Source organism: Theropithecus gelada, chromosome 19 (genome assembly GCF_003255815.1).
Source record: "Theropithecus gelada isolate Dixy chromosome 19, Tgel_1.0, whole genome shotgun sequence".
Taxonomy (NCBI): Eukaryota; Metazoa; Chordata; class Mammalia; order Primates; family Cercopithecidae; genus Theropithecus; species Theropithecus gelada.
In genome coordinates, this window is record NC_037687.1 from 24,762,666 (window position 1) to 24,895,150 (window position 132,485).

The window sequence follows — 132,485 nt, forward strand, 5'->3', positions numbered from 1 at the left end:
AAAAAAAAAAAAAAAAAAAGAAAGAAAAGAAAAGAAGGCCGGGCGCGGTGGCTCAAGCCTGTAATCCCAGCACTTTGGGAGGCCGAGACGGGCGGATCACGAGGTCAGGAGATCGAGACCATCCTGGCTAACACGGTGAAACCCCGTCTCTACTAAAAAAAAATACAAAAAAACAGCCGGGCGAGGTGGCGGGCGCCTGTAGTCCCAGCTACTCGGGAGGCTGAGGCAAGAGAATGGCGTAAACCCGGGAGGCGGAGCTTGCAGTGAGCTGAGATCCGGCCACTGCACTCCAGCCTGGGCAAGAGAGAGAGACACTCCCTCAAAAAAAAAAAAAAAAAAACAAAAAAAAAAAAAAAAAGAAAAGAAAAGAAAACCAGCTTCTGCACACTCAGCATTAATCGTGAGGCCGGGTGGCTCTCTGACCTATTTCCCCGTAATTGTTTTGTGCCTATTGTCCTAGAATCATGTAGACCTTGTTACCAGATTCTACTTCCCTTCAAGTGCTCTGTAAATGACAACTTAAACATGATAAAACATTAAGTTTTCTCTTTGAGATATTCCTTCAGGTCCTGCATGCTGATGAAACAACTCTGCCAGCTGATCTGAGGGACCCCATGAGATGGTGACTCACCAAAGCATGCGATTTCCACGTTTGGGATGATTTTGCCCCTTTCCCTGACCAATCAACAAGGCCAATTTTCCAGTCCTTTGCACTTCATGATCTCCTCAAAAACCCCAGCCCAGAACTCCTCAGGGAGATGAACTGAGGATCTGCTTCCATCTCCTCCCTCAGTGCCCCGCAATTACAGATCCTTTCTCTGCTGCAAACCCTGCTGTCTCTGTGCAATTGGTCTGCTGCTGCACAGCAGGCATCAAACCTGTTGTTCCTGTAACACTGAGGTAGGGTATGGAACCCAGGGGCTGGGGGACTGAAAGGGTCTCATATGGGAGGGGACAGGTTCTTACGAGACCCTCGGTAGCAGGGGTCTTCGTTGGCCCTGTCCTTCCTAAAGCAGTCTCCTCTAAGCTGACTTGATGCCACACAAGTCTGTTCTCCTAGGAAGAAGTTGCTGTTGGCAACATCCCCACCCAGCTCCACTCTCCTGTCCCCCAGCTGCTAGTGGCTCCCAGTTGTCCCTCCAAGGCAAGTTTCCTTCAGCCAAACCACCTCTCCTGGGAGGCTACACCAGGTAGCCTCCAGCCACTGGCCGACTGACCAGCCTGGGCAACATAGCAAGACCTTATCTCCACTACAAAGTTTTTTGAAAGTTAGTAAGGCATAGTGACATGTGCCTGTAGTCCCAGGTACTTGGGAGGCTGAGGCAGGAGTTCAAGGATGCAGTGAGTCACGATTATGCCACTGCACTCCAGCCTCAGTGACAGAGTGAAACGCTGTTTCTTTTTTTCTTCTTCTTTTTTTTTTTTTTTTTAGATGGGGTCTCATTCTGTCACCCAGGCTGGAGTGCAGTGGCATAATCTCAGCTCACTGCAATCTCTGCCTCCCAGGCTCAGGTGATCCTCTCACCTCAGCCTCCTAAGTAGCTGAGACTACAGGCTCATGACACCATGTCTGGCTTTTTTTTTTTTTTTTTTTTTTGGTAGAGACAGCATTTCACCATGTTGCCCAGGCTGGTCTCAAACTCCTGAACTCAAGCAATCCCCCTGCCTTGGCCTCCCAAAGTGCTGGGATTACAGGCATGAGCCACTGTGCCGGGCCAAGAGTGAGACCCTGTTTCTAAAAAAAAAGAAAATTAAGGGAGAGGGAGAGAAGGAAAAAGAAATAATTTTGGATTTCCTTTGTCGTTCAGTAAGTACTAAATTATGAGGTGTTGAAGTGGCCATATTTCTATATCTGATCTTAGCCTCTCCCTTGTATCAGTCAGCTACAGCTGTGTAACAAATCACCTAAAAACATTGTGGCATAAAACAACAACCATATATTTTTTTTCTCACATGTATTTGTGTCCTCAACATTGTCCTGGTGACCCTGGCCAGGCTCAGATGACCTTGGCTGGCTCACTCATGCATCTGTGGTCCTCTGGCGGGTTGACTAGAGACTGGCTGGTTTGGAATGCCTTCAGCTGGGATGACTCAGTTCTTCCCTACCTTTCTCTCACATTCCTCCAGCAAGCTGGCCCAGGCATGTTCTCATGGAGAAGGCAGAGGAGCAAGACAGAGAAGAGAAATACGCAAAGCCTGAGGCCTGTTCATGAAGGTGGTACGTTCTTGTTCTTTTTTTTTTTTTTTGGAGACAGTCTCACTGTGTCACCCAGGCTGGAGCGCAATGGTGCAATCTTGGCTCACTGCAACCTCTGTATCCTGGGTTCAAGTGATTCTCCTGCCTCAGTCTCCCAAGTAGCTGAGATTACAGCCGTGTGCCACCACACCTGGCTAATTTTTGTATTTTTAGTAGAGATGGGGTTTTGCCATGTTGGCCAGGCTGGTCTTCAACTCCTGACCTCAAGTGATCCACCTGCATTAGCCTCCCAAAGTGCTGGGATTACAGGTGTGAGCCACGTGCCCGGCCTGGACTTCTACTTTCTCACTCCTCTTCCTAGTCGGTCACCGTTCTACCTATTTGTGAGTCAGTCCTCTTGTTTCCATCCCCACACCTCCACGCTGGTCCAGGCCACCATCACCTCTCGCTTGGACCGACAATGACAATGACACATAAGGGGTGGAGGTGGAGGTGATGGGGTGGGTGTTGGCCCTGGGTTTCAGTCCTGGTTCTGCTGTGTAGTAGCTGAGTGCCCTCAGGGGAGTGACTTTACCTCTCTGTGCCTCAGTTTCCTCCTCCATAAAGTGGTGATGATTAGCTGGGCATAGTGGTGCATGCTTGTAGTCTTAGCTACTCAGGAATCTGAGGTGGGAGGATCCCTTGAGCCCAGGAATTTGAGGTTGCAGTGAGCTATGATTGCGCCACTGCACTCCAGCCTGGGTGACAAAGCAAGAAACTGCCTTAAAGTAAAAAAAAAAAAAAAAAAAATAGGCCAGGCATGATGGCTTACATCTGTATTCTAAGAGCTTTGAAAGACCCAGGTGGGGCTGGGTGCAGTGGCTCATGCCTATAATCCCAGCATTTTGGGAGGCCAATGAGGGTGGATCCCCTGAGGTCAGGAGTTCGAGACCAGCCTGACCAACATGGTGAAGCCCCGTCTCTACTAAAAATACAAAAAATTAACTGGGTGTGGTGGGAGGTGCCTGTAGTCCCAGCTACTCAGGAGGCTGATGCAGGAGGATTGCTTGAGCCCAGGAGGTTGAGGCTGCAATGAGCTATGATTGAACCACTGCACATTCCAGCCTGGGTGACAAAGTGAGACCCTGTCTGTAAAATAAAAGTAAAAATAAATATGCCAGGTGCAGTGGCTCATGCCTGTAATCCCAGCACTTTGGGGGGCTGAGATGGGTGGATCACTTGAGGTCAGGAGTTTGAGACCAACCTGGCCAACATGGTGAAACTCTATCTCTACTAAAATATACAAAAATTAGCCAGGTGTGGTGGCGCACACCTGTAATCTCAGCTACTTGGGAGTCTGAGGTACGAGAATCATTTGAACCTGGGAGGCAGAGGTTGCAGTGAGCCGAGATCACACCACTGCACTCCAGCCTGGGTGACAGAGTGAGACTCTGTCTCAAAATAAATAAATAAATAAAACAAAAAGAACAGTGATTGGCACACAGTTGTCACACCATAAATGTATTTCCTGTTTGCCATAAGGAGAGGTTTGTTCTCAAGTAACAAAACATACACTAGAGCTATAATCATTGAAATGGTGTGGTGTGGGGCACAAAAACCCACAAGTAGGCCAGGCATGGTGGCTCCTGCTGTAATCCCAGCACTTTGGAAGGCCAAGCCAGGAAGATCTCTTGAGGCCAGGAGTTCGAGGCCAGCATGGCAAAACCACATCTCTACCAAAAATACAAACATTAGCAGGGCATGGTAGTGGGTGCTTGTAGTCCCAGCTACTTGGGAGGCTAAGGCATGAGTATCACTTGAATCCAGGAGACAGAGGTTGCAGTAAGCTGAGATCGTGCCACTGCACTCCAGCCTGGGTGACAGAGAGAAACCCTGTCTCAAAATAAAGAAATAAAGAAATGGAAATAAAAATAAATAAAGTGGGGATGAGGATAACACCTACTTGTAAGGTTGTTTCTTGGGAGGATCCAGAAAGTAACCACATCTGAAGCACTCAGGACTGTCCTGGGTTGTTGTGTAATTGACTGAAATGGTGGATGGGATGGTGTTGGGAAATTGATTCTGACTGATGGGCAGGGTTTGTGCTCAGCACATCCCTGGTCTCACACCAATCCTACGAGTTAGTCCCATTTTTCTGACGCAGTAATTGAGGCTTAGAAAAGTTCAATCACATGAGGCCGGGCGCGGTGGCTCAAGCCTGTAATCCCAGCACTTTGGGAGGCCGAGACGGGCGGATCACGAGGTCAGGAGATCGAGACCATCCTGGCTAACACAGTGAAACCCCGTCTCTACTAAAAAATACAAAAAACTAGCCGGGCGAGGTGGCGGGCGCCTATAGTCCCAGCTACTCGGGAGGCTGAGGCAGGAGAATGGCGTGAACCCAGGAGGCGGAGCTTGCAGTGAGCTGAGATCCGGCCACTGCACTCCAGCATGGGCAAGAGAGCCAGACTCCGCCTCAAAAAAAAAAAAAAAAAAGAAAAAAAAAAGAAAAGTTCAATCACATGCATGCCCAAGGCCACAGTTCCTGAAGAGTTGGGCCAAGACTTGAACCGAGATCCTTCTGACTCCTAAGTTTCTCTTTCCTATTTCAAGCACTGGCTTTCTCCCTGGTCTCGCTGCTTGCCCTCTTATTCCCCCTCCGATCTATTCTTCCCACGTCAGCCAAAGGGATTCGAGGAAGGGGCAAAGATGATTAAGATTTTTTCCTTCCTAAGATCCTTCGGCCATGTGACTTGATGCAATGTATGATCCTGTGTTGAATCCTGGGCTGGGGAAAACATTGCTATGAAGGACTTTATTGAGACAAACAGATTTGAATTTGTGGATTAAACAATTGTATTATTGTATCAATGTTTCATTTCCTGTTTTTGATTCTTGTTCTGGATTTTTTAAAGAGCATGTCTTTGTTTTTAGTAATGCCATGCTGAAGGATTTAGGGATCAAGGGACATGATGTGTTCCACTGCCTCTCAAATGTTCAGAAAAGAAACACACAGCAGAGGTGGCCAAATGTTACTGACTTGCTAATCCAGGAAAGATCTACTTACCCTTCTTGCTAGTTTTCTGTAAGCTTGAAATTATTGCTGGCAAAAAACAAAACAACAACAAAGAAAACCTTCATTCCACTCCTAGGTAGATATCCAAGAGAAATGAAAACATATATTGACACAAAAAACCTGTAATGGGTGAGCGTGGTGGCTCACACCTGTAAGCCCAGCACTTTGGGAGACTGAGGCCGGCAGATCAGTCGAGGTCAAGAGTTTAAGACCAGCTGGCCAACATGGTGAAACCCCATCTGTACTAAAAATGCAAAAAAACAAAAAAAAATTAGCCAGGTGTGGTGGTGCACACCTGTAATCCCAGCTACTCGGGAGGTTGAGGCAGGAGAATCACTTGAACCCGGGAGGCAAAGGTTGCAGTGAGCTGAGATCGCGACACTACACTCCAGCCTGGGGGACAGAGCAAGATTCTGTCTCAAAATAAATATAAATAGGCCGGGCGTGGTGGCTCATGCCTGTAATCCCAGCACTTTGGGAGGCTGAGACGGGCGGATCACGAGGTCAGGAGATTGAGACCATCCTGACTAACACGGTGAAACCTCGTCTCTACTAAAAATACGAAAATTAGCCAGGCATGGTGGCGGGCGCCTGTAGTCCCAGCTACACGGGAGGCTGAGGCAGGAGAATGGCGTGAACCCGGGAGGTGGAGCTTGCAGTGAGTGGAGATCGTGCCACTGCACTCCAGCCTGGGCGACAGAGTGAGACTCCGTCTCAAAATATAAATAAATAAATAAAATAAAATAAATAAATAAATATAAATAAAATAGGTGTTCAAACAATAACTCATACATAAATGTCCATAGCAACACTATTCTCAACAGCCAAAAGAGAGAAACAACCAAAATGTCCATCAACAAATGATTGGATAAATGAAATGCGGTCTATCCATACAATGGAATGTTATTCAGCCATAAAAAGGAATGAAGTACTGATACTTTTTTTTTTGAGACAGAATTTCCCTCTTGTTGCCCAGGCTGGAGTGCAATGGCACGATCTCAGCTCACCGCAACCTCCACCTCCCAGGTTCAAGCGATTCTCCTGCCTCAGCCTCCCAAGTAACTGGGATTACAGGCATGCACCACCATGCCTGGCTAATTTTGTATTTTTAGTAGAGATGGTGTTTTTCCACGTTGGTCAGACTGGTCTCAACCTGTATAATTCAATGGTTTTTCATATATTCCCAGTGCTGTGCAACCATCATCATCATGTAGCTTCAGAACATCTCAGTATCCCAGCACGAAACCATGGGCCCATTAGCAGTTGCTTCCTATCTGCCATCTCCCAGCTCTGGGCAACCACCAATCTACTTTTTGTCTCCATGGATTTGTCTGTTCTGGATATTTCATAAAAATAGAATCATACAGTGTGTAGTCCCTTATGACAGGCTTCCTTCAGTTAGCATAACATTCTCAAGGTTCATCCATTCAAGTATCAGTACTTTGGCCGGGCACGGTGGCTCACGCCTGTAATCCCAGCACTTTGGGAGGCCAAGGTGGGCGGATCATCTGAGGTCAGGAGTTTGAGACCAGCCTGACCAACATGGAGAAACCCCATCTCTACTAGAAATACAAAATTAGCCCGGCATGGTGGTGCATGCCTGTAATCCCAGTTACTCGGGAGGCTGAAGCAGGAGAATCGAGAACTGGGGAGGCGGAGGTTTCGGGGAGCTGAGATCATGCCATTGCACTCCAGCCTGGGCAACAAGAGCGAAACTCTGTCCCCCCAAAAATAAATAAATAAATAAATAAATAAATGAGTTTTATGGTAGGCAAATTATATCAGAATTTTTCTTCTCTTTTTTTTATTTTTATTTTTTTGAGACAGAGTCTTGCTCTGTTGCCCAGGTTGAAGTGCAGTGGTGCGATCTCAGCTCACCACAACTTCTGCCCCCTGGGTGAAAGTGATTCTCCTGCCTCAGCCTCCCAAGTAGCTGGGACTACAGGCACCCACTACCACGCCCAGCTAATATTTTGTGTTTTTAGTAGAGATGGGGCTTCACTATGTTGGCCAGGCTGGTCTCAAACTCCTGACCTCAGGTCATCGTCCCTCCTCAGCTTCCCAAATTGCTGGGATTACAGGCATGAGACACTGCACATGACCGAATTATGTAACAATTAAAAAACAACAGCAAACACTTTAATAACTGTAGATTACCTCTGGGGTCAAACCCCAAACCCCACACTTCAGACCCTGTCCCTCAGACCATTTCAGCCAAACTGCTGACTTTCTAGCCACCTGCCTTTCCTCTTTCCCCAGGGCCGGGCCTTTGCATCTGCTCTTCCCTTCCACCCTCATCTGACAACTCTATTCATCTTGCAAGTCTTAGCTGACTGGCCAGGAACAGAGGCTCACACCTGTAATTCTAACACTTCAGGAGGTCAAGACCGGAGGGGTGCTTGAGCCCAGGAGTTCAAGACCAGCCTGGGCAACATGGTGAAACCCTATCTCTACAAAACATACAAAAATTTAGCCAGGTATGGTGGCACGCGCCTGTAGTCCCAGCTACTCGGGAGGCTGAAGTGGCAGGATCACCTAAGCCCAGGAAGTCAAGGCTGCAGTGAGCCATGATCATACCACTACACTCCAGCCTGGGTGACAGAGTGGAACTCTGTCTTAAAATTAAAATTAAAATTAGGCCGGGTGCAATGGCTCGCGTCTGTAATCTCAGCACTTTGGGAGGCCAAAGTGGTCAGTTCACTTGAGGTCAGGAGTTCGAGACCAGCCTGGCCAACATGGTCTCTACTAAAAACACAAAAATTAGCCAGGCGTTGTGGCGGGCGCCTGTAATCCCAGCTACTCGGGAGGCTGAGGCAGCAGAATCGCTTGAATCCGGGAAGTGGAGGTTGCAGTGAGCTGAGGTCGTGCCACTGCACTCCAGCCTGGGCGACAGAGGGAGACTCTGTCTCAAAAATAAATAAATAAATAAATAAATAAATACAATTAAAATTTAAAATAAGCCTTAGCAGACAATTTACTTCCTCCAGGAAGGACTCCCCCGGCCCCCAGAGTCTAGGTCACTGGTTCCCACAGTAGTATTTGAGATGATTTCCAAGTGGCTTGTTTTAATGGTCATGCATTTATTTTAATGCACATTAGCAAAAAAAGTAAACAGCCCATCATACCAGTGATTTCACGGCTGTTGTTGATTAGGATGAGTCTAGGGTAGTCCCGTGGGAACCCACTGAAGGAAGAAAAAAAATAAGTTGGTTGAAAGACTAAATTAAAGGTAAAGGCAACACGCTGCCAAAATTGTGAAATAGCCTTTCAGGAGTAATAGAAATTGGGAGGTCCCAGTGGCAGGGTTAACTCTGCCTGAACTTCCAAAGCTGCCACGGGGGCTTTTACCTATTCTAGGGCAGTGATTTGTTTTAAAGTCTGTCTCCCTGACTCGGGTGTCAGCCCTAAGAGGGCAGGGCTGGGACTATCTCGGTCGCTGCTGTGTCCCCAGCGCTGCCCTCACAGGGCGGACTCAGTGCAGGCGCCCAGGAAGTGTGTGTTGAATGAAGAAATGCCAAGCTGCTAGGTTTGGACTTTCCCTCCAAGGGCACTGGAGAGGCACAGGAGCGTTTTATTTTATTTCATTTTTATTTTTTAAGATGGTATCTTGTTCTGTCGCCCAGCCTGGAGTGCAGTGGCCTGAACACAGTTCACTGCAGCCTCCACCTCCCGGGATTAACTGATCCTCTTGTCTCAGCCTCCCAAAGTGCTGGGATTACAGGCATGAGCCACAACACCCGGCCCATAGTGGGGTTTTAATCTGGAAAGTGTCAAGGTTGATCTGTGCTTTAGAAACCCCAGGCTTGGCTGGGTATGGTGGCTCATGCCTGTAATCCCAGCACTTTGTAAGGCTGAGGCGGGAGGATCACTTGAGGTCAGGAGTTCAAGACTAGCCTGGCCAACGTGGCGAAACCCTGTCTCTACAAAAAAGACAAAAATTGGCCAGGTGAGGTTGTGGATGCCTGTAATCCGAGCTACTTGGGAGGCTGAGGCAGGAGAATCGCTTGAACCCAGGAGGTGGAGGCTGCAGTGAGCTGAGATCGTGCCACCGCACTCCAGCGCCTGGGCAACAGAGTGAGACTCTGTCTCAAAACAATACAAAACAAAAACCCCAGGCTCCCTCTCTACTCTGGGCCCAGAAATCCAACAGTGCTCCTGTGTTATTGTGAAACATGCATTTGGTCTTCCCTGTTTTCTGGAGCACAACTCCTAAAATCGTTGGAATTACCAAAGTGATAAGTGTCTTTGTATGCTAATGAGATGACTGCTAGCTGGCCACCCCTAGGTAGCTTCAGGATGGGGCTGGTCACTAGAAAGACCAAGGCAGGATTAGCGAGTTGGGACTTTCAGCCCTATCCACCAACCCCTGGGGAGAGGGGAGCTGCTGAAGGTTGAGTGAATCATCAATAGGCAAGTGTTGAGTCAGCCGTACCTACATAACGAAGCGTCCATAAAAACCTGACAGTTGCCTGGTGCAGTGGCTCCAACTGCAATCTCAGCACTTTAGGAGGCCTAGGTGGGCGGATCACCTGAGGTCAGAAGTTCGAGGCCAGCCTGGTTAACGTGGTGAAACCCCGTCTCTACTAAAAATACAAAAAGTAGCTGGGTATGGTGGCAGGTGCCTGTAATCCCAGCTACTGGGGAGGCTGAGACAGGAGAATCACTTGAATCCGGGAGGCAGAGATTATAGCAACTTTGGACACTTCCTCCCTTGCCACTCATTCTTGGTCTTCATCTTCCTTTTCCAGAGAGAAATGTAAGAACTTAGGCCAGTTAGTTAACTTCTCTGTGCCTCAGTTCTTCATCTGTGAAATGACATGAAGATGACAACAGTTCCTACTTCAAGGTGCCTGTGAAGATTCCATCAGCTAATGTATATAAAGGGCTTAGAAGTGTTGGGAGGCCCAGGCAGGTGCATCGTTGGAGCCCAGGAGTTTGAGACCAGTCTGGGCAACATGGTGAAACCCTGTCTCTACAAAAAATACAAAAATTAGTCAGGTGTGGTGGTGTGTCCCAGCTAGCCGGGAAGCTGAGGTAGGAGGATTACTTGAGTCCAAGGGGTTGAGACTGCAGTGAACTATGATTGTCTGCAGTCCCAGCTACTTGGGACGCTGAGGCAGGAGAATTGATCGAACCTGGGAGGTGGAGGTTGCAGTGAGCCAAGATTGCGCCACTGCACTCCAGCCTGGGTGACAGAGGGCAACTCTGTCTCAAAAAAAATAAATAAATAGGCTGGGCGTGGTGCCTCACGCCTGTAATCCCAGCACTTTGGGAGGCTAAGGCAGGGAGATCACGAGGTCAGAAGATCGAGACCATCTGGCCAACACAGTGAAACCCTGTCTCTACTGAAAATACAAAAATTAGCTGGGTGTGGTGGCGCACGCCTGTAGTCCCAGCTACTCAAGAGGCTGAGGCAGGAGAATTGCTTGAACCCGAGAAGCAGAGGTTTCAGTGAGCCGAGATCATGCCACTGCACTCCAGCCTGGTGACAGCAAGACTCTGTCTCAAAATAATAATATTAATAAAATAAATAAATAAATATAATTTTAGGAAAAGCCACCAGAAATTCAAAACAAACAAAAACAAACTCCGCTGCAGAAATCCGATGTGATAATTGTTTACTTTCATTAAGAATCTTCGGGCTAGGCCGGGCGCGGTGGCTCAAGCCTGTAATCCCAGCACTTTGGGAGGCCGAGACGGGCGGATCATGAGGTCAGGAGATCGAGACCATCTTGGCTAACACAGTGAAACCCCGTCTCTACTAAAAAATACAAAAAAAAAAAACTAGCCGGGCGAGGTGGCGGGCACCTGTAGTCCCAGCTACTCGGGAGGCTGAGGCAGGAGAATGGCGCAAACCCGGGAGGCGGAGCTTGCAGTGAGCTGAGATCCGGCCACTGCACTCCAGCCCGGGCAACAGCGCGAGACTCCGTCTCCAAAAAAAAAAAAAAAAAAAAAAAAAAAAAGAATCTTCGGGCTGGCCGGGCGTGGTGGCTCACGCCTGTAATCCCAGCACTTTGGGAGGCTAAGGCGGGCGGATCATGAGGTCAGGAGATTGAGACCATCCTGGCTAACACGGTGAAACCCCGTCTCTACTAAAAATACAAAAAATTAGCCAGGCGTGGTGGTGGGCGCCTGTAGTCCCAGCTACTCGGGAGGCTGAGGCAGGAGAATGGCATGAACCTGGGAGGCGGAGCTTGCAGTGAGCCAAGATCCTGTTACTGCACTCCAGCCTGGGCGACAGAGCGAGAATCCGTCTCAAAAAAAAAAAAAAAAAAAAAGATTCTGTGAGCCAAAGCCAGGCGCGGTGGCTCACACCTGTAATCCCAGCACTTTGAGAGGCTGAGGTGGGTGGATCACAAGATCAAGAAATCAACACCATCCTGGCCAACATGGTGAAAAAAAAATAATAATCTGCTTAAGATTCTTATAGCTTTAACTTTTAAGACAATACATCTAAAGACAGAAAACGTTTACATGGCACAGTGTAATGTGGTGGTTAAGAGTATGAATTTTGGGCCAGGTGCAGTGGCTCACGTCTGTAATCCCAGCACTTTGGGAGGCCAAGACAGGAGGATCTCTTGAGCCCATGTGTTTGAGACCGGCCTGGGAAACAGGAAAAGACCTCATCTCTACAGAAAAATAAAAATAGATTAGCCAAGCATGGTGGTGGTACCTGTGGTCCCAGCCACTGTGGAGGCTGAGGTTGGAGGATCACTTGCACCCAGGAAGTCAAGTGGTGAATGCGTTGTTGCAATCCAGTCAGTGAGACCTTGGCTCAGAAAAAAAAGTATAAATTTTGGAACAGGGCTGCCTGGGTTCAAATCCCTGTGCCCCCTGACTCTGACAATTTTGCAACTTCTCTATGACTCAGTTTCCGTATCAACAGGAGATGATATTAACATATCCTACCTGCTAGGATTGTTGGGGTCATTCAATGAGAGCATCCAAGTACAGAAAGAAGCTTGGTTAAGCATTACTTACAACTACATTGTAAATCCCCCTCTAGCCGTGGGTGATTTTCATAGCCATCTAAACAATGTTTCACAAACCCTGTAGCAAAAGGGGATGATCCACCTGTCTCAGCCTCCCAAAGTGCTAGGATTACAGGCGTGAGCCACCGCACCCAGCCGAGATCTGGTAACAGACTCCAAATCTCGACTCAGTCTCATTGGCTGCAAGCAGTCTTCTCATTCTCTCCTCCAGAGCTTAGGGAACAGAGTAATAATAAAAATCAAAACCCAGCCAACTCTTCCTGTCAGTGGTGTTGACCAGCAGAGGCCGCTTCCCTTCTTTTTTTTTTTTTTTTTTTTTTTTTTTTTTTTTTTTTTTTTTTTGAGACGGAGTCTGGCTCTGTCGCCCAGGCTGGAGTGCTGTGGCCGGATCTCAGCTCACTGCAAGCTCCGCCTCCCGGGTTTACGCCATTCTCCTGCCTCAGCCTCCGGAGTAGCTGGGACTACAGGAGCCCGCCACCTCGCCCGGCTAGTTTTTTGTATTTTTTAGTAGAGACGGGGTTTCACCGTGTTAGCCAGGATGGTCTCGATCTCCCGACCTCGTGATCCGCCCGTCTCGGCCTCCCAAAGTGCTGGGATTACAAGCTTGAGCCACCGCGCCCGGCCGCCGCTTCCCTTCTTAAAGGGGCCTTTCCTAGTTTCGACTTTCTCTTCCCTTTCCTAAGATGGCCTGGTGTGTTTCTCCTGTCACCCTCCCCCAAGCATCGCCAAGGAAGCGGCCCCTCCCACATAGTTGGAATGTTAAATATCTCAGTGATGACTACAAGGCTTAAAGCAACAAATAAAGCCACTCTCTTGAGTCAGGATATTTTATCTGATGGTGCATGAGTAACAATACCCGATAAATGAAGACACATTCTTAGCGTGTTCTCTATCCCCCAAACGCTGCGGGGTGCAGGGGCTGCGGGGGTTGCAGGTCGAAGGTCCACAGCCCCTAGGGCAAGGTCAAGAGCAAAGGGACACGTGGATGAAAACGGGAAATTCTCAGAACTTAATTTTTTTGTGTATTTATTGCATTTTTTGGTGCATTTCTTTGAATGTTTTTGTGTATTTGATTTTTGCGTGTGTGCATGTATTTGAATATTTTGTGTGTATTTCTTCGAATTGGTGACACCAGCCTCAAACTTTACAAAGGTAGAAAAAGACCTAACATCCACCCACCCCCGTCTCCCCACGGAAAACTGCTGGTGACCAGTTTGCTTTTTTTTTTTTTTCCTAGACAGTCTCGCTCTGTCGCCCAGGCTGGAGTGCAGTGGCGTGATCTCGGCTCACCGCAACCTCCACCTCCTGGGACCAAACGATTCTCCTGGCTCAGCCTCCCCAGTAGCTAGTATTACAGGCGTGCACCACCATGCCCGGCTAATTTTTTGTATTTTTAGTAGAAACAGGGTTTTGCCATGTTGGCCAGGCTGATCTCGAACTCCTGACCTCATGTGATCCGCCCGCCTCGGCCCCCAAAGTGCTGGGATTACCGGCGTGAGCCACTGCGTCAGGCTGCAGTTTGCTTCTGCTTTTCAAGACATTCTGTGTATTTAACAAGCAAAATCTTGTATTTTTTCATCTCCACCTTTTACACCTTTTTTTTTTCTCCTCTCCTACCTTGTCAGGCTACATAGCTCATACCGTGTCAGTTCAAGTATCCCTTCCTCATTTTATGGCGACTCCGCATCCCATTGTGGGCCGCACCACAGCTTATCTAACGAGTCTCCCATCGATGGACAACTAGGTTGTTTCTGGTCTTTTGGGTTTTTTTTTTTTTTATACAAATTTTTACGAGAACAACAACAAAAAACAATGCTACTCAACATTACGCCTTGGTTAGTGTTTGTCAAGAAACGGACAGACAGAAGCCTCAACCTGCGCCCCCCAACGTCCGACTCCCCGCATCCGCCGACGGTACCCCAGCTCCAGGGACCGCGCGTCCAGAGCTGGCTGGGCGTCTCCGAAGCTGTCAGGCGGCGGCCGAGGTCCGCTGTAGCTCCGCCCCGTGGCCCGCCCGCAGAAGGCCCGATTCAAATCTGGCCAATGATAGTGTGTAAACAAACCCAGGCCCCGCCCCCCGACGAATAATCCGCCGACCGGAGAGAGGCCCATTTAACCCGATGGGGAGGTTGGGGTCGGGAAGGTGGTGGAGTCGTGGCTCCGCCCCCAGACCTGGGCCAATAGGCGGCTAGGCTCCGCCCCCGGCACTTGCCGCGCTGAGGACCCGAGGCCGGGCTGGGCGCACAATTGCCTGATTTCGCCGCGGATCGCGGTCTGGGCGGTTTCCGGGCGCTCCGGGCCGGCTGGCAGGGCCAGGAGCTGGGGCGGCGCACTCCGCGGACCCAGCCGCATTTGAAGGGAGTGGTCAGAGGGCGGAGATCGCCGCGGCGTCAATGCCCTCTCATGCCCCAGCTTATTTCCACCGACTGGCTGCTAAAATCCGGACCCGGAAAGGTCTCCGATGGAAACTTGCTCCCCTCGCTCCTATTTAACGAAACCTGGAGGGGACGCAGGGGTGTTTTTGGATTGGGCAGAGCTTTTCATTTCTTTCCCCTGGTTCTTAAAGTGTTACCTGCTTACGGAAAAATGCACGTATCTGGTGCGCCGCTCTACAGAAAACTAAAATTCCATGTGGCACCAGTCAGCCTCCCAGGTCGAGAAACAACTTGGATTGGCGAAATTTTCTTTTCGTTTCTTTTCTTTCTTTCTTGTCTTTCTTTTTTTTTTTTTTTTTTTTAGACGTAGTTTCGCTCTTGTCGCCCAAGCTGGAGTGCAATGGCGCGATTCCCCGCAACCTCCGCCTCCTGGGTTCAAGCGATTCTCCTGCCTCAGCCTCCCGAGTAGCTGGGATTACAGGCATGCGCCACCACACCCAGCTAATTTTTGTATTTCTAGTAGAGATGGGGTTTCAACATATTGGTCAGGCTGGTCTCGAACTCCCGACCTCAGGTGATCGGCCTGCCTTGACCTCCCAAAGTGCTAGGATTACAGAAGTGAGCTACCGTGACTGGCCTGAACATTTTCATAATAAAATGTTTCGGGACAGGGGCAGATTTGGGTGCCTGACAATCCATTCCCATTGGAGAGATGAGAAAATGGAGGAACTGAAGAAGTGACTTGCCTTAGGTTCTTCTGGTGACTCAGCCACAGAACACCTGGGTGTACTGATTAGTCCCCACCCTGCCTGGCTGGCCCTGGGACAAGTCGCTGAACCTGTCTGGGTCTGACTGCCTAACTGAGTGCTTAACCTAGGACTCGTAACTTGCACCTGATCCTCAAATAGAAGGGGCGTGTCACCCCTGAAGGACAGCAGGTCTCTTTCGATCTGGGCCCACATTGACCCCCAACACTAGTCTTTGGTCATCCCTTTGGCTTCCTCTGACCTTCTCCACTGCTTCTAGAACAGTGTGGACAACACTCACTCATTAACTCTGAAGCTTGGACAGGCTTTCCAGGATGCCAGGGGACAGATAGAGCAGAGCAGGAAAAACAGACATTTGCTCTCCCAGGGCAGGGATTGCCAGGGAATCAATGCCCTTTGATCCACCCCCTTAGTTCCACTGCCTGGTGGGTAAAACCCAGATGCTAATGTACCAAGGAATCGTGTAAAGAATTCCATTTAAGAATCATATGCAAGTTATGAGTCCCACATTAAGAACTGAGTTGGTGCCGGGCGTGGAGGCTCAAGCCTGTAATCCCAGCATTTTGGGAGGCCGAGACGGGCGGATCACGAGGTCAGGAGATCGAGACCATCCTGGCTAACACGGTGAAACCCCGTCTCTACTAAAAAGTACAAAAAACTAGCCGGGCGAGGTGGCGGGCGCCTGTAGTCCCAGCTACTCGGGAGGCTGAGGCAGGAGAATGGCGTAAACCCGGAAGGCGGAGCTTGCAGTGAGCTGAGATCCGGCCACTGCACTCCAGCCTGCGCCACAGAGCGAGACTCCGTCTCAAAAAAAAAAAAAAAAAAAAAAAAAAAACTGAGTTGGTGCCTGTAATCCCACCACTTTGGGAGGCCAAGATGGGGGGATCACTTGAGGCCAAGAGTCCGAGACCAGCCTGGCCAATATGATGAAACCCTGTCTCTACTAAAAATACAAAAACTAGCTGGGCATGGTGGTGGGTGCCTGTAATCCCAGCTACTTGGAATCACTTCAGCTCTGGAGGCGCGCTGTTGCAGTGAGCTGAGATTGCGCCACTGCACTCCAACTTGTGTGACTGTCAAGAAATAAAGAAGGCGGGGGGCGGGCGGCGCTGGGAGGGAGGGAAGGGGAGAGAGAGAGAAAAAAAAAAGGAAAGAAAAAGAGAAAGAAAGAGATAAGAAAGAAAGAGAAGGAAGGAAGGAAAGAAAGAAAGAGAAAGAAAAAGAAAGGAAGAAAGGAAGGAAGGAAGGAGGGGCGCGGTGGCTCATGCCTATAATCCCAGAATTTTGGGAGGCCCAGGTGGGCAGATCACAAGGTCAGGAGTTCAAGACCAGCCTGACCAATATGGTGAAAACCCATCTCTACTAAAAATACAAAAAATTAGCTGGGCATGGTGGTGCGCGCGTGTCTGTAGTCCCAGCTACTTGGCAGGCTGAGGCACGAGAATTGCTTGAACCTGGGTAGATGGAGGTTGCAGTGAGTCAAGATTGAGCCATTGTACTCCATTCTGGGCAACAGAGCGAGACTCCATCTAAGAAAAAGAAAGAACAAGAGAGAGAGAGAAAGGGCCGGGCACGGTGGCTCACGCTTGTAATCCCAGGACTTTGGGAGGCCGAAGGCAGGTGGATTACTTGAGGTCAGGAGTTCAAAACCAGCCTGACCAACATGGTAAAACCCTGTCTCTACTGGAAAAAAAAAAAAATTGCTGGGCATGGCAGTGCACACTGTAATTCCAGCTACTTGGGAGGCTGAGACAGGAGAATTGCTTGAACCCGGGAGGCAGAGGTTGCAGTGAGCCAAGATCGCGCCATTGCACTCCAGCCTGGGCAACAAAAGCGAAACTCCATCTCAAAAAAAAAAAGAAGAGAGGAGAGAGAGAAAGAAGGGAAGGAAGGAAGGAGGAAAGAGGGAAGGAAGGAAGGAAGGAAGGAAGGAAGGAAGGAAGGAAAAAGAAAAGAAAAAAAGAGAAAGAAAGAAGTAACTGAGCTGAGCAGTCAGACCCAGACAGGTTCAGCGACTTGTCCCAGGGCCACCCAGGCAGGGCAGGGACTAATAGCTATCAGCCATGGCTAGACATGGGACTGACTTCTTTTTATCTTTTTTTTGAGACGGAGTTTCATTCTTGTTGCCCAGGCTGGAGTGCAATGGCGCGATCTCGGCTCACTGCAACCTCCGGCTCCCAGATTCAAACAATTCTCCAGCCTCAGCCTCCTGAGTAGCTGGGATTATAGGCATGTGCCACAATGCCCAGCTAATTTTGTATTTTTGGTAGAGACGGAGTTAATCCATGTTGGTCAGGCTGGTCTCAAACTCCCGAGCTCAGGTGGTCCGCCTGCCTCAGCGTCGCAAAGTGTTGAGATTATAGGCATGAGCCACCGTGCCCAGCCTGGGTTTTTTTTTGTTTGTTTGTTTTGTTTTGAGACGGAGTCTCCCTCTGTCACCCAGACTGGAGTGCAGTGGTGCGATCTCAGCTCACTGCAACCTCCTTCTTCCAGGTTCAAGCGATTCTCCTGCCTCAGCCTTCCAAGTAGCTAAGACTACAGATGCGCACCACCATGCCCAGCTAATTTTCTCTATTTTGGTAGAGATGGGGTTTCAACATGTTGTCCAGGCTGGTCTCGAACTCCTGAGCCCTGGCAATCCGCCTGCCTCAGCCTCCCGAAGTGCCAGGGTTACAGGCATGAGCCACTGCACGGGGCCAGGGCTGGTTTCTTGTTGGTGTCCTCTGCACCCTGCCAAAGCCATTCCAAATGGCATGGCCCCAAGACCGTCTCCCTAAGAGGTCAGGTGTGCGTATGAGGTGGGTGGATGTTGTTATATGTATTCAGCAAACTTTTATTGAGCATTTACTAAGTGCCAAGCACTGTTTTAAGGGCAGTGGATATTCTACAATGTACCAAAGGAACCTGGGAACTGCCACAAAGGGCATGACCAAGGGAGGTAAACTGAGGCCTGCAAACCAAGGCTAAGTGACTTATTTGCTTACTTGCTTGTTGGCTGTGTTGCCTAATAGATGTGGGAGGCAGGAACCAGGGTGGTGTGGGTCATCACAGAATCCTTGACACACTAGATACTAAAAATATATGAATGACTACACTCTGACGAAGTCTCTAGTGAGTCCCCTAGTTCCGAGTCCCCCAGGGCTGGCAGCTATGACAGATGTGTAGCAAGTGCTACACATCAGGTCCCATTGTACAGTGAAGCCTTCAGATGAGGGCTGTGTCTCACTTCCTGGGTGCGTGACTGGGCAAAACACTTCCCTTCTCAGAGCCAATTGAGTTTTCTACACTGTAGGATGGGGGTGACTAAAGGTCTCTCCCCTGTGGGCGGTTCTCATCAGAAACTGTGCTCACCACCCAGTTAACACTTTAAAAGTGTAGCTCCATCAGTGGCTGTGGAAGTGCAGAGTTAGGAAGACGCAGACTATACAAACATAAAGTAAAAAACGTGTATACTGCTGCTTCTTGGAGGGTCCACACACCTCCAGTGAGTGGTGGATGATCACTGTTTGTTTTTGTTTTTGTTTGAGACGGAGTCTCACTCTGTCACCCAGACTGGAGTGCAATGATGTGATCTCGGCTCACTGCCACCTCTGCTTCCGGAGTTCAAGCGATTCTCCTGCCTTAGCCTCCAGAGAAGCTGGGATTACAGGTGTGAGCCACCATGTCTGGCTAATTTCTTTTGTAGTATTATTATTATTATTTTTGAGATGGAGTCTCGTGCTGTCACCAAGCTGGAGTGCAGTGGCGCAATCTGAGCTCGCTGCAACCACCGCCTCCCGGGTTCAAGTGATTCTTCTGCCTCAGCCTCCCAAGTAGCTGGGACTACAGGCATGTGCTGCCACGCCCGGCTAATTTTTGTATTTTTAGTAGAGATGGGGTTTCACCACGTTGGCCAGGCTGATCTCGAACTCCTGACCTCAGGTGATCCAGCCGCCTCAGCCTCCCAAAATGCTGGGATTACAGGCGTGAGCCACCGTGCCTGGCCTGTTTGTTTTTATTTTCAGACAGACTCTTGTTCTGTCGCCCAGGCTGGAGTGCAGTGGCGCAATCTTGGCTCACTGCAGCCTCGACCTCTGGTGTTCAAGCAATTCTCGTGCCTCAGCATACGCCACTATGCCGAGCTAATTTTTGTATTTTTAATACATTAGATTTTGTAATTGTTGTATTTTCACCACATTGAACAAGCTGCTCTGGAACCCCTCCCGTGAAGTGATCCACCTGCCTTGGCCTCCCAAAGCTCTGGGATTATGGGCATAAGCCCCGACACCCGGGCCATGGTGGCTTTTTTTTTTTTCTTTCATTGCATAATGTCTAGGTTTGGGGTATGAATGAGCCTGTCACCCAGGTACTGAGCATAGTACCTGAAAGTTAATTTTTTTTTTTTTTTTTTAAACGGAGTCTTACTCTGTCGCCCAGGTTGGAGTGCAATGGCGCAGTCTCGGCTCACTGCAACCTCTGTGTCCTGGGTTCAAGCGATTCTCCCACTTCAGCCTTCCGAGTAGCTGGGACTACAGGCGCATGCCACCATGTCTGGCCAAATTTTGTATGTTTAGTAGAGGCAGGATTTCACTATATTGGCCAGGCTGGTCTTGAACTCCTGATCTTGTGATCCGCCTGCCTCAGCCTACCAAAGGGCTGGGATTACAGGCATGAGCCACCATGCCTGCCCCCGAAAGTTAATTTTTCAACTGTTGTCTCCTATCCCTACCTCCCCGCTCTGGTAGTCCCTAGTGTTTATCCATCTCATCTTCATGTCAATGCATACCCAATTTTTAGCTCCCACTTATAAATGGAAGATGAGGTATTTGGTTATCTATTCCTGTGTTAATTCGCTTAGGATAATGACCTCCAGCTGCATCTGTGTTGCTGCGAAGGACATTATTTCATTATTTATTTATTCTATGTATTTATTTATTTTTGAGAGTCTTGCTCTGTTGCAAAGCCTGGAGTGCAATGGCACTATCTCAGCTCACTGCAACCTCTGCCTCCCAGCCTAAAGTAATTCTCCTGCCTCAGCCTCCTGAGCAGCTGGGACTACAGGTGCCCACCACCACACCCAGTTAATTTTTGTATTTTCAGTAGAGATGGGGTTTCCCTTTGTTGGCCAGGCTGGTCTCGAACTCTGACCTCAAGTGATCCATCTGCCTCGGCCTCCCAAAGTAGTGGGATTACAGGTGTGAGCCACCGCGCCTGGCCGATAAATTCTTAAAAAAAAAAAAATACGTTGGAGTAAATATTATGGGTAGTACCGCCAAGATACTAGAACACATGTCAAGATTTAAAAAAACAGAGGCCGGGTGCGGTGGCTCACGCCTGTAATCCTAGCACTTGGGGAGGCCGAGGCAGGTGGATCACCTGAGGTCGGGAGTTCCAGACCAGCCTGGCCCACATGGCTAAACTCCATCTCTACTAAAAATACAAACATTAGCTGGGCGTGGTGGCGCGCGCCTATAGTCCCAGCTACTCGGGAGGCTGAGGCAAGAGAATAGCCTGAACCCGGGGGACGGAGGTTGCAGTGAGCCTAGATCGTGCCACTGCACTCCAGCCTGGGCGAAAGAGCGAAACTCTGTCTCAAAACAAAACAAAATATCACGCAACAACAACAACAAAATCAGCATCTGTCTCAATTACTCATTTATTCAACACGCACTCACTGGGCACCTACTGTGTGCACGAGCTTTTCTAGGGCACTGGGGAGGCAGAAGGGACTAAGATAACAAAATATAAGTCTCCTGGGGCTGCAAGCCTCGGGAGGGCAGGTCCGGGGGTTCTGTGTCCCCGCTGGGCCCCCAGCACTGAGCAGCGCACACAGTGGGCGCTCACCAAGCCCTCGCTAAGGGAACGCGTGAATCCGTGTCCCGCCAGCAGGGCGTTTACGGCCCGGTGGGGCGGAAACGGACCCGACACCACGGCGGCGTCCTGGGGCTTCTGGGAATCCCATCAGCGCGGCCACAGGGGCCGGGGACAGGCTCCGAGGCAGGCCCGACCCGCCTCCCCGGCGCCGCCGTGGCTCGGCCGAGACCGACTAGGGTGAGTGATCAAGCCACGCCCGGGGTCCCGGCCTGTCACCCCGAAGTCCCCGCCGCCTTCCACCCTGCCAGGCTCCGTCTCCGGGCTCCGGCGCGGTCCCACCTCTGGAGGGACTCCCCTCCATCCCCTCCATCTCCTTCATCCTCGACTCCCGCTATCTTTTCGAACCTGCGGCGCTCCACCTGTACGCGTCCTCCCGCCGGACGACCGTCCTCCGCCTCGGGGGACGCGCCCAGGACGCACGGCGCCCCCTCCCCAGCCGGACCGGGGGTCTGGGAGCGCGGATCCCTTCAGCTACCCCGCGCCCTAGCACCCGGATCGCGGCTCGAGGCAGTAGACAAACTACACCGTGGCCCGAGCAGGCGCGCCCCGAACCCCCGGGACTGGGGCTGGGGGCGGGGGCGGCGCCAGCGCGGAGGGCCCCGTCCCCGGACGTCCGCAGCCTCCCATTGGCTCCGGGACCCGCCGCTCGGCCTGGCGGGGCCGGGGCTGGTCCGCCCGGGCGCGGGGCGGGGATTCCTGAAGCCCCTCCTCCGGCGAGGGCGGAGGGAAGAGGAGGAGGAGGAGGAGGAGGAAGAGGAGGGGGGGCGGAACACAAAAACCTGCGAGGTTTTTTTTTTTTCCGTTTGCATTTAATTAAAAAAAATTTTTTTTTTTTTTTTGCATACCCGAGGGGCCCTCCCCGGAACGGGCGCGGGCCCGGGGCGCGCGGGCCTGGGCGCGGGGCGGCGGCGGGGCCCCGGCGGCTGCTGCCGAGCGGCCGCCATGCGATCAGGCAGTGCGCTGACCGGCCCGGCCGGCCGGCCCCTTCTGGGTCCTCCCTTTGCAGCCCGTGCGGGGCCGTCTCGGAGACCCCGCGCCGACGGCTGCTCAAACATCAGGGTGAGTTTCTCACAATGTAGCAATTTCTCTTTAAATCTCTTAACTCTCTCTACCTGCGAGTCGGGGCTGTGACAGGGCGCAAAAGCGAGGGGGGAGTGGGGGTTGGCGGCGAGGGTGTGTGTGGGGGGAGCCGGAGCCGGGGCCGAACCCACCCCCGCGACACTCACACACTCAGCCCCCCAGCCGGGGCGCAGCGCCCGCTGCCTCCTTTTTTTTTTTTTTTTTTTCTGCTCGGCGCCCACCGCCACCGGCACCCCCCAGCCCCGCGTCTCTTCCACCACCGCCGCCGCCCCGATCCTACGGGGACCCCCCCAACCGGCTTCCCTGCCCAGACCCGGCGCCCGGTGCCTCCCCGGCCCTCCCGCCGGCTGCCGGGGATACAATGGAGCGGCGGAGAGAGGAGACCTAACGTTCCACGGGGGGAGGGGCGCGGAGACCCCCTCCCCGGCCCGGCCCCCTCCCCTCGCCCCGCTCCCCGCCTTTCGGGGAAGGCGAGGGCCACCGGGCTGGGCAGCGGTCGGTGATCTCCTGGCCGGAGGCGGAGAGCCTGCATCTCCCCGCCTCGCTCGGCCCCTGCGCCCCCTCCCCAAATCCCTCCCGTGGGTGTCGCGGACACGGGGGGCCCCTGGAAAGCTGGGGAGGGATGGATGGGGAAGGAGGCCACTGGGGCTCCCCCTCCGCACTGCCCCTAAACAATGAAAGGAGTTGACTTGACCCCCAGCCCCCGGCAGTGGAGGGAGGTGACCCCCTCCCCCACCCCCAGCTGAGGCTCATCCCGGAGGGGGCCGTTACGGGGGTGGGGGGGGTGAGCGCCTCCTGTCACTTCCCGAGGTTCGGGGCGGCCCCTCATCTCCTCCCCCTCGGCCTGGGAACTGGAGGCACCAGGCCCGGCCGGGGCACCGCGCTCGGGTGGTGACCTTTAGACAAAGGCAGCCCTTTCCCCGGGGTGAGCCCGGACGAGCTGGGCCCGCGGCCTCCTCGGGCCCCTGCGGAGGGCAGCCAGGCCGCGGGCACCCGGAGGGAGGGATGGAGGAGGAGGGAGGAGGGATGGAGCCATCTGGTTTTCCCATCCCCGGCTGCCCCTCGGCTGTTTCCCCGACTCCTGTCACGGGCGGCCGCGGGGAGACGAGGGACCAGGGGCTGCTTGGGCCTTGGTGCGCGGCCAGCCGGGAGGACCAGGCAAGGAGCCGCGGGAGGGCTCGGCTCGGGCTCGGGCGCCGGCGGTGATTGGAAGGCACTGCGGCTCCTTCCTCTCCGCGCCCCTTTGTTTTGCTTTGTGGTTCTGAGCAGCTGAACTTCCCGGGAGGTGGGGTCAGAGGCCGCCGTGTCAGCTCTCCCGGGGAGGCCCAGGTGACAGGTCCTAGCTCTCTGGTGTCCCTAGCCTTGCGGGCTGCAGTCTGTGCCCAGGCCCATGTCCTGACCATCGTCCCCTTTTGTCCCCCCCACCCACCTACCCACCCACCCACAGTATAATACAGATCTAGGGGTGCCTTTCTCTTACACCTCTTTACACAGGACACTTGAAAGGGAAACTAGAAACATCCAAGGCATCAAGGCCTGAGATTTATGATAAGCTCTCTGTGCTTTTAACCTCTCCCAGCACCTGGGGTGGGTGTGGGGGGCTCTGTCAACTCTGCCCTGCCCTGGGTCATGAGAAAACAGGGGAGGACCACTCAGGAAGCACCCCCTGCCCATGCACTGGTAGGACTCTTGGGGCATGTTGACCTCCCTTGCCTTCTCCCATGGCTCCCCCCTCAAGATGGAAATATTAGTAACAGTATTTCTCTAACCAGGGAGCCTTATTCCGCTGCTGCTAAGTACATTACACACTGGCCACAGTCCAAGGAGGAAATAGAGAAGGGACAGACATTATTCCCATTTTCCAGACAGGTTCATGGAGTGCTCAGAGAGGTTGAGAAGCTTGCCCAGGGTCACACAGCCCTGGGTCACACAGAGCCCCAATTTGTAACCTCCTGGAGTTTTTCCAGCTTAGCTCAAAACTGTTAAGCTCTTCTTCTGTCCCACCCTTTGGCACTTTGTCCCTCTGACTTCAGTGGACCTGGTTCGGAAGTGTAGATAATACCCAGAAGAAGCGGCCAGATTTTTTTTCCCTGGGAGCTGGTTTTGGGAAGGGGTACGATGCACTTCGAAGTTGGGCTGAGGGCAGGATCATTTCACTTGTGGCTGGAGTGGGTAATTGCCTGCAGGAACTGAGAATTGGAGGTGTGTAAGGAGTCAGGGAAGGGGAGCCCCAGGCCTGGCCAGTGATGGGCTCGGGGTACCTGGAAGCTGGCCCCACTGTCATCCTCTCCCTTCTCTATCTGAGCAGGGGACTTGGCCCCATTTGCTGCTACTCAGCGCTGCCTCGAGAGGAGCTGAACTGTTTGGGACTGTTGATGTCTGGTTGTTCCTATGCCCTGTGACCCGCTGTCGCTTTGCCACACCACGGCCCTTTGATGCAGCTAACAGAGAACACTCTTGCCTTTTCTCCCCTTGGCCTGATCCGCTCTGTAAGCTTAGGCAGGTCACTTAACTACTGGTCCTGTTTTCTCTTCTGCAAGTGGGGGTAATTATAGTTCCTTTAAGTGACCTGGAGGTGGGTAAAAGTATTATCCAAACGTGTCATTTATATTTATCATTCAGCAGGCAGAGTACGCAGTGTGGGCAAAGGGGAGGAATGTCAGCTGCTGGCATTTAATTTTTTTTTTTTTTTTTTTTGAGACAGAGTCTTGCTCTGTTGCCCAGGCTGGAGTGCAATGGCGTGATCTCGGTTCACTGCAACCTCTGCCTCTCAGGTTCAAGTGATTCTCCTGCCTCAGCATCCTGAGTAGCTGGGATTACAGGCACCCACCACCACAACCCAGCTAAATTTTGTATATTTAGTAAAGACGGGATTTCACCATGTTGGCCAGGCTGGTCTTGAGGTCCTAATCTCAGGTGATCTAACTGGCATTTAAATTTAAGGCCGGGTGCCATGGCTCACGCCTGTAACCCCGGCACTTGGGGAGACCAAGGCTGGAGGATTGCTTGAGCCCAGGATTTCAAGACCAGCCTAGACAACACGGTGAGACCCTGTGTCTACAAAAAATGAAAAAATTAGTTGGGCACGGTGGCACTCACCTGTGGTCCTAGCTACTTAGGGGTGCTGAGGTGGGAGGATTGATTGAGCCTAGGAGTTTGAAGCTGGGGTGAGCCATGATTGTGCCACTGCTCTCAAGCCTGGGCAACAGAGTGAGACCCTGTCTCAAAAATAATAATAAATAAAATAAAAAATTTAAAGGTGGGTAGCAGAAGACCTTTGCCCCAGAAGAATTCCCTGTGGTTGGGGAAAGCCAACTGCAAACAAACAATTCCCCTTCAGTGACACCCACCCTCTGAGCGCTTTGGGGACTAGGCCCGTACCCCTTCAGCACTTTACCCGTGCGGAATACATGTTTAGCTGTAGGGGCCAGGGGGCTGAGGGAGAGGGGCTGGAGGCTGAGGGAGAGGGACTGGGCCCAATTCACCCGGTGTAGGAGGTAATACAGGTGATCTTGCCATTTTACAGATGGGGAAACTGAGGCCAGGGGAAGCATGTTCCACGGCCGAGCTGGGCCTCCAAACCAGACGGCAGAGACTAGTGGTGGGGACTTCATATTTGTCAACAGAACTGGGGAGATGGTGTTTCATGGGGTCTGGATCCCAGGAGCTTTAAGGGACCCCTGATCCCCACAGCCACTGTCCCCTCCTTTAAGTGCAGGTATTTCCCTTGGTGAGATGACGGGGGAGGTGGGCAGGAGGAGAGAGGCTGTGGAGAACACCCAGATCTCTCAAGATTGAGTGCTGGCTGAATGTAGGAGCTGATCTTTTTGCGGGGTGGTGAGAGCCCAAGAGGGTCTCCCTGCTGACTTCCTTCCCAGAGGTCCTCGGCCCTTCCCTAACCTTCCTTCAGGAGGTGGGGTGTGCCCCAGGCTGTGGAAGGGCCAAGGGATCAGCACCCAGAGCACCTATGAAAGGGGGTTCCCAGGGGTGTGTAGGACTCCCCTGATTCCCGTGGGCCACCTTGGAGCCCAGGTCTAGCCAGCAGCCCAGTTTCCCCGCCAGCTCTCAACCCCCACCCGCCAGGCTGCCTTGACTCCAGGTCTCAAGAATGCAGAAGGCTGCTGGTAGGGGAAGTTAATTGGAAACAGGAAAACATGGCATTCCTTTCCAGGCCGCCTGGGCTTGGAAGGCAGAGGGGCTGCCATTTCCCCTCTCCCGCCCTGCAGGGGAGAGGGGTGGGGAGTATGGTTATCTTGCCCTGGTCATATTTGAGCTTTCTTCCCCCACCAGGCACCCTCACTTAGTAGGAACAAGAGCAATCACCCGCGCCATGTCCACGATAACAACTGCTGCCCGCTTCGCCAGCAGAATGAATTGCCCCCTCCTTACTCACCCCTTCATATCCCTCTGGTTTTTTGTCCCCTGTCTTGCCTGAGCTAGCTCCCTGGTAGGATGCACCTTATGCCACACCAGAGACGCATGGGGAGCGTTTGGTTGAGGGGTCCCCAGGGAGTGTCTCCTGGTTCCGTCCCTCGCGCTCTCCTCCTCCTGGAGTACCACCATTAGAGTTTTGTCCCAGTTGACTGAAGCTTTTGTGTCTCAGTGACATGCAAGTTTCCCCAGTGGAGAGGGAGAGTTTTCTAAGGCATTTCTAGTTTGGCGACAATTAGTTTTGTGTAAGAGTGTATGTATTCATTGGGGGTGGGGGGAGTGTTGGCAAAAGCAGAGAGGGCCTTTGTTTCTTTAATTGTTCCCCATTAAACTTCCTGAGGGCCTACTGTGTGGCAGGGCCCTGGGGATCCGTTAAGACATTGGGACACAGTCCAGGAGGAGGAGAGAGAAAGGTTGGATTAGCCGCCGTGGGGTTTCATTTATTCTGTCTGGGTGGTCTGAGACATCATCTTTCTCTCCCTCTGCCTTTCGTTCTTTTTTTTCTTTTTTTTTTTTTCTAAGTGATACATGCATATGGGGCAAATTCAGAACACTGAAGATGGTGTCTCTCCCTCTAACCTCCCCAGAATCCCTGGTCCCCTAGCTCTCTTCCCTGCAGATAGCACCTCCATTCTGATGTTCTGTGCATGTACTTTTATATATGGATGTATGTCTTTAAAACTATTCAGGCTGGGCACGGTGGCTCACGCCTGTAATCCCAGCACTTTGGGAGGCTGAAGTGGGCAAATCACCTGAGGTCAGGAGTTCGAGACCAGCCTGGCCAACATGGTGAAACCCCGTCTCTACTAAAAATATAAAAATTTGCTGGGCATGGTGTGGTATGTGGCTGTAATCCCAGCTACTCAGGAACCTGAGGCAGGGGAATTGCTTGAACGCAGGAGGCGAGGTTGCAGCACTGCACTCCACTCTAGCCTGGGCAACACAGCGAGACTCTGTCTAAAACAAACAAACAAACAAACAAACAAAAAACTGTTCATCTTACACAGATGGTAGTCTGATCTTTCCATTGCTTTTTTTCCCACTTCATCTCCCTGGGAGACCCTACCATGTAAGTCTTCTCCATCTTTTTCTTGGCTACATGGTATTCCTCTGTGGGCGAATCCTGGTTTACTGTAATGGACGTGGAGGTGTTTCCAAACATTTCTGTGTGAAGCGTGGGAAGGCACATGTCCACACATATTAAAGGGAAATAAGTATGCCTGTGGGATGGACTGCTGGAAGTGGGATTGCTAGATCAAGGGCCAGTGATTTGCCTTTTGGTAGCTCTTAGGGAGCACCTTTGATGTTGCATCTTTTTAATTTTTTTGAGACAGAATCTTGCTGTGTCACCCAGGCTGGTGTGCAGTGACGCCATCACTTTTCACTGCAGCATTATCCTTCCTGGGCTCCAGTGAACCTCGCATCTCAGCCTCCCCAGTAGCTGGGACTACAGGTGCATGCCACCACACCCAGGGAGTTTTAGTATTTTTTGTGAAGACGAGGTCTCACTGTGTTGCCCAGGCTAGTCTCGAACTCCTGCTCAAGCACTCCTCCCGCCTTGGCCTCCCAAAGTGCTGGGATTACAGGTGTGAGCCACCGTGCCCGGTCCCTCATGCTGCACCTTGAAGAAAGTTGTTCTCTTTCTCTCCTGTTCAATGTGATCCCACCTGTCGCCCAGGCAGCGTCTCCAGGCTGCACGTGTCTTTGCTTTGGGTGACCTCCTTGTGTCTGATGACCTCCTTACCTCTTCCTCCTGCTTATGGTCCCCTGTGTCACGTGCTTGCCACCTGGTGTGGAGGTCAGGAGCGTGGGCTCTGGGCCCTGCCTGTTGGTTATAATCCCAGTTCTGCTGCTTGCTGGCTGAATGGCTGTGGACAGGGGGCTTGCTTGGGGCCTTGGTTTTCCCCTCTATTAAGTGGGTTCATCTCAGTACCTACTTGGTAAAGCTCTTGTGAGGGTCCCCAAACACCCATGAAGTGCCAAGGTAGCCTTGTCCGTCAGTGTCGGTGTCACCTGTCATTCTTAGGCAGTTTATTTCTCCTGGGGACTGTGGCCCGCTTAATTGGCAGGCGTCGGATGGAATGCTGACTTCTCTGCTTAATTGCAGTGTGACCCTGGGCAAGCGATTTCTTTGCAAGGCCTCGGTTTCCTTGTCTATAAAATGGGCCCATGATGCCTCCCTCGTAGGGTCTGCTGTGAGGCTGAATGAAGCAATGTTCTGCCAAGCTGGGCAGGCAGTTGCTTTCAGGAACTAGCAAATGATGCTGTTGTTGTTTTCACTATGATTACTGTTCTCCCACGGGACTCAGACTGACTCCTCCGCTCTGAAAGGTCCCCATTGTCTTCCTGAAAGGCACACGAGGAACAATGTTGGCATTCTAAACTGCATGGCAGCAGAGGGCATGCAGCAGGCTGCTCCGGCATGAGGCACACAGGGCTTCCCTGTACCGTGCCTCAGTTTCCCCAACTGGAAGAGTGGGCATGAGAGGAAACCCACCACCCACCTCAGGCACGCTTAGTGTTCAGCACAGTGCCTGGGGTATATAGCAAGTGCCCCAAATGTGAGTGACTGTGATTGGAATAATTATTATTAAGTAGCAGAGTCTCCCATAGGATTAGATACCCAAGTCGCTGTGGCCTTTCCCTCAAACTCTAGGCAATCAGTGTTGGCATTTTAAATGGAAGGCACAGGGCCAGCATTGGTGGCTCATGCCTGTAATCCTAGCTCTTTGGGAGGCCAGCCGGCGGATCACCTGAGGTCAGGAGTTCGAGACCAGCCTGGCCAACATGGTGAAGCGCTGTCTCTACTAAAAATACAAAAATTAGCCAGACATGGTGGCACACGATTGTTACCCTAGCTACTCAGGAGGCTGAGGCATGAGAATCGCTTGAAACTGGGAGGCAGAGGTTGTGGTGAGCTGAGATCGCACCATTGCACTCCAGCCAGGGCGACAGAGCAAGACTCCATCTCAAAAAAAAAAAAAAAAGGAAGACATTGCCCAAATACCCATTGGGCCACAATTTCCTCTTCTGTAACAGAGCTTCCCCTGCTTTGGGTGTTGTGAAGCTTCAATGAGTGAAGACTTGGGAAGCTTTTTAGAATAGGACCTGGCTCTCGGGAATGTTCAGTGAAGCTTCACTTCGATTCTTCTTATTTTTTATTTATTTAATTTTTTTTAATTTAATTTTTTTTTTTTTTGAGACAAGAGTCTCTCTGTGCCCAGGCTGGAGTGCAGTGGCGTGATCTCGGCTCACTGCAACCTCCGCCTCCCGGGTTCAAGTGATTCTTATGTCTCAGCCTCCCAAATAGCTACAACTACAGATGTGGCCACAACACCCAGCTAATTTTGTTTTTTTTTGTAGAGATGGTGTTTGGCCATGTTGGCCAGGCTAGTCTTGAACTCCTGGACTCAAGCAATCCACCCGCCTCAGCTTCCCAAAGTGCTGGGATTACAAACGTGAGCCACCATACCCGGCCTATTATTTTTAAATATTTTATTTATTTTATAGAGATAAGATCTTGCTATATTGTCCAGGCTGGTCTCCAACTTCTGGGCTCAACAGTCCTCCCACTTTGGCCTCCCAAAGTCCTGGAATTGTAGGCATGAGCAACTGCACCTGGCCGTCTTTGCTTATTATTATTATTATTATTATTATTATTATTATTATTTTTGCCATCTAGACTCGGCTTGGCAGATTTATTTATTGTTATTTTAACATTTTTTATTTTTTGAGGCAGGCTCTCACTCTGTCACCCCAGACTGGAGTGTAGTGGTGCCATATCGTCTCACTGCAACCTCTGTCTCCCAGACTCCAGCAATTCTCGTGCCTCAGTCTCCTGAGTAGCTGGAATTACAGGCACATGCCACCATACACGGCTTCTTGTTGTGTTTTTAGTCGAGAAGGGGTTTCACCATGTTGGCCAGGCTGGTCTCGAACTCCTGAACTAAGGTGATCTGCCCGCCAGGCCCCCCAGAGTGCTGGGATTGCAAGCATGAGCCATGTACCCAGCCTTTTTAACTTTTTGTTAAGGAAATTTTAAAACTCTCACTGAGAGTTGAGAGAATACCACAACCACCCCCTGTGTAACCATCACCAGCTTCTGCAAGAATTTTCTGCTGATCTGATCTTTTTTTGACCATTACCCCCTTTCCTACCGTGAACATACATTTTTTTCTTTCTTGCCAAGGTATTTTAAAGCAAATTCCAGATATCATATCATTTCCATTATATTATTATTGTTATTTACGGTGTTGTTATTTCTGGGATCCAGAATTTGTTTCAGCACATCCGGAGTCTGTCCTGTTCTGTGAAGAAAGTGGCATTAGGACCATTTCATAGGTTGGGAAACTGAGGCAGCAGGGCTTTGATCAGGTTATCCTTTTTCTGTGATCCCCTCTTTGGGACTGTGGTGAATTCCCTGTCTTGGCCACACCAAGCCTCAAACCCTGTGGGCTGTTTCTGATTACACAGGTTTGGGGGTCACACCTGGGTGCATGCAGTGTGGGGTACAGGTTCTGTTACTCTGTGCAGAAATCGTCCTCAAAAAGGAAGAGTTGGAGTGGGGCTGGCAGCGGGGGGTGGACCCCTAGGATGACCCTGGAGGTGACGGGCAACTGGGTCAGCTGTGTGGGTAAAAGTCCTGTTTCTGCTCCTTCTAACCCTGTGACTTGGTGGCAAGCTATTTCCCTCCTTTAGGCCAGGTTAGAGAACCGGAAGTACAGGAGAAATAATAAATACTTCTTAGGATGACCTTATTGTTAAATAAGGTCTAGCGTGGAAAAGATGTTTTGCAAGTGCCTGGTTCAGAGTAAACGGTCACGGTTGTTAGTGCTGTTAGTTATTGCTTCTGTGTATACTCTTGAGGTTGGGGACAAAAATGCCCTTTCTAGGATTGCAGAGGAAGGGTTGATGCCTCTGGACCCCCCAGCCCAGCCCTGCTGCCTTCATTCCCTCGCTATGCCCACCCTGTCCCTCTACACTCTCCCTTTGAAGTGCTTGCCTGTTTAGGGGGCTGCCAACTTCTGTGTGGCCCCTGTCAGCCTCTTATGTCCCCTGTGTCCCAGCCTGGTAACCTAGGGAACGGAGTGAGCGGGAATATCTGTCTGAGGCTGTGAGACCTTTGCTAATGACCCTTGGGGTCCTTGAGGGAGCGCCTGGTGGCCTCTGCTGCTTGGAGGCAGTGGATGGCTCAGTGTCCAGGGACGCCTGCAGGTGAAGCTCCCCGGAGCCACCTTTCCAGAGGCTGGATGCCAACTCTTGTCCACTGTGTGAGGCTGGGCGGGCAGATGTCCACAGCCCCTGCCTCACAGGGTGGCTGTGACAGTTCGCCGGACTGTAACCTCTATCACCTGGCATGCATAGCATTTCGTTGACCTCCGACACTTGACACCCAGCCTGGGTGAGGGAGGTCTCCCTGGGAGAGGTCTTAGCTCACAGCTTAGCAAGCCCTTGCTATACTGCTGGAATTTCTCTGCCTAGAATGTGCGTGGTGACCTCCTACTTTTTTTTTTTTTGAGATGGAGTCTCGCTCTGTTGCCCAGGCTGGAGTGCAGTGGCGCTTCTCAGCTCACTGCAAGCTCTGCCTCCCGGGTTCACGCCTTTCTCCTGCCTCAACCTCCCGAGTAGCTGGGACTACAGGTGCCCGCCACCATGCCTGGCTAATTTTTTTTGTATTTTCAGTAGAGACGGGGTTACATTGTGTTAGCCAGGATGGTCTCGATCTCCTGACCTCGTGATCCGCCCGCCTTGGCCTCCCAAAGTGCTGGGATTACAGGCGTGAGCCACTACGCCCGGCCAACCTCCTACTTTTATGCGTATACTTACGCTTTTATGGACAGTGTGTATAGATATATATGTGTGTGTGTGTATATGTGTGTGTGTGTGTATATATATATATTTTTTTGCCCTCCCAATCCTTTTTTTTTTTTCTTTTTTTGAGACGGAGTCTCACTGTCTCGCTCTGTCGCCCAGGCTGGAGTGCAGTGGCGCTATCTCAGCTCATTGCAACCTCCGCCTCCTGGGTTCAAGATATTCTCCCTGCCTCAGCCTTCCAAGTAGCTGGGATTATAGGTGCCCGCCACCACGCCCGGTTAATTTTTGTATTTTTAGTAGAGACGAGGTTTCGCCATGTTGGCCAGGCTGATCTCGAACTCCTGACTTCAGGTGATCTGCCTGCCTTGGCCTCCCAAAGTGCTGGGATTACAGGTATGAGCCCCTGCTCCTGGCCTCTCCCAGTCCTTTTTCATTGAAGTGTAATTCGTATACAGTAAAATCCGCAGAGGGGCCAGGCACGGTGGCTCACACCTGTAATCCCAGCACTTTTGGGGAGGGCGAGGTGGGAGGATCACTTGAGGCCAGGAGTCCGAGATCAGCCTGGGTAACACAATAAGGCCCTATCTTTCCAAAAAAACAAATAAAAACCTTAGCCAGTTGTGGTGGCCCCTGCCTGGAGCTAATCTGGAGGCTAAGGTGGGAGAATTGCTTGAGCCCAGGAGGCTGAGGCTGCGGAGAGCCCTTCATTAAAATGCACGTAGCTTAAGCATGCCTGTCCGTGAGTCCTAACCCCTATCAAGATACAGCACATTCTCGGCAATGCCAGAGAGTTGCCCTGTGCTCCTTCCTTGTTAGTACCTGCTCCCAGAAGCAGTCACTGACTTGCCTTGCCATTGTGGGTCAGACTTGCCTCCTCTAGAATTTCACAGAGGTGGAGACCTGCCCTGTGGAGTCGTTTGGGTTGAGCATTTTCGGCTCAGCATCATCCTTTTGAGATACAGGCAGGCATGTTGGTGTGTGTATCGGGAGGAGCTTCCTTTAAGAGATTCTTTCCTGTGAGTATTTCTTCAAGCCTGGCTTTCTCACGAGGCTCCAAACTGCAGAAGATGAGAAGAGAGGGCTGTGTTTCCTGTGTTCTCAGCTCCTGGTATGCAGTAGGTGCTCTGTAGACGCTTGTTGAATGAATGGATGGGTGGATGACAGGCATGTCCCAGGGATGGAATAAGGGGAGCAGAGACCCTGTCTTTGGAGTTCCTGGATGTTTCTCAAAAAGTGTCCCACTGGCTAGGGCGCAGTGACTCACACCTCTAATCCCAGCACTTTGGGGGGTCAGGGTGTGTGGATCACCTGAGGTCAGGAGTTTGTGACCTGCTTGGGCAACATGATGAAACGTCATCTCTACAAAAAAATACAAAAAGTTGCTGAGCATGGCAGTACACGCCTCAGTCCCAGCTACTCAGGTGGCTGAGAGGTAGGAGGATCACTTGAGCCCAGAATGTCGAGGCTCCAGTTAGCTGTGATCGTACCACTGCACTTTAGCTAGGCCAACAGAACAAGACTCTGTCTCAAAAAAAAAAAAGGGCCGGGTGCGGTGGCTGAAGCCTGTAATCCCAGCACTTTGGGAGGCTGAGGCGGGCAGATCACGAGGTCAGCAGATCGAGACCATCCTGGCTAACAAGGCAAAACCCCATCTCTAATAAAAATAAGAAAATTAGCCGGCGAGGTGGCAGATGCCTGTAGTCCCAGCTACTCTGGAGGCTGAGGCAGGAGAATGGCGTGAACCCGGGAGGCAGAGCTTGCAGTGACCCGAGATTGCACCACTGCACTCCAGCCTGGGCGACAGAGCAAGACTCTGTCTCGAAAAAAAAAAGAAAAAGAAAAAGAAAAAAAAACCCTACCTGCTTCCAAATGACCAGAGATGCTTGTGAAAAATGACCATCGCTGGGCCTCACACAGACCAAACTCCTGGGAATCCCGATGGGTGGAGTCCAGGAAACAGCATTTTTATCAAGCCCCATCTCTGAGCAGTTCTTTTGCACAGGTAGTCCAGCCCTAAGTCCTAGGTCTCTTCCGGCAGTAGCAAAGCTCCCCAGCAGGCCGGTCACCCTGTCAAGGCGGCCATGGGTCTTGGAGCCCCACTGGACCTCTGTCTACGGTCCTTGCTTGTCCTGACCCCGGCTGCCTCCCCATTGCCTCCAGGTGAGCCTGGAGTCCTCTCCTCACTCCGTAAGTGCTGTTCAAAGAGGGAATGAATGGGAACCTGGGAGGCAGGTCAGGATTGTCGACCTCCCCACTGCTCAGCGGGGAAACTGAGGCTCCATGAGTTCAGGTGTTTTTCCTGCAGTTCACCTGGAAGTGGAAGCCAGACATAAGGTATTTCCTTGGCTAAGCAGCCATCAGTTGTAAGAGGCGTCTTCCTTTTCAGAGACAAAAGTGTGAAAAATGCGCATCTTGGAGTTGATAAAACTCAGGAAGAGTCCTCTCCCACCCTGCAGTTTGCCTGCTGTCTCAAGGCTGTTTTGTGCAGGGTTGCCTTTTTCTTTTTTTTTTTTCTTGACAGAGCAAGTCTTTTTTTTTTTTTTTTGAGACGGAGTCTCGCTCTGTCGCCCAAGCTGGAGTGCAGTGGCGCGATCCTGGCTCACTGCAAGCTCTGCCTCCTGGGTTCACGCCATTCTCCTGCCTCAGCCTTCCGAGTAGCTGGAACTACAGGCGCCCGCCACCGCGCCCGGCTCATTTTTTGTATTTTTAGTAGAGACGGGGTTTCACCATGGTCTCGATCTCCTGACCTTGTGATCCGCCCGCCTCGGCCTCCCAAAGTGCTGGGATTACAGGCGTGAGCCACCGCGCCCGGCCTTCTTTTTTTTTTTTTTGAGACGAAGTCTTGCTCTGTCGCCCGGGCTGGAGTGCAGTGGCCGGATCTCAGCTCAGTGCAAGCTCCGCCTCCCGGGTTTACGCCATTCTCCTGCCTCAGCCTCCCGAGTAGCTGAGACTACAGGCGCCCGCCACCTCGCCCGGCTAGTTTTATGTATTTTTTAGTAGAGACGGGGTTTCACCGTGTTCGCCAGGATGGTCTCGATCTCCTGACCTCGTGATCTGCCCGTCTCGGCTTCCCAAAGTGCTGGGATTACAGGCTTGAGCCACCGCGCCCGGCCAGGGTTGCCTTTTTCTGTCAAATTTCTGTCTGTTTAGCCAAAGGAACAAAATCCCCTGATATCTGCCCAGTGCTTTGTACCTTCTCAAGCATGTCCCCTTCCATGGTCCTGCTTTTGTATTTAAAATTTTTTAGCCTTTTTTTTTTTTTTTTTTTTTTTAAATTTGAGATGGAATTTTGCTCTTGTTGCCCAGGCTGGAGTGCAATGGCGCTATCTCGGCTCACTGCAACCTCCATCTCCCGGGTTCAAGCAATTCTCCTGCCTCAGCCTCCTGAGTAGCCGGGATTACAGGCACATGCCACCACACCCGGCTAATTTTTGTATTTTTAGTAGAGATGGGGTTTCACCATGTCAGGCTGATCTTGAACTCCTGACCTCAGGTGATCACTGGCGTCCACCTCCCAAAGTGCTGGAATTACAGGCATGAGCCACTGCGCCGGCCTGAATTGAGAGACTTATTTAACTCAGTTTCTTTCTGTTTTCGAGATAGAGCCTTGCTCTGTCGTCCAGGCGGGAGTGCAGTGGTGCGATCTTGGCTCACTGCAACATCCACCTCCCAGGTTCAAGCGATTCTCCTGCCTTGGCCTCCCGAGTAGCTCATGTTACAGGTGCGCACCACCACACCCAGCTAATTTTTGTACTTTTTTTTTCTTTTTTGAGATGAAGTCTCACTCTGTTGCCTAAGCTGGAGTGCAGTGGTGCAGTCTCGGCCCATTGCAACCTCTGCCTCCTGGGTTCAAGCAGTTCTCCTGCCTCAGCCTCCCGAGTAGCTGGGACTACAGGCCTGCACCACCATGCCCAGCTAATTTTTGTATTTTTAATAGAGACGGGATTTCACTATGTTGGCCAGGCTGATCTCGAACTCCTGACCTCGTGATCTGCCCACCACAGCCTCCCAAAGTGCTGGAATTACAGGTGTGAGCCACCACACCTGGCCATACTTTTTTAGTAGAGATGGGGTTTCGCCATGTTGGCCAGGCTAGTCTTGAACTCCTGACCTCAGGTGATTCTCCCGCCTTAGCCTCCCAAAGTGCTGGGATTACAGGCATGAGCCACTGTGCCCAACTGTAACTTGGTTTCTAACAAAAGTTTGCTTAAAAATATGTGTGAGTGGGCTGGGCGCCATGGCTCACGCCTGTAATCCTAGCACTTTGGGAGGCCAAGGCGGGTGGATCAAAGGTCAGGAGTTCAAGACCAACCTGGCCAACATGGTGAAACCTCATCTCTACTAAAAATACAAAAATTAGCTGGGTGTGGTGGCTAGCACCTGTAATCCTAGCTACTTGGGAGGCTGAGGTAGAGAATTTTTTGAACCCGGGAGACGGAGGTTGCAATGAACTGAAATAGTGCCACCGTACTCTAGCCTGGGCGACAGAATGAGACTCTGTTTCCAAAAAAAAAAAGAAATGTGAGTGTGTATGTGTATACTCTCATACATTAGACATTACATAATACATAATAGAAATATAAAACTATACATTATAATATATAAAAATATATACTCCTATTTATTATAAAATTCCCTTTTATTTTCATTCCCCTCCCCGTCAGCGACCTCCTGTGCTGGAGTGAATTGCTTGCTTTGTGCGGTGGATTTCTGCTTTACAGAAAGGATACTGCTTCTGTTTCTCCTGCTGCTTTTCCTCCCAGTGCTGTGTTTAGAGGGTCGCCTTGTTGGTTACCTGTCCGTCCAGTCTGCTGCTCAGTGAACTGCAGGTAGCACAGTTCACTTCAGATCCTCCCGAGGGTTAGACCCCCAGGTGTCCACCATCTCCCTGTCACAGAGGCACAGAGGTAAAATGACTTGCCCAAGGTCACACAGGGAGCTGCCGCCACAGCTGGGATTTTCATCCTTCTGGTTAATTCAAACTCAACACTGAGGCTTCCTACTGCCTGGACTGTGGCCCATGTTCTCGCCTCCAGCACAAATAACCAGTGCTGTGCCTTCAGGGACTGGGGAGGGCGATGAGGCAGGAACACACCCATTCCCCTGCAAAGCCAGATCAGTATCTGAGGATTGCCAGCTGAGCCTGGGGAGGTCAGGCAGGGAGACATCAGGGTAGGCTTCCTGGAGGAGGGAGTTTCTGGGGCAGGTTTTGGGGTTTAGGGTGGGGTAAGAAAAACAGGGAATCTAGCATGATCCAAGGTCATTGCCCTGAACAGCTGGGTAGAAGGAAGTGTTCTTTCTCTCTTTCTTTCTTTCTTTTTTGAGATGGTGTTTCGCTCTTGTTGCCCAGGCTGGAGTGCAATGGCGCGATCTCGGCTCACTGCAACCTCCACCTCCGGTGTTCAAGTGATTCTCCTGCTTCAGCCTCCCAAGTAGCTGGGATTACAGGCATGCACCACCGCACCCGGCTAATTTTGTATTTTTAGTAGAGTAGGGGTTTCTCCATGTTGGCCAGGCTGGTCTTGAACTCCCGACCTCAGATGATCCGCCTGCCTCGGCCTCCCAAAGTGCTCACGCTGCTGATTTTTAAAAAACAGTCTTGCCACCCCCTGTGACTCCCTCGTGCCCTCAGGTAAAACCCCTTGAGCTGCCCATACAAAGTCTGCCTGATCTGGCCTGGCTTATCTCCCACCCTTTTCATCTTGTCTTTCACACAACAAGCTTGTTCCCGCCTCCCCGCCTCGGCCTGCACCATACTCTGCCCAGAGTCACCTTCCCCTGCTACAAGCATACCCCGGCGACAGGAGGCAGGTTAGGTTCTACACTGTGCAGTAAAGTGAGTATCACAACAGAGCGGGCCACACAAGTTTTTTGATTCCCCAGTGGATATAAAAGTTATGTTTATACGATACTGCAATCTGTTAAGTGTACAGTAACATTATATCTAAAAAAAACAGTGTACATACCTTAATTAAAAATTGCTTTATTGGCTGGGCGCGGTGGCTCAAGCCTGTAATCCCAGCACTTTGGGAGGCCAAGACGGGCGGATCACAAAGTCAGGAGATCGAGACCATCCTGGCGAACACAGTGAAACCCCGTCTCTACTAAAAAAAAAATACAAAAAACTAGCCGGGCGAGGTGGCGGGCGCCTGTAATCCCAGCTACTTGGGAGGCTGAGGCAGGAGAATGGCGTAAACCCGGGAGGAGGAGCTTGCAGTGAGCTGAGATCCGGCCACTGCACTCCAGCCTGGGCGACAGAGTGAGACTCCGTCTCAACAACAACAACAACAAAAAAAATTGCTTTATTGCTAAAATATGCTGATACCGACATGAAGTGAGCACGTGACTGGGAAACTGATGCAGATAGGCTCACTGGACAAAGGGTTGCCAGAAACCTTCAGTTTGTAAAAAAAAAAACGCAGCATCTTTGAAGTGCAGTAAGGCAAAGCACAGTCAAACAAGGTATGCCTGTACCTCCCACCGCCACGCCCTCACTTTTTTTTTTTTTTGGAGATAGGGTCTCATTCTGTCGTCCAGGCTAGAATGCAGTGGTGTGATCATACTCCCTCCTGTCTTGACCTCCCAGGCTCAAGCAATCCTCCAACCTCAGCTACCCGAGTAGTTGGGACTGCAGGTATGCGCTACCACACCTGGCTAATTTTATACATTTTTGTAGAGCTGAGGTCTCACTATGTTGCCCAGACTGACCTTGAACTCCCGGGCTCAAATGATCCTCCTGACTCGGCCTCCCACAGTGCTGGGATTACAGACATGAGCCACTGCACCTGGCTTTTTTTTGTTTTGTTTTGTTTCTGTTGCCCAGGCTGAAGTGCAGTGGCGTGATCTTGACTCACTGCAACCTCCACCTCCTGGGTTCAAGCAGTTCTCCCTAGCCTCCCGAGTAGCGGGGATTACAGGTGTGCCACCATGCCCGGCTAATTTTTGTATTTTTAGTAGAGACAGGGTTTCGGCATGTTGGCCAGGCTGGTCTCGAACTCCTGACCTCCAGTGATCTGCCCTCCTCAGCCTCCCAAAGTGTTGAGATTATAGGTGTGAGCCACTGACCTGGCCTTTTTTTTTTTTTTTTGAGATGGAGTCTTGCTCTGTTGCCCAGGCTGGAGTGCAGTGGCGCGATCTCCGCTCACTGCAAGCTCTGTCGCCTCCCGGGTTCACACCATTCTCCTGCCTCAGCCTCCCGAGAAGCTGGGACTACAGGCGCCCACCACTACGCCCGGCTAATTTTTTTGTATTTTTAGTAGAGACAGGGTTTCACCATGTTCGCCAGGATGGTCTCGATCTCCTGACCTCGTGATCCTCCCGCCTCGGCCTCCTGAAGTGCTGGGATTACAGGCGTGAGCCACTGTGCCTGGCTTTTTTTTTTTAAGAGACAGGGTCTCACTCGTGCCCAGGCTGGATTGCGGTGGTGCGATCATGGTTCACTGCGGCCTCCACCTCCCTTGGGTCCACATCTCGCAGGTCTCTGCTTAAATGCTCTCTCCTCGGGGAAGCCCTCTTTGACTCTCTCGTCCAATTTCCTTCACTTCACTCAGTTTATTTCCATGTTAGGTGACATCCCCAGGGTCTGACAAGGACTGACGAAAGCACTAACTGTTAACTTACTGAATGATTGAGGAGCCAGGTGACCTTTACACAGATGGTGAGGAGATTGGATTGGGCTTGGATTGGGTTTTTGAGTCTCTGAGCTGAGTTGGAAGCTTAGGAGAGAAAAGGAAAGAAGATGAGGGAAGGTTCTAGAAGAGCCTGGAGGAGGTGGTACTGGGTTGGGCTCAGGAGTGAGGTTTGCTCATAGTTTGCGAAGAGGAGAGGGTGTGAAGGCAGAGGGTGCGTGTACAGTTGGGAAGGTGTTCAGGAGGCCAGCACGGACGAGCTGAGAGAGACAGGAGGAGAGGAAGGCCGTGGGGCTGTGTGGGGGCCGGGGGCACGGGGAGCTTGTAGTTAGGAAGAGCTCTGGCAGCTGCCCTGCTCGGCGTAGGGAGGTGCCTTTTGTTTCTTGGCCCCTGGGTCTTATTAGCAAATGGTGGTTCTTAATTTGGGGTAAGAGGGAGCTCCAGTCCTTTTAGGAATTTGCTCAGAGGCCACAGATTTTTCCCCAGAGAAACACACACTTGACTCTATATCCCAAAGTTTGGCAAAGGGTTTGAGGAGGGTGGGGGAGCCAGGTAAGAGCTGTCCACGGGGCCAGGGGCGGTGGCTCACGCCTGTAATCCCAGCACTTTGGGAGGCCGAAGTAGGCGGATCACGAGGTCAGGAGATCGAGACCATCCTGGCTAACACGGTGAAACCCCGTCTCTACTAAAAATACAAAAAGTTAGCCAGGCGTGGTGGCGGGTGCCTGTAGTCCCAGCTACTCGGGAGGCTGAGGCAGGAGAATGGCGTGAACCTGGGAGGCGGAACTTGCAGTGAGCCGAGATCGTGCCACTGCACTCCAGTCTGGGCGACAAAGCAAGACTCTGTCTAAAAAAAAAAAAAGAGCTGTTCATGGATGGTGGTGGCAGTAACCATGATAATAACAGCCAGCACTTACCTTGGCTCGCCCCAGCCCAGGCTCTGGTCTTGGCCACTTACAAGCATCAACTCCTTCACTTACAGAAGGACTGGAGGAGGTAGGTGCAGGGCGCACCCCCATTTTACAGATAAGTAAACTGAGGCACAGAGTGATTAAGTGACTTGCCCAGACTCCCACCCCTGCTAAGTGGCTGAGCCCCCACTCTTTTCCCTGGATGGTCTGGTCCTGGAGCCTGTTTCTGTTTCTGTTTTGTTTTGTTTTGGAGACAGAGTGAGACTGTCTCCCAGGCTGGAGTGCAGTAGTGTGATCTTGGCTTCCTGCAGCCCTGACCTCTCGATCTCCCAGGCTTAAGCGACCTTTCTACCTCAGCCTCCCGAGTAGCTGGGACTACAGTCATGTGCCACCCTGCCCCGCTAATTTTTTGGTTTTTTTTTTTTTTTTTAAGAGACAGGGTCTTGCCATGTTGCCCAGGCTGGCCTTGCTCAGGGGATCTGCCTGCCTTGGTCTCCCAAAGTAGTGAGATTACAGGCATGAACTACCACACCCAGGTGCACCCTGTTCTTTTTTTTTTTTTTTTTTTTCTTGAGATGGAGTCTAGCTTGGTCATCTAGGCTGGAGTGCAATGGCGCAATCTTGGCTCACTGCAATCTCCACCTCCTGGATTCAAGCAATTCTCCGGCCTTAGCCTCTGGAGTAGCTGGGATTGTAGGCGCCCACCACCACGCCTGGCTACTTTTTGTATTTTTAGTAAAGACAGGGTTTCACCGTTGTCGGTCAGGCTGGTCTTGAACTCCTGTCCTCAAGTGATCCGCCCGTCTTGGCCTCCCAAAGTGCTGGGATTACAGGCATGAGCCACCGCGCTCGGTCCACCCTGGGTTTTTATTCATCAAGCCTCGCTGCCCCCTTGGCACAGGGGCCAAGACCACAGCTGGGAAGCTCCCTTCCCCTTGCCCTGAGAGCCAACCTGGACTGCTGCTGAGCTATTACAGGCTGAGGCACAGCCTCTCTTTCTCCTTTTACCCTCCCTGATATCTTCTTTAACATAATCATGGCCACCCCAGCTTCCTTCAGAGAGCAATGTGTTCCTGAGCTAGAGAGGATGGGTGACTGCCTGGAGTCAGGACTTGGGGAGAATGGTGTAGGTGTGGAGCCAACTGTGGCGCTGGAACAAGGCCCCTACCTTTTTCAGCCTCAGTTTCCCTAATCAGCTAGAGAGGCCTACTGCCTCCTTGGAGGTTAAATAGATGACATTCACAGGTCAACGGAAATGCTGCATTTATGGCAGTAACTGACCTCGTAGGTGTTTCAAAATTCAGGCTGGTTCAGACCAGAGCACACACAGGATGATATGGGACACCCCCAGCAAGGCAGGCAGCTCCCTGTCAACACATATGCTAGCACTTCTGCAAATAATATTTCTGCAGCAAATGTATCTGTGGCTGTTGATACTAAGAGGGAGATCTAAGGACATTGATACTAAGAGGATCTAAGGATAGTCATTGCAGTTCTGCTGTACCCCACAATGAGCCGGGAAAAAAGAAAAGGATGGCTTTAGAGATTTTTGAAGGTTGGAATTGCAGATTAGGGGCCACAGACCTCAAATGCCTATCGGATAGGATGGATGTGGGTTTGTTTTTCTTGTTTTTATTTTTCTTTGAGACGGAGTCTTGCTCTGTCACCCAGATTGGAGTGTAACACCACGATCTTAGCTCACTGCAACCTCCATCTCTCGGGTTCAAGCGATTCTTCTGCCTCCGCCTCCCAAGTAGCTGGCATTACAGACACATGCCACTATGTCTGGCTAATTTCTGTATTTTTAGTAAAGACGGGGTTTCATCATGTTGGCCTGGCTGGTCTCGAACTCCTGACCTCGTGATTCACTCATGTCAGCCCTCGAAGTGCTGGGATTACAGGCGTGAGCCACTGCGCCCAGCCAGGGTATGGGTTTTAATTGAGATGATATGTTGTGGAGTGACTGGCACATAACAAGGACTTTGTCATTGCTGGTTGCAATTACTATCGACTGTTGTTGCTATTATTATTACTAACCCCTCTTCAGTCTGTATGGGCTGGTGCAGACACATTGGGCTGTGATGCAGATCCACAGTTTTCTAGACTTTAATGTGCACACCAGTTCCTGGGGGATCCTGTTACCATGTGAGTTCTGAGTCAGCTGGTGCAGACACTTTGCATTTCTAACTCCCAGGTTTGGCTGCTGTGGTCAGGGGCCTGCCCTCTTGAGTAGCAAGGTGTCCAGTGGTTTTCCAGGCGTTTCTGAGTTGCTTTCAAGCATTCTGCAAATGGAGGGGAGGCATTGGATGCCAAGGTCAAAATAAGATTCCTTAGCTCTTAGCTTTGGGATTTGCCAATTTGCAGCCAGGTCTGTATTAATCATTACATGTGGAAAAAAGTCATATAACACGACGAAAGTCTTTGCACCATCCCCTCTTCCTTCTTTTTCCAAAGGTGACCTCTGTGGGGAGTTTGGGGTTCATGGTTTCTCTCTCTTGTCCAGGCTGGAGTGCAGTGACGTGATCATAGTTCATTGCAGTCTCAACATCCTGGGTTCAGGTGATCCTCCCACCTCAGCCTCCTAAGTAGCTGAGGCTACAGGCACATGCCACCACACGCAGCTAATTTTTGTATTTTTTTGTAGAGGCAGGGTTTTGCCATGTTGCCCAGGCTGGTCTCAAACTCCTGGACTCAAGTGATCCTCCTGCCTCGGCCTCCCAAAGTGCTGGGCTTACAGGCGTGAGCCACTGCGTCCAGCCTAATTTTTAAAATTTTTTGTAGAGGTGGGAACTCACTATGTTGCCCAGGTTAGTCTCAAACTCCTGGCCTCAAGTGGTCTGCATGCCTTGGCCTCCCAAAGTTCTAGGATTACAGATATGAGCCACCGCACTCGGCTGATTTGTGTTTATTATAATTATTGGTATGGCTGGAGGGCAGTGGTGTGATCCCGACTCATTGCAGCCTCTGCCCTGGTTCAAGCAATTCCCCTGGCTCAGCCCTCCCGAGTAGCTGGGACTACAGGTGCACGCCACCACACCTGGCTAATTTTTGTATTCTTAATAGAGACAGGGTTTCGCCATGTTGGCCAGGCTGGTCTCAAAGTTATGACCTCAGGTGATCCACCCACCTCGCCCTCCCAAAGTGCTGGGATTAGAGGCGTGCGCTACCGTGCCCGGCCTTTCCCTGCTTCTTTTAAATGGAATATTTTAGTGTTCCATTTTAGCTCTGCTTTTAGCCTGGTTGCGCTACCTTTTTATTGCTCTAGAGTTTCCATTCTCTGTCTTTGACTCGGATTTTGGCTTTGAATCTTCGTGAGATGGGAGCCATGGGAGGGCTTTGAGCTGGGGAGTGACCGACCTGACATTTTTATATCCATACCTTGGGTTGCTTATGCAAGAGTGTTTCCACCGGCCGGATTCCTGGAAGAGGAATTGCTGAGGCAAAAGGGAGCGAGCATTTAGACTTTGGTAGCCCCGCCAAGTTGCATTCCAGAAAGTCTTCACCATTTTCACTGCTGGCAAACGGCAGCCGGAGCTTTTGAGTGGCTGTTCCATGCCAGGCCTGTGCTGGACTCTGGGGACCTTGGCAGGAGTCAGCCTGGGGCTGGCTGCTTCCTAATTCTCGGTCCTCGAGTCCTACCTCTGATCTCAAGAAAAGGTGAGGATTTCAGAGGGGCCACAAAAAGGAGAAGCAAGAGATGATTGTGGGTGGCTGAAGGCGACCTGGCACATCCCAGGTGATACGAGAGCTGGCTGCATCCGATGGTACCACCGCAGGGAGCGTGACCAGGAGGTGGAGTGTGTTGGAGTGGGAACCACACGTGTGAGCTCCCACCACTGTGTGCCGTGTTGGGATGCAGTTGAGGGGTCAAATAATAGTACCTCCCTCCTGAGACTTGTTTGGGAGGAGTCAGTGAGAGGGCAGAGAACACACAGTCAGAACTTAAGGATCCAGGTTGTCATTTGACCAAATGATCTGCGTGGTGGGAGGGGACCACCTTCAGGCACGGGCCCACCCAGCCTAGGGAAAGGCATGACTCAGGTTTTGGACAGTGTTTAAGGCCTGTGTCAGTTGAACTTGGTCTTGGATCCCCAGCTCTATCCTTCTCCAGGCAAGTTCTCCCCTGTTAGATGAGGTTAAATGAAAGCAGAGTCTGCCTCCCGAAGTGGTGCGAGGGTTTGGTTCAGTGAGATGACGGCAGCAAAGAGTTCAGTATCTGTCGTGGACCACAGTAAGGGTTGATAAAGCTTAGCTGCTCTTATTCATATGGCTGTCATTTTGTTGTCATTATTTTTATTTGATTTTCCTTCTTTCTTTTTTTTTTTTTTTTTGAGACAGCCTCACTTTCACCCAGGCTGGAGTGCTGCGGTGGTGCGAGCTCAGCTCACTGCAGCCTCCACCTCCAAGGTTCAAGCATTTCTCCTGCCTCAGTCTCCAAGCAGCTGGGATTATAGGTGCCCGCCACCAAGCCCAACTCATTTTTTTATTTTTAGTAGAGACAGGGTTTCACCATGTTGGTCAGGCTGGTCTTGAACTCCTGACCTCAAGTGATCCTCCTGCCTTGGCCTCCCAAAGTGCTGGGATCACAGACCTGAGCCACTGTGCCCCAGCCTATTTTTCCAAGATGGGATGTCCCTATGGTTTCCAGGCTGGTTTTGAACTCTGGGCTCCAGTATTCCTTCCACCTCAGCCTCCCAAAGTACTGTAATTACAGGCATGAGCTACTATGCGCAGCCATTGTCATTATGTTAAATTGAAGGCCTAATAGGCAACAGCCAGATCCTTAGTCTTCCTCTAGGACTAAAGTGGGGCAGTTGCTCAGGGTCAGGAAATAATAGAGATTGGAAGCCAAGTTCCTCTGACCCAGGGTTCTTGGGCTACCCCATTTCTGGAGAGCTTCCAGATTGAGGGAGCAAAGTCTCTTCCCCTGTCATAATGGCCAGTGAACAAGACACGATATGAAAACACCACCAGCAGCATCAGTCATGCTAATGGTGCCTCACCTGCAGTGACTTATCGGGTGACAAGCCCTGACCTGAAGCCAGGCTATTTATAACCCGTCTTTATTGAGCTCCATCTGAATATTCATGTGTTTAGCCCAGAAATATTAACATTGGATTGCCAGGTGTCTCAGAGCCCGCCGGGGCTGTTCTGTGCGTTCACCCTGTCCCCCTGCAAAGCCTGAAAAACTCCACATTTCAGAACACATCTCACTCCACAGGTTTACGGTAAAAGGTTGTGGAGCCATGTGAATGTAAATTCCATTTCTCCCTCTTCATACATCCCAGGCTGCATACTGCACACACCGTTTGGCATCTCCCAGCCCTGTGTTTTATTGTATTTACCACTCAGCTCTCCAGTCCTTGCCAGACGAGTGAGAATGAGCAGTGGCGTCAGGCCTTGACTGGCTCTGCAGGGTGGGCGGGAGGAGTGGGCAGTGCAGCGTCTGGAACACGTTCTCTGAAGGCTCAGAGCCCGGAGCCCAGAGCCCAGAGCGAGGCCATGGCTGGGACGAGGGAGGAAGGGGGAACGGCATCATGGACTAACCTGGGCCTGCCCTTGACATGGGATCTGCCTTGTCTGACCGGGAGGAGGCCACGTTGGCTATGCCCACTTTGGTGGGGACCAGGAGGGAGGCCGGGCCTTGAAAGTGGCCAAGTAGAGGAAGGAATTCAGGAAGAGTGTGCCGGAAGGGATTTCACTCACTCTCTTTTCCCCTTGGTCACTAGCACGCCGTCCACAGCCTGTACCACTTTGCTAAACTCACTAGGTTGCCAAGAGACACCTCAGACTTAATGTGTTCAACACCGCGCTCCTGATACGGTTCTCCTCCCTGGGAAAAACCGCATAAAAACCAAAACAAACAAAGCCTACTTCTCTCCATCTCAGTCAACGGCACCATCTCAGTCAACCATCTCAGCAGCTCCGAGCTTCCAGCCACCTGGGCCAGATACTTCGGCGCCATCCTCGACTCTCCTCTCTCTCTCTTTTAAAATTAAAAAAAAATTTTTTTTTGAGACAGAGTCTCGCTCTGTCACCCAGGCTAGAGTGCAGTGGCGCAATCTCGGTTCACTACAACTTCTGCCTCCCAGGTTCAAGCGATTCTTCTGGCTCAGCCTCCCGAGTAGCTGGGACTACAGGCTCACGCCACCACACCTGGCTAATTTTGTGTTTTCAGTAGAGATGGGATTTCACCATGTTGGCCAGGCTGGTCTCTAACTCCTGACCTCAGGTGATTCACCTGTCTTGGCATTCCAAAGTGCTGGGATTACAGGCATGAGCCACCACGCCCAGCCTAAATTTTATTTTGTGTGTGTGTAAAAAAGCAAAATGTACCATTGTAACCCTTTAAAAATTTTTTTTTGAGACAAGACATTGCCGTGTCGCCCCGGCTAGAGTGCAGTGGTGGTCGTAGCTCGCTGCAGCCTCGACATCCTCCCAGCCTCCCAAGTAGCTGGGACTACAGGCACGAGGCAGCCAGCCCAACTCAGTTCAAAAAAAAAAAAAAAAGTAGTAAAGGCTCATACATGCTATAGCACATATCAGAATTCAGTGCTTTCTAAGGCTGGGTAATACTCCATTGTGCGGATATACCACAGTTTATTTACCCACTGTTCTGCCGAAATGGATAAACTTGGATTGTTTCCACCTTTTTCCTACAAGTTGAGCATCCCCTAATCTAAAAATCCAAAATACCCTAGAATCTGAAACTTTTTGATCTCCAGCATGAAGCCTTTGCTTTCTGATGGTTCAGTGTACACAAACTTTTTCATGCACAAAATTATTCAAAATATAATATTACCTTCAGATGTGTATAAAGTATATGTGAAACGTAAATGAATTTTATGTTTATACTCAGTTCCCATCCCCAGACATCTCATTATGTATATGCAAATATACATACGAAATCTAAAACCTGGAACACTTCTGGTCCCAATTATTTCAGGTGAAGGGATGCTCAACCTGTATTATTATTATTTTGAGACAGAGTATTGCTTTGTTGCCCAGTCTGGAGTGCGGTGGTATAATCATAGCTCACTGCATCCTTGACCTCCTGGGCTTAAGCGGTCCTCCCTCCTTAGCCTCCTGAGGATCTGGGACCACTGGCATGTGCCACCATGCCCAGCTAATCTTTAAAATCTTTTTGTAGATTTGGGATCTTGCTTTGTTGCCCAGGGTGGTCTCCAACTCTGGAGCTCAAGCAATCCTCCTGCCTGGGCCTCCCAGAGTGGTACTGGAATTATAGGTGTGAGCTACCACGCCCAGGCTGTCTTATTATTATTATTGAGATGGAGTCTCTGTCACCCAGGCTGGAGTTCAGTGGTGTGATCTCAGCTCGGTGCAACCTCTGCCTCCCAAGTTCCAGTGATTCTCCTGCCTCCGTCACCTGAGTAGCTGGGATTATAGGTGTGCACCACCACACCCAGCTAATTTTTCTGTTTTTAGTAGAGATGGTGTTTCAGCATGTTGGCCAGGCTGGACTTGAATTCCTGACCTCAGGTGATCCTCCCATCTTGGCCTCCCAAAGTGCTGGGATTACAGGCATGAGCCATTGCGCCCAGCCTGTATTAACTGTATTTAATATGCAACCTGGCTTCTGAATTTCTCCCTCTAACCTCACCTCCCACTGAGTCCTCTTCGTTTACTCACTTCAGCCACGCCAACCTCTTCCTTCAAGGCAGGCATGAATCTCACCCCAGGGCCTTTGAACTTGCTGTTCGCCTGCTGTGTGGCCCTCCTTTGCCAAGCCTGCTCTTGTCACCCTGTTTAAAATTGCAACTCCCTTGCGCATCTCTCTCACTGCTTATTCTTCATAGCACTTCATTTTTGACATGCCATCTATTTTACATTGATTTTATTTTTATTTATTTATATTTACATATTTTTAAATTTTTTATTAATTTTTTTGAGACGGGGTCTCGCTCTGTCGCCCAGGCTGGAGTGCAGTGGCGCGATCTTGGCTCACTGCAAGCTCCGCCTCCCGGGTTCTCCGCCTCAGCCTCCCAAGTGGCTGGGACTACAGGCGCCCGCCACCACGCCTGGCTAATTTTTTTGTATTTTTTAGTAGAGATGGGCTTTCACCGTGTTAGCCAGGATGGTCTCGATCTCCTGACCTCATGATCCGCCCACCTTGGCGTCCCAAAGTGCTGGGATTACAGGCGTGAGCCACCGCACCTGGCCTATTTATTTATTTTTGAGATGGAGTCTTGCTCTGTTGCCCGGGCTGGAGTGCAGTGGTGCAATCTTGGCTTACTGCAAGCTCTGCCTCCCAGGTTCATGCCATTCTCCTGCCTCAGCCTGGGACTACAGGCTCCAGCACCGTGCCTGGCTAATTTTTTGTATTTTTTGTAGAGACGGGGTTTCACCATGTTAGCCAGGATGGTCTCGATCTCCTGACCTCATGATCCGCCCGTCTTGGCCTCCCAAAGTGCTGGGATTACAGGTGTGAGCCACTGCACCCGGCCTATTTTTATTTTTTGAGACAGAGTCTTGCCCTGTTGCTCAGGCTGGAGTGCAGTGGCGTGATCTCGGCTCTCTACAACCTCTGCCTCCTGGGTTCAAGCGATTCTCCTGCCTCAGCCACCTGAGTAGCTGGGATTACAGGCGCGTGCCACCATGCCTGGCTAATTTTTGTGTTTTTAGTAGGGATGGGGTTTCACTATATTGGTCAGGCTGGCCTTGAACTCCTGACCTCAGGTAGATTCACCCACCTTGGCCTCACAAAGTAATGGGATTACAAGCATGAGCCACGGTGGCCGGCCTTGATTTTATATATAGCCATATTTTGTAATATTTATAAATAGTTTTATTTTTTCATAAATTTATTTTTTTGTACAGATGGGGTCTGGCGATATGGCCCAGGCTGGTCTCAAACTCCTGGGCTTAAGCGATCCTCCCGCCTTGGCCTCCCAAAAGTGTTGGGATTACAGGCATGTGCCACTGTGCCCAGCCATAAATATTTCTAATATTTAGAAAATAACTTTTACATGGATATCATTTGTATTTTAATATAAATATAAATCATATGTAACTTTTGTATTCAGTGGCTATAAATCAAATACATGCAAATTAAACATTTAATATGTTATATTATTGTTCTTTCCTGTCTTCACCCTTACCGTCCTCAGTAACGTGAACCCTAAGCTCAGGCAGATCTTGATTTTCTTCACCACTGTCCCTCAGCATTAGAGCAGAGCCTGCACATAGCACGTGCCTCTCTCCTTCATTGCTGAGTGTGTGACTATTTATTGAATGAGGAACTTGGGACGATTTGAGTGAACCAAAGGAAAGAGCATTGGGAGCGGAGGGTGGGAAGAGTTAGGAACATTTCCAAAAAAAATGCCCAGAGGCTTGAAAGCTGGGGCCAGTCGGGCTTTAGGTGGGTGCGAGGGCTCTGGGGACAGGCTGGCTGAGTAGGCAGGGGGAGTGCTTGGGGCCCAGACCACGTCTGCAGTCCAGCTCTGTCACTCGCTTCCTGGGTGACCTCGAGTCAGTGACCTGCCCTCTCTGTTCCTCACGGCCTCATCTGTAAAAAGCGAAAAAAGTGTCTGTGGGTTCATTGATTCAACAACTATCGGTTGCCTACTTTCCATGTGCCAGGCACCGTGGCAGGTGTGGTGGGCATCGTTCCTGCCCCCATTGGGTTTCAGTTCTAGACTCCTACTTCCTGGGGCTGACATGTGAATTAAGCACTGAAACACCTGGCAGGCCCATGGTGAACGGCAGTTCTCATCGTCAGGGCAGCTGCCGTAGTCCTCAGTTGTCCTCATCTGCAAGATGGGGATAAAGAACCTACTATGCAAGGCTGTCCTGAAAAGATGATGAAAGAGCTCAGCCCAGTTCCTCATTTATGGCCATGGGGGTTTATAAGCCACTCACCACTAGACAATGTTACATTCAAGATTAATTTATTTCCTGATTGGTGTTTGCTGCTTTCAGAAGAATTTAGTTCCATGAGGGTTTTCTGAAGGCCTGGGGCCTAGTAGGCGCAGCACTAAATATTTGTTGAATGAATGAATCAAAGTTTTTTGGTTTTTCCCTTGTCCACTTGGAAAGCAGTTTCCACCAGTCAGCATTTTGGGAAGGGAAGGTGGATTGTACAGGGGTATTGTCTTGGAGGGACTAGGTCAGCGTGGCGTGGGAGCAAGAGAAGCTGGAGCCGGGAAGGCCCTTCCCAGGAATTCTATGGAATCAATAGCTTGGTTGCTTGAAAGCAAAAACATATGTCTATAGATTATTATTTCGTTATTTAATTTTTGTTGTTGTTTTAAAGATGGGGTCTCACCATGTTGCCCAGGCTGGTCTTGAACTACTGACCTTAGGTGATCCACACGCCACGGCCTCCCAAAGTGTTGGGATTACAGGTGTGAGCCACCACGCCTGGTCAGGATTATTATTTCCTTTTTTTTTTCTTTTTTTTTTTTTTTTGAGACAGAGTCCCCAGGCTGGAGTGCAGTGGCATGATCTCGGCTCACTGTGACCTCCGCCTCCCAGGTTCAAGAGATTCTCCTGCCTCAGCTTCCCGAGTAGCTGGGACTACAGGCATGCGCCACCACACCCAGCTAATTTTTTATTAGAGATGGGGTTTCACTATGTTGGCCAGGCTGGTCTCGAACTCCTGACCTCGGGTGATCCACCCGCCTCAGCCTCCCAAAGTCCTGGGATTACTGGAGTGAGCCACCGTGCCTGGCCAGGATTACTATTTCACAAAAGAATTGCTGGTCGGGCGCAGTGGCTCATGCCTGTAATCCCAGCACTTTGGGAGGCCAAGGCGGGCGGATCACCAGGTCAAGAGACTGAGACCATCCTGGCCAACATGGTGAAACCCTGTCTCTACCAAAAATACAAAAATTAGCCGGGCGTGGTGGCGGGCGCCTGTAGTCCTAGCTACTCAGGAGGCTGAGGCAGGAGAATCGCTTGAACCCAGGAGGCAGAGATTGCAGTGAGCCGAGATCGCGCCACCAGATCGTGCCTGGATGACAAAGCGAGACTCCATCTCAAAAAAAAAAAAAATTATTGCTTAGGAACACCTTGGGTTTTTCTCTCCTCTGCTTAATACTAGTCCTAAATCTCACTTGATCAGTGTAGCCTCCTGAGGGACCACAAAGCCCACGGCAGGGCCCCCACCGAGCCTTTCCCTTAACCCCTCCAGTATGGATTTCTCTCTCTCTCTCTCTCTCTCTCTCTCTCTCTCTCTCTCTCTCTGTGTGTGTGTGTGTGTTTTTATGGATGTGTAAAGGTTTCTACATTTTGGGTTTTGTTTTTTGAAGTATAAAGGTGTCTATGCTTCTGAAGTCAGCACTTTACATCACTTAGGAAATTCTGCACACCCAGCATATTGTGGTTTCTACGTCGTCTTGTTGGGCTCCATTTTGGCTTGGGGTGGGGGTGGGCGGTGTGGTGGGGGAACATGAAGCCGAGCTGGGCGCCCTCCTCCCCTTGTGCGTGCAGAAGGGAGGGAACAGGGTGAACTGGGGCCTACGTGAATCACGTGGGGGACCCAGGCGGTACAGCCAAGACTGGAGGCGGGGCCTGGTTCTGCCTGTTGATCAGGCCTTGGGGTTTGGGGGTTGGGGGTGGCCCGTGGGGCCTGTACTGAGAGAGGATGCTCTGAGTGAATTTACAGCCTGGGAAATGCAGGTTGGAGTTAAGAGTCGAGGTAAGGGTGGTGGGGTCGGCCGCATGGTGACTTTATTTTCTCTTGCTTAACTTTTTAAAACAGCTTTGCTGAGAGACATAATTCACATGTCATAAAATCCAGCCATGTAAAGTATACAATGCAGTGGTTTTTAGTATCTCCACAGTTATGCAATGGTCACCTCTGTCTAGTTTGAGAACATTTTTTCTCACCCTAAAAGGAAACCTCATACCCACTACGCAACCACTCCCCATCCCCTGCTTCTCCCAACCCCAGCAGCCTTTAGTTCGCTTCCTGTTTCCATGGATTTGCCTGTTGTGGGTAATTCACATAAACATGATCGTACACTAGCCGGTCTTTTCGTGTCTGGTATCTAGCTCTCTGCGTCATGTTTTCTAGGTCCACCCCTGCTGTCATGGTGCCTCGTTCCTTTTTATGGCTGAATAATATTCCACTGGATGGAAGGACCAGATTTTGTTGATCCATTCATCCGTGAATGGACATTAAGTCCATTCCCCTTTGGCTGTTACAGAAGCTGCTTGGTGGCCGTTTCTTTAGCCGGGTGGAAGGTGGCATTTCCAGCCCCTCTCTGCCCGGGGCTGCTCTTCCACTGTACTCTCACAGTGCCCACGGGTCTCTTCCTCCCTCCTCCCTCTTTTCCTCTCCTCCCTCCTCCCTCCTCCTTCTCCTGCTCTTTCTTTGTGTATCTCCCCCTCCTGCAGCCGCAGCCAAGAGAGAGTGAGTCTGGAAGTAATTTCCAGGGAGCCCCAGGTAGGCCCTGGGGCAGCTCTGCTCCCCCTGCAGGGAGGCCTCAGCCTGCCCTGAACACCAGCCCCAGGGAAGGGACAGAAGGGACAGCCTGCATCTTCTTCAGCCCCAGGGAAGGGGTAGGGAGGGGGCCAAGCCTGGGAAACAGCTTTTCTCTGGGGCTTTAAAAATTGTTTGCATTTATTTGATTTTTTTTTGGAATAGAGAACACATGCTCAAGTATAATACTCAGATGGTACCAAGGATTTCTAGTGACAAGTCTCCTTCCTCCCCCGACTCCCAGCCACCTATACCCACGTTCTCTTCCCAGAGGCAACATGGTTAGGATTTTTGGATCTCCTTTCAAAGAGATGTTCTGTGCATGTGTCAGCATCTCGCTCGCTCACACACACACACATACATACACACACACACACGCACACACACTTTTAAAGGCAGGTTTGTTTTGTTTTGTTTTGTTTTTGAGACTCGCTCTGTTGCCCAGGCTGGAGTGCAATGGCGCAATCTTGGCTCACTGCAACCCCCACTCCCAGGTTCAAGTGATTCTCCTGCCTCAGTCTCCCAAGTAGCTGGGATTACAGGTGGCTGCCACCACGCCCAGCTAGTATTTGTATTTTCAGTAGAAACGGGGTTTCACCATGTTGGCCAGGCTGGTCTCGAACTCCTGAGCTCAAGTTACCTGCCTGCCCCGGCCTCCCAAAGTTCTGGGATTATAGGCGGGAACCACCACGCCCTGCCAACAGCAGGTTACTCTAATACCATTCTGACGTTTGTTTTTCTTTTTTAACATTTAAAAAAATTTTTTGAGACCAGGTCTCACTCTGTCACCCAGATTGGAATGCAGTGGTGTGATCACAGCTCACTACAACCTCCACCCGCTGGGCTCAAGTGATCCTCCCATCTCAGCCTCCTGAGTAGCTGGGACTACAGGTGTGCAACACCACACCTGACTAGTTTTGTTTTCATATTTTTTGTAGAGCTGAGGTTTTATCATATTGCCCAGGCTGGCCTTGAACTCTTGACCTCTAGCAGTCCACCCCTCTCTATCTCCCAAAGCGCTGCAATTGTAAGTGTGAGCCTTGACGCCTGGTCCCCCACCCTGCCTTTTTTTTTTTTTTTTTTTTTTAAGAGGCAGGGTCTCTCTCTGTTGCCCTGGTTGGAGTGCAGTGGCACCATCATGACTCATTGCAACCTTGACCTCCTGGGCTCAAGGAATCCTCCTGCCTTCAGTCTCCCAAGTCACTGAGACTACAGGTGTGCACCACCACGCCTACCTAATTTAAACATTTTTTTGTAGAGATGGGGTCTAACTATGATGCCCAGGCTGGTCTCAAATTCCTGGTCTCAGGCAACCCTCCCACCTGGGCTTCCCAAAGTGTTGAGATTACAGGCATGAGCCACCAGGCCCAGCCTGCTCTTCTTTCTAACAACGTATCGAGAGGTTCTGATTTACCAGACTCAGCGTCTTTCACAGTGGCATGGTGTTCCATTGGAAGGCCCTAACCTCTTGGGCCAGTCCTGCTTGGCTGGACACCTAGGTTAGCGTCACTCTGTCATAAGGCTACATTATTGAGCATCTCTGTGATTCACATCCAAAAATGAGAGTAACACGTATCCCTTTGTTAACTTATTTGACAGTAATTTACTGAGCTCCTATTGTATTGTATACCTGGCAGTTTTGGGAGTGGGGATGTGACATGAACAAGTCAAACATCCCTGGCTGGGCACGATGGCTCACGCCTGTCATCCCAGCACATGGGGAGGCTGAGGCTGAGATCACTTGAGGACAGGAGTTCGAAACCAGCCTGGCCAATGTGGCAAAAACCTGTCTCTACTAAAAAGAGAAAAACTACCCAGGCATGATGGTGCATGCCTGTAATCCCAGCTACTTGGGAGGCTGAGGCAGGAGAATCACTTGAACCCAGGAGACAGAGGTTGCAGTGAGCCGAGATTGCGCCATTGCACTCCAGCTTGGGCAACAGAGCGAGACTCTGTCTCAAAAAAAAAAAAAAATCCCTGCCTTTGGGGAGCTGAGCTGCTGGTGGAGGAGACTCACAGTTGGGCTCATCAGACTGTGCTGAGTGCTGTGGAGGAAAAGAGAAGGAATGGGGGTGGAGAGGCTGGCAATGCGAGTGGTCATTGTAACCGGCCCTTGCTGAAAAGATGACATTTGAACAAAGACCTGAAGGAGGTGAGGGAGCAAGCCCTGTCAGTGTAAAGCCCTGTCAGAGTTCCTAGCTGCAAGAACAGCAGGTGCAAAGGTCCTGAGGCAGGGATTTGAAAACACTTGCCCAGTGGCATAGCCAGTAAGTGGTGGAGCTGGGGTTTGAACTGGGTAGTCTGGAGTCAGAGTCGGATTTTTTTTTTTTTAGCTGGAGTCTCGCTCTGTCGCCCAGGCTGGAGTGCAGTGGCGTGATCTCGGCTCACTGCAACATCCGCCTCTCAGGTTCAAGCGACTCTCCTGTCTCAGCCTCCTGAGTAGCTGAGATTACAGGCACCCACCACCATGCCCGGCTAATTTTTTTTTTTTTTCCGGATTTTTGGTAGAGTCTGCGTTTCATCATGTTAGCCAGGATGGCCTCGATCTCCTGACCTTATGATCTGGCTGCCTCAGCCTCCCAGAATGCTGGGATTATAGACGTGAGCCACCGTGCCTGGCCAGATTTTTTTTTTTAGTAAACTTTACTTAGGTATAATTTATGTACAATGTGACACATCCATTTAAAAAGTGTTATTGGATACAATTTGATAAATATGTGCCATTATTAACCATCATCACAATCAGGGTACAGAATGTTTCTGTTACCCCGAAAGGATCAATAATGCCCTTTTGTAATCAATCCTTCCTACCCCCTGGCTCAGACAATATAAAAATCTCTGCTTTCTCTAACTGTAGATTCAGCTTGTCTTTTCTAATCAGCAAATTCAGGGAGTATGTGATGCCTCCAGCCTTTTTCTTTTTTTTTTTTTTTTTGAGACGGAGTCTGGCTCTGTCGCCCAGGCTGGAGTGCAGTGGCCGGATCTCAGCTCACTGCAAGCTCTGCCTCCCAGGTTCACGCCATTCTCCTGCCTCAGCCTCCCGAGTAGCTGGGACTACAGGCGCCCGCCACCTCGCCCGGCTAATTTTTTGTATTTTTTAGTAGAGACGGGGTTTCACCGTGTTCGCCAGGATGGTCTCAATCTCCTGACCTCGTGATCCGCCCCTCTCGGCCTCCCAAAGTGCTGGGATTCCAGGCTTGAGCCACCGCACCCGGCCCTTTTTCTTTTTTCTTAGAATCTCACCTGTGGTCCTAGCTACTTGGGAGACTGAGGCGGGACAATCACTTGAGCCCAGCAGTTAGAGCTATGATCATGCCACTGCGCTCCACCCTGGGTGACAGACCGAGACCCCATCTCAAAAAATAAAAAATGAAATAAAAATTCAGCCGGGCACGGTGGCTCACACCTGTAATCCCAGCACTCTGGGAGGCTGAGGCGGGCAGATTACAAGGTCGAGAGACTGAGACCATCCTGGCTAACACCGTGAAACCCCGTCTCTACTAAAAAAACAAAAAAATTAGCCAGGCGTGGTGGCGGGCGCCTGTAGTCCCAGCTACTCAGGAGGCTGAGGCAGGAATATGGCGTGAAGCCAGGAGGTGGAGCTTGCAGTGAGCCAAGATCACGCCACTGCACTCCAGCCTGGGCGACAGAGCGAGACTCCGTCAAAAAAGAAAAAAAAAAATTCAGCTATTCAGTCAGGGTCTTTTGTCGTTTCATAGGAATTTTAGGATTTTTTTTCTATTCCTGTGAACAATGCCGTTGGAATTTTGATAGTGATTACCTTGAATCTATAGACCAATTTGAGTAATATGTATATATTTTTCCTCAAAATATTAAGTATTCCAATCCATGAACATGGGATATCTTTCCATTTGTTTGTGTCTTCTATAATTTCTTGCATCCATGTGTCATAGTTGTCAGTGTTCAGATCTTTCACTTTCTTGGTTAAATTTATTTTATTCTCTTAGATGCTATTGTAAATGGGATTTTTTCCTAAGTTCTTTTTTGGATAGGTTCATTGTTAGTGTATAGAAACATAACTGATTTTTTCCATGCTGATTTTGCAGCTTTCTGAAATTTCAGTTTGTCTGTTCTAGAGTCTGACATAAATACGATCACACAGCATATACTCTTTTGTATCAGGCTTCTGTCGCTCAGCATAGTGATTTTGAAATTCATCTGTGTTGTGTGTACCATTAGTTCATTCCTTCTTTTGCTGGCAATATGCCATTATGCAGATATATCATAATTTTTTTCATCCATTCATCTGCTGATGGGCCTTTGGGTAATTTCTAGTGTTTGGCTGCTGTAGATGATGCTGCTTGAACATGCTTGTACAAGTCTTTGTGTGGACCTATGCTGTCATTTCTCTCGGGCAAATACCTAGAAGTGGAATGGCAGGGTCGGATGATAAGGGTATGTTTAATTTTGTTAGAAACTGCCCAACCGGGCACAGTGGCTCACGCCTGTAGTCCCAGCACTCTCAGAGACTGAGGCGAGAGGATTGCTTGTGCCCAAGAGTTTGAGATCAGCCTGGGAACATGGCAAAACCCAGTCTCTTCAAAAATACAAAAAAATTAGCCAAGCATGGTGGCACACACCTGTAGTCCCAGCTACTCGGGAGGCTGAGGCAGGAGGACCTCTTGAGGTAGAGGTTGTAATGAGCCAAGATTGTGCTACTGCACTCCAGCCTGGGTGACAAAGTGAGACCCTGTCTCAAAAAGAAAATAAGAAAGAAAGTGTCAAATATTTTTCAAAGCAGTTGTTTACCACCAGCAATGGATAAGCATTCCAGTTGCTCCACATCCTCCCCACCAACTTTCCATCGTCAGTGTTTATAATGTCAGACATTCTAATGGGTAGGTAGTAATATCTCATTATGGTTGTAGTTTTAATTTCCCTGATGACTAGAGATGTTGAACATTGCATTGATTTATGGGCTGTTTGCATACCTTCTTTTGCTCCTTTTAAATTGGATCGTTTGTTGTCTCTTTTGAGACAGTCTCGCTCTGTCGCCCAGGCTGATGTGCAGTGGCGCGATCTTGGCTCACTGCAACCTCTGCTGCCTGGATTCAAGCGATTCTCCTGCCTCAGCCTCCTGAGTAGCTGGGATTACAGGTGCCCTCTACCATGCCTGGCTAATTTTTGTATTTTTTGTAAAGACAAGGTTTCGCCATGTTGGCTGAGCTGGTCTCGAGCTCCCGACCTCAAGTGATCCGCCCGCCTTAACCTTCCAAAGGGCTGGGATTACAGGTGTGAACCACTGTGCTTGGTCTGGAATTATTTTTAAAAGCCCTTTTTCTGGATGCTAAAAATTGACCTACAAAAGTGACTCTGTAACCAACCCAAATATTTCATCTGGGGCCCTGGTGTGCTGCCCCTGACTGACAAAGCCAAGGCTTTGAATGTGGCTCTTTCTGCATCCTAGCGGCTCCGTCCAGGCCCTGGAGGGGCATCTGTCAGCTGGAATACTGGCCCTGTCGCAGAGTCCCTGGCATCCAGCCGTGACCATCCCTTCTCACGCCAGGACTGCTCATGGTGCTGTCCCTGGGGTCCCTGGCCTTCGACAGGCTGTGATGAGGGACACCAGCCTCCCACTGGGTGGCTGTGGACAGAAGAGCTCAGCAGAAGGCACACTCTCTGACTTCCAGCAGCCTGTAGGTTAGCTGAGAAAACGAGGCATAAATTTTCATGGTTTTGCTTTTCTCATGGTGGTTCTAACAGTTAACATCGGTTGTTTGCTGTATCGGGCTCTGGACTCATGAAATCCTGAAACAGCCCCGGAAGCACGGGCAATGCTGAGACTATGTAAGCGTCCAGAGCCCCACCAGAACCCAGGTTGGCTGCGAGACTACCAGATGCACGTTCAGCCAGAACACCGCCAGCCTGGGGGGTGAATTCTCTTCCGATGACCATTTTATAGACCTAGAAACTGAACAACAGAGAGGGAAGTCACTTGCTCCAGGTTGCACAGCCAGGAGGCACAGAGCGTGATATAGAGAGACCCTTACCTACATTCACGAACCTTTTACTTACTTCTTTATTTTTTGATACAGTGTCTTGCTCTCTTGCCCAGGCTGGAGTACAATAGGGAGATCATGGCTCACTGCAGCCTCTGCCTGCTGGACTCAAGGGATCCTCCCACCTCAAGTCTCCCAGGTGGCTGGGACTACAGGTGTGCCCATCATGCCTGGCTAATTAGTTCTTCTTCTTCTTTTTTTTTTTTTTTTTTTTTGCAGAGACTAGGTGTGGCCATGTTGCCCAGGCTGGTCTCAAACTCTTAGCCCTTAGCCTCAAGCGATCCTCCTGCCTCAGCCTCTGAAGGCGTTGGGATTACAGGTGTGAGCCACTGCACCTGGCCCAGATTCACCAACTTTTAATATTTTGCCTCCTCTCCTCTCCTCTCCTCTCTCTCCTCTCTCTCCTCTCTCTCCTCTCTCTCCTCTCTCTCCTCTCTCTCCTCTCTCCCTCTCTCTCTTTCTCTCTCGCCTGCCTGCCTGCCTGCCTGCCTGCCTCCCTCCCTCCCTCCCTCCCTCCCTCCCTTCCTCCCTCCCTTCCTTCCTTCCTCCCTCCCTCCCTCCCTTCCCCTTCCCCTTCCCCTTCCCCTTCCCCTTCCTTTCTTTCTGACAGAGTCTCACTCTGTCACCCAGGGTGGAGTGCAGTGGCGCACTCTCAGCTCCCTGCAACCTCTGCCTCTTGGGTTCAAGTGATTCTCCTGCCTCAGCCTCCAGAGCAGCTGGGATTACAGGCACCCGCCACCACACCAAGCTAATTTTTGTGTTTTTAGTAGAGATGGGGTTTTGCTCTGTTGGTCAGGCTGGTCTCAAACTCCTGGCTTCAAGTGATCCGCCCGCCTTGGCCTTCCAAAGTGCTAGAATTCCAGGCGTGAGCCACCACACCCAGATTTCATTCCATCTGGTTTTCTTTCTACAGGCCACTAGAGCAAAAGGTTTTCTGTCTGCAGGTCTCGGTTTACTCTTAAGGAAAATGAACCAGTTTCACCTGAACTCTACACGTACACACTTTCTCTTTCTCTCTCTGTCCTGTGTTTCTCCTAAACCATTTGAGGGTAGGAATGACACGAGCATGCGTTTCCAAAGAACCATTTTCTTATGTAACCACAGGACAGTTATCAGACGCACCTTGTTGAACATTCATTGATACAACACCATTAACCCAGCTACTCTCTGTATTCTGCCTCTGTCAGTTCTATCCGGATGCTAAAAATCTGGATGCTAAAATGTCCCTCAGAGCCATGTCCTCCCCACCCCGGTGTAGGATGAGGTTTGGAATCACACCAGTTGCATTTATTTGTCTGGCCTCTTTCAGTCCCTTCATTCTGGAGGGTTTCCTCAGCCTTTCTTAGTGTTTTGTGATGTTGACATTTTGGAAGGGTCCAGGCCAGTTACTTTGTAAAATGTCCCTCACTTTCAGTTTGTTGGATGTTTCCTCTCAGTGAGATCCAGGCTACACATGGCCGGTTGGAATTTCCAGAGCTTGCGTTCTTAAGCACCCTGAGGTTCTGCCTTCGAAAGGGACATTCTGGTTCCTTTCCAAAGGGCTGGTCATCATCTTGTCCTTGTTCTGGCAGGTGGTGCGTTCAGCTGGACAGCCCGCTGTACTCATAATATTGGGGTCATATAATTTCAAGAAAAGGTTAAAGAAAAATGGTCTCTTAACATGAAAAGGTCATAGAGGATCATTAGAAGGAGCAAAAGAGGAAAGGGGAGGGAGCAAAAAAGAAACTGGAATATACAAAGTTCCAAAAACGCAGAGAACACAAAAGTAACTTGTGATCCTGTCACCCCTGGGGTAGGGCAAGTATGCTGAAGTTTGGGCCTATTTCCTTCTGATCTCCCTTCTGATTGGCTCTTCCTCTTGCCCTCAGGCATTCAGTTTGCACAGTTGACGGGAGAGACATATTTTGAGAGCTAAAGACTGAGATTCCAGGTGTAGTGGCTCACGCCTGTAATCCCAGCACTTTGGGAGGCTGAGGCAGGCAGATTGCTTGAGGCCAGGTGTTCGAGACTAGCCTGGACAACATAGTGAAACCCTACCTCTACAAAAAATAAAAAAAATTAACTGGGCATGGTGGCACGTGCCTGTAGTCCCAGCTCTGCTGGAGGCCAAAGCAGGAGGATCTCTTGAGCCCAGGAAATTGAGGCTGCAGTGAGCCGTGATTGTGCCACTGCATTCCAGCCTGGGTGGCAGAGTGAGACCCTGTCTCCAGAAAAAGAAAAAGGAAGAAAGGAAAAAGAAAACTCAGGGCAGGGGAGCCTCAGCCAGGGAGGTGCATTTGGGGAACTGGCAGGGGGTCGGGGTGGGGGGTACATCCAGGGTGGGGAAAGCTCTGCCCCCTGAGGGCTTGTGTCCCCAGACCTGGGATTTTTGCCTCACAGTGTGGACACCAGGGTCCTCAGGGGAGCAGAGGTGGGTCCCTGCTGGAAACTTCCCTGTGTCTCCAGAGCGTCTGCAAAAATCTCCAGAAATCACCAGCCCCTGGTGAGCTCGGAGTAGAGGCTTTTAATCAAGTCCAAGGGATCAGCTCAGCCTGACACACACAAACACACACACACACACCACACAAACACACACACGGCTGAAACACCATGCTTAAGAACATTTCTCCCCTGTGTTTTACTTTTTGAGCCTTAGCCCGGGGATTTGAGAATAACAGCTACTCCTGAGAATACTTCCCTAGCACATCCTGGGAGCTCAGGTCACGCACTTCACCCGTATTAATTCGTTTAATCCTCCTGATAGTCCCTTGAAGGTGAGACGGTTACTATCAGAAGTGGAAACTGAGACACAGTGAGGTGAAGTAACTCGAGGATTCCTCCAGAAAAGTATAAAATATGCTCATTTCATCTAGCAATTATAAAGTAACACTCTCACACACAGTTACTCCTTTTTTTAACAGCTTTATTGAGAGATAATTCACATACCATACAGTTCACCCATGTAAATCTTTCACCACAGTTTATAGTGTGTTTGCAGAGTTATAACCATCACCATAATCTATTATAGAACGTTTTCATCACCTCAGAAAGAAACCCTGCATCCCTTAGCCATCATCCCCACTCCTTCTCCCCCTCCCAGCCTCCAGCAACCACAAATCTACTTTCTGGCTCTGTGAATTTGCCTGTTTTGGACATTTCGTGGAAACACACTCTTACACGACGTGGCCTTTTGTGCCTGGCTTCTTTCACTCAGCACGATGTTGTCAGGGTCCATCCATGCATGTATCAGTGTCTCATCCCTTTTCCTGACTCAGTAATATTCCATTGTATGTATAGGCCACATTTTGTTTATCCGTTCAGTTGGTGGACATTGGAGGTTTTTTTTTTTCAATTTGCACTGTTCTGAATGATGCCTTATGAATATTCGTGTGCAGGCTTTTGTGTGGACGCGTGTTTCCATTTCTCCTGGTGTCTACGTGGGCGTGGATTGCTGGGTCACAGGGTAACTGCCTGTTAACCTGCTGAGACCGGCCAGACTCTTCCACTGCAGCGGCACCTTGTGTATCGCCCAGCAATGCAGGACAGCTCTGATTTCTCTATCATTTTGATGATTCGTCCATTCTCCTGTCGATAGGATCTGGGTTGTTTCAGTTTGGGGGTGCTGTGAACATTCTAGAATGTGTTTTGTGGTCCACCTCTACCCCGTTTTTCATCAAGTTGGGATTCCTTAGAGAGTAGCACCTGTTAGGTAACAGGTAAAAATGATCTGTGGGCTCCTCTCTCTCCGTGGCACGTGTGTGCGGCCCACGTTGCATGTTCTAGAATCCTTCTTCCTGGGTGAGGATTGGAAACCACGATCGCCTGTCTCTGTTGCTGGTTTTAGTCTTTAACCCTTGCTCTCTGGACTTGAGAACCATGCTTTTCCACGGTGCCTGTGACCCAGATGTCCACATCGTTAGTGAAGACTCTGCCACGTCCTCATCCACACTGCGTGGGGATCCTGTCCACCGTGAGGGGTGTCCTGTTGGGCTTCAGTGTTTAGATATGGAGATCGAAGTTCATGGGGGCGGTGTCACCCCCTGGGGGACATTTGGAATATTTGCCCTGGCATTTGGGGTGTTATTGGGGGTGGGGGTGCTCCTGACACTTCTGGGCGGGAACCACTGGTGTAGATCGACTGGATTAACTTGCTTCTGGATCGGTGTGCAGGGTGGGGGGAGGGTGCATCAGTTCTTGTGGAGCGTCTCCTTTCTCTCTGTCTCCCTGTTTTCCTGTTCCCGTCTCCCCGTCCCTCTCTCTGTCTCTGAACTGCTCGTTCCCTCCCTGCCTTCTGTGCTGATGCCCAATTTAACTGCCCACCCCCATAGGCTGGGCGTCTCTGAGCCCGCAGTGGCTGTCGGGGCTGCAGCCCGCCCCTGTGCCCTTTCACCTCCTCTCCTGCCTCCAGCTGGCCCATCCCTGTGGTTTCTGGTTGGCCTGTGGATGTGCCCCAGTCAGGCCTAGGTCAGGCGCCGACAGCATTACCTGTGGCCACTGAGAATCATCCTCCTTCAGGAGTGCCTGTCAGTCAGTATTTACACAAAGCGAACAAAAAGAAACCTGGAGCTCACAGCTCCTGGGGGAGCTGGGCAGGAGCTAAGATAAGTCCCATTTATGGCCTGTCAGATAGCAATCAGTGCCTGCAGGAAAGCAAGCAGGAGATGGACTGGGCGAGGGTTTTTGACTACAAATGGCCCTGGTGACACTTGAGGAAAGGAAGGGCATGGCTGGGAGCGGTGACTCACGCCTGTAATCCCAGCACTTTGGGAGGCCGAGGTGGGGGCGGGGGCGGGGGCGGGGGCAGGGCGGGGATCACCTGAGGTCAGGAGTTCTTTTTTTTTTTTTTTTTGAGACAGAGTCTTGCTCTGCCGCCCAGGCTGGAGTGTAGTGGGCTGATCTTGGCTCCCTGCAGCCTCTGCCTTCTGAGCTCAAGTGAGCCCTGGGCTCTCCTCCCTCAGCCCCCTGAGTAGCTGGGACTACAGGAATGCACCGCCATGCCCGGCTAATTTTTTTTTTTTTTTTTTTTTTGAGATGGAGCCTCACTCTGTTGCCCAGGCTGGAGTACAGTGGCGCGAACTCGCCTCACTGCAAGCTCTGCCTCCCGGGTTCACGCCATTCTCTTGCCTCAGCCTCCCAAGTAGCTGGGACTACAGGTGCCTGCCACCACGCCGGGCTATTTTTAGTAGAGGCGGGGTTTCACTGTGTCGGCCAGGCTGGTCTCAAACTCCTGACCTCAAGTGATCCACCTGCCTTGGCCTCCCAAAGTGCTCTGATTACAGGCATGAGCCACTGTGCCTGGCCTGTACATTATTAATATTATTGTTAATCTTTTCATTTATTTATTTGTGAGCACTGTTATATGCCCTCTGTATCTTTTGTGAGGATTAATTTAGTTAAAAGTTGATCTCATAATATATGAGTCAGCATAATCAGAAATTCAAACAGGAACGTATTGACAAGCAAAGGAATGTTACTGTCTCTGCCTCGAAGATCTTGTGTCCTTCCTGGAGAAACTTCACTTCCCCACTCACCTGCCACTTTCTGCTCAGTGTCAATGTATTGATCACCTGTCCAACAGAATCTGTTTTATCTCTGAGGTTAGGGAATTAGTAGAACTTGATATCCTACTAATGGAATAGAACAGAGTTCAGGAGGAGATATCCTGCTAATGGAATAGAACAGGATCCAGGAGGACCAGGCACGTGAAGACATGGTATGAGGTCGATATGGCCAATGGTCAGATTTGTGGGGAAACGAGGGACTCATAATAAATAGAGGCAGGGATCAAAAGTAAAAAGGTCATCCACAGGTGGAAGGAGATGAAATCAGATCTCTACCTCACACTGCAAAGCAAACCTCAAGATTATTGAGTACTCAAAGTCAAATATAAACTTGGAAGCTGCTTAGGCTTTGGGGTAGGGACAGATTCTGAAATGAGATTTAGGTTAGTGTAAAAAGTAATTACACTTTTTGCCATTAAGTGCAAAAGTAATTGCAGTTTTTGCCATTACTTTTTTTTTTTTTTTTTGAGACAGTCTCTGTCGCCCAAACTGGAGTACAGTGGCACAATCTCAGCTCACTGCCACCTCCACCTCCGGGGCTCAAACGATTCTCCTGCCTCAGCTTCCTGAGTAGCTGGGATTACAGGTGCATGCCACCATGCCTGGCTAATTTTTTTTTTTTAAGGTCTTGCTCTGTCACCTAGGCTGGAGTGTAGCAGTGCAATCTCAGCTCACTGCAACCCTCCGCCAGCCAGGTTCGAATGATTTTCCTGCCTCAGCCTTCCAAGTAGCTGGGATTACAGGTACCCGCCACCACTCCCGGCTAGTTTTTTGTATTTTTCGTAGAGGCGGGGTTTCGCTATGTTGGCCAGGCTGGTCTCAAACTTCTGACCTCATGATCCTCCCGCCTCAGCCTCCCAAATTACAGGGCTGAGCCACAGCACCTGGCCAATTTTTGTATTCTTAGTAGAGACAGGATTTCACCATGTTGACCAGGCTGGTCTCGAACTCCTGACCTCAAGTGATCCACCCACCTTGGCCTCCCAAAGTGCTGGGATTAGAGGCGTGAGCCACCGTGCCTGGCCGGTTTTTGCCATTACTTTTAATGGCAAAAGGCGCAATTATTTTTGCACCAACCTAATATAAAAGGTGTTGCTCTTAGAGGGAGGTGTGGAGGTCTTGCCTATGGCTGCCACTTCAGTATTTCTCTGCTTCTCTGAGGCTCTGGGCAGCCCTCCCTGCTGTGCCCTGGGTTGGGGTTGGGGTCGTCTCCTCTCTTAATAAGGTGATCAGTAGCTATGGGACCAGTAGAATGCATTAGAGGGGGATGGGCTTCCCTGAAGAGGGCAGTAGATGAGAGGAAGGAGCATGTATGAGGGCTTGTGTGCACCACACATCCTGGCACCATCCGTCTGGCCCGCCCAGCCTTCTCAAATGCTCTGCTCTGCTGTTCCCTTACACCTCTTGGCCAATCCATCTGCAAACCCTCTTGCTCTGCTGTTATGTCCAGAATTTGACTGCACCTTGTCCCCTCCCCTGTCACCATGTCTCCTGCCTGGACCATTACGGTTGCCCCCTCTCTGTGTTTCCATCATCACCTTCTGCAGTCCGTTCTCCACTCTGCAGCCAGAAGGAACCTGTGAACACCCAAGTCAGGTCATGTCCCTGCCCTGTCTGGAGCCCTCCCACGGCCCAGGGCTCACCTGGAATAAAAGCTAAAGTCCTCGCCCTCGTTGTCTGACCTCGCGTCTCCCGTGTGTCTACTCATGCTCATGCCCTCATCACTGCTCGTGGCCCCTGAGGCACCCATGTGATTCTGCCTCAGGACCATTGCATGTCCTTCTCCTTCTTCCTGGAGCCCCCTCTCCTGGGGTGGCCACACTGCTGCTCGCCTTACCTCCTGCACATCCTGTATGTACCCCAGCCCTCCCCAACCCATGCTTGGCGTCCTTCTCCTTCTCTTTGGGATGCTGTCTCTAGGTTCAGGATCTGACTCCTGCCAGTAGAACGTGAGCTCCTTGAGAGCAGGGATGACTTCCTCACTCCCAGCACCAGCGTTTGGCTTCTCTTTGTGGGGCAGTAGGGATCAGTAGGGAGCCCTAAGAAGGGGAACAGCACGACCTTAAATAAAATAGGTCGCTCTGGCCGCCAAGTGGGGAACTGAGTTTAGAAGCGGGAGGCCAGTTAGAAGTCCCTGCTGCCCTCCAGGCAGCGAGCATGAGAGGGTTGGGCAGACGATGCTGGTTCCAAGACCTAGAGAAGGGTGGGCTGGAGTTATATAAGAGACAGGAGGAATGGTGGCATCTTGGAGCCAGCCAGCGTTGGCTGATTCCCACAGACGGCCCCACTCCTGGCTCTGATGTGGCTGCAAACCCACAGCTTGCCTGGGACCTGCTTTAGGACAGGAACATTTGAACTGCACCAGGTCAGCATCTGAAGGTGTTTCCTCTAAGACCCAGGCCTGTGACTCTGCCAGCCCAAACCCCTGCCAGGTCCCAGGCAGATGTCGGCCTGCTGTCACTTCTCTGGACTCTAAGGCTTTTCTGCCTGTGTGGCATGTGAGAAAAATGGGGGAGTGATTAGGAAGGCCCATGCAGAATCCAGGTAAAAAACTTTCTGGTATGGAAGGGTGGAGGGGAGGAAGGTCATCTGGAGTATTTTTTTTGAGACAAGGTCACCCAGGCTGGAGTGCAATGGTGCGACCATGGCTCACTGCAGCCTCGACCTCCCAGGCTCAAGCAATCCTCCTGCCTCAGCCTCCTGAGTAGTTGGGATCAGAGGCATGTGCCACCACACCCAGCTATTTAAAAAAAATTTTTTTTGTAGAGAACAGGGTCTTACTATGCTGCCCAGGCCAGTCTCAAACTCCTGGGCCCAAGCGATCCTGCTCCCTTGGCTCCCAAAGTACTGGGATTACAAGTGTCAGCCACTGCGCCTGGCCTGTCCAGACTTTGTGTAGACATCAGCAATCAGGCAGTGGGGCATCTTGGAAAGCAGCCAAGGCTTTGGTGTCCATGAAACCCAGGTTCTAATCTCATTGCTTCTTACTACTCACTCAGTGGCTTTTTAGCTTGTGTGCATTCGGCTGCAAGTAATAGTTGACTTGACCACTGATGGCTTAAATACTCTCTTATTTTTTTGAACAAATATTTCTAAATTTAGTTTTTGAGATGGCTAATTCACAAAGCTGAAAAAGCAAACATTATTTTGAAAACTGCAGTGGAACGCCTCCTATCCCTGTTCCCATCTGCCAGGTCCCTTCATAGTTAGTGTATTTAGTGTCATACAGACCCTTCCTGAAGTCCTTTAGGCATTGAAAAGCATTCAGAATATGTATCATTTCTCCTTCACCCTTTTCTTAATCAGATGGTAACGTTTTAAACATGCCATTCTGCATTTTACTTTTCCATGCAGCAATAGTCTGGGAGATCTTTCCCTGTCTTTCCCTATCGGTACACAGAGAACATCCTCGTTCTTATTTTGTTTTTTTGAGACAGGATCTCGCGCTGTCCCCCAGGCTGGAGTGCAGGATCTCAGCTCACTGCAACCTCCACCCTCACTGGCTCAAGCGATCCTCCCACCTCAGCCTCCCCAGTAGCTGGGATTACAGGCACACACCACCACACCTGGCTAATTTTTATATTTTAGTAGAGACAGGGTTTCATCATGTTGGCCTGGCTGGTCTGGAACTCCTGACCTCAAGTGATCCTCCTGCCTCGGCCTCCCAAAGTGCTGGGATTACAGGCATGAGCCACTGTGCCTGGCCTCATTCTTTTTTTTTTTTTCAATGACATCTTTATTGACATATAATTCACGTACCATAAAATGCACCCATCTAAAGTGTAGCAATTCAGTGGTTTTCAGTATATTCATAGAGTTATGCAGACATCACCACAATCCATTTTAGAACATTTTCATCATCTCAAGAAGAAACCGTACCCATGAGCAGCCGCTTTGAATTTCTCCCTCCCCGCAGTCCTTAGCAACCATGCATCTACTTTCCATCTCTCTGGGTTTGCCTGTTCTGGACAGTTTGCATAAATGGAATCATGGAATATATGGCCTTTGTGCCTGGCTCCCTTCACTCGGTGTCATGCGTTCCAGGTTCATGCATGTTGGAGCGTGTGCCAGTGTTTCCTTCCTTCCTTATGGCGCAGTAATAGTCTGTGATATGGATACACCACATCTATTTATCTGTTCATCCACAGACGGGCATTTGGGTCCTTTCCACCTTTTGCCTCTTGCAAGTAAAGGAGCTGCGGATGTTCACAGGCCAGTCTTTGTTTTGTTTTGTTTTGAAACCGAGTTTCGCTCTTGTTGCCCAGGCTGGAGTGCAGCGGTGCAATCTCAGCTCACTGCAACTTGTGCCTCCCAGGTTCAAGCGACTCTCCCGCCTCAGCCTTCCCAGTAGCTGGGACTACAAGTGTGAGCCACTGCGCCCAGCCTCGGGCCAGTTTTTGTGTAGACGTAGGTTTTCGTCTCTCTTGGGTCTATAAGTAGGAGTGGAATTGCTGGGTCACGTGGCAACTCTATGTTTAACTTTTAGAGGAACTGCCCAGCGGGTTTCCACAGCAGCTGCACCCTTTGACAGTCCCACCAACAGTGAGTGAGGGTTCATGTTCCGCCACACCCTCACGAACACTTGCCCTTGTCTGTCTCCTTGATTGGAGCTATCCTAATGGGTGCGAAATGGTATCCTATGGTTCTGATGTGCACTTCCTAGGTGGCTAATGATGTTGAGTATCTTGTCATGGCCATTTGTATACCTCTTTCTTTTTTTGTACAGCTGCATACTATTCCCCTGTTTAGAGAAACTGTAGTTTATTTAACCCATTTACTACTGCAATAGTCCTGCCCAAGTAATTAAAAAAAAAAAAAATCAACCGGTTTTTTTTTTTTGAGATGGAATCTCGCTCTGTCGCCCAGGCTGGAGTGCAGTGGCCGGATCTCAGCTCACTGCAAGCTCCGCCTCCTGGGTTTACGCCATTCTCCTGCCTCAGCCTCTTGAGTAGCTGGGACTACAGGCGCCCGCCACCTCGCCCGGCTAGTTTTTTTTTGTATTTTTTAGTAGTTTCACCGTGTTAGCCAGGATGATCTCGATCTCCTGACCTTGTGATCCACCCGTCTCGGCCTCCCAAAGTGCCGGGATTACAGGCTTGAGCCACCACGCCCGGCCTAAAATCAACCTGTTTACTACTGATGGCCAGTGGGTTGTTTCTAGTATCTCGCTATTATTATTATTTTTTTATTTTTATTTTTATTTTTTTGAGATGGAGCCTCACTCTGTCACCCAGGCTGGAGTGCAGTGGCGCGATCTCGGCTCACTGCAAACTCCACTTCCCGGGTTCACACCATTCTCCCGCCTCAGCCTCCTGAGTAGCTGGGACTACAGGCGCCCGCCACCGTCTTGCTATTATTAATAAAAACATAACTGTAAGGCCAGGGCATGGTGGCTCATGTCTGTAATCCCTGCACTTTGGGAGGCAGAGGTGGGAAGATTACTTGAGCCCAGGAGTTCAAGACCAGCCTGGGCAACATGGCAAGACTCCATCTCTGTGGAAAAAAAAAAAAAGCACAAAACAACACACCTGTTAAAGGCCCTAGCTGTATAATTTTGGTCATGTCAATGGTACCAGCAGGATATATTCCCATAAGTGAAGTCGGGCAGAGGGTGAACGCGTCTTGATCTTGACGAGTATCGTCCTGTGCAGTGGGTCCTCATTCTCCCAGGATACCAAATTTACAGATTCCTCTAATCGCGAGCGCTTACTCATAACCCCCAAATCAATAATGCACCATGCCATTCCCATGATTTACGGAGACTCACAGAATAGCAAAATATTTGAGTCACCTGGTGCACACATCCCCAGCCGCGGTCAAGCAACGCCACGCCCTGCTTTCTTATTATATCTCTTACTATAAACAGGTGCCCTTTTTGTAGTCTAGTTAGTGCCGTGTTTTCGACGTTTTTGTGCTTTGTGATTTTGCTGTTTAAAATGTCCCCAGTTTGGCCAGGCGCGGTGGCTCACGCCTGTAATCCCAGCACTTTGGGAGGCTGAGGCAGGTGGATCACCTGAAGTCAGGAATTCGAGACCAGTCTGACCAACACGGTGAAACCCTGTCTCTACTAAAAATACAAAAAAAAATGAGCTGGGTGTGGTGACGGGTACCTGTACTCGGAAGGCTGAGGCAGGAGAATCCCTTGAACCTGGGAGGCAGAGGTTGCAGTGAGCCAAGATCACACCAGAACTGCACTCTAATCTGGGTGACAGAGGGAGACTCTGTCTCAATTAAAAAACAGTCCCCGGTTTAGTGCTGAAGTGCTGTCTAACGTTTCTAAGCCCAGGAAAGTGGTAATGTGAGACTGGGCGTGGTAGCTCACGCCTGTAACCCCAGCACTTTGGGAGGCCAGGGTGGGAGAATCACTTGAGCCCAGGAGGTTGAGACCAGCCTGGGGAACATGGTGAGATCCTGTCTCTACACACACACACACACACACACGCACATGCACACACACACACACAAAATAGATAAATAAATAAATACATTTAAAAATTAGCTAAGTGTGGTGGCGCCCACCTGGGAGGATCACATGAGCCTGGAAGGTCAAGGCTGCCGTGAGTTCTCTTCACACCACTGCACTCCAGCCTGGGCAACAGTGAGACCCTGTCTCAAAAAAACAAAAACAAGAAGGCTGTGATGTGCCTTTCAGAGAAAATACACATATTAGAAAAACTTCTTTCAGGCACAAGTTAGGGTACTGCTGATGTGAGTAAGGCTCAATGTTAGTGAATCAAAAAATATACATTAAATAAGGTGTCTTCAAACAGAAACACACGTAAGCCAAAGTTATATATTGGGTGATGAAAGCATTGTGGCCAGAGGCTTTCAGGAACCTAACTTTGTATTTCCCCCGGGAGACATGGCTAATGTCTAAGTATTTGCTAATCCAGTGTTCACAGTCACTTTACAGATTCTGTAATATAGAACACAGCCACCTGGAATAACCACCAATTGCACAGGGAATTTTTTTCTACATGCTAGTGGTGCTTTACTGGGATCTAATTTATGTGCAGTAAAATGCACAAATCTTAAGTGCACAGCTTGATGAGTTTTGACAAATACTACCTGTATGAGCATCACTCAGATCTAGCTAGAGAACACGTCTATCATCTGAGAAGGCTCCCTCATAGCCTTTCCCAGACGTTCCTGCATCCCTCCCTTGAAGTGGTCACATGTCGGATTTTTCCCCCCCACTATAAATCAGTTCCGGGTGTTCTAGATTTTTTTTTTTTTTTTTAGACGGAGTCTTGCTCTGTTGCCCAAGCTGGAGTGCAGAGAGGCGATCTCGGCTCACTGCAAACTCTGCCTCCCGGGTTCAAGAGATTCTCCTGCCTTAGCCTTCCGAGTAGCTGGGACTACAGGTGCCCACCACCATGCCCGGCTAATTTTTTGTGTTTTTAGTAGAGACGGGGTTTCACCATGTTAGCCAGGATGGTCTTGATCTCCCGACCTAGTGATCCACCTGCCTTGGCCTCCCAAAGTGCTGGGATTACAGGCGTGAGCCACCGCGCCGGGCCGATGTTCTAGATCTTTACACAAATGGACTCACACTTCCTTTGCCCAGCATGATCCATTTAAGACTCATTTGTATTGTTGCGTGTAGAAGTCCTTCATTCCCTTTTACTGCCAAGCTGTATTCTGTCGTGTGGATGTAACAATGTATCCATTTACCTGTTGATGACTGTCTGTGCTGTTTACATTTAGGGGCTTTTATGAATAAGGCTGCTGTGAAAAGTTTTGTACAGGTGCTTTTGTGGACATGCTTTTCACCTCCCTTGAGTAAATACCTTGGCATGACATTTGTTGGGTCATAGAGTTGGTATATGTTTAACTTTACTTAAGCCAGGCTTTAATTCTCTTCTGGGACAAGATGTCTAGGAGAAGGTCATTCCAGGGATGTTTGGCAGCTGAGGATTGTCAGGCCAGTAGGTCAGTGTCCCTCTGATACTCTCTCTCTCTCTCTCTCTTTTTTTTTTTTTTTCCCCTGAGTCTGTTTGCTAGGGAACCTCTGATTCTCTTGACCTTCCCCTCAGGAATGCATAATGGCTGCTGCTGCACCGGTCATTGTCATTGTATTCATAGCAGTCTTTCAAGCAAAAAGAAGGAGCAGGAGCAAACAGTCTTCCCAAGACAAGATTCTGCCTTTTTAGCCAAATGTGAAAACTTTCCCATATCCATTCTGAGCCGCAAGGGAGTCCGAGGAAGAATGTTTCTGGCCAAGGAGCCGGGGTCTTCACTCACTATGGTCCGTCCTCTGTTGACCAGGATGTTGGGGTTGGAAGTGTTTACCAGATCCTGGGCAACTTCTAAATTAGCCCTCCCGAGCCTCAGAGAAGACTTGGTGGGACTACTTGGTCAGGGGCCTGGACCTTGACCAGGAGCTGGTGGCTTGTGTTTGATACAAGAACAAGAACCCCGGGAGGAAAACTGAAGAGACAGAAGCTTCTAGGCCGGGCATGGTGGTTCATGCCTGTAATCCCAACACTTTGGGGGAGGCTGAGACGGGCAGATCACTTGAGGTCAGGAGTTCGCCAGGCGTGGTGGCGGGTGCCTGTAATCCCAGTTACTTGGGAGGCTGAGGCGGGAGGATCGCTTGAGCCCGGGAGGCAGAGTTTGCAGTGAGCTGAAATCATGCCACTGCACTCCAGCCTGGGTGACAGAATGAGACTTCGTCTCAAAAAATAAAAAAATAAAAAAAGAAGCAGCAGCTTCTAGAACAGTGATTCACAGAGTGTGGTCTGTGCCAGCAGTATCAGCATCACCTGGGAACTCGTTAGAAATGCAGAGTCTCAGGCCACACCGGGACCTGCCGATTCCCAGATTCCCAGATCTATATTAGGAACCAGTGGTCTACAAACCCATGTGCACGTCTTGGGGAACGTTTGTTTCCCCTTTGCTTCTCTTAGCTGCATTTTTTTCCCTGAATGCGAAGCCTGCTTCATTGCCTGATGACCTGTGTCCGGTGAACATAATCATTTCTTTTGTATTCCCGTCACCCACCCCGAATGCCTGTGCTTCACCCTCTCCCAGGGTTTTTCCTGTTTCTCATGAGCCAGCATTGAGAAAAATCCAAACCCTTTTGAGATACCTGGTTTTCTTGGCAAGGCTGCAGCTTTATAGCTGTATTTAGAACAGCGTCAAATGTAAAAAGGGAAAAGAGAAGACGCACAAAACGTTTCTAGTTTGTAACTACCTGTATAAAATAGGCTTTTAGGAGCTAGACATCAGTCGCTTTATGAGCAATCTAAGCTTCATGGAGCCCACTTTATTTGTTTAAACTAATTCAATGATTTTAGAGCTCTAAAGGTCACTAAAAATAAAGATGGTATAGATTTTAATTGCTCTTCAAATTGCTTTTTCTCTGTCTTTCCCAACAGGGGTGGAGGTGGGTGAAGAATCAACATTTTTTTCCCGTTTTCCTTTTCTAGCTTTGAAATAGACACATCATGCAAGAGGCTACATATCCAGGGCCCAGCCAGCTCTTACAGGGCTTTTGCATGCAATTGAAAACGGTGCTTGTCCGAGAGGGCATGACTCTGTGGTGTGTCGTTTGTATGAAATGGGAAAGGGGACTCCTTTCTCCATGTGGTTGCTACCCTTGTCTGGGGCTCATAGGTGTGAGCAGAACCTGGACTGGACTTGATGCCCCACTTGCCCCTTTGGATCCCTTTGTGCAGTGAACAACCTGTGCAGCTGTACATGGTGGTGCATACAAACACACACACACACACACACACACACACACACGTTTTCTTCTCTTTTCTTTTTTTTTTCTTTTCTTTTTCTTTTTTGAGACAGGGTCTCCTTCTGTCACCCAGGCTGTAATGCAGTGGCATGATCATGGCTCCCTGCAGCCTCAACCTCCCAGGCTCAAGCAATCCTCACACCTCAGCTACCCAAGTAGCTGGGACCAAAGGTGCACACTAGCACACCTGGCTAATTTGTAAAATTTTTTGTAGAGATGGGGTCTCATTGTTTTGCCCAGGCTACATATATATGTTCTATACTCAGTACATATTATATGCCTCTCTGTCTTAGAAACTTACATGTACATTAGTTTCCCATTGTTGCCGTAGCAAATACTACAGATGCGGGATCTTAAAACCGAAAGCTATTCTCGTATAGTTCCAGAGGCCCTAAGTCCAAAATCAGGGTGTCAGCAGGGCCACTGGGGTGGTCAGAGCTGTGCTCCCTTGGGATGCTCTAGGGAGGAGCCTAGAGCCTTCTTCGCCTGGTCCAGCCCCTGGAGCTCTAGGTGGTCCTTGGCTGGTAGCCACGTGACACTAAGCTTTGCCTCCTTCTTCACTTGGCCTTCTGCTCTTCTGTGACGTCTCCTTTGCTCTTAAGAGGACATTTATCATGGGATTTTGAGCCTACCTAGATAATCCAGGACAGTCTCATCTCAAAATTGTTAATCTAATTGTATCTACGAAGACCCTTTTTTCCAAATAAGGATGGCCACATCCGCAGGTTCTAGGATGTTTACGTATTTTTTGTGGTGGGGGCCACCATTCAACTCACTACAAACACCTTGGAAATACATCCTAAGAGCTTAACTTCTTGGCGTCATAGCATGTTAAGTCCATTACCAGGTGAATGCATCACCTCATTTGTCTGTCTGACCAAGGTGCACGGGAATGACTCATTCGAGGCATTTCAGGACAACGAAAGGGGTAGAGGACCTGGCCCGGGTGACTGGCGGAGGTGGGGAACCTGTCACAGTATACCCCTGCCACTGGGGTGGGGGGGGGAGATGGCCAGGCTGGCACCCATCATGTAGTTCCCATGGGCTTAGGAGTCTCAGCTGGGTTCAGATTCTCGCTCTTGGGTGACCTTGGACAAGTACCCAACCCTCTGGCCTCATTCTCCTCATCTGTGTAATGGGCATGAGGATAATGGCATCTGCTTTATGGGGTTGCTGTGAGAATGAAATGAAGTAAGCTGAAGCATTTAGTAGGCACTCAGCACACTTGGCGGGGGTGACGAAGATGATGAAGTCGGAGGTGGCCATAGCCAAGGGCTCATGGGACAGAATCTGACCCAGTCAAACACCCAGACTCCCAAACACCAGGGCTCGTAGCCACGTGGCCCAGGCAGAGGTTGGACTCATAGTTTGGGCAGGTCCAGCCGGTGGCCAGTGAGGAAGGGGGTTGGCGGGGAGGGGCAGAGGCTAGAGGGAGCCAGGCCTGGGAGGAGGGCTAATATGGTCGTTTGGACATGGCATCTCGGTGTCCAGTGCAGGGAAGGCATATAGGAGGAGCCGAGGCTGCTTGGGCAACATTTATTTACTAATCGGTAGGGAAGCTTTTGAGTATTTTAATGGCAGGAGCAGCCAGATGTGAATAAGCCAGATGTGAACCCAGGCTGGGTGATGAAGAAACGGTAGGGCCTAGATTTGGGCCAGCATAGTGGTCGTGGACAGGAGGGTGCTGATTGGAGAGATGTGGGAGGTGGGAGGGATAAAACTTGGATGAGTCAGGTGTGGGGTCAAACTTGGTTCCTAGTCCCCAGAGAGAGCTCTATCAGTGAGCTGTCACTACATAACACATAGCCCTGGCCGGGCACAGTGACTCATGTCTGTAATCCCAGCACTTTGGGAGGTCAGAATGGGAGGATCATTTGAGCCCAGGCATTTGAGACCTGCCTGGGCTGCATAGTTAATTTTTCTACAAAAAATTAACCAGGTGTGGTGGCGTGTGCCTGTAGTCCCAGCTCTTCAGGAAGCTAAGGTGGGAGGATCCCTGGAGCCCAGGAAGTCAAGGCTGCAGCGAGCTGTGATCGCACCACTGCAGTCCATCCTGGGCAACAGACCGAAACCCTGTCTTAGAAAATCAAAACAATAATAAACAGAGAAAGGAAAACCATGATCCCAACGGTTAGAATTTGGACTGGGCGTAGCTAAGTGCTTCTGGCCTGGGCTGGGTGTCTGTAGTCAGCTGTCGGGCAGCTGGTGACTCTGCGTCTAGGGCTTGGCTGGCTGTTGGCTGGGGTGATGGGGTGATGGGCACGTGGCTCTCATCCTCTTGCAGGCCAGCCTGGGCTTCTTCACCTGGCAGCTGGGCAAAGAGTGGAAGTCTGCCAGGCTCAGAATCACACACCGTCGGCCAGGCGCGGTGGCTCATGCCTGTAATCCCAGCACTTTGGGAGGCCAAGGCAGGTGGATAACGAGGTCAGGAGTTCGAGACCAGCCTGACCAACATGGTGAAACCCCGTCTCTACTAAAAATACAAAAATTAGGTGGGTGTGGTGGCGGGTGCCTGTAATCCCAGCTAATCAGGAGGCTGAGGCAGGAGAATCACTTGAACGCAGGAGGTGGAGGTTGCAGTGAGCTGAGATTGTGCCACTGCACTCCAGCCTGAGCGACAAAGCAAGACTCCATCTGAAAAAAGAATCACACACCATCACTTCCACCACATGCTGTTGGCCAGAGCAAGTCAAGAAGCCAGCCCAGGGGCAAGGGTTGAAGTCGTAGACCCCACTTCTTAATAGGAGGAGCTACAAAGAGTGTGGGGCAAGGGAGGAGAATTTCTGGCCACTTTGCGATCAACCATAGTGGCCTTTGTTTCAGATCCCCTTTCCACCAGCCCTCTCCTATTTCATTTGACCTCTCTTTTTTTTTTTTTTTTTTTTTGAGACGGAGTCTCGCTCTGTCCCCCAGGCTGGAGTGCAGTGGCCGGATCTCGGCTCACTGCAAGCTCCGCCTCCCGGGTTTATGCCGTTCTCCTGCCTCAGCCTCCCGAGTAGCGGCCTTTCTTCTTAATCAGTGACCCACAAAGAGCAGCCCTTGACCCATGTAAGAGGCCTTGCCGTGGGCTGCAAAGATAATCCAGAAATGGAAGCTCTTTTGCATCAGGTTGTATTTGTCTGCAAATAATGGGAAACCAAATAATGGCTTAAACCATAAGGATTAACAAGTTTGGAGGCGGGCAGCCCATGAAAAGTTATTAATACAGTCAGGCCGGGTGCGGTGGCTCACGCCTGAAATCCCAGTACTTTGGGAGGCCGAGGTGGGCGGATCACTAGAGGTCAGGAGTTTGAGACCAGCCTAGCTAACGTGGTGAACCTCGTCTCTACTACAAATACAAAAAGTAGCCGGGCATGGTGGTGGGCGCCTCTAATCCCAGCTACGCAGGAAGCTGAGGCAGGAGAGTCACTTGAACCTGGGAGGCGGAGGTTGCAGTGAGCCAAAATCGCGCCACTGCACTCCAGCCTGGGCGACAGAGCGAGACTCCGTCTCAAAAGAAAAAAAGGAACACGGTCTTTTTGTCAGCTCCCATCAACCATCCTCTGCTGGTGGGCTTTTCAGCCTCAGGTTTGTTGCCTCATGGTTGCAGAATGGCTGCCACAGCTCTAGTCATCTCAACTGTATTCAAAACTGGAAGCAGGAGCAAAAGATTGTCTTTCTGGAAAAACTCTGTCTTTGTATTCTGGAAGAAAAACTTTCCCTGAATCTTCCCTGAAAGTCTCACTGAGCAGAACCTGTCTGTACACTTCGGTTTTTACTATTTGCAGAACTGTGTTTACTCTAACTGAAAGAAAGGCTGGGAAAGTGAGTGTCTGATAAAGGAGGTGGGAGTGCCTCTGGCTTAGTTCAATTATTTTAAGGCTATTTTGACACAACTGACAGTCCAAAATATGTTTCTGTGTGTCGCAGTGCACACACACACACACACACACATATTATTAAAACCAATTTCTCAAATGCTCACTCTTACCATGTATAGTACACGTTAATATCTTCTATTCCTTTCCATTCCATTCCATTCTTTTCCATGCTGTTTAATTATTTAAAGCAGTTCCTGGTCACAACCTGCTAATTTGATTTCACAACCTTCAAAGGCGTGACCCAGAGTTTGAGAGACTGGCCTAGAACAGTCTTTGTTTACATCTTAGCGTTGGCAAGTGTTACCCTGCACAGAGTCAGGCTTCTGTGAGCAGAGGAGGAGAGGTGGGGAAATGGTGTTTTAAAAAGCAACGGATAGACTTTGCCACATCATCTGCACTTCCTGATACCGTTCTGGAGACTTTTTATTACTGGCAAGCAACCTAAGGGTTACTCCAGTTTGTATTGGGAAATTAAAATCCGCCTGTTTGTGGAGCTTAGCCGGCCCTTTTAATTCCGTATCCTGCTAGCAGCCTGGCTTCTGCACAGCTCCTGATGACAGCGCAAAACTCCGATTGCATTACAAGTGGAGGAGAAATTCACACAATTTTCTGGAAGGACACTGTGTCATTGTTGCGTCATGGCTGTTCTCTGGAGCTGGTTGTGGTTTTCAGGCCCGGCCTTTCCTGCTTTTTATAGCGTGGTGGTGAGGAGTGAGGTCTTCAGAATCACAGGGTCTGAGTTCAAATTCTGGTGCCATGGTACGACCTGGGGCAAGTGTCCCGACCACCTCCGAGTCTCCTTTTCCTGTAAGATGTGCGTCAGCAGTGCTTCCGTGGGGATGGGGAGGGATCGGTGGATATGGAGTGAGCACAGGGGCTGGTACCCAGAAGCACTCAGGCAGTGCGAGCTCTTCAGGGTGTGCCAGGCAGCTTCAGCTGCGTGATGCCACAGTGACGAGTGAGCCCGGGTTGCAATGGCTCCTGGTGGCAGAGGCTGGCTTCTCGCTCATGTGTGTGCCCGGTGGGTTGGCTGTAGCTCTGTCCACATGTCCGCCCTGTTCTGGGACTCAGGGGAACTATGTGATGGCTCCCAAAGCTTCTGCCCCCCACCCCCCTACCCCACCCCGCAACCTCAGTCACTGCTTCAAAAGTTTCTGATTGTGGGGGGTAGGAGAGGGGTCTCCAGCACCCTCCCTGGCTGAGAACCACCGGCCATGCTCCCCAAGCCAGAATGGGGTCTGCTTCTGCCCTTTTGCTGTCCTTAGCAACCCCCACCAGACACACAGTAGGTGCCTACTAAATGTACATTTCAGCAGGTTGCCTCTTGAACAAATGAAAGCATTTGTTTAATTTCCTCTGCACATTCATTCATTCATCCCACAGATATTTGTTGAGCTCCTACTGTATGCCACATACCATGCCAGTCCCAGGGATCTTGCAGGGGACAAAACAAGCAAAGGTTCCTGTCCTGGGGGACATTTTGGTAGAGGAGACACACAGTAAACAACCAAACCATCAGACAGATGTATGATATTTGATGTTAAAATTTTGGTTTTATTTTATTTTTTTTGATACGGGTCTCGCTCTGTTGCCCAGGCTGGAGTACAGTGGCATGATTACGGCTCACTGCAGCCTAGAACTCCTGGGTTCAAGCAATTCTCCTGCCTCGGTCTCCTGAGTAGCTGGGATTACAGGTGTGCAACACCATGTCTGGCTGATTTTTTTATGTTTTTAATCCTCATGTGTGTCTTGAAAGGCTTCCTCTGCCTGCTGGGTTGAGAGCGACAAGACACCTAGCTGGCCTGGTGTGGGTGCACACAGTGCAGGTGCCGCAGCACCCCCAAAACCGCTCTTTTCCACTGCGTTTATCTCATCTGCAAAATGGGGGTAATACCAGGTGTTTGGAAGGATTCAAAGAACCCCGGTACCTGGCTGAAGCAGGGGATCTATTAACCGTTCCAAATACACACATAGGCCACGTGTGGCAAACAGCACCAAAGTGGGGCCAGGGACTTCTGTCCAGCCTCACTGGGCTGTGGCCCAAAATCTCTGGGAGTCGCCCCACTAGATAGCATCAACAGTGGCAGTTAAAATGATTATGACTAGTGTGCACACTGCCTACAGAGTGCTTTAGGACATGGATTAAAGATGTTCCTATGTAACAGTCCCATGGAGGACATAGTGTTATCCTCCCCCATTTTCCAGATGGGGAAACTAAGGCACAGAGGGGATGAGTAACTTGTCTTGGGGTACACGGCTGGGAATGGGAAGTGGCAGCCCAGGGATGGGAGCCTCAGAATTGGTCAAGATGCACTTGATTCCTGCTGTGAGCATGCGCAGGCAGCAACCCCAGCCCCTCGCCCAATTTCTTTTTTTTTTTTTTTTTTTGGAGCTCTGTCGTCCAGGCTGGGGTGCAGTGGTGCAATCTCAGCTCACTGCAGCCTCTGCCTCCTGGGTTCAAGCAATTCTTCTGCCTCAGCCTGCTGAGTAGCTGGGATTATCGGTGTGTGCTACCACGCCCAGCTAAGTTTTGTACTTTAGTAGAGACGAGGTTTCACCATGTTGACCAGGCTGGTCTTGAACTCCTGACCTCAGTTGACCTGCCCACCCTGGCCTCCCAAAGTGCTGGCATTACGGGTGTGAGCCACCACGCCCGGCCTTCTTTTCTTTTTGAGGTGGAGTCTCACTCTGTCGCCCAGGCCGGAGGACAGTGGTGCGATCTTTGTTCACCACAGCCTCGGCCTCTCTAGCTCAAGCGATTCTCCCACCTCAGCCTCCCGAGTAGCTTGGACCACAGGGGCCCACCACCACCCCCGGCCAATTTTAAATTTTTTGGTAGAGATGAGGTCTTGTTGTGTTGCCCAGGCTGGTTCTCCAACTCCTGAGCTTAAGCCATCCTCCTGCCTCAGCCTCCCTGCCTCGGCTAGGGAAGGTTACAGGTGTGAGCTACCCACGCCTCCCTCCTTTTTCATTTTTTCAAGTGAAATTTTCCTGTGTTGAAACACAGAAAGCCGAGCTGTTAAATTCTGAACACTCACATAACCACAGCTTGGTCACAACACGGAACGTGTCCCTCTCCCCAGGACATTCCCGTTCACATCTTTAATGTTGTCATTGGAATGAAAGCACACAAATAGAAAATCCGCAGAGAGAGCTCTCCAGCCTCCACTTCGAAATTCAGCCTCGGGACTGGTTTGCAGAAGCCCCACGGGAGCTGCACCCCCTCCGGTCTCTAATTCTGCTGGTAGGTAGGTCGTGCACAGAGCTTGGGCCACACCTGCCAGAGCCAGGGAGGAGGCATGAACAGACGTGAACCCTTCGTCTTGGGAGCTCATGCACACCTCCAGGCCAGGAGCAGGGCACCCGCATTCCAGAGGAAAAGAATCCTGTGTTCCAGGGTCTTGCGACATCTGCTTTCTAGATCTTTCTGGGATCAGGACCTGAGAGGAAGAGAGAAAGCCACTTGCCACTCCTGTCCCTTCCTCCCTCTTCCATGCCAGTCCCTTTATCTCCTTTTCCAATCTGAAGGATCCCAGGCATTCATAAAATGATAACAGAGACGCATACCCCCGTCACCCAGCCCCGCAATAGTGCCTGAACATTCTGCTGTATTTGTTTCAGATCCTACGAGAGAAGTAGCAGGAGATGGTCGCCTGTGGGGTAGTGGTTAAGGGCGAGGCCTCTGCAGTGAGCCTGCCTGGGCTCAAATCCCAGCCTGGGCAGGGCGCAGTAGCTCACACCTGTAATCCCAGCACTTTGGGAGGCCAAGGGGGGTGGATCACCTGAGGTCAGGAGTTCAAACCAGCCTGGCTGACATAGTGAAACTGTCTCTACTAAAAATATAAAAAATTAGCTGGGCATGGTGGTGCATGCCTGTAATCCCAGCTACTCGGGAGGCTGAGGTAGGAGAATCACTTGAACCTGGGAAGCAGAGGTTGCAGTGAGCCGAGATCGCATCATTGCACCCAAGAAGGGGAAAAAAAAAAAAAAAAAAAAAAAAAAAAAAAAAAAAAAATCCCAGCCTGACCCCTTACCAGCTACAGGATCTCGGCCAGATGACTAACCTCTCTGAGCCTATTTCCTCATCTACTGTGTAGGGATCACAGAAGCACCTGCCTCTGAGGATTTAGGGAAGGCGAATGAGTTGTACGTGCGGGGTACCTAAACCAGCACCCGGCACATAGCAGGCCCACAATCAGTGGTTGTTTTATTGTCACAGTCAGTCCTCGTCCTTCACAGATCCCGTATTTGTGAATTCACCTACTTGCGAAAATAGGTAACCGCAAAACAGTGCTGGTCATTTGCAGAAGTGGGTAGAGTGGCCAGAAAAATTGAGCTGCCTGACATGCAGGTTCCCAGCTGAGGTCGGGCCAAGCAGCACTCTGATGTCTTGTTTCAGCTCAGATTGCAAAGCAGTGTCCTTTTTGCAATTGATTTAGTGCCACATTTTTCATATCTTTGTGAGTCTTTTTTTTTTTTTTTTTTTTTTTTTGAGATGGAGTCTCACTGTGTCACCCAGGCTGGAGTGCAAGTGGCGCGATCTCGGCTCACTGCAAGCAGCTCCGCCTCCTGTGTTCAAGTGATTTTCGTGCCTCGGTCCCCTGAGTAGGCGCGACTACAGGCACCCGCCACCACGCCTGGCTAATTTTTTCTATTTTTAGTAGAGACTAAAGGGTTTTGCCATGTTGGCCAGGCTGGTCTCGAACTCCTGGCCTCAAGTGATTTGCCCACCTCAGCATCCCAAAGTGCCAGGCTACAGGCATAAGCCACTGCGCCCGACGGTCTTTGTGCTTCTTATTGGTGATTTCTCTGTTTAAAATGGCTCCTAGGCCAGATGCGGTGGCTCACTCCTGTAATCCCAACACTTTGGGAGGCTGAGGTGGGTGGATCATTTCAAGTCAGGAGTTTGAGACCAGCCTGGCCAATATGGTGAAACCCTGTCTCTACTTAGCCGGGTGCAGTGGCACACGCCTGTATCCCAGCTACTCGGAAGGCTGAGGTGGGAGAATCACTTGCACCCAGGAGACGGAGGTTGCAGTGAGCCAAGACTGCATCACTGCACTCCAGCCTGGGTGACAGAGCAAGACTCACAAAAACTACAAATAAATAAAATAAAATGGCTCCAAGCAGGGTGTAGAAATCTAGTGTTCCTAAGGGCAGTGAGGCTGTGATGTGCCTTCTGGAGAAAACACCTGTGTTAGAGAAGCTTCCTTCAGATAGGAGTTATAGTCCTGTTGGCCGTGAGTTCAATGTGAATGAATCAACAATATAGATTAAATAAGATGTCTTCAGACAGAAACGCATATAAGTCAAGGTGATGTATTGATTGATGGGCGAAAATATTGTGGCCAGAGCCTGGCAGGAACCTAGCCTTGTATTTTCCCCAGGAGCAGCGGCTCAGTGTTCACGGTGACTTTCTAGAACCTCACTACTGCAAATAGCAAGAATTGGCTGTATTTTGTTAGACTGAAGTACCAGTAAATGACACAGTATAATGTTATGTGCTATAGTGTATGTGCCACACATATGTAGTATATATACGGGATAATAGTATGTATAGTGTGGTTTTGTTCGATTTAATTTTTTTATTTTTATTTTATTTTATTTTTATTTTTGAGATGGAGTCTCGCTCTGTCACCCAGGCTGGAGTACAGTGGTGCAGTTTCGGCTCACTGCAAGCTCCGCCTCCTGGGTTCATGCCATTCTCCTGCCTCAGCCTCCCAAGTAGCTGGGACTACAGGCGCCCGCTACCTCGCCTGGCCACTTTTTTGTATTTTTAGTAGAGGCGGGGTTTCACCGTGTTACCCAGGGTGGTCTCGATCTCCTGACCTTGTGATCCACCTGTCTCGGCCTCCCAAAGTGCTGGGATTACAGGGGTGACCCACTGCACCCACCAGATTTTTTTATTTTTGAGAGAGGGTCTCACTGTCGCCCAGGCTGCAGTGTAGTGCCACTATCCTAGCTCGCAGCATCCTTGACCTCCTGGGCTCAAGCAATCCTCCTGCCTCAGCCTTTCGAGTAACTGGAACTACAGGCAAGCAACCATGCCCAGCCAAAAAAATTTCTTTTTATGGAGACAAGATCTCGCTGTGTTGCCTAGCCAGGTTGGTCTTGAACTCCTGGGCTGCAGTGATCCTCCTGCCTCAGCCTCCACAAGTGCTGGATTTACAGGCGTGAGCCACTGCACCAGCTATTTTGTGTGATTTTAAACTTTTTAAACTTCCCTTGAATGTCACCTTTTCAGCCTCCCATCTCTGTTCCGTCCCCCTCCTTTGTCCATCCCTCTCCCACCTACCTCCTATAGCTCTGTCCATGTGTGACCACGTCTTTTTCCTTTTCACTGACTTTCTCACTCACTGTCTGTCTCTCATTTTCTCCACAGCTGGCCCCCAAGAGGACCCTTACCAAGTCCCCAGCTGGGGGCCCCGCGTAGACCTGGAGTGGACACGCCCCTCCTTCCCTTCATGATTCGTTTGTAGCGCAGGTAACCAGCGAAGCATCTCTGTTATTCCTGGAGGGGCAACCGTCTCTCATTCCACCTCCCGAGCACCACCTTGGCCCCTGGATGAGGAAGGAGCATTCCTGCCTGGAAGAGCCTGGCTAAGCAGTGTCTCCGGCTCTTTCTTCTTCCACCTGGGCCCCCTGGGTCATTGGGCCATCACCCTGCCTCTGCATTAGTGCAGGCAAAATCTTTCTCCCTGCCCCTTTCCACTTTTCTCCAGATTCTTTGCAGACCGTGCCTTTGCGTGCCTTCTATGAGTGGGTTGGGGAGGGAAGGGGCTCATAGGTCATGGATCTGGTGACACAGCGGGAGGAAGCCTGGTGGGGCTGGGATATGGAGCAGGTGAGAGCACGTCCTCACCACTTCCTAAGGCAGCAAGAGCCCTGGGGACAGTCCCCACAGCCAACCCCTGAGAAGGAGAGTAATTGGCATGTGGGGCTCTGGGGATGCATGTGTCTCTGTCTGTGCTGCAGGGAGGGGGATCCGTGAACCCTGGAAAAGTATGTGTCATATTTCTTACCCACATGCATGTTTTGGCGTGAAACATGCATGTGTCATCAGATTTTTCACAGTATGATTCAGCAAATACCCCCCAACCTACTGTGGGAGGTCCCTGGCCAGGGCTCTTCATTATGTCACTGAGCACTGGGGATGGACGACTTGGGGGTGGCACTGGGGAGGCCCCCGTTAGGGAAGTTCAGAGTATGCTGTCAGGGTGAGAGACTGTGTACCAGCCGAGAGTTCATGTAAGATTTTATATGTGAGGTTTTTGGGTGGGGATGGTGACCCATGGCAGTTGTCATGTCATCAGTGAGGTTTGGGACCCCCTACCCCAATGAAAAAAGAGGGTAAGGGAACTCCACGGTCCTGAGCTGTAAATTCCCACCATTCAGGGATCAGGTCTTCTTTTCCATTGTGTATTGTATGTGTCATTGGGAGGAGAGGGGGGGCAGAGGGTACAGGAAGCGACAAAGGGATGAGTGACTGGAAGGATGGGTCTGTGTGGGTATTTGACAGAAGGGAAGGAGGGGTGTTTGGATGGAAGCTTGGAAGGATGGAGGGATGGGTAGGTAGATGGTGGAAGGATGGAGGGATGGTTAGGTAGATGGATGGAGGATGAAGGGATGGGGAAGTAGATGGGTGGAAGGATGGAGGGATGGGTGGGTAGATGGATGGAAGGATGGAGGGGTGGGTGGGTAGATGGAAGTATGGAGGGGGAGGGATGGGTAGGTGGATGGAAGGATGGAGAGATGGGTAGGTAGATGGATGGAAGGATGGAGGGATGGGTAGGTAGATGGATGGAAGGAGGGAGGGATGGGTAGGTGGATGGATGGAAGGATGGAGGGATGGGAAGGTAGATGCATGGAAGGATAGAAGGATGGATAGGTAGGTGGATGGAAGGATGGAGGGATGGGTAAGTAGATGCATGGAAGGATAGAAGGATGGATAGGTGGGTGGATGGAAGGATGGAGGGATGGGGAGGTAGATGGGTGGAAGGATGGAGGGATGGGTGGGTAGATGGGTGGAAGGATGGAGGGATGGGTAGGTAGATGGATGGAAGGATGGAGGATGGGTAGTAGATGTATGGAAGGATGGAGGGATGGGTAGGTAGATGGATGGAAGAAGGGAGGGATGGGTCGGTGGATGGATGGAAGGATGGAGGATGGGTAGGTAGATGGATGGAAGGATGGAGGATGGGTAGGTAGATGGATGGAAGGATGGAGGGATGGGTAGGTAGATGGATGGAAGGATGGAGGGATGGGTAGGTAGATGCATGGAAGGATAGAGGGATGGATAGGTAAGTGGATGGAAGGATGTAGGGATGGGTGGGTAGATGGATGGAAGGATGGAGGGATGGGTAGATGGATGGAAGGATGGAGGGATGGGTAGATGGATGGAAGGATGGAGGGATGGAGGATGGGTAGGTAGATGCATGGAAGGATGGAGGATGGGTAGGTAGATGGATAGAAGAATGGAGGGATGGGTAGGTAGATGGAAGGATGGAGGGAGGAAGAGACTGATGGCTGGAGGGAGGAAGGAGGAAGCTTTGGAGGGAGAGTTGTCTAGTTAAATGTTTCTGAGGGCTGGTTGGATGTTCAGAGGGATGTTTGGAGAGATAAAGAAGTGGATGAGTGGATGGAGGCAGGGAAGGGAGGGATGTTTTGGAGGGTTGGAGGAATATTTGGAGGGGTGTTTGAAGGGAGGGAAGGCTAGGTGGATGTGAGGGTGGATGGGTAAATAAATAACAGAGAATACCTGCTTCCCCTGGTGTCAGATGGGAGTCAGATGGGAATAACGATCCCTTCCCTATGGGGGTGGAACAAGCTAACATTGCTGAAGTGCTCAGACAGTGCCTGGCACCTAGCGAGTGCTCGACAAATGTTAGCCATCCTCATCCTCATCATTCAGACCATGGGGCTCAGCCTTACCCTGGTGGCTTCTCTGACTCAGAACTCCCCTCCTCATGAGCCCCTTTCTCTTGCTTCTGCCTCAGCTTCCCACCACCCTCCCCTTCCTCGGGAACACACTGCAGACGTCTTCAAGGGCCACTCAGAGCCTTGAGCCACAAAGCCCTTCTTGTTGTCTACACTGGCTCCCTCACTCCTTCACCTGTTTATATGTAGGACAGACCCCCACCACACGCCCCATGTCTGGGGAGGCAAGACAGCAGGGTGGTGAAGAGCAGGGCTCAGGAGCCAGGATTCCTAGGTTCCAGGCCTGGCTTTGCTGCCTGCTTGCTGGGAGACGGAGGATGACCCTCCCAGTGCCTCCAGTTCTCATCTGCAAAGTACGGGCCGTGGGGCCCCTCCTGGGATATCCTGAGGATTAGCTTAGTGTGTGTGAGGCACAGTCAGGACCCACTTAGTCTTGGTTGATACCATCATCATCATCATCATCATCATCATCATCAGGTGCTGGGAGAGTCAGAGTGGGAGGAAAAGGACCCTGTCCCTGGTCAGGGGTTTCTGGCTGGGAGGGCACCTGGGGGTATTCCTTGTCCCCGTCTATCCCCATGAACTCAAGGGAACAGAAACTCTGACCCCCTCCAGGGGGTTCCCCTGAAGGGAGGGGGCCAGGCAAGCTGCCAAAATCTAACCTTGTCTCCCTCGCCCTCTTCCTGACCCCACCCCATCCAGTGGCGATGGATGATGAGGATGGGAGATGCTTACTAGACGTGATTTGGTGAGTAACGGGCTCCCCACCCCCTGCCCTCTGTCTCACCCCCTCCCTTCCCTCCCCTCCCCAGCTCCTTACCTCCTCAGCTTCTCTTCCTCTTCTCTTCCAGTGATCCACAGGCCCTCAATGACTTCTTGCATGGATCTGAGAAGGTAAGCTTGGGCGCAGGGAGAGGCATTCCCTATGTGGGGGGGGGCTGTATAATTGGGAGTGAGGGACAGGGAGAGACACGTCCCCTTGATGCAGTAGCCATCTGCCTTGTGGCTTCTAACGCCAGGCACTGGAGTTACGGCAATGAGCAAAACTCATGGTAAATCCCCGTCCTCCTGCCATGGACACCTCCTTGGTAAACAAAGAAACCAGTCACTAATAAAGGTCATGGTGAAAAGTACCATGCAGAGTATGATGAAAAAATAATAACGTCATTTGCACAATGAAAGAGGTTTAAAAGAAAATAAATGAGTCCCAGGGGCTCCTTTAGATAGTGTGGTCAGAGAGCGTCCCACAAGGGAGTTAACATTGAAGGTGAGACCTGAAGGATCACAGCAAGGTGGCCAGGGCCGGTGCTCCTGGCAGGGGGAACAGCAAGTTCAAAGGTGGGAGAGAGCTTGGCATGGTTGAGGAACAGAAAGGAGGCTGGTGGGGCCAACCTGAAGGGGAAACTAGTAGGAGGTGAGACTGTAGTAGGTAAAAACCACCAGGTTATGCAGGCCTGGAAGCCCAATAGAGGAGTTGTTATTTTTATTCTGAATGTGACAGGCAGCTCTGATGGGCTCTTAAACAAGAGAATGCCATATTTGATTTGCTGCCCAGAGAACAGAACAAAATGGGGAAAAGTAGAAGTCTGTTGAGCTCTGAGCAGCTGTATCAGTATCTATGGCTGTGTAACAGATTATCCCAGCATGCAGTACCTTCAACAATTGTTAGAGCTCTTGCAGTGTCCAAGGGTCAGGAATCTGGGAGCAGCTTAGCTGGGTGGTTCAGGCTCAGGGACTCTCATGAGGTTGTAGTCAAGCTGTGGGCTGGGGCTGCAGTCATCCGAAGGCTTGACTGGGGCTGGCAGATGTGCTTCCACCAGGACTTATTCCCGTGGCTGTTGGCAGGAGGCCTCAGCTCCTCACCACGGGGGCCTCTCCATAGTGCTGCTTGAGTGTCTTCACAGCATGGCAGCTGGCTTCCCCCAGAACGACTAATCCGAGAGAGAACACAGGAGGAACCCGCAGTGCCCTTAATGATGCAGTCTCCAAAGTCCCACGCCCTTCCTCCCATCACACTGTATTCACTAGAAGCTAATCAGTCAGTCTGGCCAGCACTCAGAGGGAGGAGAATTGAGCTCCACCTCTTGAAAGAAGAGGTATCAAATAATTTGTAGAGCAGAGGCATGAGCAATGGGATGATGGCAGCCTGGGCCATGGTGCAGGCAGTGGGGGAGGCATGCGGCACTGGATTTGGGATCTCTCTGGGAGGTGGCATCAGCTGGACTTGCTGGTGGACTCGATGTTGAGGGGGAGAGAGTGTCCACCATGGCTCCTGGATTTTGGCTTGGGCAACTGAGTGGATTCTGGTGCCATTTTCTGAGGTTGGAAATTTGGGGAAGATTCCGGAAGTCCAGGTGGTGCTGGTGGATGTACAAGTTGGGGTTCTGGAGAGATGTCCAGCTGGACAAGAAATTAGGGAAGCCCCAGCCACAGCCAGACATTCACTGGGCACATTCGTGGATGCCAGGGCCTGTTCTGGGCACTAAGGATGGTGCTCGGCATCCGAGAAGGCCCTGCCCTTCCAGAGACGGCACCGCAGGGCTTGTCAGGTGTCCGGATGGTGGGCGTGTCAGGCACTCAGGCTGCATTGGGAATAGAGTACTTAGTGAGAAGGCACAGGAGCTGTTGGACCACAGGTGACCACTGCTGAAGGTTGTGCTACTGGAAAGACTGGGGGCAATGGCAGGGCACAGCTTGGGCAGAGGCGTGGTGGAGGCAGGATTCTGGAATTCAAGGCAGTCACCACAGGATCGTTTTGCAGGCCAGGCTCAGGGACTCAGCGCTGGGGATGCCTTGGGTTTTAGGCAGGCACCCAAGCCCCTGCCTTTGGGGCCTCTTCTCGGAGGCCAGAGTTTCCCATACCCCCAGCCTTCTCCCATCCTAACCCTTGTCTTTTTGTCCCGAGTGACCCTAAATTGGTTTCTGCTCCAGAGCATGGGCCTGCCCTGCTGACCTTTGACCTTGGATGGGGTGGGTCTTGTTGCAGCTTGACAGTGATGACCTCCTGGATAATCCCGGGGAGGCCCAAAGTGCCTTCTATGAAGGTCCTGGGGTAAGTGCCGTGGCTCCCAATCTTCGCCTGAGCTGTTGGGGCCGCCAGTGGGAGGGGGGCCCTGAAGGCAAGAGGGGAGGCTTGGGCTCATCTCCTGAGGGCCGTTGACAGGAGGAGGGCGGGGGTGGGCCTCTGAGGGTGGCTGGACCACCCTGGCAGTGCAGGAGGGAGCAGAGCTGGGGAGCCCTGAGGGTGGCCAACATGGGCAAGGCTGACCGTGCATTGCAAGGCCCCTCGGGGAAGAGGTGAGGATCCCCGAGGCTTTGGGGCCCTGGGGCGACTGGTGCAGAGTGGTTCTGGGGAGCTGAAGCAGATGTGGGTTGTGGGGTTCACAGGAGTACTCCTCTGGAGAGCAGAGGGCTGGGGGAGGCCTGGGGTCCTGCCCAACTCAGCCATGGCAGGGTGTGACCTAGGGGAGGGGCCTCCTCACCTGCAGACTTTAGTCTTCACCTGGACAGTGAAGACGGGTGCTGAGCAAAGCCCAGAGTGGCCAATGCAGAGGACGTTTATCGAGCACCTACTGTGTGCCTGACTGTGCCGGTCCCATGACTGAGTTCCAGTTGTCCACACCACGGTGGCCACCTCCTTCTTCTTTCTCCCTCTTCTGTTGCTGCTTTCCCCCCTTCACCTTTTCTTTCCCCACTCTTCCTGTGGCCTCCTCCCTCCCCGCCTCCCCTTCCTCATTCCCCCTCCTTACCCTCCCACCTTCCCTCTTCATCGTCAGAACACGCATTCACCAAACACTTACACGACTGGCCCTTCCTTGTCATCTTCATTTAGTTCTCACAGCTATAATATCATATTCCAAATAGCTTATGTGTCATAATATAAATGATGAGGAAATGCAGTAATTATATAACGTTGGTCCATTTACAGGCCCAGTAACAGCAGTGATCCTGTTACTCTTTTGTGATCACACTTCTTACTATGACCACCATTTTTGTATACCCTAAGATCTCTGGTCAGGTTCTAAACACTGCGCGTGACGTCGGTGAATTTTCACAGGCATCCCAGGAGGCAGGTTGGTTGTGACCATCTGGCAGTTAAGAGCTCAGGGGGTCACAGTGGCCTGCCTGGTCCTCAGTCGGTTGGAGGCTGAGCCAGAGCCCTGTCTGCCTGCCACTCCCCTCCACTCACCAGTGGTTGACCCAGGCAGTCCCCTCATCTGTGAAATGAGGAAGGGAGCAGCACCCGCCTCATGGGACTGTCACCAAAAACAGCATGGACAATCACAATAATAATGACAGTGATGATGATAGATGCTTCTCATGCACCTGCTAGGGGCCGGGTGCTACTGTGAACCCTCCATGTGGATTTATTGAGAATCTTGGAAGCTGCAGGTTTTGATGGGTTATCTGGTTAGGTATTAGTGGAGATGGAAAACGGGATCATAAGTATTGTTTGTGGGGCTATCCACACATATGCATGCTGATATTTTTCCATGCGTGTCCTGGGTTGCAGTCCAGGATAGCATGAAAAGCACTTAAAAAGCATTGAGTCCAGGCACGGTGGCTCACGCCTGTAATCCCAGCACTTTGGGAGGCCGAGGTGGGCGGATCGCCTGAGGTTGGGAGTTCGAGACCAGCCTGACCAACATGGAGAAACCCTGTCTCTGCCAAAAATACAAAATTAGCCAGGCGTGGTGGCGCATTCCTGTAATCCCAGGTACTTGGGAGGCTGAGGCAGGAGAATTGCTTGAACCCAGCAGGCAGAGGTTGCGGTGAGCCAAGATCTCCACCAGCTTGGGCAACAAGAGTGAAACTGTCTCAAAAAAAAATCCCAAAAAACAAAAAGCATTGAACTCACAGGGCGGTTGGCACAGAAGCTCACAAATGGGAGCGGCTGCTGATGTGAGCTTTTCTCCACCAGGACTACGACCGCTTGTCGGAAACCTGTAGGGCCAGGTGTGTTTCAGAATTTCGAATTTCTCAAATTCTGGAAAAGTGGTGCCATGTGTGTGGTGTGTGTAATGTCACACGCTTGCCTTTCGATGGCCAAACGTAGGAAGTCACATCATGTGGATAAATGGATCCCACCTAAAGTGCCATGTCGGTTCTGGTCAGGTTTTGCTACCAACAGAGCTATGAAAACAGTCTCGGTTCTTAGAGCTTTTTGGGTTTTGTAATTACAGATAAGTGTCGTAGGCCTGTATTGACTATTTAAACAATAGTTGTTTGTTTTTATTTATTTTTGTTTTGTTTTGTTTGAGACGGAGTCTTGCTCTGTCACCCAGGCTGGAGTCCAGTGGTGCGATCTTGGCTCACTGCAAGCACCGCCTCCCGGGTTCAAGCGATTCTCCTGCCTCAGCCTCCTGAGTAGCTGGGACTGCAGGTGCCTGCCACCACGCCTAGCTAATTTTCATATTTTTAGTAGAGATGGTGTTTCACCATGTTGGCCAGGCTGGTCTCAAACTCCTGGTCTCAGGTGATCCGCCTGCCTCTGCCTCCCAAAGTGCTGGGATTACAGGTGTGAGCCACTGCGCCTAGACTTTATTTTTGGTTTCTGGGCATCAGCTGGTAGAGATTGGGGGACAGCACCCCTGCGGGCTTGGGCTAGATGGGCATGGGTGTGCGATGCAGGATCACGTTGAGCGCCGGGACCAGTGGTGATGAGCTGAGGCCATCACCAGCGGCTGTCCCAAGGGCGCCCCACTGGGTCGTACTCTTGTCACTTAGGCTGGAGTACAGTGACACAATCATAGCTCACTGTAGCCTGGAACTCCTGGGCTTAAGTGATCCTCTCACCTCAGGCTCCCAATGTGCTAAGATTATAGGCGTGAGTCACTGTGCCTAGACTTGAAGAATACTTTTTTTTTTATTACATTTTACTCATGGGTACAGGTGGAGAAACTGAGGTCAGATCAAGCATGCCCTAGGTTACACAGCTAAGCCTTGGCAGAGCTAGGATTTGATCCCGAGTCCAGCCACTTGCAGGTGGAATGTTCTTTTTTCTTTCTTTTTTTTTTTTTTCCTTTTTTTCTCAGACAAAGTTTTGCCCCTGTCGCCCAGGCTGGTGCGCTTGTAGCTCCACTATGCAGCCACAAACTCCTGGGCTCGAGTGATCCTCCCACCTCAGCCTCCCAAGTAGCTAAGACCACAGGCACATGGTACGACCCCTGGCTAATTTTTCTTTTTAAAAATTTTTTTATGGAGACAGGGCCTCAGTATGTTGCCCAGGCTGGTGTCGAACTCTTTGGCTCAAGTCATCCTCCTACCTCAGCCTCCCAAAGCGCTGAGACTACAAGCATGAGCCACCATGCCAGGCCGGATTGTTCTTTCTTGAACATGACTGCCGTCACCTCAGCATTCTTGGCTGCAGCTGTGGCCTGAGCCTAGCCCCTTGCTAACCTCAGCTTATTCCTTCCCACCTTTCCTGGCCTCCAGCTCCATGTGCAAGAAGCTTCTGGCAACCACCTGAACCCAGAGCCCAACCAGCCGGCCCCCAGTGTGGACCTAGACTTCCTGGAAGATGACATCCTGGGCTCTCCTGCGCCAGGCGGCGGCGGTGGGGGCGGTGGGGGCGCTGACCAGCCCTGTGACATCCTCCAGCAGAGCCTCCAGGAGGCCAACATCACAGAGCAGACGCTGGAGGCCGAGGCTGAGCTGGACCTGGGTCCCTTCCAGCTGCCCACCCTGCAGCCTGCCGATGGTGGAGCAGGCCCAACAGGCGCTGGAGGGGCGGCGGCCGTGGCTGCGGGGCCCCAGGCCCTCTTCCCAGGCGGCACCGACCTGCTGGGGCTGCAGGGCCCGCCCACCGTGCTGACCCACCAGGCCCTGGTGCCGCCCCAGGACGTGGTCAACAAAGCCCTGAGTGTTCAGCCCTTCTTGCAGCCTGTGGGCCTGGGCAACGTGACACTGCAACCCATCCCGGGCCTCCAAGGCCTGCCCAATGGCAGCCCTGGGGGCGCCACGGCGGCCACGCTGGGCCTGGCGCCCATCCAGGTGGTGGGCCAGCCCGTCATGGCGCTCAACACGCCCACCTCCCAGCTCCTGGCCAAGCAGGTGCCCGTCAGCGGCTACCTGGCCTCGGCGGCCGGCCCCTCAGAGCCCGTGACCCTGGCGTCGGCCGGTGTCTCGCCACAGGGGGCTGGCCTGGTCATCCAGAAGAACCTCCCGGCCGCTGTGGCCACCACGCTCAATGGGAACTCTGTGTTCGGAGGCGCCGGGGCCGCGTCGGCTCCCAGCGGGGCGCCCTCGGGACAGCCGCTGGCGGTGGCCCCAGGCCTCGGCTCGTCGCCGCTGGTCCCGGCGCCCAACGTGATCCTGCATCGCACGCCCACGCCCATCCAGCCCAAGCCCGCGGGGGTGCTGCCCCCCAAGCTCTACCAGCTGACACCCAAGCCGTTCGCGCCCACGGGCGCCACGCTCACCATCCAGGGAGAGCCGGGGGCACTCCCGCAGCAGCCCAAGGCCCCACAAAACCTGACGTTCATGGCGGCGGGGAAGGCGGGCCAGAACGTGGTGCTGTCGGGCTTCCCCGCGCCTGCGCTGCAGGCGAATGTCTTCAAGCAGCCACCGGCCACCACCACCGGGGCGGCCCCGCCGCAGCCCCCCGGAGCCCTGAGCAAGCCCATGAGCGTCCACCTCCTGAACCAAGGCAGCAGCATCGTCATCCCCGCCCAGCACATGCTGCCGGGCCAGAACCAGTTCCTACTGCCTGGCGCCCCCGCGGTCCAGCTCCCGCAGCAGCTCTCAGCCCTGCCGGCCAACGTGGGCGGGCAGATCCTGGCAGCCGCTGCCCCCCACACGGGTGGACAGCTCATCGCGAATCCCATCCTCACCAACCAGAACCTGGCGGGCCCACTGAGCCTGGGCCCCGTGTTGGCCCCCCCACTCTGGGGCCCATAGCGCGCACATCCTCTCTGCCGCCCCCATCCAGGTGGGCCAGCCTGCGCTCTTCCAGATGCCCGTGTCGCTGGCGGCGGGCAGCCTGCCCACGCAGAGCCAGCCAGCGCCCGCCGGGCCGGCCGCCACCACCGTCCTCCAGGGGGTCACCCTGCCCCCCAGCGCCGTGGCCATGCTCAACACCCCTGACGGCCTGGTGCAGCCGGCCACCCCTGCCGCCGCCACCGGGGAGGCCGCGCCCGTTCTCACGGTGCAGCCTGTCCCCCAGGCGCCCCCGGCGGTCAGCACACCCCTGCCCCTGGGCCTCCAGCAGCCTCAGGCGCAGCAGCCCCCGCAGGCCCCCACCCCACAGGCCGCTGCCCCGCCTCAGGCCACCACCCCCCAGCCCAGCCCTGGCCTGGCGTCTAGCCCGGAGAAGATCGTCCTGGGACAGCCGCCGTCTGCCACACCTACGGCCATCCTCACTCAGGACTCCCTGCAGATGTTCCTGCCCCAGGTAAGCAGGGCAGGGCAGGGGAGCAGGTACCACAGGAGGCGGGTTTGGGAGGAGAAGGGGCCCTGGGGCAAGGTGCCAAGATCCAAAAGTGGATGCCACTGTGGCAGCTGTAGGGGAAGGTCTCAGTAAGGCACAGGTGGCCCCTAAGAGGAGGCCGGAGGGCTGAGGGCCGAGGGCCCTGGCTGAACTGGCAGGAAGATGGATTGGCAGGCTGGCTGACTGACAGACGAGGGGCAGGACAACTGTTAGGCAGCGAGAGGGACTGGCAGACAGACAAGGGGAGGGACCAGCAAACAGACAGACAGAGAAGGTCAGGCACTGGCTGGGCTGCTGACAGACAGGGAGAGGACAAGGACCGGCAGGGAGAGGGACTAGTGCAGGGATAGAGAAGGGCAGGCACTGGCTGGGCTGCTGACAGACAGGAAGAGGGACTGGCAGACCGACAGAGAAAGGCGGGCACTGGCTGGCCTGCTGACAGACAAGGAGAGGGATCTCAGACAGGAAGTGGACAAGACAGGGACGGACGGACAGGCAGGTGGGGCAGGAGAGAGGCAGGGCAAGGTGGAGCTGGCAGAGGGGCCAATGGGAGCTCAGAATGGAGCGGGCTGCCTGGGTTTTGGCCTCTATGGCCTCTGTGCCTGGCACCCTGCCTGCCGGCCTGCCCACTACCCTGTTCTCTGGAGCCCTGGGAGCGTCAGTAGGGGCAGGGGTCTCGGGTGGGGTGGTCGAGGGCCCGTGGGGGCGGCCTTCTGACCCTGTGCGGGCTGCCCGTTGCAGGAGAGGAGCCAGCAGCCCCTCTCCACAGAGGGTCCCCACCTCTCCGTGCCTGCCTCGGTCATAGTCAGCGCCCCGCCTCCCGCCCAAGACCCAGCCCCGGCCACCCCCGTCGCCAAAGGAGCTGGCCTCGGCCCTCAGGCCCCCGACGGCCAGGCTTCCCCGGCTCCGGCCCCCCAGGTAGAGGGACCCCAGCAGCGTGTGTCCGCAGCACAGACCCAGGCTCGCCCCTCCTGCCCGCTCTCCCGCTCCTCGCTCTCCGCCCTGCCTGCGTCTCTGTCCTGCTGACTTGGAACACAGAGCTCTCCTTCACTCCCACAAAGTGTTTCCCAAGTGTCTCCCAATGATCATGGATGCCTGAGACCAGGGCTGGCCCTGGGGGAGCCCATGCGCTGCAGGAATGCAAGACACACACTGAAGGAAATCTCTTCTTTCCTAAAATTATAATTTTCACATCCGAATTAGTAATACATTCAGATAATTCACATTTAAGAAGGTATAAAAAGATGCATAGTGGAGAGCCCCCCTCTCCTGAACCGTAGCCTCCTGTCATCTTCCCAGGGTGGTTTCTTGCATTTGTTATCTGGATAGGGAAACAATCAAATATGGATTCTTTTCCTTCAATTTTTACAAAAAGGGTAGCATCCTCTGCCTGCAGTATTGCATTTTTTATTATTTAAAAATTGATCTTGGAGACCATTCTTCATTCTCTCTTTAAAAAAAAAAAATGAGATGGAGTCTTACTCCAGGCTGGAGTGCAGTGGCGCGATCTCGGCTCACTGCAACCTCCGCCTCCCATGTTCAAATGATTCTCCTGCCTCAGCCTCCTGAGTAGCTGGGATTACAGGTGCCTGCCACCATGCTGGGCTAAGTTTTGTATTTTTAGTAGAGACAAGGTTTCACCATGTTGCCCAGGCTGATCTTGAACTCCGGACCTCAAGTGATCTGCCTGCCTTGGCCTCCCAAAGTGCTGGAATTACAAGTGTTGGCCACTGTGCCTGTTCCCATTCTTCATTCTTTTATATGACTGCGTAGTATTCCACTGTGTGCATGTACTGATATTTAGATGACTTCTGATCTTTAGCTATTATGAACAAGGCCTCAAAGAATGCCTTTGTATGTATGTCATTTTGTAGGGTAAGTTCTTCACAAGGAATTTGCTGGCTCTAAAGGCATATGCATTTTTATCTCTGACAGATATTGTCAAATTGCCCCCTGTGGAGTATAAATGAGTTTAACCTTTATCAGCAATATGTGATTATGCCTTCCCCACCCCGCCCGCAACCTCACCAGTATGTTGAAATTGGCCGATCTAGATAGGTGAAAAATAGTATCTTGTTTTGTTTTCATTTGCATTTCTTTTATTGTGAATGAGGTCAGGCAGCTTTTCATAAGAGTAAGAGCCATATGTACTTTCTGTTCTGTGAAACTGCTCATACCCTTTGCCATTGTAAAATCTGGGTTACTGTCATTTTGTTGTAGATTTGTAGAAACTCTTTACATATTAGGAAAATTAGCCTTTTGTCTTAAGAGTAATAAGCAGTATGCTTATGAGTCATAAGCACATAGCAGGTTAGGGAGGGCTACCCTCTTATTCTAGAGCAGTGAATGTGGTACTCATTCAAAAAGGACCAGTGGATAGGTAGGAAGAGGAGAGTGTGACAGTGACAAGGGCAGGATGGCAGAAGTCAGCATGGGCGTTGACCTTGAACAGCCATTATTTCACTCGCAGGCTCTCCCACTTACCATTTAACCTTTAGCAACCAGTTGTTCATTCCATCAGCAGATGCTTAGGTAGGCTGAGGGAGCACTTAGGTGGAGTAAATGAGTTAGCACAAAGTAAGCACTTGATAAATGTTTGCTTTTATTATTATTATATATTTTTTGAGACAGAGTCTCACTCTGTTGCCTAGGCTGGAGTGCAATGGCAAGATCTCGGCTCGCTGCAACCTCCACCTCCTGGGTTCAAGTGATTCTCCTGCCTCAGCCTCCTGAGTAGCTGGGATTACAGGTGCCCCCCACCACGTTTGGCTAATTTTCATATTTTTAGTAGAGATGGGGTATCACCATGTTGGCCAAGCTGGTCTCAAACTCCTGATCTCAGGTGAACCACCTGCCTCAGCCTCCCAAATTGCTAGGATTACAGGCTCCCGCCACCATGTCTGGCTAATTTTTGTATTTTTAGTAGAGAGATGGGGTTTCGCCATGTTGGCCAGGCTGGTCTCAAACTCCTGACCTCAGGTGATCCACCCGCCTCAGCCTCCCAAAGTGCTGGGATGACAGGTGTGAGCCACCGCACCCGGCCTAGCAGTCTCTCATTTAAACCTCACAACCTCCACCAGGCAGGTGGCAGCATCTCATTTTGCAGGTGAGGAAACAGAGGCAAAGGGAGATTAATTAGCTTGCCCAAGGTTGCCCAGCTCGCAAATGGTAGGGCCTGGATTAAAACCCTGGGGGCTTACTGCTGGAGACACCTGAAGTCTTGAGAAAGCCAGACCTGAGTGTGAATCCAGCTCTGCTTAGTGGAGCTCTCTGAGGCATGGTTTTTACATCTAAAATGGGAATAAGGCCAGTGACCTGACATGATGGCACTGCACAGAGCCAGTGCTCAGTGAACAGACACTTACTGTTAGCAGTTGAAGTAATTACGCTGTAGCTGAACTTATTTTTTTGGAAGCAGGGTCTGGCTCTGTCGCCCAGGCTGGAGTACGGTGGTGCAATATTGGCTCCTACAACCTCTGCCTCCCATGCTTAAGTGATCCTCCCACCTCAGACCCTGAAGTAGCTGGGACTACAGGTGCGTGCCACCACGCACAGCTAATTTTTTTTTTTTTTTGTATTTTATTTTGTGGGGGAGATATGGGGTCTCACTATGCTACCTAGGCTGGTTTCGAACTCCTAGGCTCAGTAATCTTCCCACGTTGGCCTCTCAGAGGGCTGGGATTACGGGGGTAAGCCACTGTGCCTGGCCACGTGGATGACCTTTGAGAAGGATGCTCAGTGCGCACAGTCAGGTGTGCACCCGAGCTGACTCTTAGTCACATACAGAGGCGGGGAGGCACAAGGTAGGACTCTCCACAGTAGCTGTGTCTGCAACAGTGCCAGCATGACAGAAGGTGGTCGATGAATGTTTGTTGAATGGGCAAGTGGATGGACAGATGGATGGCTGAATGGATGAACGGATGGATGGCATGGGTGGGTGTGTGACTGGGTGATTGGCCAAGTGTCCCCTGGCGGGGACAGAATCATCCAGATTGAGAACCACTATCCTGTGTATATGCAGGAATGCACGGAATAGCAGTTCCCAATCTGGATGATTCTTACTGTTAGTAAAAGTAGTGGTTCTCTTACTGTCTGAACTCCAACCCCTGCACTCGGAACTCTGATCTCTGGACCCAGATGGATTTGGCAGCCTCTGTGTGTGTGTGTGCCCGTGCGCACATTTTCCCTTTGTGTTAACACAAACAGAAATGCAAAGTCTGTGTTCTGCATCTGGCTTTGCTAATTTAGCAACATATCTTGGAGCACTGGCTTTCAAATCTTTTTTTTTTTTTCCTTGACCCACTACCCAGGATAAGAATTACTTTTTTATTTTATTTTTTTGCTCTGTCACCCAGGCTGGAGTGCAGTGGCGCGATCTCAGCTCACTGCAACCTTCACCTCCCGGGTTCAAGCGATTCTCCTGCCTCAGCCTCCCGAGTAGCTGGGACTGCAGGCACGTGCCACCGCATCCAGCTAATATTTGTATTTTTAGTAGAGACGGGGTTTCTCCATGTTGGCCAGGCTGGTCTCGAACTCCTGACCTCAGGCGATCTGCCCACCACGGCCTCCCAAAGTTCTGGGATTACAGGTGTGAGCCACTATGCCCGGCATAAGAATTTCATTTTATGTCACTATTCAGGACACGCCTACATATATATATTTGTATATCTACACATATCACTGAAACAGAAGTTACAACGTGTGATACACATCAATATTTTCTATTCCATTTCCACTGTTTTTTTCTGGGGTTAGCGGGGAGGCATGGAGTCTCCCTCTGTCGCCCAGGCTGGAGTGCAGTGGCACTATCCCGGTTCACTGCAACTTCCACCTCCCAGGTTCAAGCGATTCTCCTGCCTCAGCTTCCCGAGTAGCTGGGATTACAGGAGTGCACCACCATGCCAAGCTGATTTTTGTGGTTTTAGTTGAGACGAGGTTTCACCATGTTGCCTAGGATGGTCTCGAACTCCTGACCTCAGGTGATCTGCCCACCTTGGCCTCCCAAAGTGCTGAGATTACAGGCATGAGCTACCGCACCCAGCCTCCACTGTTCTTTTTAAGTGCTGGTCACAACCCCCTAAGATGACTTCAGCCATTATCAATGGTTACTATGTGTAGGGGTGTGTTTTTATTTTTGGGGTTTTTTTTTTTACAAACCACCATCTGGGAGGATTGCTGTGATGTGGGAGTTAGGAAATAGGACTTGGCCACTTATAGGCCCTGTGACCTTCAGCAAGCTGCTTGCCTCTCTGTTGTACCACGGTGTCCTTGCCTGCAGAATGAGAATGATAGGAACAGCGGCTACTTCGTACAGCTGTGAGGGTTAAATAAACTAATATCTGTAAATTAATAGATGTATATTAACATTAAAATGTTTTAGAACAGAGTTGGGCATGTTGAAAGAGCTATGAAGGGAAAGAAGCCAGGCAAACTTTCTTTTTGCTTAATTTGATTTTTATTCATTTATTTGTTTATTTTTCCGGGCAGCTTTCTATAAAGAGGCAATAGTAAACGTTTCAGGCTTTTGAGGGCCATATGGTCTCTGTTGTTATAGCGCAAAAGCAGCCACAGACCGTATGCAAATGAATGAGCACGGGAGTGTTCCAATAAAACTTTATTTAAGGACACTGAAATTAGAGTTTCATGTAATTTTTGCAAGTCACAAAATAGTATTCTTTTTTTTTTTTTTTTGAGACGGAGTCTCGCGCTGTGTCACCCAGGCTGGAGTGCAGTGGCGCGATCTCGGCTCACTGCAAGCTCTGCCTCCCAGGTTCACGCCATTCTCCTGCCTCAGCCTCCGAGTAGCTGGGACTACAGGCGCCCGCCACCACGCCCGGCTAGTTTTTTGTATTTTTAGTAGAGACGGGGTTTCACCATGTTAGCCAGGATGGTCTCGATCTCCTGACCTCGTGATCCACCCGCCTCAGCCTCCCAAAGTGCTGGGATTACAGGCTTGAGCCACGGCGCCCGGCACAAAATAGTATTCTTATGATTTTTTTTTATTCAACTGTTTAAAAATGTGAAAACGGGCCGGGCGCTGTGGCTCAAGCCTGTAATCCCAGCACTTTGGGAGGCTGAGACGGGCAGATCACGAGGTCAGGAGATGGAAACCATCCTGGCTAACACAGTGAAACCCCGTCTCTACTAAAAAATACAAAGAACTAGCTGGGCGAGGTGGCGGGCACCTGTAGTCCCAGCTACTTGGGAGGCTGAGGCAGGAGAATGGTGTAAACCCGGGAGGCGGAGCTTGCAGTGAGCTGAGATCTGGCCACTGCATTCCAGCCTGGGCGACAGAGTGAGACTCTGTCTCAAAAAAAAAATGTAAAAACTATTCTTAGCTTGTGGGCTATAGTTTGCCTCTTTCTTTTGATGTCTTTATTGTGTTTTGTGATATGGACATACCATGATTTCTTTATTCAGTCCTTCAGGAATACTTCAGGTGGTTTATTTGTCATTGTTAACAAACGAAACTCCTATAAGATATTCTTGGCGTGGTGGCTCACACCTGTAATCCCAGCACTTTGGGAGGCCAAGTCGGGCAATCACCTGAGGTCAGGAGTGCGAGACCAGCCTGGCCAACATGGTGAAACCCCATCTCTACTAAAAATACAAAAATGAGTGAGGCATGAAGGTGGGCACTGTAATCCCAGCTACTTGGGACGCTGAGGCAGGAGAATCGCTTGAACCTGGGAGGCGGAGGTTGTAGTGAGCCTAGCGGGGGTTGTGGTGAGCTGAGATCATGCCACTGCACTCTAGCCTGGGTGGCAGAGTGAGACTCTGCCTCAAAAAAAATAAAAATAAAAAAATTTCTTGCATCCATGCTTTGCACACAGGTATGAAAGTACTTGTAGGGTAAATTTCTAGAAATAGAATTGCTAGATGCAAAGGATAAGCTTTCCAGCCATTTTATGGAAAGTGCTAAACCTTTTTGAAAAAGTTCATGCCAGTGATGGCTTCGCTTAGTCCTGCAGCTTTACCGACACACGAGATTAGCAGCTGGCCTGCTCTTTGCCAGGCTAGAAAGTGACACACCCCCTGTGCTTTTCTCTAATTATGTGTGAAGTTGAGCATCTTGCTGCCTCCACATGGGGTTCTCGAAATCTCTTGGAAGCTGGGTGCGGTGGCTCATGCCTGTAGTCCCAGCTACTCAGGAGGGAGGCTGAGGCAGGAGAATCACTTGAGCCCAGGAATTTGAGGCCAGCCTGGGCAACATAGCGAAACTTCATTTGTGAAGAAAGAAAGAAAGGGAAGTAGAAGAAGGAGGGAATCTCTTGGTGAACAATCCACTCATATGGTAGTTTTTTTGCTTTGGGAGGCTAACATGGGGGGATCACTTGAGGCCAGCAGTTGAAGACCAAATAATAATAATAATTTTGAACTCATTTAGGGAATGTAGAAAATACAGAAAAGAACAAAGAAGAAAAATAAGTCACACATAATACCACTGTGTGGAAGCAGTTAGTAAAAAAAAAATTTTTCTGGCCGGGCACAGTGGCTCACACCTGTAATCCCAGCACTTTGGGAGGCCAAGTTGGACGGATCACGAGGTCAAGAGATTGAGACCATCCTGACCAACATGGTGAAACCCTATCTCTACTAAAAATACAAAAATTAGCTGGGCGTGATGGTGTGCGCCTATAATCCCAGCTACTCGGAAGGCTGAGGCAGGAGAATTGCTTGAACTTGGGAAGCAGAGGTTGCAGCGAGCTGAGATTGCTCTACTGCATTCCAACCTGGGTGACAGAGCGAGACTCCATCTCAAAAAAAAAAAAAATTGTTTTTCCTTTGTTTTATTTTTTTTTTTGTTTTTGAGACAGCTTCTCTCTCTGTCGCCCAGGCTGGAGTGCAGTGGCATGATCTCGGCTTACTGCAACCTCTGTCTCGGATTGAAGCAATTCTCCTGCCTCAGCCTCCCAAGTAACTTGGATTACAGGCACATTCCACCATGCCTGGCTAATTTTTCTATTTTTAGAGATACGAGGTTTCACCATGTTGGCCAGGCTGGTCTTGAACTCCTCACCTCAAGTGATCCACCTGGCTTGGCCTCCCAAAGTGCTGGGATTACAGACGTGAGCCACTATGCCAGGCCTAACTTTGTTTTTTCTAAGATAAATATTGTAACATTTTGGTATAGAGTTTCTGTTTAACCCCCCCGACCCCAATTTTATTTAAAACATTTTTTAAATAAGGCATTTTATTCACATGGTACAATCATCAAAATTTTTTTCTTTTTTTCTTTTTTTTTAGAGACAAAGTCTTGCTCTGTTGCCCAGGCTGGTCTTGAACTCCTGGGCTCAAGCAGTCCTCCTGCCTTAGCTTCCCAAAGTGCTGGGTTTAGAGGCATGAGCCACTGAGCCTGGCCTAATTTTTTTTGAGATGGAGTCTTACTCTGTTGCCCTGGGTGGAGTACAGTGGCAGGATCTCAGCTCACTGCAACCCCCACCTCCTGAGTTCAAGCAGTTCTCCCTGCCTCAGCCTCTGGAGTATCTGGGATTACAGGCACCCACCACCCCGCCCAGCTAATTTCTGTATTTTTAGTAGAGACAGGGTTTCGCCGCGTTGGCCAGGCTGGTCTTGAACTCCTGACCTGAGGTGATCCGTCCACCTGACCTCCCAAAGTACTGGGATTATAGGCGTGAGCCACCACACCTGGCCACCTGGCCTAATTTTTGTATCCCTTTCCAGTTCTTTGTGTGTATACAACCTAGTGCAAATATGGTTTATGTTTCTTTCCCATTTGTACCCAAAGGGGAGCTCATTATGTACTTACTGTGACAGCAACAGAGAGTTTGCTTGTTTTCTGTTAGAGTCTTGAAGTATGCCTTTGTACAGTTTATTTCCCCAGGAAATGCCATATTGATGCATATTAGGCCACATCCAGATTTTGGCATTCTACAGGAAGCTGCGGGAAACAACTTGTTCACTTGTTTTGTTTTTGCTTTTGTTTTTGAGACAGTTTCGCTCTTTTTGCCCAGGCTGGAGTGCAATGGCATGATATTGGCTCGCTGCAACCTCCGCCTCCCAGGTTCAAGCAATTCTCCTGCCTCAGCCTCCCTAGTAGCTGGGACTACAGGCGCATGCCACCATGCTCAGCTAATTTTTGTATTTTTAGTAGAGACGGGGTTTCACCATGTTGGCCAGGTTGGTCTCGAACTCCTGACCTCAGGTGATCTGCCCGCCTCAGCCTCCCAAAGCGTTGGGATTACAGGCGTGAGTCACCATGCCTGGCCTACTTGTTCACCTGTTATTTCCCATTTGTGCAGGTCTGTTTACTTCCTCGAAGCCTGTTTGCTGGACCAAAGCAAATGTGCATTTATAACATGGATAGCTACTGCTGAATTGCATTCCTCTGGAGTTGTAGCAAATTGTGCCAGTTTAGACCCCCAAGGGTAGTATATGCAAGCGTCTTTACTAGACATAGGCTTTATTCTAATGCGATGGGTGATAAATGGTACCCTAGGGCAAAAAATAGTGCCCTGGGGTGTGTTTTGCTGTGCATTTTTCTTATTACAAGTGATAATACTGGAAATACTCAAGCCTTTTGTCTTTCCTTTTCTGTGCACTGTCTGATCATATCCTTTGCCCCTTTTTCTCACCAGTTGTAATTCTTAGTGATTTCTAGAGGCTTTTTATATATGAGAGAGATGAACTTTGTGCTAGGAGTTACAAGTATTTTCCCCAGTAAGTCATTTGGCATGTGACTTAATTTGTGGGTTGTGTGCATGTGCACTTTTGATGAGAATGAAATTAAAACTTTTTAAGTTTTTGGTATCTTTCAGCTTTTTATGTTTAAATGACTTCAAACACATAAAAAGTTTCAGGACTAGTACAGAGAGCTCATAGTAGTTCTTTACTCCTCAACTAGATGTGTTAGTTATCTATTGCTATACAGTAAATTACCCTCAAAACTTACCAGCTTCAAACAGCAAGCATTCACATGTCTCACACAGTTTCTAAGCATCAGGAATCTGAAAGCAGCTTAGCTAGGAGGTTCTAGCTCTGTAATTCCCATGAGGTTGTAGTCATGATGTCAGTTGGGCGGTAGTCATCTGAAGGTCCCACTGATCTGGAGAACCTGCTTCCACGCTCACTTGTGTGGCTATTAGCAGGAGGCCTCAATTGTTCCCTCAGTGGGCCTCTCCAAGGGGCAGCACATGACACACAGCGGTTGGCTTCCTGCAAAGTGAGTGACCCAATAGAAACAGACTGAGAATGCTCAGGATGGGAGCCGCAGGCTTTTTATAACTAATCTTGGAAGTGTCATATAATCACTTCTGCCAAATTCTATTGGCCACAAAGACCAGCAGTGGGAGGGGACTGAACACAAGGAGGTGGGGATTGGTGGTGGCTGCCTCCCACATCTACCCATTGTCAGCCTTTTGCTGCATTTGCCTTGACCTTAGCATTCTCATTCTGTGTACATTTTTTTCTGAATCAGTTGAGAGTAAGTTGCAACCATTATATCCCTTCACCCCTTAATATTTTATTTTATGTATGTATGTATATATGTATTTATTTTTGAGCCTGAGTCCCACTCTGTTGCCCAGTCTGGAGTGCAGTGGTGCAGTCTCGGCTCACTGTAGCCTCTACCTCCCGGGTTCAAGTGATTCTCTTGCCTCAGCCTCCTGAGTAGCTGGGAGTACAGGCGCACACCACCATGCCCTGCTAATTTTTGTGTTTTTAGTATAGATGGGGTTTCACCATGTTGACCAGGCTGGTCTTGAACTACTGGGCTCAAGTGATCCACCTGCCTTGGCCTCCCAAAGTGCTGGGATTACAGGCGTGAGCCACCACGGCCAGCCTACCCCTTAATATTTTAGTATAATATTTCAACCTTTGAGAACAACGACATTCTCTTTCTTAACCATCATACTGCAAAGAAATAAAGCAGACAGCATTGACATGATACTGTTGTCAAATCCACTGTCCATAATCCAACTTCACCAGGCGCCCAGCGATCCTGTAATGTTGTATTATTCTCCTATTTCATGTAGCATCAGAGTGCCGCTGCATGTGGGCCACCTCCCTGAGCCCTTGGAACCTGTTGAGTGGGCAAGTTCTTTTTTCTCCGACTCAGCGATGTACCTGCCATTGGCCATTTGAGTCATTTCTCCTTCTCCTCTATTGTAAATACTCCCACAGTGGGTATCCCCATGAGCAAGTACTTGAATATTCTTTTTTGTCGTTTGTTTTTGAGACAGAGTTTCACTCTTGTTGCCCAGGCTCGAGTGCAGTGGTGCGATCTTGGTTCACTGCAACCTCCGCCTCCTGGGTTCAAGCGATTCTCCAGCCTCAGCCTCCCAAGTAACTGGGATTACAGGTGCATGCCACTATGGCGGCTAATTTTTTTTTGTATTTTTAGTAGAGACGGGGTTTCATCATATTGACCAGGCTTGTCTCGAACTCCTGACCTTAGGTTATCTGCCTGCTTCAGCCTCCCAAAGGGCTGGGATTACAGGCATGAGCCACCGTGCCCAGTCGAATATTCTTTATCACAGATTTCTGGAGGGGGAATTTCCAGGTCACAGTCGTGACCCTTTCAAAGTCCCCAGACCAAGCTGCCTTCCAGGGGGCAGCCCCACCAGCCGTACACAGCGCCAAGGACTGCGCCTCTTATCTCTTCTTAGAAGTGGCAAAGCTTTCAGGTGTCTAGATTGATGACTGATTGATTGATTGGTTTGGTTTGGTTCTTTAACTGTCAGAAGTTACTCAGGGCCCAGCTTGGAAGGGATGCTGGAAGGGCTCTAGGACTTAGAGGCCAAATCTGGTGGTGAATCTGATGTCATGCCGAGAGGCCCGGCTCTAGAGTGTGGTGGCACTGGCTGTCCTCGGGCAGAACTCCTGAGCCATCTAAACCTGAACTCAGTCAGCTTTGAGAAACGGCTCAGAAGTCACTGAGCAGTGTAAAGGCCTCAGTTCCACCTTCCCCAGCCTGGAGAGTCTGGACCAGTTTTGGCGCCTTGGCCTCAGTTTCTTATCTGTGAAATGGGTCCAGTGTTACCACTGCTCTCAGGGCTAGGGAGAGATTGCAAGATTGCACAAATGGATGCAGGAGGCCGGCCATTCGTGTTAGATCAGCATGAGCTGTTACTAGGATGCAGATTCTGTGACAGCAAGCGTCACGGTGCCAGCCCAGCATTGGGTACACAGCTGGTGCCCACTGATTACACAGTGGCTGCTCTGGGATTCTTTGGGAGGAGGGTCCATAGGGGCAAGGCGCTCTGTCTGAGACATGCTTTAGGCGAGGTGGCTGTGTGCGCGTGACAGAACTAGCACCAGATCACGTGTGCTTGCAGACACAGGCTTCATCACAGTCTGGTATGTTGTGCACACTCACGCACGCTTGCACCTGCAAGCTCACGTGGCGCCCAGGTAGGCCTGCAGCCATGGCCACACAGGCACACAGAGGCAGGTGCCCAGGACACTTAGAAGGGGGTCTGGGCCTTCCCATGCCCGCATCCAGAGGTCCACATGTGGCTGTGAACCCAGGCCTGTCCCTGTGTGGCCATCTGTATCCTCGGCAGCCCCCGTGCCATGGTCATCAGCCCCTAGCCACGGTACACAGCATCATGCTGGCGTCTCTTTGCCTTGACTTGGCTGGATGGGCTGGTGGGGGCTGGCGGCTGGGACGCTGCCCTGCCCGCCCTCCTTCCCCGCTGCTGTGCTCGCCGCCCGGCCCTCCCGCCTCCTGCTGGGCAGCAGATGTGGTGCCCCTGCTGCCGCCGCCACCACTGCCTCTGCTTCCTCCGCTGCTGCCACCCCAACCCTGCAGGGCTCGCCTTTGTCCGGGGAACTGCGAGGGGATGGGGGAATGGGGCAGAAGGGGGGTTGAAATTGGAAGCCAGAGAAATGTGGAGGAGCTGGGGTGGGGGACAGAGGTCAGGGGCAGGTGGAGGGGGCGCCATGGGGAATGAGAGACGAGGGAGGGACGGGCAGCTGTGGCGGGCTCCCCTCTTAGGATGGGGGGGGGCTAGGAAGGGGGCTTCTGGCGGGGATGGCTGGGGACCCCAGTGTCTTGGGGCAATGGGAGCTACGGTTGGTTCTGACCCCCGCCCCCCCCCCCTCCCTCCCCCCCCTGCCCAGATCCCGGCAGCGGCTCCGCTGAAGGGCCCAGGCCCCTCTTCGTCCCCGTCACTACCTCACCAGGCCCCTCTGGGGGACAGCCCCCACCTGCCCTCCCCACACCCCGCCCGGCCCCCTTCCCGCCCACCCTCCCGGCCCCAGAGTGTGTCCCGCCCTCCCTCAGAGCCAGCCCTGCACCCTTGTCCCCCACCCCAGGCCCCCCCAACTCTGCCTGGCATCTTTGTCATCCAAAACCAGCTGGGCGTTCCCCCACCTGCCAGCAACCCGGCCCCTACTGCCCCAGGCCCGCCCCAGCCGCCTCTCCGCCCCCCATCCCAGCCGCCTGAGGGACCGCTGCCCCCAGCCCCCCACCTCCCTCCATCCTCCACCTCCTCCGCTGTGGCCTCCTCCTCCGAGACGTCCTCCAGGTTGCCAGCCCCTACGCCATCCGACTTCCAGCTCCAGTTCCCACCTGGCCAGGGGCCCCACAAGTCCCCCACGCCCCCTCCACCCCTCCACCTGGTCCCCGAGCCGGCAGCACCCCCCCTACCGCCTCCTCGGACCTTCCAGATGGTGACCACCCCCTTCCCAGCGCTGCCCCAGCCGAAGGCTCTTCTCGAGAGATTTCACCAGGTAACGGGAGGCAGGGATCGCCCGCCCCATCAGCCCCATCCCATCCCATCCCCTCAGTCTGATGGGAGCCCCTCCGCCTTACGGATCTGTGTTCCTCCCCAGCCCTGCTGCGTCTGGACACCCCCACTCCTAGCCTGTGTTCCCCACCCCTCATCCACCTGTCCCCTCCTCAGGTGCCGTCCGGAATCATTCTACAGAACAAGACTGCGGGGGGGCCCTGCCGCCCCGCAGACCGCCACCAGCCTGGGGCCCCTCACCAGCCCCACTGCTTCTGTGCTGGTCAGTGGGCAGGCCCCATCCGGGACCCCCACCGCCCCCAGCCACGCCCCCGCCCCGGCGCCCATGGCCACCACAGGTAGGGGGGAGGTTGCCCACATGCCCAGGGAGACGGGGCCTGAAGATGGGCGAGCAGGGCTGAGAGCAGGGAGGAGGGTCTGGGGCAGGGCTGTGGGACTCAGCACAGGGCATCAGCCAGAACTCAAGGGACCTAGGAAGGCTGGAGGTGGCAGGGCTGGCCCCAGATTTGAAGGGCCAGAGGGCCAGGAGGAGAGGGGTGGGGTACAGGGTGGGGCTACCATTTGAGGAAGGGGCCTTCACGCAGTGACCGCAGGCCCTGTCTCCCCACCCCGCCCACCCCCAGGCCTCCCTCCTCTGCTTCCGGCCGAGAACAAGGCTTTTGCCAGCAACCTCCCGACCCTGAATGTGGCCAAGGCCGCTTCCTCTGGGCCAGGGAAGACCTCTGGGCTGCAGGTAAGGGGCCGTCAGAGCAGGGGTCAGGACAGGACCAGGAGTCTTTGGGAACTGGGAACCGGGGCTGGCAGGGGCAGGGAGACACGGGAAGACGGGGACAGGATGAAGCTGGGACCATCAGGCAGCTGAGACACCACGAACAGCCGTGCAGGGACAGGAAGGGCAGAATGACACCCAGACAGGCAGCCAGAGATGAGGAGAAACACGGAAATGGTGGGACAGAGACGGCACCAAGACGACTGGCAACAGCGTGAGGGACTGTCACTGGGGCAAGAGCAAGTGACATGGACACAGGATGGGGAGGACAGGGCTAAGACTCAGGATAGGAAAGGCGAGTTGAGACGAGACAGACCTGAGACAGAGCGGATCAGGGACCAAGAATGGAAGGGTGAGAGGGCGGGGACAGCTGAGGCCGAGGCCACCTGTAAGACGTCAGGGAGATGGAAGACAAGGAGAGGAGCAGATGGGAGGACCAGGACCCAAGAGGCCGGGAGAGGCTCAGAGACGGAGATGCCAGAACAAAGGCCAGACGCTGAGGACAAGAGGGGAAGCAAGGAAGGGAGGTGGGGGGGGAGAAACGACTGGAGCCGCATAGGGAGAGAGGCTGTGCGAGGCAGGGGCGCCGGGTGCTGGGCGGTGACGTGGGAAGCAGGCATCCAGCAGAGGAGGGAGGTCACACACAGGCGGCCCTGGGCGAGGGGACGGAGGGGACCCAGGTGGAGGACGCCCAGGGCTCCAGCCTGCCTTTCACCCTCTCCGTCCGCTCTCCAACCCAGCCCAGGTCTCCCCCTGGAGTTTATTGTGATGGGCAGGGGATCCTGCGGCTGGGGCCAGGCCCCCACCCGGGTGAGACAGCGGTCCCCTGCCCCGTCTTTATCCCAGGCTGCAGGGGAAGCGGGTCAGGGCGTGAAGGGGAAGCAGGTCAGGGGAGGGAGGGCTTCTGGAGGCAAAGGCCTCTCACTCACCTTTCTTCTCCCAGTACGAGAGCAAGCTGAGTGGCCTGAAGAAGCCCCCAACGCTTCAGCCCAGCAAGGAAGCCTGGTGAGTCCACACCCCACCCCTACACACCTGCCCGGTACTTTCCAGAGACCTGGGGAGCATGGGGCCACCCTCCAGAAGTGGGGTTGGGGACCCAGTTGCCGAGCCCAGCTCCACCTCTTGCTAGCAATGTAGTTCCCTCATAGACCCTCAGTTTCCCTTTCTGGAAAATGGGGTGGTAATGGGGGTGACCAGAGGGTGGTGGAGGGAGGGTGGGCTGTGACTCCGCCAGGCTGGGGCTCAAGAGGGCAGCAGTTTGGTCCGTCCTGGTTGTTGCTGTGCCCTCTGCATCTCCCACACAGCGGGGCAACGTCAGTGCTGAGCCCTACTGGGTGGGGGAAGTGAGTGGGTGGACATGGCTGTTGGGAGGGTGATGGGGGGTGTTTGGAGATGGATGGATGGGAGTCTGGGTGGATGGATGGGTAAATGCTGGATGCCTGTCTGCCCTCTCTCCTGCCTTCCTTCCACCACCAGGGTTTTTTGTTTTGTTTTAGGGGGGTTTCTTTGAGCCAGAGTCTCACTCTGTCACCTAGGCTAGAGTGCAATAGCAATGTTGGCTCACTGCAACCTCCGCTTCCCGGGTTCATGTGATTCTCCTGCCCCAGCCTCCCAAGTAGCTGTGACCACAGGCACCCACCACCATGCCCAGCTAATTTTTGTATTTTTAGTAGAGACGGGGTTTCACCATGTTGGCCAGGCTGGTCTTGAACTCCTGGCCTCAAGTGATCTGCCTGCCTCGGTCTCCCAAGGTGCTGGGATTACAGGCATGAGCCACCATGCCCAGCCCACCATGAGTGCTTTTTAAAAACATGTAAGGTTGGGGGGTGGAGGTTGCAGTGAGCTGAGATCGCGCCATTGCACTCCAGCCTGGGTGACAGCGAGACTCCGTCCTCCCACCAAAAAACATATATATATTTTTACATATATTGTGGAGACAAGGTCTTACTATGTTGCCCAGTCTGGTTGGTTTTGTTTTTGTTTTGTTTTGTTTTTGGAGACCAAGTCTCATTCTATCACCCAGGCTGGAGTACGGTGGTGCAATCTCGGCTCACTGCAACCTCTGCCTCCTGGGTTCAAGTGATTCTCCTGCCTCAGTCTCCTGAGTAGCTGGGATTACAGGTGCCTATTTTTTGTATTTTTAGTAGAGATGGGTTTTCATTATGTTGGCCAGGCTGGTCTTGAACTTCTGACCTCAAGTGATCTGCCCATCTCGGCCTCCCAAAGTGCTGGGAGTACAGGTGTGAGCCATCATGCCCGGCCTAGGTTGGTCTGAAACTCCTGGGCTCAAGCGATCCTCCCATCTTAGTCTCCTGAGTAGCTGGGACCACAGGCATGTGCCACCACACTTGGCTAATTTTTAAATAATTTTTGTAGAGACAGGGTCTTGCTGTGTTGCCCAGGCTGGTCTTTTTTTTTTTTTTTTTTTTTGAGACGGAGTCTCGCTGTGTCGCCCAGGCTGGAGTGCAGTGGCGCGATCTCGGCTCACTGCAAGCTCCGCCTCCCGGGTTCACGCCATTCTCCCGCCTCAGCCTCCGAGTAGCTGGGACTACAGGCGCCCGCCACCACGCCCGGCTAATTTTTTGTATTTTTTTAGTAGAGACGGGGTTTCACCGTGTTAGCCAGGATGGTCTCGATCTCCTGACCTCGTGATCCACCCGCCTCGGCCTCCCAAAGTGCTGGGATTACAGGCTTGAGCCACCGCGCCCGGCCAACCCAGGCTGGTCTTGAACTCCTGGGCTCAGTCCTTCTGCCTTGGCCCGGCAAAACGCTGGGATTGAAGGCATGAGCCTCTGCCTGGCCTAGGAGTGTAGATTAAGTCCCCACTCAGTGCCCAGGCCTGAGCCCCATGTTGGGAACACAGGAGTAAGTGACAAAGTCCCTGCCCCCAGAGTACAGAGAGGCTGCTGGTTTTTAGCCAAGGGTGGAGTTGGGCCTGCCTGGTGGGAGAGACAGTCACACAGCCAATAGACATAACCCGCTGTAACATGGGCTACAAAAGCGGCCCGTGAGAAGACAGGATCCAGTCTCCCTCCTTCCCTCCCCGAAGGCTGCACTTAGGAAGAACCAGGGTGGAGCCACACTGGCCCCAGGTGGCAGGAGGCAGAATAGCAGCTTCCAGGCTCTGGCCTCTCCCGCTCTGCTCTTCCTCCTTTATGTGCTTTGGGAAGGAGTGACTTCACTTCACTTTCTCCACCTCATCTTCCCCTTCTGTAAAATGGGAATAGCGATAGTACTGCTTTGGTCGGCCCCAGGGACTCAGTGAGACGCAACAAGCACGTTCAGCACTTGCGAACACTGCTGCCCAAGTATTCCCCTTCCCTCTGTTGTGTTCAGTTGCGGTCTGGGGCTGAGGGTTCAGGGACTTCCCCTGGCCCTCACCTGCCCCCCTACCCCGACCCTCCGCCGTGTGTGGTCTCTCCCCTCTCCACCCGCAGTTTCCTGGAGCATTTGCACAAACACCAGGGCTCCGTCCTGCACCCCGACTACAAGACGGCCTTCCCCTCCTTCGAGGACGCCCTGCATCGCCTTCTGCCCTACCATGTCTACCAGGGCGCCCTCCCCTCCCCCAATGACTACCACAAAGGTGAGGCCTCCCCAGGACACAGCCTTGTATGTCCCGGGGGACCCCAGCCGGTGGGGCGGGGCGCCGCCAGCGTAGAGTTGTAGGTGCACGGTGCGCTGTGCTGCCCCGCCCCGCCGTCCTTCCTGCGCGGCTGCGGCCGCCCCCAACATCTCCGCCCTTGCCTCTCTTCCCTTCCTTGCAGTGGATGAGGAGTTTGAGACGGTCTCCACGCAGCTGTTGAAACGCACCCAGGCCATGCTCAATAAATACCGGCTCCTGCTCCTAGAGGAGTCCCGGGTAGGGTCAGAGTTGCCTTCCTCGTTTCTGGGCTCTTCCCCGCTGGGACGCTGCCCCTTTCCCTCGCCCGCTCTGGGCAAGGTGGAGCCTTCCACCCCTTCTAGCCCCGGGAGGGAGGTTGGGAGGGAGGCGTGAGCTCCGATCACAAGGAGGACAGTTTGGACCCTGTGCGCATAGTCCCCATCGCTCGCGCCCCTTCCCCCTTCTTGCTGGTTCACTCGCACGTCTTCTCTTCCCCCCTACCCCAGAGGGTGAGCCCCTCAGCGGAGATGGTAATGATCGACCGAATGTTCATTCAGGAGGAGAAGACCACCCTTGCCTTGGATAAACAGCTGGCCAAGGAGAAGCCAGGTGAGAGAGGGTAGTGAGAGGGGAGGGGAGGGAGAGGTGCCCCCACCCCACCTGGGCGGAAGAGTTAGATTCCGGGTGGGGAGTGGGTGTATGGCCCTACCTCACTCCACCACTAGGAGGCGCCCCAGCCCCGCCTTCCTACTGCGGCTGGGCCTCCCTTGACCTGCCGCCTCCCAGACCAGAGAGCCCACATCCATCTTCCTCCATCCCTGTGTGTCCCTTTCACGAACCCCGACACCCTAGGATGGGGGGAATATTCTGCCACCCCCATGGGACAGAAAACGGGAGAGCAGGCTCCTAGGTTGCAAAGTATATAAGGTAGCGCCCACTCTTGGGTGCCAGTCCTTTGTGGACTCTGAGAGTGAGCGCCTCCTTAAGTGTTGCACCTTAGGCGGCTCGCTGGCCTCACTCTAGTCTCCTGTCTGCAGGAAACGGTACAGGCAGTTCCCAGCTGCCAGCGTTTTTAGAATATTCCCTTAGCCCTCACCTGCATTCCAACTCCAGAGCTTCCCTTAAAAAAACATGGTCCCTGCTTTCTGCTGCCAGGCCCAGGCATTTCACCTCGAGCTCTGGACCTGAATTTTGAAAAAGTAGTCATTGGTACTTAAATGGGTGCAAAGGGGGGGCCATAGTGAAGGAGGGGCCGGGAGCGAGTCTCAAGTCTCTAGGGTAGGAGAGGAAGGATAGTTCGGTGGTTAGGGGCTCAATGCTGGAGTCTTGGTTCAAATCCTGGCTTTGCCACTTACTGACTGTGTGACCTTGGGCAAGTTACTTACCTTCTCTGTGTCTCCGTGTTCTCATTTTGTAAAGTGGGGGTTTTGATGATCAGTTTACAGTCCTTTATCTGACACCATTGCGGCCCGATATGTTCTGGAATCCGTGCTTTTAGAAAGGCGATGAGCTACCTAGATGCTGTCTTCTAGTTTACCCCCAGTGGGTTTGGGGAGGCACTCTGTGATCAAACACACTTCTAGAGTGAAATCGATGGGTATCCAGAGTAGTTGGGATAAATCAAGACCATAAATAACCTCATGGCCGGGCGCGGTGGCTCAAGCCTGTAATCCCAGCACTTTGGGAGGCCGAGACGGGTGGATCACGAGGTCAGAAGATCGAGACCATCCTGGCTGACACGGTGAAACTCCGTCTCTACTAAAAAAGACAGAAAACTAGCCGGGCGAGGTGGCGGGCGCCTGTAGTCCCAGCTGCTCGGGAGGCTGAGGCAGGAGAATGGCGTGAACCCAGGAGGCGGAGCTTGCAGTGAGCTGAGATCTGGCCACTGCATTACAGCCTGGGCGGCAGAGCGAGACTCCGTCTCAAAAAAAAAAAAACAAAAAAAAAAAACAAAAAACCTCATGTAGCCGGGTGTGGTGGCTCACACCTGTAATCCCAGCACTTTGGGAGGCTGAGGCTGGCGAATCACCTGAGGTCAGGAATGCGAGACCAGCCTGGGTAACGTGGTGAAACCCTGTCTCTACTAAAAATACAAAAACTAGCTGGGCGTGGTGTCTGGCATCTATAATCCCAGCTACTTGGGAGGCTGAGGCAGGAGAATCACTTGAACCCAGGAGGCGGAGGTTGCAGTGAGTTGAGATCACGCCACTGCACTCCAGCCTGGGCAACAGAATGAGACTCTGTCTCAAAAACAACAACAACAACAACAACAACAACAAAAACACCTCATGTCATTTCAGACCAGATTTTGAAATTAGATACTTCTTAACCCCATTTTTAAAAAGTTATGTATATAATTAGAGCAACGCTGTCCAATAGAACTTTTATATTTTATTTATTTATTTGTTTGTAGAGACAGGGGTCTCACTACTGTGCCCAGGAAGGTCTCAAACTCCTGGGCTCAAGCGATCCCCCTGCATTGGCCTCCCAAATGCTGGGATTACAGGCGTGAGCCTTGTTTTATATTCTCTTAATTCACTGAAGTCTGAATGAGCCCGACGTGGCTCGTGGCTGCTGTGCCAGACACAGTGGTTTGGAGTTGGGGGAATTTGGGCCTTGCTGAAGAGGGTCTCACCCAGCCTGTCCTGAGGATTGGAGGGTCCAGGGTGGGGTCTGGTGCCTGGCAGGGGGTAGGTGCTTACTGCACACAGCTCCTCCCAGCTCGGTCGCGGGGGCCTCAACCTAACCCCATGGGTTTTCTTTGCCCCGATTCTGCAGACGAGTACGTGTCTTCCTCCCGCTCGCTCGGCCTTCCCGTTGCGGCCTCTTCTGAGGGTCATCGGCTCCCCGGCCACGGCCCCCCGTCGTCTTCAGCTCCTGGGGCCTCCGCCCAGCCCCCTCCACACCTGCCCACCAAGCTTGTGATCCGGCACGGCGGGGCAGGCGGCTCCCCTTCGGTCACCTGGGCTCGGGCGTCCTCCTCCTTGTCCTCCTCCTCCTCCTCTGCTGCCTCCTCCTTGGACGCCGACGAGGATGGCCCCATGCCCTCCCGCAACCGCCCGCCTATCAAGACGTACGAGGCCCGGAGCCGCATTGGGCTCAAGCTTAAGATCAAGCAGGAAGCCGGTCTCAGCAAGGTCGTGCACAACACGGCCCTGGACCCCGTGCACCAGCCCCCGCCTCCCCCCGCCGCCCTCAAGGTGGCTGAGCCCCCGCCAAGGCCGCCGCCGCCGCCACCGCCACCCACGGGCCAGATGAATGGCACGGTGGACCACCCGCCGCCTGCCGCCCCCGAGCGCAAGCCCCTGGGCACCGCCCCGCACTGCCCGCGCCTGCCACTGCGCAAGACCTACCGCGAGAACGTTGGGGGCCCTGGCGCGCCAGAGGGGACGCCCGCAGGCAGGGCACGGGGAGGCAGCCCGGCGCCACTGCCCGCCAAAGTGGACGAGGCCACCAGCGGGCTCATCCGCGAGCTGGCGGCCGTGGAGGATGAGTTGTACCAGCGTATGCTGAAGGGCGCCCCGCCAGAGCCCGCAGCCAGCGCCGCCCAAGGCACTGGGGACCCCGACTGGGAGGCGCCTGCGCTGCCCCCTGCCAAGCGGCGCAAGTCAGAGTCGCCCGATGTGGACCAGGCCAGCTTCTCCAGCGACAGCCCGCAGGATGACACGCTCACCGAGCACCTGCAGAGCGCCATCGACAGTATCCTGAACCTGCAGCAGGCCCCCGGCCGGACGCCCGCGCCCCCGTACCCCCACGCTGCCCCGGCCGGCACGCCCGCCTCCCCGCCGCCCCTGCACAGGCCCGAGGCCTACCCGCCCTCCAGTCACAACGGCGGCCTCGGTGCCAGGACGTTGACCAGATAACACCGGGCCGCCTCCCCTTCCCCGTCCCCTCCTCCCGCAGACGCCAGCCGGGTGTCCGCCCTCAGCCTCCTGGGGACTCAAGCCGGGGATCCCCTGACGGTTTTTCTTGCCTAAGTTATTTGAGTCACAAAGGCCTCCTTCCCTGCTGCCTGCTTCAGCTGGGTTGCTGGGGGGTGGGCGTGGATTTAGGGGAGGGGGCTGTGATGTAAAACGCCTCCCCTGCCAAAGGAGGGGCAAAGTGGTGTGTCAGTTCCTGTTTCTTCCCACTTCCCGGCACACTCTGCTCCTCTGTCCGGGGGACACGCGCGTGTGTTCGCCAGGGATGGGGCCACCAGGTTGATGCCAACGCTCCGGGTGCCTGTCTTGTCCGTGTGGCTTCTCAGATGGTGGAGGGTGCTAGGAGCTGGCAGGGTCCTTCTAGACAGTCTCAGCCTCTCCCCACCGCCCCCAACAGGCTGTCAGTCAAAACCAGAGAGGGGCTGGGGGAGCCAGCTTCCCAGCGCGCTGTGCCCGCAGGCACCCGTGTGACATGCACACGTCCAGCTCCGTGACCCGTGTCTGTGTGTGTGCGCAAGTGAGTGAGAGATTTCGAACGCCCTCACCCCTCGACTTTGAAATCTGAGCAAAACAAGAAACTAGGGTCTTCCTCTCCCCCTACCCCCTGCCCAGCTAGTCTTCCCTCTGTTCTTCCTGCCTCCAGCCGCCCGCGCCAGATTTTGAAATCTCGGAGACAAAACTAGTACTGTAAGATAAATTTTTTTGTACTGTATTTATTGTGTATAACGATTTTTTTAAAGGAGAATTCTGTACATTTAGAACTCTTGTAAATTAAAAACCGATCCTTTTTTTAAAACTGTACTCACGCCGCCTTGGCCCATTGCTTTTGGGTGTTTGAGGGTGGGGGAGTGTTTGGATCTGGGGTTGTGAGGCCTTCTTCCGTGTGCATTTGTGGAGCACCTGCTGAGTACCAGGCCCCGTTCTAGACTCAGGGGGTTCAACATGAACAAGGCAGACAGGAGTCCCTGCTAAGCCGGTAAGCTGACTTGTTAGTGGGGAAGGTAGGTGGTAAACAGCGAAGCCAGATCCAGCCAATTCTTATTTCTGTTAAGGTGCTATGATCTCTGCATACACTCGGAGAATTAGTGAATACTGAGCCATTTCCCCCAGGCAGACAGGGTTAGGTTTCTAAGGGCCTCTGATCACCACATTTTGGTCAATACATCACCTTAGTTTACGTGTATTGCTGTTTAAAAACACTTCTTAATGTACTTTTGAGATGGACTCACTCTGTCACCCAGGCTGGAGTGCAGTGGCACGATCATGGCTCACTGCAGCCTTGACCTCCCAGGCTCAAGTGATCCTCCCACCTCAGCCTCCCAAGTAGCTAAGATTATAGGTGCACTACCATGCCTAGCTAATTTTTTTTATTTTTTGTAGTGATGGGATCTCACTATGTTGCCCAGGCTGGTCTGGAACTCCAAGGCTTGAGTGATCCTCTGGCCTTGGCCTCTCAAAGTGCTGGGAATACAGACGTGAGCCACCATGCCCAGCCCTAAAGATAGACCTTATTTCATTTATATTGTTGATTCGTTCACATCGAAGTCATGCCAACAGCACTATAACGGGAACCTGGAGGAAGTTTATGTCACAAATGTATTTTATCTTTTCTCCAAAGGCACATCACAGCTTCTTGCACTTTAAGGTCACTAGACCGCACTTCAGCTCTACGCGTATGGCCATTTTGAACAATGAGTCACCAACAGAAAGCACAAAAATGTGAAAAGTGTGGGACTGGATACACCAAAAAAAGGATGCGTGTTTATGGTACAAGAGCCAAAAAAAAGAGGGCAGAGTGTCGCCTTATTCAACCTCAGCTGGGAATGTGTGTTGGGCAACTTGATATTTTGCAGCCCTGTGTGTGCTGAGATTCTTGACTTGGGGGTTACAAAGAAGTTTTGACAAGCAGATAAATGTACAAATATGATATTTGCAAATAGCGAGGGTCCACTATAAATGTGTACAGTGTCAGATGCCCATATAAAGAAAAATCAGGCTGGGCACGGTGGCTCACACCTGTAATCCCGGCTCTTTGAGAGGCCAAGTCGAGCAGGTCACCTGAGGTCAGGAGTTCGAGACCAGCCTGGCCAACATAGTGAAACCCTGTCTCTACTAAAAAAAAATAATAATAATACAAAAATTAGCTGGCATGGTGGCATGTGCCTGTAGTCCCAGCTACTTGGGAGGCCGAGGCAGGAGAATCGCCTGAACCCAGGAAGGCTGAGACAAGAGAATCACCTGAACCCAGGAGATGGAGGTTGCAGTGAGCCAAGATTGTGCCACTCCAGCCTGGGCAACAGAGTGAGACTATCCCCCGCCACCCCCCCCCCAAAAAAAAAGAAAGAAAAAAAAATCATGCTAAGTGTATTAGTCCCCTCAAGTTGCTATAACAAAATGCCCCAAATAGGGCAGCTTAAAGCAACAGGTATTTATTCTCCAACAGCTCTAGAGGCTCGAAGTCTAAAAACGAGGTGGCAGCAAGGCCATGCTCCCTCCCGAGGTGCTAGAGGAGGATCCTTCCTTGCCTCTGCCAGTTTCTGGTGGTCCCAGGTGCTCCTTGGCTTGTGGCTGAATCAGTCCAATCTCTGGCTGATTTCCCACTGTGTCTCTTCTAAGAGCATCAGCCATGTTGGATTTTTGCCTGTCCTACCAGTATGCCCTTGTCATAACTTAATCATATCTGCAAAGACCCTGATCCTTTCTTTTTTTTCCCTTCTAGCTTTTTCTTTTCTTTTCTTTTTCTTTTTTTCTTTTTTTGAGACAGAAGTCTTGCTTTGTCGCCCAGGCTGGAGTGCAGTGGCGTGATCTCGGCTCACTGCAACCTCCGCCTCCAGGGTTTAAGCAATTTTCCTGCCTCAGCCTCCCGAGTAGCTGGGACTACAGGCATGTGCCACCATGCCCCGCTAATTTTTTGTATACTTAGTAGAGACAGGGCTTCACTGTGTTAGCCAGGATAGTCTCAATCTCCTGATTTCATGATCTGCTTGCCTCAGCCTCCCAAAGTGCTGGGATTACAGGCGTGAGCCACCGCGCCCAGCCCTTCTAGCTTTCTTCAGACCAGAGACCCTGATTCCAAATAAAATTACATTCACAGGCACTAGGGTTAGGACATCAGCATATATTTTGAGAGGACACAATGACTCAATCCTCCATGCAGGGTAAGGAGGTGGGTGTCACAGGTGAGTAACAATTATCTGGGCAGGTGGTGTGGGGTAAGAGAATTTACCAAGACAGTTGTAGGTAAACAAAGGCAGTTTTATGGGCTCACGCCTGTAATCCCAGCACTTTGGGAGGTGGGCAGATCACTTGAGGTCAGGAGTTCAAGACCAGCCTGACTAACATAGTGAAACCCTGTCTCTACTAAAAATACAAAAATTGGCCGGGCACAGTGGCTCACGCCTGTAATCCCAGCACTTTGGGAGGCTGAGGTGGGCAAATGACATGAGGTCAGGAGCTTGAGGCCAGCCTGGCCAACATGGCAAAACCCTGACTCTACTAAAAAATACAAAAATTAGCCAGACATGGCGGTGGGCACCTGTAATCCCAGCTACTCAGGAGGCTGAGGCCGGAGAATCACTTGAACCCAGGACGCAGAGGTTGCAGTGAGTTGAGATCGCGTCATTGCACTCCAGCCTGGGCAACAAGAGTGAAATTCCATCAAAAAAACAATAACAAATAAAAATACAAAAATTAGCTGGGTGTGATGGTGCATACCTGTAGTCTCAGCTACTTGGGAGCTGGGAGGATCACTTGAGCCCAGGAGACAGAGGTTGTTGCAGTGAGCCAAGATTGTACCACTGCACTCCAGCCTGGGCAACAGAGGGAGACTCCATCTCAAAAAAAAAAAAAAAAAAAAAAGAGGCAGATTTATGACATAAAGTAGGAAAATACACTGCAAGGTTGCAATGGGCAGCACAGCCAGAGATAAGCTGATTGCAAGGAAACAAAGGCTTGCTGGGGGTTGTATAGGATGGAGTTGGGTTTTTTGTCTGTTTTTTAGATGGAGTCTCGCTCTGTCACCCAGGCTGGAGTGCAATGGCATGATCTCAGCTCACTGCAACCTCCGCCGCTCAGATTCTCCTGCCTCAGCCTCCCGAGTAGCTGGGATTACAGGCGCCCACCACCACTCTCAGCTAATTTTTGTATTTTTAGTAGAGACGGATTTTCACCATGTTGCCCAGGCTGATCTCGAACTCCTGACCTCAAGTGATCTGTCTGCCTCTGCCTCCCAAAGTGTTGGGATGACAGGCGTGAGCCACTGTGCCCGGCCTGTAGGATAGAGTTCATGCTGCATGCTGAAGAGGGCTTTGTGCAGTACTGATAACGCCAGGGTTACGGTGAGCTCACCTGCAGGTGTCTGGTGATACTCGGGCGCAGGAAGATACAGTTATTTGTACAGGAGGGCTATGTCCTGGACAGGATAGAAAGGCAGACCTGTAACTTAGCTGCTTTATCTTTTTGCTTTCCTATGTTCTCAACAGCCTGACTCTCCCTCATTAGGACTCCGCAAGTGGGTAAGGCAGCTGTCAGGCCCTAGTATGCCTTTGTGTGAACTAGAAAAGGGCACCCCTTCCTCCTGGGTCCAGAATTTGAAGGGCAGAGCGTGAGCTGGGCTCCAGCCCCCTCTCACCCACCCAGTGAGTGCCTTGAGAAGTGAACAACCTGCCCAACTGCACATCAGGGCCCTCGGGATCAGGTGGGAAGGGAAGGATTCTTTGAGGAGGTGATATTTGAGCAGAGACGTGCAGGAAAAGAGGGAGGAAGCCACAGGAGATCTCTCAGGGAACAGCATCCAAGGCAGAGGGAACCGCCAGTGCAAAGGCCCTGTGGCAGGAGCCTGCCTGGAGTGTCGGGGAACAGCGAAAAAGTCAATGCGGCTGCAGCCCATGAGTTATGGGGAGAGGTCTGGAGGTGAGGTCGGAGAGGGAACAAAGGGCACCTCATCGTGCGGGACCGTATCCTCCAGGGGGATGATTTCACTATTACTCTGAGTGAGACGGGAGCTTCAGGAGGGCCCTGAGCTGACTTAGGTTCACCAGCACCCTCTGGTGGCTGTTTGGGGGAATAGACGCGGGGCAAGGTGGGAAACCAAGTGCAGCGAGGCGGCGACTGCTGTGTGAGTCCAGGCGAGTCGTGGTGGCGGCTGGACTGGGGTGATGCACCCTGTTTCTCTGCAGGCCCCTGGAAGTGTTTTGTTTGTTTATTTCTTTCGTTGTTTTTAAGACACAGGGTCTCAGCCCAGCACTGTGGCTTGCTCCTGTAATCCCAGCACTTTGGGAGGCAGAGGCAGGTGGATCATCTAAGGTCAGAAGTTCGAGACCAGCCTGCCCAAAATGTCGAAATCCAATCTTTACCAAAAAAGAAAAAAAAAAAAAAAAAAAAAAGAAAAAGAAAAAAAGAGAAAAGAAAAGAAAAAAAAAATAGCTGGGTGTAGTGGTGTGCGTCTGTGGTCCCAGCTACTGCGGAGGCTGAGATGAGAGGATTGCTTAAGCCTGGGAGATGGAGGTTGCGATGAGCTGAGATTGCACCACTGCCTACACTTCAGCCTGGGCGATAGAGCCAGACCTTGTCTTAAAGAGAGAGAGAGAGAGAAGATCTCACTGGGTCACCCAGGCTGGAGTGCAGTGGTGCGATCATAGCTCACTAAAGCCTCGAACTCCTGGGGTCAAAGGATCCTCCTGCCACAGCCTCCTGCGTAGGTGCACACCACCTCGCCTGGCTAATTTTTATTGTTTTATTTTTATTTTTTGTAGAGACAGGGGTCTCACTGGTCTATAGCAGTCCTCCCACATCAGCCTCCCAAAGCAGTGGGATTACAGGCGTGAGCCATGGCAGTGGGCCCCCTGGGGTTGTGTGTGGGTGGGAAGCTGATTTCTGGGGTCTCAGACGGATAGACCATCCCCTTTCCTAGCTCTAGAACTACCCCTCCACATGCAAAATAAAGCACTATAGGAAAACAGCTGTTTCTTTTTTAAAAATTAATTTTTTTTAGATGGGGTCTCGCTGTGTTGCCCAGGCTGGAGTGCAGTGGCACAATCTTGGTCCACTGCAACCTCCTCCTCCCGGGTTCAAGCCATTCTCCTGCCTCAGCCTCCCAAGTAGCTGGAATGAACAGGTGTGCACCACCATGCTCGGGTAATTTTTTTTGGCATTTTTGGTAGAGACGGGGTTTCACCATATTGCCCAGGCTGGTCTTGAACTCCTGGGCTCAAGCGATCCACCCTCCTCGGCCTCCCAAAGTGCTGGGATTACAAGTGTGAGCCACTGTGCCCAGCCTAAATGGCCATTTCTTAACATCCTTGGCTCACAAAACTCTCAGAGAGACTGTTCTGAAAGACCCCTCCTGATTACTCACAAAGACTCATCCACAATTTCCATGGGCTCTGGGACTCAGTTCCAGAAGGCTGACTGCCTGCAGGCAGAGCGGAAGAACAGAAGTGACTAAACTTTGCTAAACAGGGAACCGCGTGGGTCCTCACAGCACCCCCAGCATGGGAACTAATAGGCCCAGCTTGCAGGTGAGGAAACTGAGGCCCCAAAGATATAGTACATGGCAGGCTGGGCTATGGGCCAACCTGCATCAGTGCATTCACTAGAGAGAGCTGGCGGTGGGGCCCGTGAGTGATGAGCGTATACAGTCGCTGAAAATATCCACAACTGGACAGGACGCGGTGGCACATGCCTGTAATCCTAGCACTTTGGGAGGCCAAGGCGGGTGAATTGCCTGAGCTCAGGAGTTCAAGACCAGCCTGGGCAACACATTGAAACCCCGTCTCTACTAAAAAATACAAAAAATCAGCCGGGCTTGGTGGTGGGCACCTGTGGTCCCAGCTACTGGGGAGGCTGAGGCAGGAGAACCGCTTGAACCCGGGAGGCGGAGTTTGCAGTGAGCTGAGAGCTCACCGCTGCACTCCAGCCTGGGCAACAGAGGGAGACTCTGTTTCCAAAAAAAAAAAAAAAAAAATCCACAACTGCCAACTGATGAACACATCAGTGATTCCTCTGGGTGGCGGGGACCCAGGTCGTGCTAATGCCACTGCGCTTTGCTGGTCATATTTGTGGTTGACAGAAACTGAATTTCAGTGAAAACTCCAGATGTCTTCCCCTCAGCCCCCATCTAAGCTCACAGATCCTCTGGAATGTTTTATTTTTGTTTGTTTTGTTTTGAGACAGTCTCGCTCTGTTGCCCAGGCTGGAGTGCCGTGGAACGATCTCAGCTCACTGCAAGCTCCGCCACCTGGGTTCACGCCATTCTCCTGCCTCAGCCTCCCAAGTAGCTGGGATTACAGGCGCCCGCCACCACGCCCAGTTAATTTTTTGTATTTTTAGTAGAGGGGGTTTCACCATGTTAGCCAGGATGGTCTCGATCTCTTGACCGAATGATCTCCCCATCTTGGCCTCCCAAAGTGCTGGGATTACAGGCGTGAACCACCGCGCCCGGCCGATCCTCCGGAATGCTTTGCAACAGGTTGAGAAGTCCTGGGGTAGAAGCGAAACAAGAATCTCCCATCAGACAACTCTGGCTCAACTCCGAGTTCTTCCACACCTTGGCAGGCCAAACTCTACTTTTTTTTGTTTGTTTGTTTGAGACAGGGTCTTGTTCTGTCACCCAGGCTAGAGTGCAGTGGCGCCATCACAGCTCACTGCAGCCTCAGCCTCCTAGGCTCCAGTGATCCTCCCACCTCAGCCTCCCGAGTAGCTGGGACCACAGGTGTGCACCACCACACTCGGCTAATTTTTAGATTTTTTTTATCTTGCAGAGATAGGGTCTCACTATGTTGCCCAGGCTGGTCTTGAACCCCTAGCCTCAAGCAATCCCCTGCCTCAGCCTCCCGAAGTGCTGGGATTATAGGCATGAGCCACTGCACCCAGCTCTGAGACTCTACTTCCTTGTACCTCAACTTTCCCATCTGAGACATAGGAATAATAATAATAATAACAATAATAACAGCACTTGCCCTCCTGGGGAAGGCAGATGATTTAGGCGATGCTTTTGGAACAGGGCCTGTCTCCTAGCAGTAGCAACAGTAACATAAGTCATCATTAAGCTCCAGACCTTTTATATATTATATATATAATAGTAATATTATAGTAATAGGTTATTGGCTGGGTGTGGTGGTGCACGCCTGCAATCCCAACTACTCGGGAGGCTGAGGCACGAGAATCGCTTGAGCCCAGGAGGCAGAGGTTGCAGTGAGCCGAGATCGCACCACTGCACTCCAGCCTGGGCAACAGAGTAAGAGTCTGTGTCCAAAAAGAAAAAAAAGAAAAAATAAATAATATGCTATAATTATATTATAATAATATAATATATATAATATCACTTTTATTGAGATATAATTCAGAAGCCATGCAATTCACCCATTTAAAGCATACAATTCTGTTGGGCATGGTGGCTCATGCCTATAATCCCAGCACTTTGGGAAACTGAGGTGGGTAAAACACTTGACGTCAGAAGTTTGAGATGAGCCTGGCCAACATGGTGAAACCACATGTCTACTAAAAATACAAAAATTAACCGAGTATGGTGGCGGGCACCTGTAATCCCAGCTACTCGGGAGGTTGAGGCAGTAGAATAGTTTGAACCCGGGAGGTGGAGGTGGCAGTGAGCCGAGATCATGCCACTACACTCCAGCCTGGGTGATAGAGTGAGACGATCTCAAAAACAAAAGAAAATAAAAAAACCCAAGACTCCTGTTTCTTGGAGATATTATGAGGGTTCGATGAGCTAATACATGCATGCAAAGAGCTCAGAGTGGCACCTGCACGTAGGAATGGCTTAGTCAACATTAGAGATTGTTTCTACAAATGTTTACTGAGCCCCTGCAGTGAGTTGGGCATTGTGCAAAGCCCTCATGGGGCTCATGTTCTCCAGGCGAAGACATTCCCTTAGGCAGAGAAATGTGGAATATGCAGAGTGGTTGGAAGGGCTGTGGAGAAAAATAGGGCAGTGATAAGAGGTAGAGAGTGGGTTCTACCTTAGGCGGGGCGATCCTGGAGGGCTTCTCTGAGGAGGTGACATTTGAGCAGGGACCTGAAGAAGGGGAGAGAGTGAGGTATTCAGATCCCTATGGGGAAAGTACTCCACGGAGAGGGGTCAGCAAGTGCAAAGGCCGTGAATCTGGAGGGTTGTGGGTGTGTCTGAGGAACGGTGAGGAGGCCACGGTGGCTGGAGTCGCCTGATGAAAGGGGACAGGGGAGATGTAGGTGGATCATGCTAGGCTTTGTGGGCCTTGGTGGGGACTTTGGCTTTTACTCTGAGAGAGAGGAGAGCCAGGGAGGGTTGTTAGCTGAGAAGTTTCATGAACTCCCTTAAGTTTTAAAAGTAATACTATTTTTATTTGTTTATTTATTGGAGATGGAGTCTCACTCTGTCGCCCAGGCTAGAATGCAGTGATGTGATCTCGGCTCACTGCAACCTCTGCCTCCTGGGTTCCAGTGATTCTCCTGCCTCAGCCTCCCAAGTAGCTAGGACTACAGGCACGTGCCACTGAACCCAGCTAATTTTTGTATTTTATTTATTTATTTATGTATTTATTTATGTATTTATTTATGTATTTATGTATTTATGTATTGAGATGGAGTCTTGCTCTGTCAACCAGGCTGGAGTGCAGTGGCACAATCTCCGCTCACTGTAAGCTCCGCCTCCCCTGTGTTTAAGCGATTCTCCTGCCTCAGCTTCCCAAGTAGCTGGGACTATAGGCACCCGCCACCACACCCGGCTAATTTTTTGTATTTTTAGTAGAGACGGGGTTTCATCGTGTTAGCCAGGATGATCTCGATCTCCTGACCTTGTAATCTGCCGGCCTCGGCCTCCCATGTATTTTTAGTAGAGATGGGTTTGCACCATGTTGGCCAGGCTGGTCTTGAACTCCTGACCTCAAGTGATCCACCTGTCTCGCCTCCCAAAGTGTTGGGATTACAGGCGTGTAATTATAGGACCGTGCCCGGTCCTATAATTTTTTTTTAGAGGTGAGGTCTCGCTCTGTCACCCAGGCTGGAGTGCAGTGGCACAATCCTAGCTCAGTGCAGCCTCGACCTCCTGGGTTCAAGCGATCCTCCCACCTCAGCCTTCCAAGTTGTTGGGATTACAGGTGTGCACTCCTGTGCCTGGCTAAATTATTATTATTATTTTTTTTTTTTGAGACGGAGTCTCGCTCTGTCACCCAGGCTGGAGTGCAGTGGCGCGATCTCTGCTCACTGCAAGCTCCGCCTCCCGGGTTCCCGCCATTCTCCCGCCTCAGCCTCCGAGTAGCTGGGACTACAGGCGCCCGCCACCGCGCCCGGCTAGTTTTTTGTATTTTTAGTAGAGACAGGGTTTCACCATGTTAGCCAGGATGGTCTCGATCTCCTGACCTCGTGATCCACCCGCCTCGGCCTCCCAAAGTGCTGGGATTACAGGCTTGAGCCACCGCGCCCGGCCTAAATTATTTTATTATTTATTATTATTTTTAATAGACATGGGGTCTTGCTACGTTGCCCAGGCTGGTCTTGGACTCCTGGCCTCAAGCAATCTTCCCACCTTGGCCTTCCAAAGTGTTAGGATTACAGGCGTGAGCCAGGGCGCCCGACCTAAGTTATTGTTACTCTTATTGCTGCTGCTGTTGTGATTCCCGTGTTAAGAAGAGAGACGGGTTGGGGAGCAGCCCAACGCCGGATGTGGAGGTGGAATTCGAATCCCAGGCTGGACGCTGGAGCTCTCGCCCGCGGTGCTAAGGCGTCTTCCCCACTCCCCACAAGGGGGCGCCAGAGGCCGGGCGCCCGGTTTTGAGGGGGGCTCCTCGTCCCGCCCCTCCCTCCTGTCCTCCCTCCCGTCCTCCCCGCTCCTGGCCCCACCCGGCTCAGACGGCTCCGGACGGGACCGCGAGCACAGGCCGCTCCGCGGGCGCCTCGGATCCCTGCGGGACCCCACCCCCGCCCAGCCTGCCCAGCCCGCTGCAGCCGCCAGCGCGCCCCGTCGGTGAGTGCTCCCAGCACCGCAGCTGTCGCCTCACGACCCCAGCCCGAGCCTGCCCTGGTTCCCCATGTCTGATCCCTGCTCCCCGCCACCCTGTCCCCAGTCTGTAACGGTCTCCCCAGGTGTTCCCCAATCCCTCCCAGTCTTCACCAGTCCCCCCAGTCTGTAACCATGTCCCCCACTCCCCCAGTCCCCTCACTCTTACGCAGCCTCTCCCACTCCCCTAATCTCCTCCATCCTCCCCCAACACCCCTCCCTATCCCCTGGCTAGAGATCCTCTGGGCAGGGTCTCCATCCAGGCCCTCATCCATATCGGCTAACTTGGCCCCTCCAGCCACCCAAGAGCCCCTCTCCTGCCTCACCAGCTCCATTGGCCACTGCTGATGGCATTCTCCCCAGCTCTCTCTCAGGGCCCTCCCTGCCTGGGACACCGCCCAGAGCCCTCTCCCTCTGCCCACATCCCAGATCCTGCCTCTCTTTTCCGCTCCTGCCACTCCTTCACAAACTCCCTTTCCTTTTATCTCCCCCACCCCCTCGCCACCCCTTTTAAAAGTCTCATGATTTTATGGATTTTAGCATATTTGATCTGCAGTTATTTTGATGCTCAAATTGCTCCATTTTTGGCCATTGGCCACCCCTGCAAGCTGGGTCCTCTGTTCCTGTAACATGCCCAATCCGCCTTTGAGCACTTCCTCACCGTCTGACCCAGGCTCACTTGTTCTTCCCTGCCCCAGCCCTGGAATCCACCATTTCTCTAAGGAGTCCCAGGTTCTTTTAGTGGGGAACGGTATTTAGAGACTCCCATCTTACCAAAAGTTGATTCTTTGAAAAGATCAGTAAAATCATAAGCATCAACGGGACCAATCGTTTTTGTTTTTCTTTTTTAAAAAAAGTTAAGACACACACATATGGCTGGTATCAGAAATGAAAGAGGGGGACATCACTACAGATCCTACGATAAATAAAAGGATAGTAAGGGAAGATAGAGAACACAGTCTGGGTGCTGGAGGTGCTCATTGCTCCTGGATTGGTCATGGTTAACCTCCCTAACTCAGATCTTTAGACCTATGATAGGATTGCAAGCTCTGAGGTCAGGTTGCCTGGGTTTGGGTCCCAGCTTGAGCATTTTCTAGCTAAGTGATCTTGGGTAATTTATTGCTGTCTTCCTTTGCCTTGTTGCTGAGCCTCCTTTGCCTTGTTAAAAAAGCAGAGATGAGGCCGGGCGCGGTGGCTCATGCCTTTAATCCCAGCACTTTGGGAGGCCGAGGTGGGCGGATCACGAGGTCAGGAGATCGAGACCATCCTGGTTAACATGGTGAAACCCCGTCTCTACTAAAAATACAAAAAATTAGCCAGGCGTGGTGGTGGCCGCCTGTAGTCCCAGCTACTCAGGAGGCTGAGGCAGGAGAATGGCATGAACCTGGGAGGCGGAGCTTGCAGTGAGCCGAGATGGCGCCACTGCACTCCAACCTGCAGCCTGGGTGACAGAGTGAGACTCGGTCTCAAAAAAAAAAAAAAACAAAACAGAGATGAGCCAGCATGGTGGCACACACCTGTAATCTCAACACTTTGGGAGGCCGAGGTGGGTGGATCACCTGAGCTCAGGAGTTTGGGACTACCCAGGGCAACACAGTGAAACTCTGTCTCTACTAAAAATACAAAAAAAAAATTAACTGGGTGTGGTGGCGCATGCCTCTAGTCCCAACTACTTGGGAGGCTGAGGCAGGAGAATCTCTTGAGCCGCAGAGGTAAAGGTTGCAGTGAGCCGAGATTGCGCCACTGCACTCCAGCTTGGGCTACAGAGTGAGACTCCATCTCCAAAAAAAAAAAAAAAAAAAAGACAGAAGGAAAAGCAGGGATGGTAATAGACCTACTTTACAGGGTTATGAAGGTTAAGTGAGTTAGTACAGTGCCTGGCATGCAGTGATCATAAATGTTGCATCATTTTTCTTTTTTTTTTTTTTTTTTTTTGAGACAGAGTCTCGCTCTGCGGCCCAGGCTGGAGTGCAGTGGCCGGATCTCAGCTCACTGCAAGCTCCGCCTCCTGGGTTTACGCCATTCTCCTGCCTCAGCCTCCCGAGTAGCTGGGACTACAGGCGCCCGCCACCTCACCCAGCTAGTTTTTTGTATTTTTTAGTAGAGACAGGGTTTCACCGTGTTAGCCAGGATGGTCTCGATCTCCTGACCTTGTGATCCGCCCGTCTCGGCCTCCCAAAGTGCTGGGATTACAGGCTTGAGCCACCGCGCCCGGCCTGCATCATTTTTCTTAACACTCAACAGCCCTCATGACCTGGGTACACCCAGGCAACCTTCTCAGCTCCATTTCTCAACCCTCCTCTTTGTGCCCCTGTGTCAACCACCCAGATATTTCATGGCTCCCAACACACCAGGACCTCTCACACCCCCAGACCTTTGCATGCACCGTCCTCTCTGCCTAAATCCCCTTGTCTTGCCTGCTCTTCATGGAGCAGCTGAAAAGTCAGCCCTGCCCTGAGTCTTACTGGTGCTGTGGTCGCTTTCTCACACCCTCCTCTGGATATCTGGCTTGTGTCTAGGTCCTCATTAGAGGCTCTGGGTGGGTGAGGGATGATCTCTGACTGGTTTCTGGGTCCACAGTGCCTGAAGCATGGAGTGAGTGATTTCAGTGAAAATGTGTCAAATGATGGAAGGGTGAAGAGAGGAAGAAATGAATGAAGTGATTAAGGAATCAGTTTCTTCCAGGCAGCTTCTGTATCCTTCGCCTTGTCCATCTCTTGGTTTTCCATTACCACCATCAATCCCCCTTCTTTTTTTTTTTTTTTTTTTTTTTTTTTGAGACAGAGTCTTGCTCTGCCGCTGGGGCTGGAGTGCAGTGGCCGGATGTCAGCTCGCTGCAAGCTCTGCCTCCCGGGTTTACGCCATTCTCCTGCCTCAGCCTCCCGAGTAGCTGGGACTACAGGCGCCTGCCACCTCGCCTGGCTAGTTTTTTGTATTTTTAGTAGAGACGGGGTTTCACTGTGTTAGCCAGGATGGTCTCGATCTCCTGACCTCGTGATCCGCCCGTCTCGGCCTCCCAAAGTGCTGGGATTACAGGCTTGAGCCACCGCGCCCGGCCCAATCCCCCTTCTTTAACCATGTCACCATTAATCTTCTTTCTCTTCCTTCAGCTGGTTCACTATCATCTCCCTTTTTTTTTTGTTTTTTTTTTTGTTTTTTTTTGTTTTTTTGAGATGGAGTCATACTCTGTTGAGTGCAGTGGTGGGATCTTGGCTCACTGCAACCTCCACCTCCCGGGTTCAAGTGATTCTCCTGTCTCAGCCTCCTGAGTAGCTGGGATTACAGGTGGCCACCACCATGCCTGGCTAATTTTTTTTTTTTTTTTTTTTTTTTTTTTTTTTTTTGTTTTTCATGCAGGCTGTGGTTTTGGCCCCGAGTTGGGAGTGGGGGGCGCGGCTTGCCACTC

The 132,485-nt window shown here is 51.5% G+C and overlaps 2 protein-coding genes across 2 annotated transcripts in view; both read left to right on the forward strand.

Annotated features, from left to right (window-relative positions):
* Positions 1-21,328: 21,328 nt before the first annotated feature.
* On the forward strand, positions 21,329-118,887 carry BICRA (BRD4 interacting chromatin remodeling complex associated protein). The gene is given in 17 exon segments (XM_025368029.1): positions 21,329-21,416; positions 85,099-85,200; positions 88,356-88,401; positions 88,505-88,547; positions 90,640-90,705; positions 94,089-95,531; positions 95,533-96,045; positions 96,823-96,999; positions 109,165-109,776; positions 109,950-109,985; positions 109,987-110,131; positions 110,417-110,526; positions 111,506-111,567; positions 114,000-114,148; positions 114,330-114,424; positions 114,673-114,775; positions 116,945-118,887. Coding segments are annotated over 15 exon segments (4,680 nt in total). The 5' UTR covers positions 21,329-21,416; positions 85,099-85,200; positions 88,356-88,360; the 3' UTR covers positions 118,030-118,887.
* Positions 118,888-128,856: 9,969 nt separating this feature from the next.
* EHD2 (EH domain containing 2) overlaps positions 128,857-132,485 on the forward strand; it is a 22,881-nt gene continuing 19,252 nt past the window's right edge. Inside the window, exon 1 of the mRNA XM_025366797.1 lies at positions 128,857-129,046. The gene's annotated coding sequence lies outside the window, so the exon portion shown is untranslated. The remainder of the gene's footprint in view (positions 129,047-132,485) is intronic.